Here is a 123,073-nt window from a genome sequence, read left to right as displayed (position 1 = left end):
GGGTGAAGGTAGAAAGTAGACTGTAGGCACCTTTTTTGTTGTTTAAAATTTGATACTGAAAGTAGGTATAATTATAGGTCCCTTCTGAAATTGAGTGGCCTGCCTGTTTCCATGTATTCACACATCTCCTCATCCTTAGAGGCATATCATCTCCATCCCTAAAGATGGCTGGATATGGTTCTGAGCAGCCTCTCCAGGTGGCCCTGCTGTAGGAGGGTCTTGGACCAGGTGACTCCAGAGATTCTGTGGCTGTGTGGTTTTGGGAAGGACTGTGGTATATCAGAGAGAGAAGACAAGACAGCAGCACAGTAGTGTGGCTCAGAAGCAGCTGCACTGCCCTTTGTGCCCAGTGGTTCAGCCCTACTGCTGTTCCACAGCCAGCATGGAGAAGACTTAAAAAAGATGAACAAAGAGTCTGGCATACACTGATTTCATTTCTTGGCTCTTTTTCTTAGGACATGGGCCAAAGTTGACGTAAGGGCAGGATGCGATTTAACTCTGCCATGATGGCAGGTCTGCAAAGGCTGGGAAAGAATCCAGAGTGGGAGGATATTGGGTGGAGACAGGGTCGTAAAAGAGCTCAGAAAGATGAATCCACACACATTTAAAAAATGAAAACCTGGAGGGCTTTCTCCAGGAGTCACATCTCACCCTGTTCTTCCCCAGGTTTTTGTGCCTGCATCTTATTTAGCCAAGAAATGCATTGTCAGTGTTCAGCCTAGTGCACGCTAAAGGATGTAATGCAGAAAGTTGAAGTAGTGCATGGTGGAGAGTTGGTTCAGCTTTTTAAAGCTATTTTCATCTCCTTATGATGCTTGCATTATGCTGTATGGCTGTTATGAGGTAAGGATACATCCACCTATGACCTTGCAGAAACATTGCTGCCACTTCCTTATAAGCACTGGTTATGAAGGAGGCTGGGGTTCTTTTAAGAACTGTTATAACAGCACATATCTGGTGTTAGCTTCAGGCATCTTCCTCACACAGCTCACCAAAAAATGGATCTGATGTTGTCCCAGACATGTTCACCAACTGGTATCAAATGAACTGGGTGCCTTTACTTGAGATAAAGCAAACAGGAAAACCACTTGGGTTCATACAGCAGCCAGAGGAGGCTTGATGCCATTTAAGCAGGAGTTCAGAGGATGCTGGATTCCCCCGGGACATTGTGGATCCAGCTACAAGCTCCTTCCACAGACGAGTTGAAGCCATCCCTGCAGGAGAAGAAGCAGGCAGGTGCCAACTGGTGCCCCCTTGCCCAGGCTTTGCCTTCATGATCCTCTTGCTCTGAAGGAAAGCTGTGATGGTTTCCATCAGCAGACCCCACCCCAGCATCCCCATCCCACAGCACCACTGGCTCTGCTTCCCACTGAGTCCTTTTGCAGCCACATTTCAACATCTGGCTGTGAGATATTTGGTATTGCTCTGCTCTCCTCCTGCCTGTATTAGGCATTAGATAAATGAACAAATCACTGCAGAGTCTCATCACTATAGAGAGCAAATTGTCACAGCCTCCTTCTCTATCCAAGACAGGTCATGAACTCACTGGGCTTGTGGGAGGGAGGACAAGCTGCCATCCAGTTTGTCCTTCACACACACGTCCTTCCTGCACAGCAGCCAGCTGGCAGTGAACTGGTGGTGCTGTTAATGTGCCTGATGCTTCCAAACTGAAACTTGCATATTGAAAATGTCAGCATTTCTTTGTCTGTGAAACGTTTTCACTTTTCCTGGCTGCAGAGAAAATCTTGAAAATCTGATTTGCTCAAAAGTTAGACGTCAAATAAAGTAGATTTACTATCTCTTGAAAGGGAATAGAAAATCTTCTTGAGAGCCTGACTTATGACTTTTAGTACCCTAGAAAGGCAATATCGTCCTTTTTGGCTAACAGGGCACATTTTAAAAGCCGCTGTTGCCAAAAATACGTGTGCAGTAAGTCACTGCACGCACTGCCTTTCCCTGGGCTGATGCTCCTTTCCCTGCCCTTTGTCTGGTTTATCTGGCTGCTGAGATTAGGAGCGCTGCAGGGCAGGGAGGGACTCTGTCTGTGTATTTGCTCTGTGTCTTGCCACTTGTAAAGGAAGCAAGTAATCACCACCTTTGCTGCTTTCATGTCTACTTGCACAATAGAAATAATTAATAGTAGTAGCAGTGCTTTGCCTATCTGCGGCTCCTTTCATCTGAAGACCTTAAAGTGCTTAACAAGCATTAACTAAATTAGCTTCCAAATACCTGGAGAGGGAGTCAGATATAATGATCCCGACTTTGCAGATGAGCACACAGAGAAGTGAAGGGTAACTGAATGCTTACAGTTAGTCAGCTAAAACCAGGTCTCCTCCACTGGGGAAGGTTGCTCAGCACTTCTGAGGCTCAGGCTGTTTTCTCAAGCGCTCAAATTTGGGTTTTGATGTCTACTTTTTATTTCCAAAGCATACAGCCTGTGAACACGTGATCTACCCTAGGACCTGCAGGAGCTGGAGGAGGCTTCTTCGGCACCGTGTGATTCATGAAGATGCCCATGTGAACCACTAACCTGGCTGGGGAGAGGAGGGAGCTCCAGCTGCACCATGTCAGCATCAGCAGGAGTAGGCAGAGCTGAGGTGACTCCGAGTTATTCCCATTTTCAGAAACAGAAGTGTAGTACAGTGCAGCACTCCAGCAGCCTGGGGCAGCCACAGCTGCAAAGGCACACTTGTCTTTCACTTCACAGCCCTTCCAGAGAAGGATCTGCAAATGAACTGGCAAATTTACTCAGTCCTGTGTACATGGTGAGGGCTTACCAGGCTGCATCCTTTCCATGATGTGTACAAGCCCTTACTTGCAAGGATGACAGGAGTTCTGACTCAACACCAGGGTCTTAACCCATGTTCATCTTGCCTCCTGCATGTCTTGCCTGTACCACATCACCCCTGGCAGTGGAAAGGAGAGACTGAGTAAGAGCTAGGCAGAGTAGAAACCTTCAGAAGGAACTATGTAAGATTTAATATTAGCTTTTGATGTCAAAACAAAGGCAAATGATGTTTTGGAAGGCCACAGCAAAATCTTCAAGGTGATCGCTCCAGTGCAGTTGAGTTACTCAGAAGAATAATTTGGTTGGTGGAAGGGAAAGGATTGGTTTTTCTTTCCACATACTGTGCCTTCTCCTTTTTAATGCCAGGCCTGAAAGGTTTTCGCTCTGTGTCATGGCACTCCAGCTGTAGTGTAGGCTTCTTTAAATAGAAAGAACCAGAGTCAGTGAAGAGCAACAGGGCTGGTCTTTATTGCAAAGCCTCATAGACACAATTGAAATATTTTACAAGTGCTGGCAGTCACATGCAGATCCCATAAATCATCTCACTGTGGGCAGTCATCCAGGCCTTCACAGGGTCATGATATTTTCCCCACTTGCTATTTTCAGATGGAGGGACTGGATGGAAGGAGATGTCAGGACAGCAGGTAACTTCTGCTAGCCACACAAATCACCACACAAATCACCCCCACATTCAATCAGCAGACTCCAAAGAATGTGGAGAAAGCCTGCTGGAAATGTGGGGATCTATACTACTCTTGGGGATGGCTTTTCTGACAGAGGTGAGTCTACAGCAAGGTATAATTTGGAAGCTACTTGTGTAGACACAATGGCATCACTTCTTTCTTTTTTTCCCCCACAGTGCTCAATACTGTTCTCCATGCTATCAGCATTAAACAGTCTGGGTTAATTTCCCAGTGCTGAGGTTTCTCACCACAATTCCTATATTTATCCAGAGAGAAAATGGGGCAATGATCTCATAGGAGGAAAACAAAAGAGCCTGTTTCTAGAGTAAGTAGGTCAATGCCATGAGGTGAGATGGAAGTGAGGCCCATGTTGTCCTTGGAGTAGATGGAGGAGAGTGGGCAGGCAGCAGAGCTGCTCAGAGGAGAGACAAGACTCTTTGGTGATGGTGTACCTACAAGCTGGCAGCAAAGGTGAGTATGAAGGGGTTTCACAATGCAAACATTGTTCCTGTGAAGAGGGAAAGTCCAACAAGAACCCCATCTCCATTGTCTTCATGCAGAGTGGGGAGGCAGGAGGGCTGCTGATCCCAGTGTGGGACTGGGAGCCAGAAGACACAGCTGCAGTCCCTCACGAGTGCCTGGAAGTTACCTAACCTTCCTCTTTCCTCATTTGTTTAATAGGGTTAATAAACACACTCTGCCCCACAGTGATGACGTAAAGTTATGCTCTTTCATGTTTGTTAGGTGCTACAATGGGCATCACTATAAAAACTCATAAATAGTGTGCCTTGAAGTTCTGTCGAGGTATTAGCCTTGTTTTAACAGTGCAGATGTTACATGAGTTACCATACATAAGAAGCTTCTCTTAATTAGGATCAAAATTCCTTTTTTTTCAGTTGTTCTTTAATGGTTTTTGAGGCTGAATGTGTTTCACTTGCCCAGGCCATTTGGCAATTTATTATAATCTCTTCAAACTAGTACCTCCTTTCATGCGGTGCTAAATGTCTTTCTTCCTATTATAGCACCTGTTTACAGGTCGCTTTTTGTCCAGCATAGTAGCAGTTTTTCCAGTCTAAAATCAGCTCTGGAATCTCCCTACATTCTCAGTGTGGCAGATGTAGGATTCTTTTCAAGAACATGCTGGAAAAGAAAGTATCTGTGATCTGGTTCTGACATAGCAGGAGCTCTCTTTACATGTCACACCTTGGCTCAGGGTTTGTCTGCAAATTCTAAGTACCAAAGTAGCTGTTGTGCAAGGAGAATGTCTGCACAGAGGTGCATGCAGGATATTATTTTGCAGTAATGCTATCTGGACAACTGTCAAGAAAGCCTTTCTCACTAAAGTCACAAGCAGAACTGCAAGCAGAAATGGTGAAAGCCATAGAGATAAGATGGTTTTTCAGATTCCCAATCTATCAGTACGAACTCAAAAGATTCAACTAATTCAAATACAGCTTGTGTGACCAAACCTATGAAGTGAGCCTTACCTTCTACTTACTACTGCTGCGATTCAGAAGACAAGTAGAAAGTGCAAATGAAACTGCTTTTTGCCAGTGTGAGGTTTTTGCAGTTCACGTGTTCATGGCTGGGGAGCGGGGAAGAACAGAGGAAGGGGAAGGATGGCTTGGTTAAAAGAGTGGTGTGAAATCTGGGAGCGTGTAACTCAGTTTCCAGCTTTACTACAGGTGCTCTTTGTCCCCTTGGGATAGCTTTAGGCACCTCTCCAGGTTTGGTGGCAGTACCAGCTGAGGGCAGTCTACCTGGGCCTGTCCACCAGGAAGCAGGTGGATCAATCCCCCAACCTGGGTTGCAGCACAGACCCTAAACTTCCATAGCAGACGGACCAAGAATGAGCATTTAGGAATGAGAGCTGTATTACTCTCAGAAAGATGCAGAGGGAACTGGAGAGCTGATCTGCTTGAGCAGCAGCTCATCCTCTGCTCAGTGGAGAATACAAGCCGGCTTTTAATAGAAGGTAATTTAATTCATGTGCTCATCTCTGAATTCATGACAGCTAACATGAAGGAACTAAAGGCTAGCCAATGCAGATTAGCATATCCAAAATCTCTCTTGATTGACCTTATGTCCATCATGAGGTTAACTGAGGTATTCCAGTTAATTTATCATCATTAGGTGGCACGAGTCTAGGTTTTAGTAGATTAATTATTCAAATTGTTCCTGATGTACTTCAAAAGAAAGCTCCACTTTCTTTGGTCATGTTTCATGGCTCGTGCACAAAATGGTCCTCAAGATATTCGCCCTTCAGACCTGTAAATATTGCTCCTCATTACAAAACTTCAACACTCAGTCATGCACTAATTTTAGCCTTCAGAAAGACAGAAAGTCTCAGAGGAGCCAGTGTCCAACCCTGCTGCTGAAAAGATCCTGAACAAAGGGACAGACTTGATCCTATTACCTCACTGCCAGAGGGGAACTTCCCAGAAATATTCCTGATGCAAGGACAAAACAACCATTCTTTCATCTTTTTCTGACTCACCTCCACAGCACCTCTCCGGAATGTAAATGTGCCTGGTTTTAATGATGTGACAAGGTAATTAAGTGTTAATATGTGGATGCAAAGGGTATACAGGGTGCCAGATCTAGTAAATACTGAAGCCAAGCTAAGGCGTTTACCAGGCTTACAACACATTTCTGATATAGGATGCTGGTGTCTATACATTATTCCTGCTACACAAATAAATTTTACAGTACAAGACAAGGAAGTTAACTTTCTATTTGGATTTTGAGTGATTTTTCTGGCACTGAGCAGCCAGGACCCAATCCCAGGCATGAGAAGCAATAGGAAAACTAGGACATAACACTGTTTATATGCCTATAGTGTCATCACGTGCCAGCTCACAATTAGACACTTCCTCTTCCCCGTAAGCTCAAAGTACTTTGAACTGTGTGAGTCCACATCCATAGACTTCTGTTAAACATATAACAGAAGTCCTTAGTCACAAAAAAGCAAATAGACAGCAAGTTATATATGCTTGGATAAAATTTTCCCTGTATCTGGTCATTAAATATCTACAAAGCCATGCAAGTTGTTGATTTAAGCAACTGAACTGTATACAATCTCATTCTGAGAGCTTAACTTCTAAAGAAAGGTATGTCCTATTCAAATGTAAAACCTTGGCAGTAAACATTCACATAACAGGCACCTAGTTCTCTAAACTCAAGTGCATGAGAGAGAACACAATGGTCAGAGTTTGCCTGAGCTCAGGACAGCTACACTGAGCAAAGGAGGCTTTCACTGCAGGAGTTGCAGGGTCCTAGGCTCTGTGCAAAGACCACAGTGGGATCTACCTGCAAGTATCATCTCAGCCTTTTCCCAGCTCCATCACCAGCAGCTGGCTTCTGGTCCCACCACAGCTGCATGTTTGACAGCTGTGCCACCAGTTGGAAAGCCTCTGCCTGTACTGCAGTCATTTCTTTTCTTTTGTTTCCCAATTATGCCTTTTAGCATCCCAATACTATTAGTTGGCATCATTTGAGAACTGAGTGACCTAACAAAGCAGTGGAAAAGGATTTTTAAGTGTTGGTATTTTGAAAGAGTTGACTTGGGCTGATGTGGGATGCGAAGAGAATGGGAAACACAGCTTTTCAGCAGCAGAGCACAGAAATGAGCAAAGTCTTCAAGGTTACCAGGAAGCCAGTGGGCGCCATTTCTGAGGATCTGCATCTCTGAACAGCATCTACACTGTTATGTCACTTCTTCTCTTCTCATTGTCTATCGGTCAATTGGCTTGTCTGGGATCATAGAATCATAGAATCACAGCATGGCCTGGGTTGAAAAGGACCACAACGATCAATTAGTTCCAGCCCCCTGCTATGTGCAGGGTCACCAACCACCAGACCAGGCTGCCCAGAGCCACATCCAGCCTGGCCTTGAATGCCTCCAGGCATGGGGCATCCACAGCTTCCTTGGGCAGCCTGTTCCAGTGCGTCACCACCCTCTGAGTGAAAAACTTCTTCCTAATATCTAACCTAAACCTCCCCTGTCTCAGTTTAAAACCATTTCCCCTCAGGATAAACCATATCCCCTTGGGATAATGAGCATCAGCAGCATGTATCAAAGAGCAGCTCGCAGCTAAGGCTCTTTTGCTATTACACCTAAATTGAAATGATCATTTGCGGTTGTTTGCATCCCTACCCAAGTGCATTGGTCTGTCAGTGCTTCCCACTGAAGAGATGCAAAGCGTAACCTGAAGAAATGGAGATCTTCTTTGGTCAGATCCTCCTTGTGTCTGTGCACTGTGTCTTACTTGAGGTGAGTCCTTATGAACTGTTGTGAACTTCAGCTGCTTTTTGAGTTATTCTACATGTGGCTTCAGAGCAACTCGCACGCCAGTGACAGAGGAGCACCGGGTGCTGCTGAAGGTATGTGTAGCTGTTATTGTTGAGTGCCAGAGGGTGAACCTCATGCAACTGTCACATAAAAATGCATTTACATTGCAGAGATAGGTTATTATTGATCTAGATAAACTTGTGGCCACCAAATTCATCTGAGATGCCTCTGACATCCTTAGCAAATGGTAACCATTAATTGCAAATGAAATAAATCTGATAGCTCTGGAGTGGAAAGGGAATTTCACAACTGTCACAGCTGGAAATGAGTTCCAAGTGTAATGCTGCATTCCAGAACAGCAATATTTAATGTCTCTCTTAATGACTTCAAAGATCTTGTCACCTAAATGATTTCTTGGGAATATTACCTAAATGGTTTAGGAAATTCTATTGATTCATACTTGTATAGGCTTGCATTCGTCTTTGCCAAGATGATGGTAATATCAATATGATTCTATGATATCCTCCTAGAGGAGTCAGACTACAAAACAAGGGAATTTCTAGAGAGCTATGTGGGTGTGTTGACTTGCAAGTTTGAGATAGGGTTCATCTTTGTGCCTAAATTCTTACTGTCCAAACAAAAGGATTTTACAGAGGTGCTGATTTCCAGAAATCTTTGCAAAAATGTCCCTCATTTTGGTCACTTCAAATCTGACATCCAAACTTCGTGACATCTTAAGAAATTGGTTAGAAAACCCTAGAAATGTGAGAGGTACTGGCAAATTCCCTTTTTCTCTCTCTGATAAAGCTGATTTATAAACTAATGTTATGTCATTGAATAAACCCAATGAAGGCAGCAAGATGCTAGCTTTATAAATCTCAGACATGACAAAAGAGTTAAAAGTAATAATATTCTCTCTATATATACATAATAAAATTCTAATAATTTTTAGAAAAGAAGAAGTTGAAAGAGATGGCAAAGAGACAAAAAACAACAACAAACAACCCAAAAAAACCCTTATCCCAATATGCCATACCAATCAATCTGGAAAAGGGAGGAAAAAAACAGTCCCAGTCCCCAAAAAAAAACCAGTGCGTCTTCCAAGAAACTGACTGGCTGTAGCCTAGACAGGTAGGTGAGCAATTTATGTATTCACCAAAGGCTTGGCAAGAGTCCTGCTATGGCAGCAACCTCCTCCCTAACCCTGCTCTGCATAGCTGAGCTCTCTACCTATCCCAGTCCTAACCTGCTGGAAAGGAGGAGCTTCGCTCTGTCCATTCCTTATTTATAACTTGTCAAGAGCCAGGAGGGAGGGGTGAGCGCTCCGTGGTGCATCCTGCTGCTGCCTGCCTGCTGCCAGCCTTGCCATCACTACAAATGCCTCCCTTGTGGGGTGGTGGCTGCCTTCGTACTCTTGGGTTCTTCTGCCTGTTTGCAGTGGTGGAAACAAGAATCAGAACCTATTACCTTGGGATTGTGGAAGAGAATTGGGACTATGCACCGTCTGGGAAGAATCTGATCACGGGACAGAACCTCTTAGAGGACAAGTAAGTCACTGGGGGCTCTCGTATTATGGAGAGGTAGTGACAGTTCTAAGTGAAATAGACTAACATGCTTAACGTCACTGTGAATGTTTTAAGATGTACTTTTTCTATTTATTTTTTTTTCATTTTGTGTTCTATTACTGATGTTCTCATAGGCAGGATTTTGTCTTCAAGGCAAGAATTCTCTTTCATCATGGCTGATTAAGCCAAGTGGTAGTTTTGGTGTACTTAAATACGGCAACATTAAGTAACTGATATTTGTCAGAGAGTCATCACATAGTGGGTTACAAGATCACCAAATGGCTGAGGGACGTCCAGGTCCACCTGGCCCAACACCTGCTCCATTGGGGACAGCCAGAGCAGGGTGCCCAGGGCCATGTCCAGGTGGCTTTGGAAGATCTCCAAGGAGAAGAAAGGAAGAGATCCCACAGTCTCTCTGGAAAACACAAGAGACAATTTTAGAACAGGTTCAAAAGGGGTTAAAAATCATCTGTGTGCATTTCATGGAGAGGCAAGCATTTCTGGGACATGTTGTCCAAAGTGAAATTCCACAGTCAAGCACATATCTTGGCAATAAGATGTGGAGGAGAGTTTGGTGGGCAAACACTTTTGAGTTTGCTCTTGGTGAGATGAAAAATTTGGAGGTTTGGTACAACACTGTAAAATTCAAATGTGTATACTGGTTGCAGTGTGATACAAGAATATTATCTGCAGTGTGTGCAGGTGTGGAGATCTCCATTTAGGATATCTGTTTAAGCAAGTACTTACGTACGACTGTGAATGGACACACTGCAGTCCTGGCAACTGCCTGTGTTAAAAGTGGAGTGCATGGGTAACACTGTGATGAACTGTGCCTCAGTTCAGAGCAAAGCAGGCATCAGTTGTCATGCCACACTGCTGGGGTTGGCTGCATATCCTTACTGTGCCAGGAGAACTGGCCTAAGCATGAATTGGAGATGGCACAGGCCCTCAGTGCCTTTCTACCATGTGGCCTTCAGACATGCCTAGGAATATTTTCAGATTTAATCAGTATCTTTGGCAACACAATTTGAGATCTTTCCTCTGAGTTTAAGCTTAGGGATGGGATGGGAGCTATGAGTGAGTGAGGAGGTCCAGTGTCTATACCAGGTCTGTAGGCACATTGAAAGCACCGTATTTTATCCCATCAATTAGACATGGATGTCCTTTCTGACAGTCCCAGGCAAAGCAGAGCTTTTCTCTAGTGGCTGGCAAATTCAGAATCACTGTTATCTAGATTTCATAAAGTAAATATTTTTTCCACTGTAAGAAGGCAAGAAGGAGTTTTATTTTTCAGCAAAATCTTATACTTATTCTACTAACAACTGGAGCTCCCAGTTAGCATCCAAGTCAATATGTGTTACCCTTTAGACTGAATTCAGGTTGATACGTTTTTCCCAGCCTATTAAAATGTTCTTTGCTGAAAAAAGTTGTTCTTCAGTTGTGTTAAATGCTGGAATTTCTCACGTCCCACTCTTTTTGCCACAGGAAAATTTTCTCCCCTCCCTAAATTGAAAGATCTCTCACTGGAAAAGAAGGAGCTTTAAGTGAAGGGCAGCTATTGACAGATCCTCCCTCGTTTTGTGGAAAGTTTATTCTGTAAAATGTACTTTTAAGTCTGTCTGTGCTTTGAGATCCCTGGACACCAAGTGGCACATTTACTTTAAAGTCTGAGACATTAATATAATGCCTTTTTCATGGCACAACAGGGAGAAATGATAGCTTGCGTCTTCAGTCAGTGTTGTAATGTAATAATTAGAGAATGCAAATTCCAAAGGGTTTACCCACAGAGGAAATGTAATCTGGATTTTAAGGTGGACTCTACATCCCAAGCTTGGGGATTGCTTGTGGTTCAGTCCCTACGTGAAGCCTTCTACTGCAAAAAATGGTTCCTGTAACTAGTTTACTTTGTAAACTGTATTACATTAGGCCAGAATAAAGCTGCTGTATTCTAGATTAATGGTTGGTACAGACACGTGGAAGAAGTGAACAAATAACAGCTTTTTTGACTATTCAACTCTTTAGGGTAGCTTCTAATGTAAATTTAAAGGTGTATACTAATGGCTTAACCCTTCAGCTAATTAACTGGTTCCTATGGGTAGTAAGAAAAGCACAGTTGGATTAATGAAGTTTAAGGATCAGCTCCTGGATCGAGGCAGGGATGCATTTTGAGCCAGCCGTGTTCTGCATACAGCAGCACTCAGGCTCGCTGAGCCCAGCACTTCTCAGCTTGTGATGCATCCTTGCAGCACCCATCTGATGGGGCACTATCCCAGTTTTATTGATAGGGAAGTGCAGATGAAGACCTTGCAGACAAACTGGTTATCTCTAAAAGTGCTGGTGCACATACAAAAAGGGATGTTCCCTTTGATTCCAGCTAGCCCACAGAGATATAATCAAATCCACTTATTCTTTGCAACTTAACAAAAGTGCTGAGTTAGCAACCACATAATGGAAAATGTCACATTACCTGGATCAGATAGTGAGATTATAAAGATGATTTTCAACGCTGCCGTGCCAAAGCTGAGTTCTCCCTCCGTCTTTAGATCTTTGCAGCAATGAGGCTGCTTTACAGAAAGGAGACTCCTGTGGCTGAGGCATGGGTCTAAAAATTAGGGGAGTAGGATCTGGCACAAGGCAGTGCTGCTGGGTTCCTGCTGGTGCTGAGTGAGCCAGCAGCCGTGGAGCTGCATCAGCACCTCCCTGGGTGTGAGAGGAAAAGGCTGCCTCTCGTCAGAGCTGATTAACCCAAACGCAGCCCTGTGTTAACATCACTATTCTGCTTGGATGTTAATTTTCATGATGATCTGTGTCGCTGCAGTGCTCAATGGCCAGCCTGCTGCTTGCAAAGCTCGTGTATCTCGCTGTGCAACAGTGCTTGTGTAAAGAGAATAATGAGGCTGCTGCCTCTGCCATCTGTCTAGTCCACTTGAAGCCTTAAACTGTTCCATCAGCTCTCATAATTTGGGCTGTTATGAATGAAACTCAAGCATTACACTCTCAGTTCTTCCTTCAAACATCAAAGTGACATTTGCTAAAGCACCCAGAACTTTGGAAACTACAGCTGGATCCAAATTACAGCCACTGAATATGGGCAAGCTGAGGTGTTCAGCATCCTGTCCCACCTGATACAACTGGTGAAAGGAGCTGACATAATTAAACCATGGTGGATACAACGTGCAGAACGCAAGGTGCTATCTGTTTTGCCAGACATGCTGCAGATCCCTGTGAGATGTTGTGAGTTAGGATATGGATATCACTGCAGAGGGAAGTCAAGTTCAGATATTGCCTGCTCCCCTTAATAGCCATAAAGGCCATGGCCTTTCAAAAGAAAAATGCAACGGGATGATGTGGTTTGACTTACATTAGTCTTTCCCTTCGTACTATGGCTCAGCCCTCAGGATCAAAGTTTGGTTGATAACCTCTCTTAAATTAATTTGGTGCTAGTTTATATGATAGGCACTTAAATCTTGTTCTGCTGGTGATAGAGGTCATTAAGTTTTGCCTGATGTAACCCCTCATCCCTTCTCCTTAGGCCACCAAACCTGCATTTATCTGGGCTAAGTCATGCATCCACCAGCACTAACGGGTATTTTTTGTTACCACAACGTCAAACACAGTTTGTGCAACTTGCCTGTGAGGAGATCCCACCCAGAGGATGACAGTAAAACTGCCGTCACAGGTGCTAAACTCATGGCTGAGTCATTATGTGGCCAAATGACCCAATTGCATCAGCAGAAAAAATCTATGTGCAAAGAGTCAACATTCAAAGGGTATTAAAGATGAAATCCTGGCTCTAGTGAAGTCTAGGGGGAGTTTCATCACTGAATTCAGTGGAAGAAAGAGATCATCGTAAGAGAAACCATTGTAGCCACAGTTAACCAGTGACGCTTCAGAGCTTCATTGAAGGTTTTGGGGTTTTACTGACCTCTCTAGCTGCAATTGTGGGTTAGATAAGGTCTCAGATGTCCCTTGATCACAAGGTTTCTCTGTTGTTTGAGGACACAAAAATCATCCTGCTTTTTGATGCTGTGTGATCAGGGCACCGTCAACAAATGGGAGCAGGTACCACTGAACCCTCTACCAGCCATCCCTCTGGCACAGATCTTGAACTTGCCTGGCAGAGGGTTGTGCTGAACAGAAAGCACAATCCAGAGGTTAACATGACAGGGGCAGTTTGGAACCCTGGGCACTCTCCTTGCATACTCCATTCCTCGGAAAGCTGGGGGATTTCAGAGAAAAGATCTCTTATAAACCCAGTGGTAGAGTATGTGAAGACAGCAGAGAAAAAAAGTTTCAACAATGGATTTTAGGGAAAAAGTTTGTATTGCCAATGCAAAATCTATGGGACTTCAGTGGAATAATAGCTGGAAAAGAAAGTTCGTGTTTACCCACAGTCAAACCTAGGAGCATGCATCAGCTATTGGGCATGTTAACAGCAGCAGAAAACTCAAGGCTCTGTATCTGGCAGCTGTTTGAAGTGTTTTCAGTGGGGATTAAAGTGACAAACCAACTCAGCAGGCTTCAGAACTGTGAGGAATCTGACTCCATGTACTGTTCTATTTGTTCTACTGTGCATAGTGTGCAGCTCTCTTACTGTACAGAAGCACCTTACTTCTAAAGATCAAAGGTATCATAAGTAAGGTAAAATGCATTTTTTGTGTGATAAAACAAATAGGTGTAGAGTCTACACTTAACTCATAGTCTTCGCCTGAGATGGCAGATTATCTGTATGTCTCATCTTGAATTCATTGAAGTTGAGTCTACACGACACTCTTGTTTGGAAGAGATTCAATACTCATCACTACAGAGGAATGGTTTACTATAATTACAATAATATTAATTTAAAGGAATGAGAGTTCATTGGCTATTAATAACTCCCTGTCCCTCTCACGTGCACTGCCCTCTTTTCTTGGAGGTTAAGAATGGCTGGGAATGGTCAACTGGCAAAATGAAATCAGGTGCAGAAACAAAAGAAGGACTTCCACACAGGACATTCAGGAGGTTCAGGCACTGATATCATGAAGCCATGAGGAAGATGAAATGATTTCTAGTGAACAGGAGATCATGAAGAAACAGGGAGGTTTGTCTGCTTGAAGCACAGGACAAATGAGAAATAGGAGACATTTGGCATGTGGGACAAGTAGAACAGACACATCGTAATCACTTGAAGTAAAAAGCGAAAGCAATTTTGGAGATTTGGATCTGTTTACCTGTTACAGCATTTGGAGAAGTTGCTGCCACAATAATAAGTTGGAAAGACAGTGAGTGGGAAAGAAAGAAACCGGAGATACAGCTAAAGGGGTCGTTTAAGTAGGTGGCTGAAATGGGACACTGTTTTCCCAGGAAGCATACTCCGTCAGGAGATGGGAATGAACTTTGAGAATGCTGTTGTCAAAGATGCAAGATGAAGTCCCATAGCAGTGAAAATCTCTCTAAGATACTCTGCAAATGGGAAGGAATCAAGGTGTGCCAACAACAACAGCAGAGACATTGTGAAAAACTGAGATGAAAGAAAGAAGAAGGACAGGAGTGAAATTCTGTGTCCTACAGAAAGAGCAGCAGAAGACGTTGGGAACAAGCCAGTGCCAGCACCCTCTGACCCATCCTCTGTCTGCTCTGTGGCACTGTGTAGAGCTATCAGCCCCACAGTGTGCTCACATGATGGTGACCAATTGGTCCAGACAAATGGGGGTGAAAAGGAGAAGTCACTCACACCCATGCATCTTTTCTATGAGCTTCTCATGGCTGATAGCATTAGTTTCAGCGTAGTCAGTCTTTCTGAAAAGGATCTTTAAACATTGTATTGTGCAGCACAGCAACACATATAAAGATACACAGAGCTACCAGCTGCTTGAAAAGATAAGGTGGGCACTGCGGAAATCCTCTGGGAGGAAATGGGGAAGTCCAGACACTTAGAGTGGAACTTACAGCAGCCATTGTGCTCTCTCTCAGGTTGTTGAGGGTGGCAAGAAGGACATGTTGAAAATACATGCATGTATCTGTGTAAGCAGAAGAAGTGGACTCTACCCTTTCCTGGAGTGTAGAAGGAGTGAGGCTGAAGTGTCTTCACTCCAAGAAATGTCCAGGGCATCATCACGGCATTTTGAGCAGTAAACTCTTCTGCCCTTTGGAAAGTGTTGGTCTGGAAGGAAAGGAGTTATGGATGAGCCTGAATCTGGAACCAATAGCTTAGGCATTACTGGGATGTGGGAATTTGTCTCCCAGAACTGATTTGACGTTTACTCTTGGAAAATGTTTAACTAAAACCCACTGTTAAACAGAGTCAGGTCGTTGCTTCATCTGTGCTGTGATCCCTTTCTGGCTCCATGACTGTTTTATCCCTTGATGTTCAGCACAGAAGAGCATCACCTGCCTTGTGACTGGCTGGTACCTGTTACATGGACAGTGGGCTTGGCAGCTCTGAAAGGATGGAGGATTTGAATGGATGCCCTTTCAGAAAGCTGGCATTAAAAGGACTTTTTATTTTCCCCCCATCTCCTAGATACCTTTAAATGGCACAGATCCGATCAATAGAAATGCTGTCTAAGAAGTCCTGTAGCACAGCTTTAGGCAACAAGGAAGTTTCTGGCACCTGAGCCCACAGGTTTTTCTGGGGTGATTTCCTTGGACCTTAAATTTCTAAATGGGTTTTGGAATCTTTGTTCTATGCATTCACAGGAGTGAGACTCACGTCAAGCGTGGCCATGCCTGTTCAAAAGCATACAGCTTCTCTGGAACAGAGTTTTTCTGCAGAGCAGGCAATGTATCCCAGGGGTCTGTAGTTATGCATGCAATGTTGTCTGGCCAGAGAACCAGAGCCATAAGTGCTATTTATAATTCAAATTAGGGCCTAGCCGCAGGAATACATTGCCATGAGGTAAGAAAGCATGGATGTTTACATTGTACTACTACTACTACCACCTACTATTCTGAAGTAGCACCTCTTCCCCCAGGCAGGGAAGGTATCTTCTCAGTGAGCACAAGGTTACGTGCCAGTCTTGCTATGCACACAGTTACTGCAGAGCTGCTGATTTGCTAAAAATCCAGACTTATTAGCAACTCATTCCTTAACTAATATCTACCATAACTTATTTAGGGATGGATCAGACCGAGAAGCTTCTGTCTCTTCTTCTTTGTCCTAAGCAACTACTTCTGACAAAGCAGTGTTGTGGCAATGCTTTCATTTATACCAAAATAGCTCTTGATGAGTCTGTGTTATAAACAAATGTAAAAGTATTCTTTTTGGAGACCTTGAAATATGAATTGCTTCATGGATTTGGTTTAGATAGTGGCCACAAAGGTGTAATAGCCATGTTTGTGTGGCAAAGAGGTGTCCTCCAGACACTGTGCAAGATATTTAGACATGGAGAGTGTGCACTGTACTTGTTAGATGCATTCTAGAGAGAAGTAAAGAAGATTAAATATCATAACAGATAGTCTAAAATTGGTTGCCAGTTATAGTTAGACGAGCAAAACCAATTTCTGGTTGCGTAAGAAGTACTGACTGGGTGCATGTCCTGCTTTAGCTGGAATATTATTTGTGTATTATGTGAAGTTCTTGTTTCTGACTTCAAGAGAGAAAGAGAAATATTGGAAAGCTTTCAGAAAAGAGGGTCAGGGCAAACTTGTGGCATAAAGAATGTCAGCGCATTTGTTTTGTCCAGAGGAAAGGTAGGAGGCAATTTAATCAATTAATTAAAACTTGTGCAAGTGCCTGCATAAGAAAGAAATTCCTGATGGTGTGTGGCCTCTTTGATGTGAGGAAGGGCACGATGGGAACCAGTGGGAACGTGGAGCTAGATGATTTTAGACTGCAAATGCATTTCAGGAATTAAAGGGAGTAGGAATTTAACAGCAAACCACTGACCACAAGATGTGCTGTGCATCACATGAAGTTGCTATAAGATATAGGTTCTGGAACGTAGAAATTATCAATTTCATACAAAAATACGCTACTCTTCTGGGTTGCCAAACTTATCATTTACAACCACTCTTACTGGCTTTAGAGAAACCTTTAAAGAATTTGGTTTTCTTCTCCTTTTGAATTGTCAAGCATTTAGATGTGAGTTTTCACCCTCTCAAAAGAGGGAGAAGGTGCTAAAACTCCACAGAAAGGCCCGAGTTCCTGGTTCTCAAGTAAGGAGTTGTAGCACTTGCATAAAAGACCAGACCTGTAGATGTCTGTTACTGAGCAGAAAGGGGAATGGGTGCCAATAGTGTTGTCCAGATTGACTCCTCACACGTCAGTCTGTGTGGTATGCCTCAGTGGACCATTCAACAGCACTGTAAACATCAGTTGATCAACTCTCCAATGAGTTTTTGTCTGAATTATTTTCCCTTCTCAACATTAGGTTTGCAAGTGTGTATGCAACAAGAGGAGCCAACCGGATAGGGCGTGTGTACAAAAAGGCTATTTTTAGGCAATACACAGATGACACATATTCCCAGGAAATCCCCAAGGCAGCCTGGCTGGGGTTCCTTGGGCCAGTCCTGAAGGCAGAAGAAGAGGATGTCTTCATCATCCATTTGAAAAACTTTGCTTCCCGTCCATACTCAGTGCATCCACATGGGGTCTTCTACGACAAGGAATCTGAAGGTAAAATCTGGTTTGTCCCTTTCTCTCTTCTTCTCCATTTCCCCTGGAGTAGTGAATGTCAGGGCTAGAAGTTTGTCCAAGTACTTATTGTTCTGGCCATTGACATCAGAGAACTTTAGATCATCCCCTCATAAACTCATTGGTAGTTGCAACTGATGACTAAAACCAGGAACATACTAATTTCTTAAAACTTTTGGCCACAAACCTTTGATGCCCAGGATAAATCCAGCACTGAAACAGGTTAGGTGGGTCTTTTTTCCTGAATTATTTTCCCAAATTATTAGTCACTGAAGTATTTTCCCTCCTTCTTTCTTCTTCTGGCCTGTTTCATTTGATAGAGCTCTTGTAAGTAAATGTTTTTACTCTTTGTAGGTTTGTAACATGCATGATTTCATTTTCAGAATCCAAAACTTATATACGTGTGAGTGGTGGAGGTGGTGGAGTCACCATCTCTGGAGATTTCCAAGAAAAAAGATCACTGAGTGACAACTTCTAGAGCTGTCACAGGCTGGGCTGATGGCTGGACTGGATGATCTTAGTAGTCTTTCCAACCTTAACAATTCCATGATTTGTCCATACTTATTGTTCTCATCAGTATTCTGTGAGAAGATATATAGTCTTAACAAACAAAATGTGTATATGTTTGATAAGAGTAAAGACAAAAGCTAAAGTGTCTTGAATGAATTGTAAAGCTTCATCTAGTGACAAGTAATTGATTTTAACTGTGTTGTTTTAACTGTAAAAAAGCCAAAACTGTCAACATGTTTTGGCTTTTTTACCAGAACATCTGAAAATTTTCACAATTTTTTAGTGATTCTTAATTTGTGAGTGCAGTTCTTGTCTTTGAAAGCTGTGACAAAATAGAAGAAATCACACGTTCATTTAAGGAGAACAGCTAAGGTGAGGCTAAGAACTTCCTTTCTCTCTTTCTTTTTGAATTTATTAGGAGCGCTTTACCCTGATGGAACTGGTGGTAAAAGCAAAGAGGATGATTTTGTTGTTCCTGGTGGAAATTACACCTACACATGGCCAGTAAGGAAAAGTTATTCCCCAACTTTGGCAGACTCAAACTGCTTGACTTGGATTTACCATTCTCACATTGACACCCCAAGAGATATTGCATCTGGTTTAATTGGGCCACTGCTGGTTTGTAAAAAAGGTACTGAGCTAGAAGCACTGATAAAGCGAGCCCCTGTGCCAAGCTTGGCATCTTAACAGTCATTTTTGCTTACAGGTATAAACATGATGGTCTAGAATCTATCCCTACATAGCCCATAAAAAGGGGCAAGGAATAGCTGGGCCATTCCAGGAGCATCCCAGGGTAGGTATGGCTCTGGGACAATCCCCTTCTGCTCCCCTTCAGTTTCACAAGAGATTTCCCTCAGCTGGTAAAGGTACTACAGCATGCTCTGTGGCCAGCTGGTCACTACTGACACCAGAAATAAATGTGCCCTAACTGGGATCATTTCAGGATAATCAACAGACTCCTGGCCCAGGAAGTGAAATTAGAGTTGGGTGGGTGACTTCTACATTGGCGTTTACATACTTGTCATTTTTTTTTTCTTATGGAGTTTTGCATATTGGTTTTATATCACAGCCACATGGGAATGTGCCCTAAACAGCTGAGGGGACATCCTGTCCCTTGTACTTTATTGCAATAGCCATGTACTAACTCTATCTGTCAGGTGAGCAATCGCCCCTTCTCAATTTGGGACACGTGTAAATTTTCCACCTTTCCAGTATCTCCTGTAGTACAAAACCAGCTCTAATTTTACAAAAGTACAGAACATATACCTGAAACAATGGTTATATGTCCAAGAAAAGGCTTAAATGTGGAGAGGGCCTGATTTCCCAATAATTGACAATAAAATGTCTCAGACTTTTTTTATCCTGGGGAACATACAGCACTTCCTAAGTAGGTGAAACTGATCCAAAGACTGTAGGATAATACATGAAGCTAGGAGATAACATGCTCAAAACAGTCCCAGCCTGAAAACCTGGCTTATCTGCATGTTCAGTCTCGACTTTGTCAAGGTGGTTATCTACATAATGCCAATTGCCTCAGTCCTCCTCCCTCTGATGGTGATGGGTGGATTGAGAGGCTCTGGGGTCCCATCCCAGGCAACACTAGGGAAGCAGAAAGTTTTCAGGTTTTCAGAGACAGACAGGACAAGTAGATGAAATACAAAGCTGTCAATGGTTAATAATAAGCTATTCAGTGTTGCCACTCCTGTGGTCCTCAGATAGCGATTCTCAGCTTAGCCTGGATAGATTGTACTCATCCCATCTTAAACCTATTAAAATATAAATATCTAATCCTAGTTAACTGTCTAGCTTTCCTTGCTAATCCATGGAGAGTAAGCCACATATACTTAGCTGTTCTGAGGGCATACCTCACAAGCTGCTTCAATGCAACAGGAATGCAGGCCATCACTTACCTCTCTGATTTCTGACCAGCTGGGTTAGGCTTCTGATCTGCCTTACTGCATTGGCACATGGATGGTAATACTAAGGGGCAGGGTTGGAAGCAGTGGGACAAAGATTAGGAAATGGGGACCACAGCTTTTGGCAGCTACTTGTGCTTGTGTCAAACTCATTAAATAGCAGCTCAGTATGACTTAGATGAGATAAGCTACCTACTGGATGCACCCATCTACTCAAATGTTTGGGAGGTGGAACTAAGCTGTCTTGAAGGGGTAAAGTCAGGTAAGATTCAACCTGACCATGGGCAGACTGCTGTATTTCCTTGAATGCTCCAAAGCTACTGTCATTTTAAAATTCAGTCCCCTCCAAGGCTTTTTTTAGCACTTTCCTTTTCGTTTGCGATTTAGGAACTGCAGATGAGACCTCAATAGAAAGGACTGGTGCTGCTAATGCTTTTGCCCTGATGTTTAGCATTATAGATGAAAATGTCAGCTGGTACCTCGATGAGAATATAAATACCTTCTGCTTAGAACCAGCCACAGTTAACAAAGAGGATGAAGGTTTCCAGACCAGCAACCGAATGCATGGTGAGCAGGACTCTTGAGCAAATGGTGACTTACAGCAGTAATCAGGCTCTTCATATCACTTTCTGTCTCTTATGATGCCTCTTCCTTATCTGTGTCAGTACAAAACAGATTGAGATGTTGAACTACTGTGTTGATAAAAGCCTTTCCCTAAACATAACACAACACAATGCTTTGCAGTAAGGAGATTTGGCTTTCGTATCCAGCTCTGCCACTTGTTTAGCATGTTACCTTGGGCAACAGATGTAAAATTTTTGGTGACCACTTAATGAGCTGTGAAAAGAGAAAAGAAGGCTGAAGAGTACTTTGAGATGCATATATTGGAAGAGTCCAACAATTCTAGCTCTCAAAAGACCTGAAGACTGGTGGGCTAGCTGGTACTGCTATTTCTGCCCTTCAGAGTTCAGTAAGAGTACTTACTTTGTGCTATTTGGAAATTTGGGCTAAGAAGCTAAATCAGTCATTCCATGGAACCTAGGAGCTAAATTATTTTGCAGAATGTGAATCGCATTCTTCTAATGTCCTGATACGTTGTCAGATGTGGAAGCTCAAGAAGGCAAAGCTGACTAAACTGATTTGACTGATAAGATGATTTTTTTAATTTATGTTGCCTGAGCCAGATGTACAACAGTGTACTTGTGACTCAGAATTAAAGAGAATATATTCCAGACATCTTAAGTGCCAGCAGAAAAAATTAACTTCATTATCAGGCCTTCTTGCTGCTGACTGGGCCTTTGTAATATCTTGATATGGCCCAGGAAGTTTTTTGTAGACCCAACCAGAGAATATAGGCAGATTGATCATCCAGAGCTGTATGCTGGCTGTTCAAAAATGCATCCTTCATCTGGGAGCCTGTGAATATTTTATTCAGCTAGGAAATCACAGAATCACAGAACGGCCAGGGTTGGAAGGGACCTCAAGGATCATGATCTGCAACCCCCCTGCTGCATGCAGGGCCACCAACCTCCCCATTTAATACTGGCTGCCCAGGGCCCCATCCAACCTGGCCTTGAACACCTCCAGGGATGGAGCATCCACAACCTCTCTGGGCAGCTGTTCCAGCACCTCACCACTCGCTCTGTAAAGAATTTCCCCTGACATCCAGAAATGAGTGTGGGCATCTGTAGTTTCTTTTCTGGGTCAGGAAAGAATTGTCTTCAGAAATGAAGTCAGATGCATTTGGCACTTCTCTTTTCCCTCTCTTAAAATCTTCTACTTTTGTTTTTAGCAATTAATGGTTATATTTATGGAAATCTCCCTGGCTTGGAGATGTGTGCTGACACTCCCATGTCCTGGCACTTGTTTGGCATGGGAAGTGAAATAGATATCCACGCTGCGTATTTCTATGGCCACACGTTCACTAACAGAGACCAGAGGGCAGATGTCATCGGTCTGTTTGCAGCAACGTTCATCACAGCAGAGATGACTCCTGGGAGCCCTGGGAGGTGGCTGATAACGTGCCAAGTTAACGAGCATTTACGAGGTATGGTGTAGCTGATATCCCTGATCTTTTCAGGTACAGAAATTTCAGCCTCTGTTGCTCTAGAAAAAGAAAGCAGAGATGTTTCCATTGGAAGTGAGATTTGACATTTCTGACTAACTGACACTTTCAGAAGTGCTTCACCACAAATATAGCATGAGTTCAGTTTCCAGGGTAAATTATGTATGTTGGGCCAAAGTTGTATATATGGATTGGTAAAAAACCTCTACATGAAGTAATTTGATGATGATGATGATATATTTGTATGGTGCAAGAGCCTGAAAGCATAAAGTAGGGTGGCAGCAGGAGGCAATGTGTAATTACGATATCAGAGACAGTCATGAGTTGTGGTCATTTCTACTCTTAAGAACTTGCACATTGCATTTAGTGGGATTTGTATTATGCAAAGAGATGTGACTTTGGCGAACAACAAACATCTTCAGTGCTGTAATGAACCAGCTTATTCAATGGGAGTCCAGATGAGGTGATACCACATTGCACATTTCAGCAGGCACTGCAGTCCCCAAAATCCCTTTGCATCCTTACCCAGATTGGGGAATTGAGTAAATAAACCCACAAAAGTGTCATGGATTTCAGCAGTTTTCAGCAGTGGGATGACGTACTGCTTGCATGAGAAGCTTGTAGAAGGAGGAAGTGTCTAGAAATAGAAATTTACACAAATGATCCTAGTCATGTTTTCCAGCCCATGTAGCTCCTGCCTAGAGGGTTCTGAATGTGCATTTGTATCCATGAGATTACTGATCACACAGCTGGCCAAGGACTGTCTCCAGATTCTTTTTCCTCCCAGGTGGCATGGAGGCACTGTATGATGTACAGGTCTGCCAAAAAAACCCGTCTCGACCTTCACCACTCAGTCACACAAGAAGATACTATATTGCTGCTGAAGAAGTGCTCTGGAATTATGGACCTGACGGTTACGATAAATTCACTGGGCAGGGCTTAAATGCCACTGGCAGGTAAGCTTTCTCATCTTCTCCTGCCGTGCTTTTATTTCAAGAGTTGGATGACATCCCACTGTGATTCACCAGGGCTAGGGCCTGCACTGTTATTAATTTTAATTGGATAGGGCAGGGAGGATTTAAACATCCTTGTTGAGAAATTGGATCTGTAACTGCGATGCTTAGTAGTTGCCTTCTGGAAGCACTTATCTCTCTCCACAATTATGTCTGTGGAGAAAGTGAGCCCTGGTGATGTAAGCAAGCCCTTATGCTGAGATTCCTCAGGCAGCTTTCACATTTGAAATGAGTGTATCACAGAGTGCCATAATGGCAGATTACCCCCTCAGGATTGCTGATGGAGATGAATTGTATTGCAGCCCAGGAAAACCAAAGATTAGAAACCCTCTGAGAACAAGCAGTGGCACATGTCTTGCCCCAAGGTAGTTAGAGGTAAGTTGACATGGCACTTGTCCTAAGTTGAACACTCTAAAGTCTAATGCACAGTGAATGCCCATTTGTTAACTAATATATAGCTGTAATTCAGGTCAGTAATGTCTCCCTCTAGAGAGCTGTATGAGAAAAAGTGTATGCAAACTAATGACTTGGGAGATCATTTCTCCCGTGGCTGGGGTGATATCTTCATTCCGAATTAAGGTTTCTGCCTGAACGTCCAGTTAATTAACCCGTTCAATTTGTTAATTCCACAGTGAATCTGCAATATATTTTACACAAGGGATTGACAGAATAGGAGGGCTATACTGGAAGGTTCGCTATGTGGAATATACCGACGCAACGTTCAGTAAAAGGAAGATTCAGCCAGAGAACATGAAACACCTGGGAATACTTGGTACAGTTAATATTTTCCCATCCTGCAATTCCATTGGATTTGAAAGCAGAAATCCCCTTGGTTCCAGAGGGGAAATTAATGGATTCAGTTGCCAGCTAGCTTCGTCTTGTTTAGATGGAAATACATCTATTGGCAGGTCTTCTAATACCTTCCCTTGCCTTCTCTCTTTAAGGTCCTGTTATAAAAGCTGAAGTGGGAGATACAGTGCTAGTTACTTTTGCCAACAAAGCCAGAAGGAGCTATAGCATTATGGCCCATGGTGTAAGCTTCAGCAAACTGTCAGAAGGTGCACCCTACTTAGATGGTAAGTTTTTACTGCAGCGTGGCATTGTCACATTCAAAATGCATAGATCTACAGATCTTCTGTTGCTCTGTAGCTTTGCCCTTTTTGTGGATAGTAAGGCATAGAAGGGATGATTTGGTTACTTTATGTCTTCCCTAAATGCCACGAGGAACCCCCTAGTCTGCCTCTGTACTGATTCTTTCCCTTGGACATGTGCCCAGCAAGGTGGCTGAAATTAGCTGAGGTCCATCCGTTAATGCTGAGTACAAGCCAGAAGCCCAATCCAATTCACATTATTTCTTATCTAACAGTATACATCCCCAGCTAGTGGCTGAACTCTGGGCATGTTCCAAAATACTGTTGCATGGGATCTGGCATGATGATGCCATGATGATCTTGCTGAGTTTTTGCATATAGCTATCCACAGGTCTCAACTGCTTCACATCTGATCTTCTAACCCAGGTCAGGTATATTACTTCCTTCGTTCCCAGGACAGTCAACATCCAGGCATCTTTTATCTGATTGACCCAGAATGTGAAGCAGTAATGATCCTCTGATCATTACTGATCCTCTTAAATACATAAATACTGGAGCAGAACATTTATCAAGGGCTTCCTCTCATTTTGTGCAAAGATAGGATCTTTATAATCAAAATTTAACCATTAAATGTACTGTGTCATGTCTAATTGGTAGGAGACTCCTGCACTCAGAGGCAAGAAACAGCCCTTCAGAAGGTGCAAAGGTTCATTTACTTTGAACACTTATTTCAGGAGACAGTAGGTCACCTCTGGAGATGTCTCAGTCTCTGCTGACTACAAAAGGAGACTAGATTAGGGTCAGAACACAAATCCAAGATTTAGAGAGCTTGTGTTAGATGAGTTGAATCCCAACCATAGCACGTATAGAGATAATACCATGGAAATGTGTTTGCTGCATTTGCAGCATTGAAGAGAAAGTTAGTTTTCTTGTTGTCTAAATTGTTTTGCTTCCACCACAACACATCCAAAAGAAACTCCCACGATATAATCCTTCCTTGGAGAACTGTGCCAGGAGAATTAGGTCAACGCACGAAGTCATAAAATCACACAAAGGGCTTGAATCTAATTCTTTTGTCTCCAGTTGTTGACTGTGCAACACAGCCCACTTTCTAGCAGGCTCTGCTGTATCCTAAAATATCTAGGTTGATTTCAGCCTTGATTTTCAGCCTTGTATTCTAATGCCATCCACACCAGATATAGTTCCCTAATGGAAAGGCAGCTTTTTCTCTCTCCTTGTAGTTCCATTGTGCTTCTGTTTAAACCCTGTGTTAACAGTGTCCCTTCACATTGCACCCTTTGGTGTGGAGCAGAATGAAACCAAATCTGACCATTAAGCAGTAGTGTGACTGGTTCACCTCTGGGTCTTTGGAGAGGAAGATTTTATGCCAGATTTATTTCTTCATAACGGTGCTCTCTGTGTGGATACCAGCACCCTCTTAATGTGGCTACAATGCATGAGTGATGCTCCATCCACCCTATGCAGGTGGATAGGATACAGGACAGCATACAATCACCAGAATTAATTTCTGAATAAAGTAACACCAACCTCTCTTTGGAGACTCTAACAGAGCTTCCTGTGCGTTGCTGCAAAATCAAGAAGAAACAATTACAGGATTTGCTTTGAATTTCTAAGCAGTCACAGCTTTAGCTCCACTTGCTGATGTAATTGCTTTGTTGGTGCTTAATGAGAACTCAGAGTCTGCGGTTGCACCTCAGATGAATCTCACGATAGGGCAGGTAAGCTACAGACATTAGAGGAAGCCAATTAAAAGAAAAGATGAGCTCTGCATGTTTAGTCTGATCAAATCCAGATAATTCAAATAGCTTTATGTCAGTGTCTGTGTCAAACTTGTTCGGCGAGGAATGGCTCCATGTGTTCCTGTGGCACGGGGCTCTGGGAGATGTCCCTATGGTAGAAATCACCTATCTATAGGATGGTGCTTGAGCCTGTCTGCAGAAACCAGAGGCTATGTCTGACTCCCACCCAACAGTTGTATTCTGGAGGACATAACCTTCCCATAACGTTTGTTTTTCTCTACTTTCTCTCTACAGGATATATGAAGCCAGGAGCCCATGTTAAGCCAGGTGAAACCTTCACGTACAAATGGAGAGTGCCTGAAAATGGAGGTCCGAGTGAGAGTGACCCACCATGCCTCACCTACCTGTACTACTCAGCCACTGATGCTGTCAAGGACACCAACTCTGGCCTGGTGGGGCCTTTGCTGGTCTGTCGGAAGAACTCACTGAATGAGGATGGAATGCAGGTGCCCAAAGTGGAGAATGGCTTCTCCGAAACAGCAGGGTGGTGGGCTGTGGGGAGAATGGATTTGCACTGTTCCCAGCTCAAATTTAAGAGTTCGAAGAAATGTCGTTCCTCAGGGTAAAAGCTGACCTATGGGGTGGATAGGAAGGTGAAACTGGTATTCCCCAGCACTCAGACTTATCCCTTATCCCTTATTTCCATCTTTTCCATGCATTCATTAGCAATGACTGCATCTTTCCAACCCCACTGGATTTCTTTTTTCTTCTGGCTCATGGAAGAGTACAAATACAAATCCTCTAAAAGGACATAGTAAGAAAGCAGTTGCAGCTTTTTGTATATATATATATATATATACTTTTGTTATAAAAGAAAGATAATTTTTCACTAGGATAATTCTTTGCAGACTCATTTTAGTGTGTTGGCTTTCTCCTTGGCTACAGAAGGGAATAGACAGAGAATTCTACCTCCTCTTTTCAATCTTCGATGAAAATGACAGCTGGTATCTGAACAAGAATATTGAAGCTTTTACTGGAGACCCTTCAAAAGTAGATGAAAATGACGCAGATTTCAAGGAATCCAACAAAATGCATGGTATGAAATGTGTCTGTTAATGATATCTTTTCTTCAGTCATCAGCGGCAAAATTCGTCCTCATTCATAGCTGACTGCAGTGCCTTGGAGGGTGAGGTGGAAAGTTGTCAGTCAGTATATGGCTGGTTCCTGATGTCCTTTGGTTGTTGAATCCTTGACACATTAACAAGGACTGCAACCGCCTATCAACTACAGCTGGAGAAAGGGAATGGAGTGTAGCCTTGGGTGTGTAAGAAGGTATAATAGAGAGTCACATATCAGCTGCAGAAGAAGCTGATGTTTACTGGTGATTCCAGTGTAGCTACAGGGCTTGGCACTGACTCCAGCAATGAAGTCATCCTCTCTGCTCTGCCAGCTCCACTTGGGCAGCGACCACTCCAGCAAAGGAGGGGTGAAGACTAAGGAAATGTCCAGTCATGGGTTAAAACATCTCTTCTGTACGTAAATGTCTGACTTCAGCACAGATATCCTCAACATTATTCCTGACATGACAGACTTGAGCAACTCACATAACTTGTGATTTGGTTGTACTGAGAGAATCAAGAATATGTACTGATAGTGAACAGTGAACTACTGAGCGAAATGTGTGCAGGCACTGCAGGTACAATGTTTCCAACTATGAGATGAGGTGGCATCTGATGATGAAATTTAAAAGAGATATTTTGGGAGTAAAGGTGGAAATCAGAAGTCAGTATCACATAGGAAAGCTGCATCAGAACTGAAATCTTTTATGTCCCACTCCATGTCCTTGATTATCTGCTTATACTTTCTCCAGACTGAAAAGGAGGCACCTGATTTATATACTTAACCAGCAACTGTGAAGCACTCTGGAAAGTTTGGAGGAGAATCTCTAAATCCCTGCAAAGGATTATTACAAGATTTTATAGGCTAAGAGAAATGTAGGAGCTAAGAGCTTGTAAGAACAGCATTTAAACATCAATGTGGTGTCATCTGCTGCTACCTTTGCTTCACAGAATGCCCCTTTAATTAATGTTATGACTTGCTCAGTTGCAAACTTCTTGCCACAGAGGTGATGGGAAGCTCTGTGCTGAGCCACTAACCAGGCTTTTTTCTTCTCCTCTAGCTGTCAATGGTTACTTGTTTGGTAACCTGCCAGGCTTGGCCATGTGCAAGGATGACAAGGTCTCCTGGCACCTCATCGGACTGGGAAGTCACTATGACATGCACGGAGTTCAGTTTCAAGGAAACAACATCGACCTAAGAGGGACAACGAGGGATGGCCTGGCCTTGTTTCCTCATTTATCAGGGACAGCACTGATGCAGCCAGACCGTGTGGGTATGTCCCTGTGCTTATCTTGGTGTTCTGGCACTCACAGAAATCAGGCAGCCTAAAGAACAACCAGAGAGATGGGAAGTGTGAGGGAGAGAGAAGGAGTCGGGATAGGCAGTGAAGATGGGGCCAGGCTCTTGTCAGTGGTGCTCAGTGCCACGACAAGAGGCAATGGGCACAAACTGGATAACAGTTGGTTCTCTCTGAACACCAGAAAGTGATTCTGTGCTGCATGGATAATAGAGCAGCCAGCACAGGCTGCCCAGAAGCTGTGGTTTCCTCCTTGGAGACCTTCCAAAGCCACCTGGACACGGCCCTGGGCATCCTGCTCTGGGTGTCCCTGCTGAAGCAGGGGTTGGGGCAGATGACCAGAGGTCCCTTCCCACCTCAGTCATTCTGTGATTCTATCTGGACTTTGGGGACTTAGTGCAGCTGAGAATTCAGGCAGGACTGCTTTTTTGGCAAGGTGCTGAAAATGAAATATATATGTACACCGAAGAGTAGAGCTCTATAAGGCAGCAGGTTCCTTCCTTGTGTGTATTCTGTACATTCCACTGTCCATCAGAAAACTGCACTCTAGGAATTATGTTGAATAACAGAGTCTGGGAGCCCATTATTCTTTGACAACTAACCCTCTACTGGCCACAAGCAGACAGAAGTGAATGATCAGATCTTTACAGTCACCACCACCTGTGATTTTTCTTAACAGCATGTTACTTTACCTTTTCCCCCACTCCTACCCTAGAAGTAGAATGAGTGGACTGAGATCCAGACTAGACAGGATTATGCCTCTAATCTTGGTCCACTGAGCTGAGCATGCATAACTGAAACACACACTCTGCTCCTCCATACCATAACTGGGGTTGGTGAGGTACATGTAGGACTCCTGGGTGCCCACTCTGAGATATCTCATGGCCACAGTCTATATGATGACTAAAGGAGATGACTGATGCTTGCCCACATTACCAACTAGTTTCCCCTTCAGCCATCTTAGTTTTGCAAAAGTGATATAAACTACCCCTCACCTGGCTTTCTATACAGCATCCCAGATTAGGGGTTCACTTTTTTGGAGGACAGACCAGAGATGAACAAAGCAGGGGAGTCAATTTGCCAGGTTGCTTGCTTTCACAGTCACCTCCATCTCAAGAACTTTCCTTCCTAGGCACATTCAAAGTGGTTTGCAGGACTTTCGATCACTTTGTCGGGGGGATGAAACACCTCTACGAGGTCAGCAGCTGCCGCAATGCCAGCCGAGCCCAGCAGCAGCGCAGTGCCGTCAGGCTCTACTACATCGCTGCGGAGGAGGTGGAGTGGGACTATGCCTCAAATAAGAGCTCAGCACCAAAGATTTACAACATCAGCAGCAACGAGGAAAGGTACACAAAACAAGAAATTTGGTGGGTGTGGGGCGCAGCACTGCTAGCCAGCCGAGGCAAGGGACTGCCCATTCTGCTTCGTGCAGAAGGCTTCTAAGGCTTATACCTCACAATCTTATGAGTGATGAAGAGCATATTAAATCCACTACTGCCAAAAGGGTGCTGCACGCTGCTGGGCATTTTCAGCTCGTACTCGGTGCACTGGGAGCTCGGCGGCAGGGGGAGCTCGGGGAGGAGCAGCCATGACCAGGACAGCTCGCCAGTGCCCCCTGGCGGCCAGGCAGTGCTAGAACCCGCCTCAGCAACAGGTGCGGGAGGTTCAAAGAGCATCCTCCAACAGGTGCAGGAGGGGAAAGGAAATCTCTCCAGGGTAAAGCAACCTTCTCTTACCTGTGGTGATAGATTAGGCTGTAGTTATCTTCCTAGCATTCCCTGATCTCACCCATATCAAAAATAGTGAAAGCAGGCATTGTGATAACATGCCTTCCAGTATTTAAAGGGAGCTTCTAAACATGAGGGAAATCAACTTCTTCCTAGGTACATAGTGATAGGACAAGGGGGAACAGATTTAAACTAAAGGAGGGAAGAATTACGTGAGATGTCAGGGGGAAGTTTTTACTAAGAGTGGTGAAGTGCTGAACAGGTTGCCTAGTGGTGGATGCCCCATCCCTGGAGGTGTTCATGGCCAGGCTGGATGGGGCCCAGGGCAATCTGATCTAGTACTTGATCTAGCAGTTGGCAACCCTGCCTGTGGCAGGGAGCTGGAATTTGGTGATCCTTGGGGTCCCTTCCAACCCAAGCCGTGATTCAGGTGTGCAGGGAAAGACAGTGCCTTTTGTTGGGGTACAGATGCACTGGGGTGAGTGACCAAAGCCACTCATAGCTTGAAGCTGTTCTGTTGGCTGTGCTGAAGGATTTGTGTTCCCAGATGTTTGTGGTGAGCGCAGTATGTCCTTGGCTTTGAAGACAGTGTGCATTTAGGGAGAATTATCACTGTTATTACTTGCTGTTTAAAAGCTCCTGCAGCACACAGGGCTTTGCGTAAATCATCATGTTGGACCAAGCCATACGTTCCTGTCACATCTATTATGTATAACACTATAATGAGCACTATAATGAGCATTTGGACAGGTGAGCTTTGTGCTTTAAATTTTTCCCTTTTTATTTTGCAGCTACGGGCACATTTTTCTCAGCCAAGGGGAAGATCTAATTGGTACAAAATACAAGAAAGTGGTTTACAGGGAGTATACAAATGGCAACTTTACGCAGCGCAAAGAGAGGACAGAGGAAGAGGAACACTTGGAAATCCTGGGCAAGTAGCTCTCGTGGCTCATAGACTGACATGATGAGTGAGAGGGTAGCTTAAAAACAAAGTTTTTCCAGCTTTGTTAACATGGAAAAGAGATAGCACTGATTCCAAGATATTGATGATTTAAATCAAGCTTGCATAAGTGCTGAGTGTAAGAATGCTTTCTTACACTTAAAGTTGGATGATTTATTCTCAGATATGAAGTACAGAGTTTCTGAAAGAATCCTAACAGGGAAGATGCAAAAATGGACCTTACAGGATGCATCTTAACATCAGAGCATGTAATATGGGGAAAGCATTGTAGATAGATAACTCAACAAGGGGACAGATTTGTATCTGGAATTGGGCAAGATTTGTGTATGTCATAAAATAACCATCAGCTCATGTTTTCTATGAGATAAGAAGTGGGCAACAACCAATCATAAAATAGTCAACTCCATATAAATGCTACTTCTATATAGGAATATATTTGACATCTCCTTTTTATTTTTGAAGATCAAAACTGAAGAAATAGTTTGATATTAGATAAACACCTGTCAAAAGCTGCTGAAAACTATCCACTATATAAGTTTTCCTGAAAAACAAACTGCTCAGAGACCTGTTTCCAGAGTGAATTATCTCTCTTACTGTCTAAAAAGAAAAAAGAAATCATGTCTATATATGGAGTTTTTCAGTGGCAGAGATAGCAGACCAGTTTTGATGGCTTCACTGGAAGAATAGAAGAGCCTGAGGGCTCCAGGAAAGACCAAGACTCCTTTCCAAGGCTGAGCTATTGGAAGATGACTGCAATTCAGAAAAGAGACATTAATCACTGGCTTCTTCTGTTTCCATTTAGGGCCATTGCTTCATGCCGAGGTGGGTGACTCTGTGCTGATTGTGTTTAAGAACAAAGCCAGCAGGCCTTATTCAGTAAGTGCACATGGAGTAGAAGAAGTGGGTTGTGAGGAACAAACTGAGGCACCAATCACCCTCCCAGGTAAGGCTGTGCTCATTGTTTTTCTTCAGCTACAAAGCCATACATAAAAATTATGTTGACATATGAATGATATTCCCTTCTTCAAGCTTATTCACACTTATGTGTTCTTCCAGGCAAACTATGCTTAGTGTTTATTCAGATGCAGTTCTCTGTGCTGCTGTGTGTGTAGGTTCTTGATCAGGTGAGCACGTTCAGGCACAAAATGAGCCTTTGCTCCTATCAGGGTAGAAACAGGAACGTAGTTTCCCTGGGCAAGTTCCAAAATGCATTAGAAAGCCCATAGCCATGGTCAGGGAAGCCTAAAAGTGTTTAGCGCCAGGGCAATGCTCTAAAAATGTTCCAGAAATGGAGAAAGTCGGGGGTAGAGTTACAGTTGGCAGTATTTAGCTCTGCCTGTTTCTGCTCACAGGGTTTGTTGAGTGGAGGCGTTGTGCTGCGCGCATTGCTGTAATATCTCCCGTATCCACATGGGAGCAGGCTTGGGATGGCTTAGGGAAGGTGTCTGCAAAAGGAGTACTGTCAGCCAGACTGCAGCGCAGGCTTTTGCTCAAGCTTTTGCAAGCAGCAGTTAACAAGGAGAACAAATCTCTCAAAGCCCGAGTAATTCCTAGGTTGTTCAGCACCCCCACCTGCACCTACAGGTCCTGGCTGGCTGCTCACCCTGAGCTACCCAGAGCCCATCCAGTCCTATTTAAGCCAAGCAAGTCATCACTGGGACTAATAGAAGTGGTGTATGTCCCCATGGCAAGAATGGCTGAATGGCTCTGAGGCTGATGAGTTTGTTGTTAGTTTTCTGTTCTGTTAGCGTAGTGGTACACCTTGAAAGCCTTTTTGTTCTCTGCTATGTCAATAAGCCTGTGCTGTAATGCACAAAAGGTTCTTTTGCTGTAAGAATAAATGATATTGCTTAATTTACATTTGGAGACCCATCCTATATAGGCCTATCCTCTATATAGTGCTATTTGTGTCTTTAATTACTGTCATACAGTAGTGGCCACTATTGCATGAATCACAATCACAGAATCATAGAATTGCTCACTTTGGAAAAGACCCTAAAGATCATCAAGTCCAACTGCAACCAGTTGTACCACCCTGACAGCCCTCTGCTAAACCATGTCCCTGAACCACCCACCAAAACAGCGCAATGGCTCTGTGACACAAAGCTAGTTCAGTCAATTCATGACCATTTAAAGTTGAAAACTCTCTTTTGCTCCAGTGCCCACAGCCTTGGCAGCTGTTGGGCTGTGGCTGTACCAAGGCAATGGTCAACAGTTCCAGGATTTCTCTGTTTTACCCTGGCTTGTGGCATGTTGAAGGACGTGGTTTAGTGAGAACTACTGATGATAGGTGGATGGTTGGACTGGATGATCTTGGAGGTCTTTGCCAACACGGTGATTCTATGATTCTGTGTTACCAGTTTTTTCTCAGGTTTTGTCGCCCTGGAAACTTGTAGGAAATAAGTTGTTTGGCATTTGTCTGGCACTTAGAAGGACAAGGTGTTGCCCACTTCTTGTCCTCCTGACCTTTATTTGCTGGAGCACCAGAAAAAAAATAAATTCCCAGCAAATGGGAGCACATAGCATAGTCAGTTCATCTGAATACAGACATGTTTGTGTTCAATGCAGAGAACTGAGCCTCATCCAAACAAGTCATTTCCTCATCAGATTGTTTTTAAGAATCAGAGATCAGTGAATCCCTGCTCACCCTCAGGAAGGACGTGAGAGAGGTGATGGGTCTGGGGAAGGAAGGGGGGCTCTTCAGCAACTGCGGAGGAACAGTGGCTTAGTGGGAAGAGGGAAGGGCCCTTCCTGGCATTCCCAGTCAGCAGCAGTTCTGATATTTAATCAGCTCTCCTCTCCCAGACAAGAGCCAATATAGTGCTGCACCTTCTCCAAAGACCTGATGGCAGTGGCTGTGTTGTGGTGCCCCTTTCAACTGAGAAAGTCCAGGAAATATTTTCTGGAGCCTGGCTCCCTGCAATTTCAACAGACCTAAAGCACTGACCTGCAGTACCATTTATCTACCAATTTGCCCAGGGTGAAGGCTGAGAAGCTGAATCTCTGAACAGATTCCCTCTATGAGGTGTTACTGCTCCCAGCACCATCTGCAGATCTCCTTTTGGAGGTGATACTGCCTTTTTTTACACCACTGGAACCAACCTTGTGGAATGCAGAAACATGAGCACATGCCATTCCTGCATGCTTTCACGGGAAGCTTTGATGCAGATCATTTTTTGATGGGGGGGCAACAGCTATCAGTTACACGCTACTCAAAGCTTCTGACATGCAGCTGTTCTTGCTAAAATTTTTCTTTGTTTCAGGGGAAATAAACACCTACAGATGGAATGTCCCAGAGCGATCTGGCCCTGGGAAAACAGATCCCAACTGTATCACTTGGGTTTACTATTCAACAGCAAATTTTGTAAAGGTAACCAAGAAGGTTGTTATTATTATTACGGTTGGTTGTTTTAGATAGAGTATCCCATCTTACAAGATGTTTCCACAAGGAGCACAAGTTGGAGAAGAGGTTTACTGAGCTGGATGCTTTGTCATCTTTGCTAACAGTTGCTTGTGTCTTGGTTATTTTAATCTACTGAAATCCTCAGGGATACACTATGGTAATGTGATTCCCTCCTTAAAGAATAGTTGAAGGCATTTGGGGTGAAGGCACTTCAAAACTTGGGACTCAAATGTAACAAGAAAGACATGCTTAAGCAGATGAAGTCATGATTTTTTTCTCACTTTTTTCCTCAGATATTCTATCTTTATTTAATGTGTTGCCTATTTGTGTTTATTTCATTACTGAATAAACTAGAAAATCTGTAACACATTTTTATGTCATTTCAGGACACATACAGTGGTCTGATTGGCCCTCTTGTAGTTTGCAGAAAAGGAATTCTAGATGAAAATGGCCTGAGAAAAGACATTGATCGTGAATTTACTCTTCTGTTTATGGTGTTCGACGAAAACAAATCCTGGTATTTAAAAGAGAATATTGAAACATACCTTCACAAGAGTCCTGATGATTTTAATTCCACTAAGAACTTTGTGGAAGGCAACAACAAGCATGGTATGTAGGACTCGGTGGCAGCAGCCAAGATGATAGAGGTTTACTTTTAGGAAGATGTTGGCTTAGTTTGCAACTATCCAACCATGTGACACCTTCATAAATTGCAGCGCTGGAAACAAAAAGATTTCATGAGGCCCAGCCAAGGCAAGCTAGTTCAGTCTTATCCTTGTGGGGAGAGGCTGCCCTGCCAAAATTCCCTTGTCATTTGGGAGCTGCCTTCCTTGTTGACTTGTAGGAATGCAAGGATGACGTTTTAAATTTGTGTCTGTAGAAGCAATGAGCCCAGGAGCCAGACAGAACAGAACACATGGGGGCAGGAACAGCCCTGGCAAAGCAAACTTCTGCTTCTACAGATTCTACCCATTTTAGGCGATTACTGTTCCCTCTTCTTCCATGAGGCTTATCAGCAAAACCCCAGTTTGTTCAGGAGATCGATCTCAGCAGGTGAAAACACTACCTGGTGCTTCTCGAGACAGCTAAATGGTTGCTGCTATGCCCTTAGGTGAAACAAAAACATGACGGTCTCCCTGCAGTCACTACAGAGAGCCCTTGACCTGGCACATGTGCTGGGCGCCCATTCTCCTTGGAGAGAAAGTACAGATGGTGCCTGATGGTTATCATCACCCATTTCATAGCCAGTTATTAATCACTCTTATTTTATCATTCTTCCAGCAATCAATGGGAAGATTTATAACAGTCTCCTGGGTCTAACCATGAATGAAGGTGATACGACAAACTGGTATTTGATAGGAATGGGTAATGAAGTAGATGTACATACAGTCCATTTCCATGCACAGACCTTCATCTTCAAGGTTGGTAAAATAAATCACATTTAACAGTGTAATGGGAAATTCCTGAAAAATAAAGTCCAAGTTGTGGGCTATTTTTGCAACGTGAGCACATAGTCCTGCTGATACTGAGAGCAGTGGGAGATATGCCTGTAAAGGAGACACAAAATCAAAGGGTTCCTTGCAATGCTTCTACATGTCTGAACCTATTAGATGTCACTATTAGAGGAAATGGTCACGTGGGTTGAGATGCATGCTTACCCACAGCTGTAAGGGAAGACAGAGGGAGGAGAGCAGTTCGCAGAACAGTTTGATGTTGTGACAGCTTGGCACTGGGAGGACTATCAGAAAAATATGTTTTTCAGAGGGCAGTACCTGAGCTCAATCACTACCTGAAGTCTCTAGGAGGACACCCCTTTTGCTAATTAATTAATTGATACAATGTAGGTATTTTCCTGGGAGCTTCAGCTCCCAGCTATAAGGCTGACAAGAAGCCTTTTATCTGCCTCAAAGAGTGAAAAGTCCAATTGGAATATTTCAGTGCCTGGGGGGTATTTGGATGCAGTAAGGCAGGACACTTACAATGCTGCTTTTGCCTTGCCACAGACAGACAAAAGCCACAGAGGAGATGTGTATGACCTTTTTCCTGGGACTTTCCAAACCGTTGAACTTGTAGCAGAAAACCCTGGAACGTGGCTTCTGCACTGCCACGTAGCTGACCACATACACGCTGGCATGGAAACGACCTACACCATCAATAAATCAGGTGCAGTGGCAGAAATACGTCCTAGGGCTCTGAAGTGTTATCACAGTGATGTGGGTGAAAGGCAGGGAAGTAAGGCGACACAGTTGTCAGCACTGCACACATTCCAGGGAAGCACCTGGAAATCACAGCATGCTGCCCTGGGCAACTGCCCATCGTATGAGCATCATATGGGGGTGCCTGAATGATGTGGCAAAGAACAGATAGCTATGCTGCATTCTGCAACGTGAAAGCAGTTGGTGCTTCAACAGAGCCTCCCTGGAGGCACTGACAGCCTGCAGACCATGAATCATCCACAGGTGGTGCAGAAGGCAACTGCAAAGCTGTCTTTTAGTCCTGCTGTAAGACAGGCACGGGGCTGGTTCCTTCCTGCAGTCAACTTTGGCTCACAGGAATGCTCTCATTCCTTCTTGCACAGGCAGAGATCAGCTGGGCTATAAGATGCTCCATTTTCTTGGTTGTTCATGCAGCCCAAGAAAGAGGTGTTCCTTTGATTAAGTTGGCAAACTTTCTAAGAGCCGCTGATCCCTTCCACCACTTGTAAGTGAAGTCAAAAGCGCTTTGTGAGCACCTCCATGTCACAGAATTTCACAAAACACCCAGGTCCAGCATCTCCTGCCTCAGGCAGCACAGTCGATGTTTCCCACATCCCTGTGCAGGGACTGCACAGCGTCAGCAGGCACACCTTGTACCTGTAACTCTGGCAGGGCAGAATGAGAAATGTAATGCCATATGTAGCCCCAGTCCTCCTTCCTTGGACAAGGTGAATTTATTTTATGCATTTTATCCCTTCTGGCTTTGAAATTTCAAATGAATAAGCAAATGCAGAAGTGAAGCAACAGATCCTTGTAGACAAAGTGGACTTAGTCCACAGAGCTGCCTGGAGCAATGTATTTATCATTGTGCTGATGCAATCAGGATTTCTGTTCGATTACGAAGGTAGAAGGAACCTGGGAAAACCAGTGCTACTTTTCCACTGTTTTTCAAGGTTTTCAACTCCACTGCATTTTTTCTCTCTCTGCACAGAGCTGGAAGCCCCTTCAGAAGAAGGACTGACGACCGCAGCTTATGGTACAACTACTGCACAAAATAGGACCACCACAAAGGGTATGGATTTTTTACAACATCATTTCAAACTTTCCATGTTCATGTGGATTCCTCACAAAGCACTTCTCTTTGCACAGATCCTGACAGCCAAGGGGACAACATGTTTGGCAAAACTCTGACTCCTGGGGAAGCCAGCCTGATGCTGGCAGCCTTTGTTTCCGTCGGACTCATTCTGCTGTTGACCACATTGGCCTTCCTCTCCCTCATCACCCACCAAGGAAGCAGGATCCAATATCAGGCTCTGAATGACAAAAGTGCACTTCTAGCAGATTCCCTGTAAATCCCCACTTTCAGCACCATCCACAGAGCCGTGCCGGGTTTCACCAAATGCTGCTGCTACAACTAGAACAAGACACACTCTGGAAGTCCCATCCCATTGCCAGCCCTCCTGAGAACTGCAGGAAAGGGCCACGTATCACCCATTGCCATCCCCACCCCCACCGCCACCCAGCTGTGCCCAAGGCACCACACCTCTTGGCCAGCGTTCCCATGGGAGGATGGAGCAGGCAGCATTGCACCCATGTGCTCTGTGCAGAACCATGGGGCACACACTGCTTTAGCATCCAGCTCCTGAAGACACAGGTGTAAGTTTGCAAGTCCCTGAGGTTTCCCAAAGGGAAGCCAGTCTTACACCAGAGTCTGCATCAATGAATTCATCAGCATTTAACTGATTTTCCCTTTTTTTTTGTTCCCTTTGTCCTGTTAAATGAGGAAGCTGTGCACTGGGACAGATTTTTAAAGGCATTTAAGTACCTACCAATATACTTTAGCACCTCATGAAGCTCAGCATCTGCAACAGATTTGTTAATCCCTTTAAAAATCTAGCCCTGAGCAGCCCCAATGAAGTTATACTTTGTGATTGCTGCTCATTGTGGTCCTGATTCTGTAACTCTTCTCTGCATCCAGCAGTGCTTCATTCCCAAACTTTAATTGGGATGCTGATATCTGTGCTTTGCAGAAAAGACAGGCAGAATCAGGCCGTGTTTAATACTACTTGAATGTTTATAGCTCATGTCTAATTACATAGCACTCACTCTTGCCAGCCAGCTGCTCACGTCAGCTACAGCTCTTGCAGAGGAACTTCAGAACAAACACATCTGTGAAACTGTTGATCCAAAGCTGATTTTGAATGTAAATCCACTTTGCTGTTCTTTTCTATTTTTTTTCCCCCATTCTGTATTTTGAAGTTCATTCAAATGCAGGGAATTTTGCTGCCCATCCCTCCTACTGCAGCCTAATGATGTTCTGGGTCGATGCCCAGGTATTTGAGATGAAGAAGTTTTTCCTGGGTGCTTATCAGTTGATTCTTGATTCCTTGTTTTCTCCAGTTATTTAAGAGCATGCACGTGAGGTAGAACTGCTCCTGTGAGCCCACACAGGAGCTATGCTATAGCAATAAACACTTCCACACTCATTTTCTAAATCCCTTGAGCTGATAAAAATAGATACCCATACCCTGTTATCTTTCTATTTTGTAAACATTGATTGAGATGTTTCTGTCCAAAAGCACTGCACAGAACATTTGCTCTCTATCTACATACAAAAATTAAAGCCTTCCACTTAAACATTCACAGTTAATAAAGGAAATTATTTGATACTTTTCCTTTCAGAGTAGCTAACGGGTCTGACATTTTAGAAAAAGAATCATAAATATATTTTTTTCCATAGTAGCCAGCCAAAATGATGACAAGGCTAATAAAGATCTGGTTATTTGTACAAACCTTCTGGCACAGCTTGTTTCACTTGGCACACTTCTCAGTGAATGGTGGCTGGGAATCAAGAATGAAGCCTCCAGAGGCCCTCGAGGCCTTCGGACATCATCACAGTTTGCCCGGGTGACAGAGGCTGTCACAGAGACCAGAAGGCATCACAGAGAGCATAAAGCACAGCGTTTAGCCTTACCTGCCTGCCTCATGCAGGAAGAGGCATACCCTGCATTGAGGAGTTGTGGAAAGTATCTTCAATGAAGGGGAGCATCTGTGATGGGCTTAAGCACCAGCAGGAATGCAGAGCAAATCAAGCAAATGCGGTGCAGTCAACGTGCCCAATGGACAGGATGCCATCCAGAGAGACCTAGACAGGCTCGAACAGTGGCCGCATTGAACCTTATGAGGTTCGACAGAGCCAAGTGCACGATCTGCAAGTGGGTCACAACAACCTCAGCAATGTGCCTTCGCAGCCCAGAGAGCCAACCGTATCCTGGGCTGCAGCCAGCGCAGCACAGCCAGCAGGGCGAGGGAGGTGATCCTGCCCCTCTGCTCTGTGCTGTGAGGCCTCACCTGGAGCACTGAGTCCAGATGTGGAGTCCTCAATATAGCAGAGACGTGGAGCTGTTGGAGCGCATCCAGAGGAGGATCCAAGGGATGGAACATCTTTCCTATGAAGACAGGCTGAGAGAGCTGTGGCTGTTCAGCTTTGAGAAGAGAAGGCTGCGGGGAAACCTGAGAGTGGCCTGTCAGTATCTAAAGGGGCTGTAAGAAAGAAGGGCACAGGCTCTTCAGCAGGTCTGTTGTGACAGGACAAGGGGAAACGTTTTCCAACTGAAAGAGGGGAGATTCAGACTGGTTGTAAGGAAAGCATTTTTTACATTAAGTGATGTGTAGCACTGGCACAAGTTGCAGAGGTGGTAGAAGCCCCAACCCTGCATACATTCAAGGTCAGTGTGGACCAGGCTTTGTGAGCAGCCCTGAGACCCACACTGAAGCTGGCAGTTACTATTCCAAAACCATGGAAAAAGTGATCAAAAGAGCCAAACAGATGATGGCAGAATAAACCTTCATTTTCTTTTTTTTTCCCTCGAAGGAAATTGTGCCTTACTGATGGTTTTGAACAATAGCCTGCTTACATCTCCATAAAACATCTGGGAAGTCAAAGTTAACTAAAGTTTCTCAAAGAAACAAAGTCACTGTAGGGTGAGAGGGAAGGCCCTTGACGGCTAACTGGTTAAAAGACAGGGATAAGTGGACAGACAGCAAGGTGGAAATCACCCATGGGATACAAGGACCTCTGCGCTTCACTGCTTTCTGCAAGTGATGTGAAAAAAATCATAGAATCACGGAATGCTTTGGGTTGAAAAAGACCTTAAAGCCAGTTCCAACCCTTGCCATGGGCTGGTTGCCTCCATCAGCTCAAGCTGCCCAGAACACATCCAACCTGGCCTTGAGCACCTCCAGGGATGGGGCACCACAGCTCTCTGGGCAAAGAAAAAGGGTGCCTGAGTTAAGTGACAGATACAGGTGCATGCAGCAAGAAAAATGATGCTGAGTGTAAAAACCTGCAAAAGTACATAGTGGTTCTGGGTGATAAAAACCTTCTCATAAGCTAATGGTAGCTGAAAAAAAGCAGTCCCAGCTCTATAAGCACCACACTGTCTATGCATCTCAAAAATGGAACCTTAGCTATGATAGTTCAAAGACAAAGTTAGTTGGGCAGAAAGGCAAGTGGATATCAGAGACTGTTAGGAATTAAGCACAGAACAAGCCAGAAAGCATCACGGCACTGTGACACAGACGTCTGGGGCACCTGCATCCTGAATACAGCATGAGTCACAGCACTGGCCCCATCCAGGGAAGGATGCCATCAAACAACGACCCAGAAAGAACAAGAAAGCAATTGGAGTTGCAGAACTATTTCTGTGTGAGGAATGATTTTGTTGGATCAGGGCTTGGAAAAAATAGAAAGGACAACTGAAAGCAGATAGCACAGGTTTTGCAAAGAAAGAGCTGGGAGGAGAAGGGAACGGGCTGCGCCTTTGGGCAGAAGCAGTACAGAAAGCCATAGCTGAGGAGGTGGATGATCACCTCTGTAACCCCTGGACTGAGGGCTGTGGGAAATCGGGCTCACAGAAATAAAAAAAGAAAAAAATTTAAAGGAGGGGGCAAAGCCAGCTAACGGTTATTGGAAATGAGTCCTGCAAAAACAACTTGAGATGTGGCAGTGGAGATGAAACACTTTGGCTGGAGGAAACACTACTGTGCATGGCTTGGAGCATCTCTTGGCCAAGGAGAAGCTGACAGCTGGAGAAGGGAAGCAACTGTGGGGGATCTTATCATGGAATCACAGAATAGCCTAAGTTGGAAGGGACCCATGAGGATCGTTACCAACTCCCGACTCCACACAGCACTACCCAAAACCTAAACGAATGTCTGAGAGCACTGTCCAAACGCCTCCTGAGCTCCAGCAGCTCGGGGCCGTGCCCACAGCCCTGGGCAGGCTGTTCCATGCCCACCGCCCTGTGGTGCAGACCTTCTCTCACCCCCAGCTGTCCTCCTCTGTCACAGCTTCATGCCGTTCCCTGTCGCTGTCACACAGAGCAGAGCTCAGCGCTGCCTCCGCTCCCTGTGAGGAGCTGCAGCTGCCATCAGGCCTCCCCTCAGCCTGCTCTGCTCTGGGCTGAGCTCAGCCGCCCCTTATAGGTCTCGCCCTCAGACCCTTCCCCATCCTTGCAGCCGTCCTTTGGGCACCCTTTCATGGTTTTACGTCCTCCTTATGTTGTGTCACACAGTGCTCGATATCAGTGCGTACAAACGCCTGACCGGGCTGTACGAATTAGAAGTCAGGCTCCAGTGGTGCCCAACGATACGACAAGCGCCGCAGGGCTCGGCCCGTAACTCAACGAGCCCACGCCAGCAGCACGGCCGGCCGCACGGCGGGCAGCAGCCACAAGGGGGCGGCGCAGGGCTGGGCGCTGTGGGCGCTGCTGGGCGGAGTTGCGCCGAGCCGGGCGGAGCCGCACCGCGCCGAGCAGTGCCGTGCCGAGCCGTGCCGAGCCGAGCCGAGCCCGCCATGGCCATCGCACACATCGCCACCGAGTACGTCTTCTCGGACTTCTTGCTGAAGGAGCCGCCCGAGACGCGTTACAAAGGGCTGCGGCTGGAGCTGGCGCTGGACAAGATCGTCACCTGCATCGCCGTTGGGCTGCCGCTGCTGCTCATCTCCCTCGCCTTCGCCCAGGAGGTCTCCATCGGTAACCGCCCCCCGCCGCCCCCTCCCCGCGGCACACAAAGGCTTGGGCGGGGCGGGGGCAGCGCTGCGAGCGCCGGGGTTTGGGGAGGGGCTCGGCACCGGGGGTCCGCTCGGGGTCGGGGCGGAGTGTGCTTGGAGGTGATCGAGAGCTGTGAGGATGCGGCGCTGAGGGACGTGGGCAGTGGGCATGGGCTGGGGTTGGACGTGGTGAGCTTAGTGGTCTTTTCCAATCTTAATGATTCCGTGATTCTATGAAAAACATCGTGTATGGCACTAATCAGATCTCAAACTGCATAATAGGTAAGGTGCCCCCACCATCTAATGCCATGGATGTTTCAGTGGATGTGGCTTTGACCCAGAACTTGGAAACAACCAAGCAGAAGTGCTGAGGACAACCATGTCCCGTGGTACTTTGGTCAGTCAGAGACTGAAAGGGTGCAGAAGCGTTTCTATAAGCGAACCTTTCCATTTCACATCAGCTACAACAAGTGCACTTGTCTTCTTGAAGCAACGAGAAAGAAGGCTTTCAATTTAGGGGCTGTGCAGGTGCACAAAGTAGCTCATGCGGGGATCTGTTCTTCCTCCATTTTCCTCTCTGAAAGCGCTGTGCCCAGCTCAGTTGGAAGCAACGCCTGCCCACCAAGGTCTCTGCCGAGCCCTGCAGTGGTATTTCTTTCATTTTTCAGAGAATCATTAAACACAGAATCGTTTGGGTTGGAAGGGAACTTAAAGCCCACCCAGCCCCAACCCCTGCCATGGGCTGGTTGCCTCCATCAGCTCAGGATGCCCAGGGCCCATCCAACCTGGCCTTGAGCACCTCCAGGGATGGGGCACCACAGCTCTCTGGGCAGCTGTGCCAGGGCCTCACCATTCTAGGAAGAAATTCTTTACACATAACATCTAACCTAAATCTCCCCTCTTTTAGTTTAAAGTTACTTTCCTCCTCCATGTGAAGCTCCAACCTGCAGCTGAATTGCTAAGTTTGGTGAAAGTTTCCTTTCTTTTGGATGAGCAAAGGTCTCATTTTCACTAACTGAATGTTTGGGCCCTGGTGCATGGCATATACAGCATACAGTACCTTTCAATATGAAAATGATTCAAATTGATTCTGTGACTACAGCAGATTCACAAAGCACAAATTAAAGTATGTGCTGTGTTTTGCACACCAGGGATACACCATGTATCTCTATTCTCTATTTTTTTTACTTGTGATCTTGAGAACCCAGAAGAAAACCTGAAGCTTGAAAGCCAGTTCCTGTGTTTCAAAAAGAAAAAGACCAACCGTGTGCTGGCAGGCCCCGGTGTGAGCAAAGCTACCCACGTGGTTTCCATACAGAAAGTGATAGTTGCTCCGCGTGCTGCCTGTGCCCCGTGCTGCGCTGACTGCCGGGCAGGAGCTTTTCTTTTTAAGGTGTTTTGAGGGATGCATTGGGTCTTGGCACTTCCCTGGGCACTGGTGTGGAGCCAGTGTTGAAATGGAAAGTAAGTATTTGTTTCAAATGCTTCCTGATGTAGTTGTGCTTTTTAACTCAGGGCTGCTAAACTGAGAGAAAATGGTAGGTCTGTTTTGAGTCTGAAAAAGGGCAACCCCAAATCTGGAGTGGTTGTGAAAGCAATGTGTGAGTCACAACATGGAAATATCTCTTCCTTTGCATACAAAAATTGCATGCACTTTGCAAAAATAAGTGCTCAGATCCTATTTCTATTGTGATAATTACATTCTTCCCACCTAAAGTACCCTGGCAGCTTCAGCTGTTGCCTTCCTGCTGTTTGGTGCTCAGTTGCAGCAAAGGGGCCTATAACTGCAATTGTAATCCCACCTGTGTTTGCTGTTGGTTATGAGAAATTATTAAGACCTTTACAAAGGTTTTCTGATGCTATCAAGTGACTTCTTGTTTTGATGGAAATTTCAGATAGCAGATGAGATTCAGTTCGTGTATTGCAAAGGATTTCTATGCAGGAGGCACGGTACATCCACTGTGCTCCGTCAGGGAGCCCTGCGGGTCGGTAGGCATGTGGCCCTGCTCTGTTTGTCTGCATCCTGCAGGGAAGGGGAAAACTTGCCTGAGTTTGTTTTTAGTTATACTCTGTATGTGTTTGATATTGTTTTCTACTGGGAATTGGGAAATAATTGTAGGGTTGTGAGGATTTGAGCAGCGTTGTGTGCATGTGTTACATGACTACTTTACATTGTTTCCTATGGCATGCAGCAGTTTTTAGGGTGAATACGCTACGGGTGGTCAGGTACTACTCTGTCACTGAGACATGGGCAGTTGGAATCTCTTTCAGTGCCACTTCTTAGGGCTTTGTCAGCCTCACTGTGTGGAGAAGGGCAAAGAGAAGTCTCCAGAGCCCTCTGCCTCACAGCAAGTGCTGTGATAGCTGCTGCATCTCGGAGCACAGAGGGCTTTGTGGAACTGCATGGAGGAAAGTGGCACATCCAGACCTTTCCAGGACAAGGCAATCCCCAAGCACGTTGGGTAGAGAGGAAATAGAAACAGGCAGAGAGAGCTGGAGCTGTTCAGCCTGGAGAAAAGCAAGTTCTGGGGAGACTGGAGGGCAGCCTCTCATTATCTAAAGGGGCTGTAAGAAAGAAGGGGATAGACTCTTCAGCAGGGTCTGTTGTGATAGGACAAGGGGAAATGGTTTCAAACTAGAAGAGGGAGATTTACACTGAATATAAGAAAAAAGTTTTTTATGCTAAGTGTGATGTGCACTGGCACAAGTTGCCCAGAGAGATGGTGGATGCCCCATCCTTGAAGACATTTAGGGTCAAGCTGGACAGGACTCTGAGTACCTGATCGAACTGTAGGTGTCCCTGTCCACTGCAGGGGGGTTGGACTCGATGGCCTTTAATAAAGGTCCTTTCCAACTCAAATGATTTTATGATTCTATGTATGGCTCATGTATTCCTAGCATGACTTTATCCTCCTTATAACATCTATGCTTATTATATGACATAACAAACCCCTGGAAAAGCTTCCCAGGACCAGGAAACCACCATGTGCTAAGTAAAGACACTTAAACTTGGGTATAACCAACATGAAGGTTTGGGTAGCACTATGAGCTTATCAGTTGTGACAGGTTGGGAAGTGCCTGACCATAGACCAGCCCACAGCAGTGGTATGTGTCTGTCAAAATGAGAATTTGTAGCACTGAATGAGTATTATTGTCCCTAATGATCTCAGGTTGTCCCCACCTTGCTGTGCTGGAGGTGCCCATAGGTGGGGAGGCCCTACCCTGTGCCATGCATACCACGGGATTAATGCTCCCAGTGATTGCCTTGGGTTTTCCAACTGGTGACAAACTTCTGTGTGCTGCTCATATCCCACCTAGTTTCTGGGAGGATATTTTTTTCCTTGTTTGTTTTAGTTCTCATCTCTGCCAGGAGGCTGTATGTAGACTTTGGGATGCCTTGGACAGTAGAACAGGGGGTATGAAGGGGATTAGCCTTATCTTTTGGACTGGACTCCTTGCCTCTGCTGCTAGGCCCTTGCTGGCCCTTCCTGCTGGTGTGTCTGCTTTCATGTTCACAAGTCATGGGGTTGGGTTTTGGGAAACAATCTGACCTTGTGACTTCTGTGATAGCTAGGTTAGATTGGGTGTCATTAGGCCAAAGACTATGACTGTGGCAGCTGCTGGCTGGGAGCTCAGAGGACATTCCCCAGGGCTGCTGAAGCAAGCTGCGTGCTGGGATGTGGGCTGTGCCTCGTGCTTTTATTTGTTGAAACTGGGAGAGTTCATGAGAGGACTGACTGTGGAGCAGTGCTTCTCACCCTCCCCAAACTCTTTCCACTTCATCGCCTTCAGAGTGAAGAATTTCTCCTTAACAGCTAACCTAAGTTTCGCCTCTTTTAGATTAAAGTCATTCACCCTTGTTCCATCACTATCAGACTGTGCAAAAAGTTGGTCTCCCTCCTGTTTGTAGGCTCCCTTCAGGTACCAGAAGGCTGCAGTGAGGTCTCCCTGGAGCCTTCTCTTCTCCAGGCTGAACAAGCACCCACTCTCCAAGCCTTTCTTCATAGGAAAGGTGCTCCAGCCCTCTGAGCATCTTTGTGGCCTCTTCTGGACCTGCTCCAAGAGCTCCACATCCTTCTTGTGCTGGGGACCAACGCATTACTCCAGATGGGGTCCCAGAAAGGCTGAGTAGAGAGAGATGATCACCTCCATTGCCCTGCTGGCCTCTGTTGATGCAGCCCAGGATACAGTGGGTCTTCCAGGCTGTAAGTGCACACTGCTGGCTCATGTCACCCTGGATGTTCCAGCAATTTGCTGATTATGGTTTTTCCATGGCAGCACATGCCGTGCTACTCTTTGGCACATGAAGAGCCCTCAGTGAAGATCAGAAGTACCTGCTGTCAGGGACAAGCCTGTGCCAAGAGCTTCCAACCCAAACCTGCAGCAATGTTTGCTTCACTGGCAAGTCCAAATTGCCTTTGGGTGAACATCTTCATCTATCAATGAGGAGAATCTTTTCTGCTCAACATCTACAGAGCTAGGCTTTCATTTCCTACAGAAATGATGGAAAGCTGTTTTGGGGACCAAAACTTGTTTTAAAGTGCTGTGGCCCTCTGACATTGCCAGAGGATTGCAGTAACAGCAAAGTAGCAGTGGAGCCAGAGGTTCATTGCATCAGCTCTGAGATGTTTCTCCTTTGGGAGAAGAGAAACTTGTTATGTTTTTTGTATGTCATTGGTGGGAATTTCATTGGGAAGGGTTTTTTTTCCCCCAGTTACTAAACTGACCTGTCACTCTGAAGGCCTTCCTGGTCAACACCTAGCTCTTTTCCCCCTGCCTGGTTTTGAGAGTTCCCTGAGGAACAGCTCCCAGCCCCATGGAGTGGGACAGACACCTGGTGGCTCCTCTGCTTGAATATGGCATCACCTGGGCTTTATGTTCTGCTTCCCCATTGCTAAAGTCAGCCTTGGCAAACAGTTGTTCCTTTCCTGCTGTAGCTCCCTCCACAATTCCTTCTTGAACACAGTGAGTATCCTTCACCTGGTGTGCCACTTTGGTCCGTAAGAGGCATCTATAAATCTAATAAACACATTCTTTCTGGTCTGCTCTTAATGCATGCATGCAAACCCACACATCCAGTTTCTTCTCCTTTGGCATGCATTGGGACATCTTTTTTTTTTTTTTTTTTGAAGTGTGAGGTTGTCTTTTAATATTGGTGAGAAGAGTGTGCGTTGGATGGTGCCTGGCAGTCTGTACATTGTGTACATGTTGCTTGATTTTCCTGTTTGTGGCTGCCAGTGTCGCTAATTCTTGCTGGATAAAATCAGGTATTTGAATATCATGGCTGGTTCATTTTGCCCAGTTCGACATTATAGTAGTAATTAATGGCTGAGTTTTCATTTGAGCCTATGCAAATCTCTTCCCAATGATTGCGGTGCAGTAGGAAGCAGTAATTACTCGCTGAAGGTTTAATCTGTTTAGCTACAAACCACCTGACCTCAGTTCAGGAAAAGCACTTCAGTGTGTGGTTAATGTTGATTCTTGGAAGCAGTGTCTTTTAGTTTCTTAATTAGATGCCTTGGTGGGAAGAGAGGTATTGGGCTGCTGGGGACAAAACCAGTGCTTCCTGCTGGTACCTGCCTTGGTGAGGGATGAGGCACAGCCTGGGGTGTCACTTTGTTTGCCAGCAAGGCAGTCACCTGCTGAACTGGGACTCTGTCCTTTCTATCAGGGATTTTCTTTGGGAGGTGAAACGATGTCACCAGGGCAGGATCTCCACCTGTGGGCTGTCCTGTGCTGGAGAGGAGTTGGAGAGTCACCAGCTGCAAAAAAAGAATGGGTTTTCCAGTCCCAGGCACAGAGGAGACACTGGGTGCTGTTGGCAAGGTGGACATGAAGCTATGTGGAGCTGGGCAAGGTGACAGCTCAAGTTGCTGCTCTTCAGCTGAGGTCACACAGGCGTGCCTGTGTGCCCCTTTGGAGGGGAAAAGGAGGGGAAAAAAGGGTGTAAAATCATGTTGACTTTCAGATGTGTTGAGTAATCTGTGTTTGGTGAAGATAATGCGCAAAGATGTAATCTCTTTGCACCATGATTAGTGCAAAGGTACTTATATTAACAAGAATTTACAAGCAGAACTGCACTAAGTTAATTAAATAGCAGGGTGGTAACTGGAGAGTCCCCATCTCCTCTGCTGTCTGTTTCTGACCTGCTGGACTCCTGGCTGAAGGTCTGAAGGTCTCCTAAGTCTGGGCTGAAGTGTGGGGATCTGAAGAGCTGAGCTTGCTGCCCTGGGATTGCTGTGCCTGTTCTGGTGGGAAGTTGTGTCTGCACCACTTTGGAGGCTGCCTTGTGCATCACTGATTTAAGGGCTCTCTCACTTTCAGTGATTTTGCACCCATTCATGAGAATGAACACCCTGCATGTTGCTCTTTTTGCAGATGCCAGACACAGACAGGACAAAGCATCTTGCTGAACACTTCTGTTGCTCACCCTGTGAAAGGGCCACTTGTTTCCTGCTGCACTCAGCCAGCAGCAGGGGGTTTGTTAGGGAAAGCAGAGTATAGATGATGCCCATCAAGGACAGAGACACTCCAATTGCATCCTTCTTTTCTCCTTTTTTTTTGTTGTTTTCTTCTCTGCAGGTTATTTCTTCCACAGGTAATGGGAATTTCTCTGCAAAGCAGAAACTTCTGAAGCTTTGGGAGAGTGCAAGAGCTCGTGCTGTGCCAAGTTAGTTAAGCCACGTGAGCTCTGGGCTGATAAACAGCAACTTGTTTTCCATAAGGGAGGCTTGTGACAGATCAGACCCCATCATTATGATACTACAGCCTCAGAAATAATTGTAATAGTGAGTCATAGGGAAAAGCTTTCATTTATAATGCCCCTTAACTGTGCTACATTGTGAAAAGGCTGTACAAGTTACAGGGCTAGTGCAGTCATCTTCTGTTACAGAAGCAGTTCTTGTTCTCTTGAGGCTAAACTAGCAAAGAGGCTCAACAGTCTTGTACTGAAACATGCTCTCATAAAGCATAAAGTGATGCCATCTACCAATAACTTTGAGAAAAGGAAAGAAAAAAGTAGCAGTGTTTCCCTTTTTTGCTCTTTTGACATTTGTGTTGTGCTGGAGGAGGCGTCGGAGGCTGTTCTTGGCATAGAGGTCCTCAAGGAAGGGTGACCTCCACTTTGTGTAAACATTTGGTGAAACAGCTGTTGTGTTTCAGCATCTAGGAAAGTCCACTGAAAACTTTACATTTTGCTGTGGCTGTCACAGCTTCCAAAGGAAAAGCAAAACCCCTTGTCCTGTGTTACTGTCTCTCACCTAAGGGGGCTACTGATGCTCCACATCAAATAACCACTTTTCCTCTTTGATACACATTTCAGGAAGACTTAGCTGCTGCCTGTCATCTGGTCAGAGCAGAATTTGACTCCAGGGCTGAGGCTGTTCTGGCTGCCACTTAGTGCCTCAATCTTACATTTAAGTGCCAGAGGCTGGAGAAGTGCTGGGAGTGAGCAGAGATGGCTGTGGTGTGCCTGGCCCTGAACCTGGAGACCCTTGGAAGAGCCTGGGGACCACTCCTGCTCTGCTAGGAGTTACAGCAGGGCTAACATGAACCCAAAGCCAAAACTCATGCTCAGAGGCAGAATAAGTGTGGGACACACCTGCCTTTGCATTACTGCATGGACTGCAGGGCTGGGGGAATGATATTTGAGGTCTTCTTTCAATACATGTGAGGGGTGAGCACTTGGGATTAAGATGGTGTGCTGTGGTAGCTGCTTCCTTGGGAAACCAGCCTCATGTGGTCACACTTTTCATCTGTTGGCTCTCCTTTGGCCAATGTGAGGAAGAGGGGTCTGAGAGGTAACAGTCCTTCCCCAGAATTATGGAAAATTATGGAAGTAGTCCTAAAAGATGGATGTTTCTAGCATCTGTTTCAACGTTTAGGAGACATTAGAGAGTCCCAGTGGGAGTTCTGGATGTAGTTCTGTGGGAATTCAGTGATTCTCAGTGCTGCTATACTTCCTACTCTCAATGTAATAACTTTGGATGCAGCAAAATCACAAGTATGAGCTTTTTTTTTTCGCTTTTTTTTTTTTTCTAAGTTTGATTTATTTTCTTTCATCTTTTGAGTGCATGATCCCTTCTGCTCTGTTTTCCAGGTGCCCAGATAAGCTGCTTTGCACCCAGCTCCTTCTCCTGGCGCCAGGCTGCCTACGTGGACTCCTATTGCTGGGCAGCAGTGCAGCAAAAGCAGCCAGCCTACAACCTGGAGAACATTCCGCTCTGGCTCCATAAAGTACGTACGGGTCTCCTCATGGAAACAGTGGCCACATGTAGAAGCCTGCCTTTACATTCCCTTTCTCATTCCTCCTCTTTTGCCCAAAGAAGTTGTGGATGCCCCATCCCTGGAGATGCTCTAGGCCAGATTGGATAGGACTCTGGGCAAAGTGATCTATTAGAAGGTGTCCCTGTCCCGGCAGGGTTCAGAGCTGGATGATCTATAATGTCCCTTCCAGCCCAAACCATTCTGTGGATGCTGTGATTCTATGATTCTTCTCTGGTGTTATCCCTGGCTTTGACTTGACTTTCTTTTTTTAGACAGAGTGTTTTATTTTTCTTACTTCCAAAGGGGTAGAGCTGGAAGAGACATTTTCTGCTTATAAGTAAAGGATCTGTTTTTATAGGATGACAAATGTCACCAGTTAGCTGACAAAAGAGTAATGTTGATGTGTTGCCCTGGAGCTGGGTGCCCAACATGTCTTTAAAGAACTGCTTTAACTTCAGGATACAAGACACAGCAGCTGACTTAATGCTGTATCAAAACCTTAATTTCTGAAAGCAAGATAGTAAAAATATTTGATATTTTTATTGTATTATACTTGGCCAGTTGGAGAAAGTTGGATGCAGGGCAGATATGGATTTTGGGAGAGGTGAAATATATAATAGGCACCAACATGTTTCAGTGTGCTTTTCTGAGAAGCTTTTCTGAGCTTCTCAGGTTGTTCCAATTAAGCCTTTCACTGCTGCAAGCAAAGCAGCATCATTAGGAGTTCCCAGCGAGGGGCCTATTCTGTGGCTGCAAAGTGCAGTGGGTTCTGAGATACCTGAGATGCCTCAAAGGGGTTGGCTGAGTTTTGACATGAGTTGCAGATTCTGACTTAAATGCTTGGGCAGTGCTGATGGTGAAGTCAGAAACACAGCAGGAGCTCTGTGGATGTGTGGATTTTGTTGTGTGCTGCTGTTTTATTACCTTATTACCACATTCGAGCCACAGTTTTGTGTCCCAGCAAATCACCCCAGTGGCCATGGGATGAGGACCTGGTGTTAGAGGCAGCTTGGCTCTGGGACCTGCAGTGCCTGTTTTTCTGGGCTCTGCTGGCACAACCAATGCCTCAGCTTTTATTGTCCAGTCAGCTGGTTGGATCTCCTCGGACGGACAGTTCAGGGCTACCTCTAATTCACTTCTTGCCCCAGAACCCTGGCCGTAAAGGTTTCCTACTGCCTTCCTCAGTGAGCTCCACTCATAACCTGGACCTAGAGGTCCTTCATTTCATGAATATTAAAGCCAGAGTTGTTGGCTTCCATCCTGAACTGATCATTGCTCAATGAGTGCCCTAGCTCACTTCAGCCTGCGGAGACTGAAGCTGCTGGGACATCAGTCTGCTTGGGCAGGAGGGGCCTCGGCCTGCAGAGCTGGACGCCTTGCTCCCTCCCTCTATCAAGGAAATGACTTCTTGTTACCTGTCTCTTTTAATTGAACTTGATGCTACAGCTGATAGCTGGCAATTGCAGCTGCAAATCTCTTAGTTTGCCAGCTATGGCAAATAAGCCTTTGTGTCATACTGACGTGACACAGCCCATGTTAATCTGCTGACTGGCGCTGTCTCAGGAATCTCTGCAAGGCTCTTAGTGCCACAGTTCCTCTATGGCAGGTGGTATGTGATGTTTCCTTTTGAAACCCTGCAGGCTGGCAGTGAGCAGCGCCTCCAAACAGCTGAGTCACAGCTTGTATCTGGGCCAGCAGGGTGCCTGGGCCTAACCTCTGCGCCCATGCTTGGCCCCCAGCCCTGCCAGTGGAGCAGCTGTCAAAACTGCACGTGCTGCTTGGAGGGCAGCCAGTGGGATGGGATGGGATGGGATGGAAGGGAAGGGAATGGTTAGTTGGAAGGACCTAGAGACCATTAAGTCCAGTTGCCTGACAACTTCAGAGTTTGCAAAAGCTAAAGCATATTATTGAGGGCGTTATCACCTCAAGAGGTGACCTGCTGTTGCCACTGCTGAAACTCAGCACCAACTGCCTCACTGTGCTTGCATCCACTGTTTTGTCTCCAAAAAGTTTCAGCATCAATAAATGTCAGTGGGAACAATTCTTTCTGCATGGAGGAATTCAGTGACGCACCTTTGCTTCATCCACACTTCCATGTCAGGCACTATTTTGTCAGACTGCCCCTCTGCTGCCATCTGTCACACAGTACCAAAATGTAATGGGGTACTGATGGAAAGGTTCAGCCTCTACTGCCATCCCACCAAGACTTGTCTCTGTGGTCATGGGCCAACATAATAAAGTAAGAGGCAGCCCTCGTATTTGCTCCCTTTGTGCAGTTTGCTTCTCATCTCTAAAGATGATGGTCTGTTTTGATAAAACATAACTTTGTTTTGAACTGGAATGGAAGCAAGCTTTTGGCCTCTGTGAGTGGCCAGTCTAGTCAAGGAGAAGACTGTTCTGTGAAGCCTTTTAATGCATTGTACACAGAGAGGTTTATACAGGTACAAACGGGAGACCAATGAGCATTATCTTAGTGGCTCTTGGTAGGCACCAAACATAGCAACTGAGCAAGGTGTGGGGAAAGTAATAGAACTGAGATGTACTGTGGACCCATGGGTTGCTTTCTGAATTGCTTGTCTGTAGATATACAAACCCTCCTGAGGTCCTTTAGTGAGTTGTTGATAGCATTACCATCACAGTTGTTACCAGCTTGGTAACAGCTTCCCAGCTGACTGAGGATTCCTCATCTTTCACCTATAAAGCCCCACCCAGAGCGATTAGAGTGCAAGGAAAATAGGATACAGATACATTTCCGAACCATTCTTTGTGTGGTGTTACAGCTAGTTTAGTCTCATTAGCCTCACTATTTGAATCTGGAAAAACAGCTTTTAAGCTGTATTGTAGCAAAGAGCACATAACAGGAGGAATAAAAAAGGTCATGCATGGTTTGAAATTCACTTTCGGTTCTGGAGGCAGGACAGTCTCTCAACCACGTGGCAACCTTTAGAATGATGAGTCATTTACAGCTCATGCTTCTGCTCTGAAAGCTGGTGAAACATCTCATGCAATAGGAACAGGGTTGTATCCAGAGGGAGCTTAATAGCTTTGGTTCTGGAAGAATTTGTTGCTGTCAGCCAGTTTGGGGCATGCTTCGTTTGCTTGAACTCTTCCTGTTGGCATGTAGGAATTTGGGGCTGAAGAAGCTGGTACTTCATTGTTATCTTACTGTTTAATGAAAAATATTTTGATCCTAAATCAGTAGAAGTGCTTCAGTGCTTCCTTCTTTGTTTAGTATTACTGTATGCCTGTCAATTTTCTCACGGCTGTCTTTCAGACCCGGGCAGTTTAACAGCTTTGTGTTATTGTTCAGAGAGTGTTATTACTGTGATGAGGTGATCAGAGGTGATGAGGCCCTGGCACAGCTGCCCAGAGAGCTGTGGTGCCCCATCCCTGGAGGTGCTCAAGGCCAGGCTGGATGGGCCCTGGGCAGCCTGAGCTGGTGGGGGGCAACCAGCCCATGGCAGGGGTTGGGCCTGGGTGGGCTTTAAGTTCCCTTCCAACCCAAACCATCCTATGGTTCTATGATTGACTTAGTGTTTTGCCACTATTAACCATAGTACAAGTCTGAATGCTTGCAATCATTTCAGCAGTGTTTGCCCAAAATAAACAAGGACTGAAGATGCTGCAAAATGAGAAAATGTTCTTTCCTGTAATTTCACAGAGGTGGTTCTCACCTTCCACTCACTGCCTTTATCCACGTCTCAAGTCCTATCAAATAGATCACTACACTGTTGGCAGCTGTTTTTTCTTTGAATCTCAAGACAGTATTTGAGCATATGAAGAAGTCAGTAAGAAGCCCTTTCAGCTTGCCTGTCACAGCTGTACTTACAGTATCTTAGTATGGTTGAAGCTGAGGATACTATATCATAGAACCATAGAATTGTTTGACTTGGAAGGGACCCTTTAAGGCTATCTAGTCCAACTCATCTGCCATGAACAGAGACACCTACAGCTAGACCAGGTGCTTGGAGCCCTGACCAGTGTGATCCTGAATGTCTCCAACAATGGAGCATCCACTTCTCTGGGTGTATGTAACAGGCTCTTTTAGGTTTTAGTCTGATTTTTCCCTTATTTTCAGGAGAGTGTGAAGGTGATGCATTTTTAAAAGACAGTCCTTTGGTTCAATCATCTTATCTGTATATACAAAATCATTACTCAAACACTTCTTGTGTCTCATGTATGCATTTTGATTGCTGAATTAGCTGAGTTCTCAGTGATTAGTTCAAAGGGACTGAACCATATGTCTTCAAGAAGGCAAGTCAACCTCAAGAAACTCAGAAGGGTGTTTAGCAGGGCAGAGAACAGAGACCTTAGAAATAGCGTGGGATCTTCTACTTTCCAGCTTCTTTAAAGCCTGGGAAGACTCCTGTAGACAGCTGTGACAGTGTGTGCTAGACACTGGGCAGCTGATCTGGACTGTACTTGGCTAATTGCTGTTATTTGGAGCTGTGGCCATAGCATGTTGCTAAGCAGTAGCTTCCAGTTGTTCAGGTGGATATGTTTTGTGGAGGACCTTTCAATAAAAGATGGCAAAAACCATGTCAAGAGAGTATTTGGAATTCATTGTGATATTTGCAGCACTAGATCTGACACTGTAGACTGTGTATGCGCACTGGGAACTGAAATGTAGTGAGGATAGTTTATGCCATTCTGAAAATTCATCTGAACCAAAGTGCTCACAACTCCCAGTAAAACATTTTGGAAAACATGCACTCAATGTGTGCAGGTAAATTTCATGGGAGAATCAGTTGCAGACACTTGAATAAATAGTCATGACTTTCATTTTCTGAATAGATTTCTATAGTTCCTACTCCATACATATTTGTGTTCTCCATTCACAGTATTGATTTAAAACTGCTCAAGCTAGTTCTCACTGGGGATGTAAGAAAACAGCACACGTCTATGAGTGTAAGCGTTTTGGTGTGCATAGCTGATATGTTTAGAGCTAACCCTCATGGCTGCTCTTGCAAGTAAAGACTGAAAACCACATGAACCACATTCTGTGCTGAAATGGGGGATCGTGGCTCTACATCCTGACTCTTCTTTACATCCTGCTCAAGTTTGAGGTGCTCTTGGCTTTGAGGAGAAGTTAGGGTACAGCCTGTAAAGCACGCAGTGCTCAAGATTAGTGGAGTTAAATGAGCTGCAGCAGTACAGGATGAGGGAATTGAGTGCTTGGCTTTGTAGTGCTGGGCTTCCTTGGGAGCTCATGGTTTGACAAAGGCTACTATCAGACTAGGTGACCAACAAGGGAAAGTACATCCATTGGAGCTCAAATGTGCTTGGCAGAAAACATGTAGGAAGATCTAGTTGTGAGTCTCTGGTGCATGCATTACTCTTGTGTGGAATCATAATCACACAGTATAATAATCATAGAAACACAGAGCATCCTGAGTTGGAAAGGACCCATAAGGATGATCAAGTCCAAATCCTGGCAAATAATCAAACATTTCCTATGCTGAGCACCTCCCTAACTTGGAGCAATGTAGCTGAAGCTCCTTTACTCTGGTTTTGAGTGCCAGACTTGTTGGGCCTTTGCCTTTCCTTTTGTTTTCCTCTTGCACTGGGTGGAGATGGAAGCTAAGGGCCTCCAGGTGTTATAGCCCTTACTGCAGTTCACTAATGAAGTTCAGAAAAGAACATGTCACACCATAGGATATTCTACCTGTTCTAATGTGTATGTTCCACTTTCTGTGTTGTGCCATGTCATTTACTAATTTAAATCCAACATTGTGAACTTGCCTTTGGAAAGGAACTTGATAAACAGCAAAGTAAAACTGAGTTTTACTTTTAGGGAAGTAACTTTCTCTGTCTGTAGAGCTCTCAAGGTCAGTGCTACTTCCTGTTTTGTCTGATTACTACAGGACTGGAGCAGCAGTTCCCCTTTTTTCATTGCCTTTGAAGTAAATATATAAAAAGGGGCATATTGCACATGCACATCCATGTGTGAATGCCACAGTGTCCATTTCGTAAAATGGGAAGTCTTTGTGCATGACTCTAAACGCAGTCAGATGAGCTGGGTAATCCAAGTCTGTTGTTCTAAAACCTAGGACTCGTGCTGAATGACTTTGCATTTTTGCTTCTGCCTGTTGGTTCAGGACCCCAAAATGTAATGATTCAGAACAATTGGCTAGTTATGTAAGCCTGCTGTTAACAAATGGAACAAATGTCCTTCCTTTTAAAAAGGAGCCAGAATCAATGAAGGATGGAGTGAAGCATCAAGTGCTGTGGAAGGACTGACAAACACAGGCTTTCTTTCCAAACCAAAAGAGCTGGGCTAATGGCTGTGCTCCTGCTCTGGTTTTGTGACCATTTGGAAAAGAGTTTCATGGAGTTTCTTCATGCTTTCATCTGCTGCAGCTTTGGGAGTTTTAAGAACCTTGTGAGGGGAATTTAGCGATGTGCCTTTGTATGCATCCCAGTAATATGATGGCTGTAGGTGAATAAAAAGTGGTAAAGCAGTCAGGGAAGGAGAAAATGCAAGGAGAGAAGGTTGTATGAGGGCAGGGAGGTGGGTGGGCTTGGAGGAGGTCTGGGGCAGGGCATCACAACTGTTACTTGCTGCGTAAGTGCAGAATGTGCCACCAGAGCCTTTGTCCAGGTAAAGAAAGACCCAGGGACTGGGACAATGCAACTTTGGGGCTGCACCTTCATTCATAATTTCATTCATTCTTTGCTTTCTGTGGCTATTTAATACTTTTCATGGCTGTATCTTACAGTCACGTATTTCATAGTGTCACATATTTCCAGTGTGACTGCTATGCAGACAGCGTGCACATCCCAAAATCTAGTTCACTTTATGGTCTCCAAATGCTGAATGAAGCTCCTTTAAGTAGTCAGTTTTCATTTCCCTGCTAATGTATCATTTACAACCCTAGCATTAACGATGATGATTCATTGGTGAATGATATTAGAAGCAGCATTCCTGGATAGATGCTCAGCAACATCAGATTAATTATTTTGTGCATACGAAACGTTAATCTCTCCTGCTTAATGCAAACACAAGCTAATATTAGGTCCAGATTCTCATCTTGTAAATATCTGTTGATCCACTGATGTAAGCAGAACTGTCCCACTTAATGACTAATGATTCCAGCCCAACTTGTCTCTAAAATTCCTCTTCAGCTTTTCCACTGGACGTACATGTGTGCAGCTATAGCACTGAAGATAGCTTAAGCCAAATCCAAATTTCTTCATCACAACTAATTTAAAATTCCATAGGAACTGAAGCTCGATTTGAGTTCAGTGAAACTATCAACAGTTTGATATAATGAATTAAAAGGCAGTCAAATTGCTCAGAATCCTATAGTAATGGCTTGTCCAACTAGACTGTACATCATGGCTCTGTAAGTGTACTGTTAGGTATGAATATACACCTTGAATAGGAAGTCACAGCAGATAGATAATAGGTTCTCTCCAGAAGCTGGAGGGAGTTGGAGATTTCATTTTATGGTGGAAAAGCTCCTACTTGGTGATGAATAGAAGAAGGAAACATTGAGGCTGTTGTGCTTTATGCTTTCTTCAGTCCTTTCCCTAAGCAATGGGGACTACTGTCAGGATCATGGTAACTTTATTTTGCTTTTTCATGGTGGTGTGTGGTGTTGTTTTCTGTAAAAGCTCTAAGCAGCACTGAGGTTACTGGAGCTGAATGAAGAGGGAATTGACTGCCCTGTGTGTCCCTGGTAACGAAAAGTCAGTTTAGTAGAAACATTTAAAGAAGGTTCTTGGGAATGTAATGGGCTTATGTGGAATGCTTATGGGGGATGATGGCTGGCTTGTTTTATACTCAGGTGGGGCCTAATCTGAACTTTTCTTCTCCCTTCAGTTCTTCCCGTACATCCTGCTGCTCGTGGCCATCCTGCTGTACCTACCATGTCTGTTCTGGCGCTTCACAGCAGCACCTCACCTCTCTTCAGACCTGAAATTTATCATGGAAGAACTTGACAAAGCCTATAACAGAGCAATCAAAGCTGCAAATAGTGTCCGTAGCGGAGACCCCAGAGACCCCGCTGACTTCATTCCAGCTGCTAATGAAAACTTAACACAGAGGTAGGACGCTGCAGCTTGGCTTTCTTTGCTGTTCTCCTTAAGCTCTGAGCAGATGTGGCACCTGCCCTCACAGAGATATTTGTTGTGAAAGATTCAGTAGTGGCTCAACACCTTTTTAAATTGATTAAATAAAAAGACATTGGAAATCATTACAGTGAGAACTTGGAGCTGGAACTTGCAGGTTTGTTTTTTTTTTTTTGAACAAAGAAAACGTTTGATTAGCTCTTCCAATTATTAATTATCTGAGATGTCCTGTTTTTCTTTTTTTCATTGTAACAGGCGTTAATTAGTTTTACCCACTGAGATAAGAAAACAGGAGGAGCTGCAGTCCTCACTTGTCAATGCGAGGCAGAGCCTGTTCCTTGTCTCCTGCCCTTTTAGGTCTGCAGAGTTTCTGGGTAAAGCAAATTAAAAAACAAACACAATAGCAAAACCAATGAACAAAACCTACACCACAGCCCCCACCAAAGAAAGAAAGAAAATCAAACAACATAAGCAAAAAAGCAAACCTTCTGAGCAAAGCAGTGCGCTGCCTTGGCAAGGGAAAGGCAAAGGAGTGCACTGTAAACTGAGTGAGTTCCTGAGAGTGTGTTTTGCCTTGTGGATGTACACACTATGCCTGTTTCATATTGCAAGGAACAAGAAAGTTTTTTTTGCTGTAAGGGAAATACCCTTTTTCTATTTTCCAGTGTCTGAGCTCTTAAGTGGCTTTTCTGTGTAAGATTGTCATTATTCTTCATGGAACCGGTGGTAGCTTTTCACTGGCTGTAATAGATCTACTGCTGACTCACCCCAATAGGAGAAAACCCAACCTTGTGTCTGCTTTCAAGGATAAGGCTGATCAGTCATCCAGTCTGTGTGACTCAGGTTTTTTCTTCTCCCTCTTGCAGCTTGTGGGAAATCTCCGAAAGCCACTTTAAATACCCGATTGTGGAGCAGTACTTGAAGACAAAGAAGAATTCCAAATGCTTAATCATCAAATACATTTTCTGCCGTTTGCTCACTCTCGTGATTATTTTCATTGCCTGCCTCTACCTGGGCTACTACATCAGCCTCTCCTCTTTGAGCGACGAGTTTCTCTGCACCATCAAAACAGGGATCTTAAAGAACGACACAACTGTTCCAGAAGTGGTTCAGTGCAAGCTGATTGCTGTTGGTGTCTTCAAGGTGCTCAGCTACATTAACCTGATTGTCTATCTCCTCGTGATGCCGCTGGTGGTGTACGCGATGTTTGTTCCCTTCCGCTGGAATTCGGGCATTCTCAAAGTGTACGAAATCCTGCCGACTTTCGACGTTCTGAAGCTGAAGTCCAAGAGCTTAGATGACTTAAGCCTTTACATCCTCTTTCTTGAGGAAAACGTGAGCGAACTGAAATCATATAAATGCCTCAAAGTGCTGGAGAACATTGCGGTTTCCGAGAAGTTTGATGTCATGCAACTTTTGATAAACCTTGGCACAATTAAGACAGATACTGTTGATGGGAAGCCAAGGACGGCTGTGCCGGGGAAGCCGGAGGAAACAGCTGTGGAAGAGTTGGAAAAAGATGCAACAGAGCTACAAGGTAAGCTGGCCTAAGCTTTCTTTAAAGGAGAGCAAGGAAAAAAGCCCAAACCAAACAAAGCCAGTCACATCTAGGTGTGTATTCTATCAAAAACACTTTCATGTGTTCTACAAGAAAATGGACCTGCTTACACTTTTCTGTGTCGTCTGCAGTATAACTGCTATGACTTCATTGACATGTGATGAGTGCAGTATAGCAAAAAATATAGATTAATGTAAAAAAAAATTCAGAAAAGCTGCTGGCAGAGGAATAGAAACTGGCAAAAGAAGGGAGGCCAGCGAGTGTGTTTTGTTGATTAAGCAGAGAGAAAGGCAGATCATCTGCAAAGTGGTTTTTGCCAAAATGGTGAGTCAGGATCTGGATTGGTGCACTTGTGCTCTGAATAGTCCCATCATCTTCTAGTCATGACTGGCCCTGAGCAATTGTTATAGAAGATGTGGGGTTATATTCTGTGCTAAAATAAAAGGGCTTTTTTGTTTGTTTGTTTTTAATGTAGTGTATTTTAAATGTGATTCTAATCCAGTGCCAAGTTACTGAAGAGAAGCCAGATATCCAGAGAGAGGCAAAAAAGGTGGCAAGTCCTTCTTCCCATTTAATGTAAACTTGGCCACTGTCACAGATGTCCCTGCAGAAGCAGCAGGACACCAGCACCTACCTCCCAGTGAAACAGTTCAGACCCTTGGTCTGCCTCCTCACAAAGTCCTTCACTTGTAGAAGTGAAGATGCTTTGAAACATTCAGCAGCACAAAAACCTGAAATCTACTTTCTTTTCAGTTTACCTTGCCCCTGCATTTAATACAAAAAAAGAAGCAGCAGCATCCACAGGGTAACTGTTCCTCTGTGCTTTGGTCACGCACTTCTTGGGCTGAGGTTTGGAGAAGTGGATTTATACAACAGGGGAAATAAGAAGGAACAGTGAAGATTATTTCAACCTGTACAAGGAACACTTAGTTCTAGAGGAGAAAGTTGGAGTACTTCTGGTAGAACGTAGTTTTCCTTTTAAATATGACCCTTCTTGAAGATACAGGTGGGTCGTTTTGCTACCAGGGTTTAGGAGCCCAAGGTTGAGGTGTCTGCTTAATGACCTGAAGAAGCTAAGAAAAATCTGACTCACTTTTACTGAAAAGCAGAACTTTTGAAACTATTTTCATTTCACAAAAACACTTCAGAGGCTTCAAGTTTCCTTGTGTTTAGAGCGGAACAAACTGATGCTTGAAGATATGTTAAAACATGTTACAGAGAGAGGCTGCCACGTGGTGACCCGATCTGGCTGGCAGAGCCCTTTTGTTCTGACTGATGGATTTCACTGTCCACCAGCAAAGATTCTCCCATTTCTCCCCATCTTTTCATCTGTCGCTAGTGATGTCTTGTTTTAATTAGCTTTAATTGAATTGATTAATGTTAACAAAGTTGTGGTAGATGTTCACTTTGAAATGCACAGGAGGAGATGCTGGCCAGGGTCTGGGATAAGAGGATGGGGCATCATAGAATCACAGAATGGCTGATGTTAGAAGAGGATCCATGGGCCCAAGCCCTGCTCCAGCAGGGGCACCCAGAGCAGGGTCCCCAGAGCTGTGTCCAGGTGGCTTTTGGAGATCTCCAAGGAGGAGATCCACAGCCTCTGGGCAGCCTGTGCCACTGCTCCATCACCTGCACAGCAGAGAGATTTTCCTGTTCAGAGTGAACAAACATCCTGTGTTGTAGTTTGTGCCCATTGCCTCTTGTCCTGGCACTGGGCAACACTGATTAGAGCTTGCTTCTGTTCTTTTTGCTCCATCTTTGCATTGCTGCAGTTCTGCAAACAAGAATGTTGAGTGATTTGATGGCTTGTCACTTCTAAAAGTTAACTTTCTGCTTAGTTTTGCCAGACCGTGATGCAAGTGACCACTTGGGCCAGAAAGAAGATAAAAAGCTTCGCCAAAGACTTATTGACTCTTCATGCTGATGCCTTCCAGCCACCGCATGCAGGAGCTTCGTGCTGCTGCAAGAGGGCTTTCCTCTGCCTTCACTGTGCTGAACACAAGGTGCTGCTCTGCTCTTCAAGTCCAACTGTCCTGGGAACCTGACAGCTCCTCAGAGGACAGACCAGTTTACAGACTGCTTGTTGAATAACAGGCGTCGTCACATACCCGAAAAACCATGCTGTAGACTTTATTTCTTTAAGGAAAAAAAGAAAAAAAACCCACAAGAACCAAAAAGTACAAAAAAAGAAATCCCCATTGTGAGTACAAGTGAAATGCACTCAATGCACACGAAGCCAGCATTGGAAAAGAGCACTATTCTGTATAGAGGTGGGAAACAGCCCTCAAAAAGAGATGGCTGTGCTGTGTTGTGACATGCTGCTTCTCTGGGCTTGGCCATCTCAATGAGGCATGTGAGGGCTTTCTCCCCTATTGAAGGGGTTGTTTGTTTGTTTGTTTGTTGGATCTGGTTAAGCATGTACCAGGTGGAGGCTGGCCACTGGTCTTTGCTGTGGAAAAATAGGGGTTGCTGTGTTCAGCCCAAGATGTCTTGAGTCATCTCAGCAGTGAAGTGTGGGATTATTCACTAGGCACTGATGGAAAAAGGATCTGCAGTCACAGTGTAAGGGGGTACTGCAGATTTTAGGGATTTTGATTTTTCAATGTATTCATAAAATAATGTCTTAACATTTTTTATACAAATGATACATAAGCTAAATGTTGGGCTCATTTCTGTTGTCAGTTGTTTCCTTCTGGGACTAACATATCCTTCTGGGAGTTTAGACTGAAGATCAGAGAAGTTGGCTCCATTTTGTAATGATCTCTAGAAAATCTTTTTTGTGTTTGTATATTTGGGACGGGTTTCAGTGTGTTTGTGGTATCAGATGCAAAACTGTCTGTGCTGTTTTCCAAAACCCACCTGAGAAGACATTCTTATTGTACTGGAGTGGCACCTGCGTGCCTCAGCAGAACTAAGCTCCCCATAGGCAACATGACAGGGATGTGCACACAAAGAAAGGTTGCTCCCCCCTCATGTCCCATGACTGAATTGAAATTAAAGATAAGAAGCCGAAGTGGTTTGGACAAAGAAAAGAGGAGTGTTTGTTAATTGGAAAAGTGTCCCTGCTTGTTACTGTATGGTTTGGGGAATCTAGCGCTGTCATCCTGCTCTGCTCAGGTCCTTTACCTTCTGTTAACATAAATATGAACTCTGTCTTGAATTTTGGGCACAGGGTTAGGTGGGTGGGGGTGTGATGGTCATGGTGACAGTGCATATCTTTCACAGATGCTATGAGTGCACTTGTTCTGTGCATTGTCTGTGTTGTTGTAATTGAAGTCTCTTGTCTGTCACTTCCTTTGGTTGTCTTTTTAACGCCTGTTATTGCTAGGTAAGCCTTCCATTTTCCAGTTCATCGATGTCTTTTGTTCTTGCCTGCTAGCATTCTCCATGTTGAGAATGAGGAATAAAAGAAGAATCAGTGTTACAGCCTTTGCATTGAACTGTTGATGTGCTGCAGCAGATTTCAAAGAGATAATGCACCTGCTTGAATTGGCTGCTCTTGCTAGACAAGTGGATCCCAAGTGCTGCTATAAGACACATTGTGTTGGTTTTACAAGAACAGGTTGGTTATGATATGATTTCCAGCTAAGAGGAACTTTATTTGAAAGGAAGTCTTGAAGTCATAATATTGTGCTAACTCTTTATATAGGATTGTAGCACAGCTGCGGTCCTAATGTGTACAGCATTACTGGCAAGAAATGGGGTGTATGTTGGGTATGGCCTGAGCTGCTGCTTTCTTCTCCCAGCAAACCCACAACCACTCTGACCTTTTCTGAACTGTCTCTGGCTGTGCTGATGCCAGTTGTGTGTGGGTACTGCAGATGCACCATCTGCAGCAGTGTGGTGTGTTGGTTGGATGCGCAACCTAACGTGGATTGGCACAACCAGGTCCATCCACATCAATTGTATTCTCAAGGGCAATCTCATGGATGCCTTCCATAAGGTTCCCTGATGTCACCGCCTCTGCCAAGTCTGCATTTCAGAGAGAAAAGCGTGCAAATACTCCTGAAGATGAGCTCACAGATGGCCATGAGCTACTGACCGCTTTGCTGATCCCAGTGCAGATCCCTGTGCTGCCGTCATTCTTTGGTTGACTACCCCTTGTGCTTTGGATGTTATTAGAGAAGCAGTAGTGCAATACTAAGGTTTAGTGATGATGGTGTGTTTGAACTGTTTAGTATAAGTAATGAGCTCTTAGTCTTTAAAACATGAAGCTCCTGAAGGTAATGTGTTTCATGTTTATGAACGGTACCTTGTACTAACTCTTTTTGTGTTTAATAATATGACTTACTGCAGTGAGTCTCTTGTTGTCTTCCAAGGTTTTCAACAAAGCATGTATCCATTCTTGGTTATTTAAATAAAATTAATTTGTGAACTACAGCAGTGTAAATGGCTGAGGATTCTACGTCAGCGTCGCATAGAATCATAATCAGAATCATAGAACGGCTTGGGTTGGAAGGGACCTCAAGGATCATCAAGCTGCAACCCCCTGCCGCATGCAGGGCCACCAACCTCCCCATTTAATACCAGACCAGGCTGCCCAGAGCCCCATCCAACCTGGCCTTGAACACCTCCAGGGATGGGGCATCCACAGCCTCTCTGGGCAGCTGTTCCAGCACCTCACCACTCTCATAGTAAAGAACTTAAAGAACATCTGACCAACCTCAGTGCAGTATGAGCAGCCCAATGCCACAACCTGCGCAAACTCTTTGCACGGCAGTTAAAGTGTTCATTTCGTTTTGTTCTCGTAGTAAATTTTGCTCTGATAATTTTGGTTCAGAATCTATTTAACTGTAAAAAACTGTCAATGGAACATCAGCACAAGATAGCTACTCTATGTAGCAATTTACTGTCTAAAAATTGGCCGCTTTCTCAGCATGCTTGAGCTCTTAGAATCATAGGATCATCAAGGTTGGAAGAGACCTCTAAGATCATCTAGTCCAACCATCCACCCATGCCCACCTTGCCCACTGGCCATGTCCACAGAACATGTCCCTCTTCAGATGTATCTGGTTGTTGTAAGATGCATTGCAGCAACTGCCTGTTCAGTTCTACTTCAATTTAGTAGCACCGCTCCCACTGTATTTTACTTTCTTGGAAAGATGAGCAACATTCCTATTTAGATATTAAGGAAAGGGCCCATCTTTAGTGTGTTCATCACTACATTCTTTCTAGAAACATTTACGTCCATCTGTCTTTTTAAAAATACATTAGGAAGTTAGAAGTTGAAATTTAAGTTTGCTTTCTGCCATCCTTTGAGTGTTCTCTCTACGTCATTTTGATATCAAATAATTCTCCTGAAGTGGGAGAGTTGCTCACCAGCTCCTCTTTGTGCCTTCTGACACCACTCAGTAGCTCTTAGCTTCCTGGGGTGTTTTAAAACTTCTTACCAGTCACTTCCAGAACAAAGGATGGATTTTAGGTACATGATTTGTTTCTCTTACTGAGAATGGTGAGTGGTTTTTCAGCAGGACTTCCTTCAGGAGTTTTGATGCCACGCATATGTCCAGGCCTGGAGTCTGATTTGAAAAGGCTGTGCAGGAAGGCTGTGCCATAGGGCCAATTTAAGAAAGTTCATAATTCCACTTTTAATGAATTTAGAGTGCATTCCCTTCAGTGAATTGTTGTCATCACTACACGAGTGTTTTCCTCACACCTAATCATCTCCTGGATTATTTTATCTTTTCTATTGTATGTATGAGCTTATTGTTCAATCCATGGCCAGCTCAGGGGATGATGAGTTATTCATCTAAGTGAAACAAAGAGAGCAATAAACCTTTTTTTCCCTATGGATTTAGCATGGTATGAGTAAGAAAAATGTCCTGAACTGAATTGGTTCTAGACCAAGAGCACTTTTACCAACCGCAGTTCTTGCAGCCCATGTCTCAACAGCCAGGCCTTACGGAGAGCATTGTATGGACAGTCACGATGAACAGTCTATCCTGGTATTCTTTCTGTCACAGTGGTCAACAGTGGCTACCAATAGGACAACAGTAGGCATGGGCCAAGCAGCAGGAGGTGCACAGAACCACAGCATCACAGAAGCACAGAACTGTAGTCTGTCAGCAGCCTTTCAGACCGAGGTCCAGTGAATGCTCTCACTGTAATTCCAGCCTTCTCTTAAAACAGACAAAGTGGGTTTCACTGCTGTCTGGAGAAGGACTCTTTCAGTGCCTGTTTTGTTCTCTTTTATGAACTCCGCAGGGCAGCTCAGTGCACAGTGTGCTTAGACACACCAGCTGCCAAAGAGCACAACCAAACACATCCAGAGCTGAATGCAAACTAAAGGAAGTTTAGAATTCAGACATGCAAAAGCACTGAATGCTTAGTATTTGTAGAGCTTTGTTTGTTTGATTGCTTGCTGTTACAGAAAATACAAGTTACCTAGTGATGGGATTTTGGCACTTTGGAAGTAGGAACTTCTGTCCAAGAGTGATGAGGTTTGATGGCAGTGAGAGTATTTGTAAGGCTGAGGCATGAGGTGGTCCCACACTCTCAGTACCCAAACCACAGCCTGGCTAAATCCAAATGCTTTTTTCTAATCCTTTAGTAGTATTCTGTGGTCAAATTACTGTTTGCTAGTGCAGGCCTGATTTGCTGCTGAATTTTTGAAGGGGACAGATGTAGGTAACAACAACCTCTGCACACTTGAGAGAAGAGAGAGGCGGAAGAATTGTATGACTTGTCAGCCTTGACAAACACTGTTTCATTAATATGCAGCAACCATAGGCAGAGGACTAAAGTAAGTCTTCAGAAAACAACCCAATAATGCCAGTCAGTGGAGGGCAGGGAAATATGTGTGGTGCCTAATGCCAAAAACAGCTGTAGGAAATGCTTCCCACAACTGCTGTTTCGTTTCAGATCAGCAGCACTTGCTCCATTCTTCTTGCATCTGCCTGAAAAGTCCTTCTTCTCCTCTCATAGCAGCAATGCAGTACTTCATAGAATCATAGAATCACAGAATGGCCCGGGTTGAAAAGGACCATCTGTATGTGGTACTAAGGAAGGTGGTTAGTGTGGCAGTATTGGTGAGGCAATATTGGTGGTAGGTGGATGGTTGGACTAGTTAATCTTGGAGGTCTTTTCCAATTTGGTAATTCTATGACTCTATGACATAAGATTGGGCATCTGGAGCAGCAAAGACAAAGTATTAACTCCCCCTGCCACCTCACCTGCATCTACCCACCCTGTTGTGCCCCTGGCAGGAGCATGAGCTGCCCTTCTGCTAGGTTTCAACAGCAGGGCTGTAGGGGAACACGTGTGAGCGTCTTGGCTTCATTCCCATGAGTATAACAAAGAAGATGGGTAAATAAGAGAGCAAATGACAAGAGCAAGTTATGAGTTGTCCAGAACCATACCCAGAGGGATTTTGAAAGTCTCCCTTCCTGAAGATCTTCCAAAGCCTGTTGGACATGGCACTGGGCACCCTGCTCTGTGTGTCCCTGCTGGAGCTGAGGTTGGACAAGATGGACACAGGTCCATCCGACCTCAGCCGTTCTGACTGTAAGTCACAATGCATGGGGGGCTTTGGGGAGGTGACAGCTACCAAGGCTCGGACAAGTTCTTGCAGACAGGCCTCTGAGAGCTGTTTTAGTGATTCATGCCTCCGTTGGCACAACCATCCCAGCTAGTGGCTCGGCTGCAGGCTACCAAACTGTCAGAAGAAGGGGCTGCTGTGCTTAGCCACCTGCCCTCAAAAGGTTGATGAAAAAAGCAGCTCTGAGCAACAGAGTCAGTCTCCTGGGGAACAGTAGGATCTGCTTTTCTGGGGCTTTATCTATGTGTCAGAGACAGGTCAGTGTGTTTTGAGGGATCAGGTATTCCTGAGACTCTTATGACATATTTCTACTAGCCAGGTGCTTAAAGTAGATACTGCTTCTTCTAAGTCCATTACAGACTAACTTCAGCAGGAACACCTGCCAGTGGTTTGTGTGGCCAGAGTGATGGCTGTGCTTGCAGGACCCAAATGAGCATAGAAAACAGCATTGAAACTTATCTGGTATGGCTCAGTGCAAATGCTCAAGGTCCTCAGTAACTGAAGGATGGTGTGGCTCAGAAATGTGGACAAGGGGATCAACCTTTGGGAAGTGCTTTGAGATCCTGAGATAAAAGTCACATCTGCATTAGCTAGTAGTAGCTAGCTAGAGGCATTCATTAAAGATATTAGGAGGTGGTTTCTAATCACCAGAAACACGAGATTTTCAAGTCTCTGGAAACTTGTGGTATTTTTTCTGTAAGAGAAGTGGAAGTAAAGACAGTTTGAAGATAGCACTTGATGCCCTCTCTGAGATAATAGCATTAATGTTCCTCAGGTTCCAATTGCTGTTTCTAGCAGTCCTCTTCTGCTCTCCACCAATAGAGAGGAGAACACACGCACTTCCTGCACCAGGAAGGGCTGCCCTGCACTCAGACAGAATGCCAGAAGAAGCTGAAATTCATTTAATACAGGGGAAATCTGTAACGTTTTCTCTAGTGATGTTCTGGGGTCAAACTTTCCAGGGCAACCTGCTGTAAGGAACCTAATGTAGTGAGAAGGATGGACTCCATGATCTCCAGAGGTTCTTCCAACTCCTACAATTCTGTGATTCTGTGATTCAAGAGTCTTGGCTTCCTTATACCTATCACAGAAAGAGGCTTTGTGAATATGCTGCGCTGTCAGCTTTGAAAAAGTCATCATCACATTCACTTGCATCAGTTCAGCTTAAATGCTTAGGAAGGTGGGGAATGTTCTGCCCTCAGAGCACCGATGCTGAGCAGCACCACGTCCTGCTGCAGTTGGAGCAGGAGGAAAATGAGAAGGTCCAGCAGTGGCACAGAATCTTGAGTAATTCTTGTATCACTTAGGATTGTGACAATAAAGTGCTGCCTTGAAGTCCCCATTCAGCAGACATTTCCCTTGATTGCCTTAAGGACAGAGAGGAGAGGGACAGAAGTAAGAATGAAAGCTGGAAGGGGGAAACCTCACGTGACATCAAGTGCAAGAAAGGCTTTATTCTCCCCAGAGAACTGTTCAGAATAACACAAGCTGCCAGACACAGGCTGGCATCATCTTTGGTCCCTTTCAAGGTCTCTGCCTAATTCTATGTGAAGGAAATTAATAAAATACTGTTAGAAATAGTGAATTAATACTTATGAATTCACACATCTTAAGATAATTTTCATAGGCCAGCTGTCCTGGAATATTTTTCAGGAATTACAGGAAGACAGAAAAAGCATTGCCAGTAGGAATGATTTTGCTTTTGAATACAAATAGCAATCTGCAGAAATCATGAAAATTGCAGAGGCAACCACTCAAAGTTCTGGAGATCATAGTCACATAATCTTAAAATCACAGAATGGTTTGGGTTGGAACACAAAGCCCACCCAGCCCCAACCCCTGCCATGGGCTGGTGTTCCCCACCGGCTCAGGCTCCCAGCCTGGCCTTGAGCACCTCCAGGGATGCGGCACCACAGCTCTCAGGGCAGCTGTGCCAGGGCCTCACCACCATCTGAGTGAAGAATTCCTTCCTAACATCTAATCTAAATCTCCTCTCTTAGTCAGAAGCCATTCCCCTCATCTCTATCACCATTACACTGTGTAAAAAGTCAGTCCCTCCTGCTTGTAAGCTCCTTTCAAGTACTGGAAGGCTGCAATGAAGTCTCCCCACAGCCTTCCCTTCTCCAAGCTGAACAAGCCCTGTCTCCATAGGAGAGGTGCTCCAGGCTTTTGATCATCTTTGTGGCCCTCCTCTGGATGCGCTCCAACTGCTCCACATATTTCCTGTACTGGGGCGCCAGGCCTGGCACAGTACTGCAGACGGGGCCTCTCAAGAGCTGAGTAGATGGGAACAATTCCTATGTCTCTCCCTGCTGCCACCCCTCTGTTGACGCAGCCCAGAACACAGTTGACCTTCTGGGCTGCAAACGCATGCTGCTGGTTCATGTCCAATTTTTTGTCCACTAGAATCCCCAATTCTTTCTCTGTAGGGCTTCTCTCAGGGAGTTCTTCTCTCACATAACCTGGATTGCCCAACACAACCACAATACCTTCCTCAAAGCCTTGCTGAACCTTATGAGGTTCTCATGTTCTCACTTCTTGAGTCTGCCCAGGTCCCTCCTTCTATTGTATCAACTGCACCACTCAGGTTGGTGTCATCAGCAAACTTGCTGAGGGAGCACTCCCTCCCACTGTGTATGTCATTGATAAAGATCCAACTCTAAGGATTGTATGATTCTTTGATTCTACACTGAAGAGCACCGGTTCCAAGGTGGTCCTCTGGGAACACCACTCATGGCCAGCCTCCACCCGGACATACACCCATATAGCCATTGACGACAGCCCTCTGGCTGTGACCATCCAACCAATTATTTATCCAGCAAATTGTCCAGCCTTCAAATCCATGTATCTCCAATTTAGAGATAAGATGGTACAAGACCATTTCACAAGTCCAGGTAGATGATATCAGTTGCCCTTCCTACCCACCCAGAGATGCCAGCACTAACTTTACCTGTGTGACCTTAATGGATTCATTTTACAGATGCATTCTCTAGTCAAAAAATGATCCTATAATCATACAGTAACAGAATGGTTTGAGTCATCCAATTCCAACCCCCTGCTATGTCCATGGCCCTTTCCAGCCTGGTCTTGCCCCATGGCTGTGATTGATCTTGTAAGAAGCAGAGGGGTTTTCTTATAGACTTCTCCAAGGCTTGGTGGATGTGGTGGACCACAAACTGACACTGCACAAGTGTGGATTAAAACAGCTTTAAAAATGAGTCTGTAGAGACTTATAGTGCAAATATGGAGATGGATATGGGATGATGTAGGAATGAACATGTTTGAAAGCTCCACAGGAAACACAGCCAGACTTTAAAGAAAGATCTCTACGGATAACCAAAGACATGACTGACAACAGTCAGAGCTCTTACCTTGGGGTAGAGACATGGCCCCAGCACAGGGTAGCTGCCAGGGGAAGACCAGTGTTCAGATGGCCACAGGACCACAGCAGAATGGCCATAGGGTCATAGCATGTCACATGTAGCATTTCTCCTCCTTCACCCCAACAGGAGGACATTTGGTAACTATAAAGATACTGAAAACAAGGGAAGAAAGCAGGTGTGGCTTTGCATAAGTTAGGAAATCTAGTTCTTGTCAACCAAAAGGCACCCAAGAAGTATAGCAAGGAGCCTGTAGGCAGCGTCTCTGGAGCAATGTGCCACAGGAGAGAGCCTGGCCAGGTCACCTGAACATAGCACTTGGGAATGTATGTGGAACTGGGAAAAATCAACTTGCTTAGGAAGTCAGATAAAGCTACAAGACCTTCCATAATGCCCCACAACGGACTATGATGCTTTACATTACCAATGGAGAAGAAGAGCCTTCCAAGAGCATCCTCATGGTGCCCAGAGCAACCACCTCTTCTCACACCAGAGTTCCTGTCAGGCTTCCTCTTGATAATCTGCCCATCAAAAGCCAGCTACCAAACCATCTCTCTGATGGTTCCATGCTGGATGTGGCTCTGGGCAGCCTGGTCTAGTGGTTGGCAACTGTGCCCAGGGCAGGGGGCTTGAAACTTTGAGGTCCTTTTCAACCCAGGCCATTCTGTGATTCTATGGTTATTCCAAAGCACTGCCCATTAATAAAACCAACATACAGCACAAAGCATGGCTGCAGCAGGCATAAGTGCACAAAGGAAAAAATGAAAGATAATCTCCACATTGCACATTTATCTTGTTTTCTCATAACTCAGACTGTCTCTCCACACTCATCCAGGGAGCACATGAATGCTGTGTAATGACTTTATTCATGACTTCATTTACATTTTAAAAGAACCTTCTGATCTGCAACAGAACCGAGGTATGATATTCCTCATGAAGCCTAGAAGCCTGATTCAAATTGCCCAGGACACAATGATTCTGGAATACTTTGCATTCTACCGTACTTCATGTGCTCAGAGCACAACCCCTGCTGATTTCAGCAGCAGCAATGAATGCAAGATGTTCATCTAGAATCCCAAATCAGATATAAGGAAAATGAAGACAATGCTGATCAGAAATCGCCCTGTAGCACATAAAGGACTTTGTAGCTCAGTGTATTATGTACAGTTTAGAAGGGCATAGTTTCTAGAGCTTCACCTGTGAGCTTGCTCCTTCCCTGTCTGCTTAGGTTCTCTCTCTCCAAAATTGCTGGACCTGTGCACCAGCTCAGGCCCAGATCAGGCTGTTCATGTTCACTGGCCATCATCTGCCCAACCCACTTTTCTTTTTGCCAGGTCCATCCCTCCGAGACTTTGTAATGAAATCAGCTCCGGTACTTCTTACAGCCTCTCTGTGCCTGGACCCAGAAGGGCATAGACAGAGCCTGAAGAAGGGTTTTCCACACAGAACCCTGTAGCTGTGGGAGCCCTGCTCAGACCCACCAGAGTCCCTGTCAGGGAAGGAGCTAACACTGCCATGGGCATCTGAGCGTTTGTTTGCTGGCAAGTTTCTGTTTTGTGTTATGACAAATTTCTGTATGCAATTGTTTAAGGAAGCAAACTGCATCTACGGAAGGTGAGTCTTAAAATGGCCAAAGGTTACCTTCACCTTCAGAAAGACCATCTTCCTGAGTTCAGGCTCTCGTCCCAAACAAAGCTAAGGAACAAGGATGTAGCTGCAAAATCTGTTGTAGCATTTGGATGTGAGTGAAAACAACTCCATTATACTTAGTGAATGGGAAGAAAAGACTTCTGACATAAAACACAACTCAGCCCAAACAGTTCCAGCTTGGCAAAGCTGTATTTAAGCACAAGCGTGGCAGAGCATCACTTGCATCGCTCTACTGCTTGTGCACTCATCACTGCTCATCAGCTCTGATCAAGACTAAACCTGCAATTCCTCTCACAGCAGAAGCTCCCTCAGATGGAGCTCTGGACCTTCAGCAAGTCCAGAGGACAAAGGATCATAGAATCATTAATGACGGAAAAGACCTTTGAGATCATCTAGTCCAACTGCCAACCCTTCCCCACCATGCCCACTGACACGTCCCCCTGTCCCTGCCAAACACCAGACTTAGTGATACCCAAAGCTTTATTTATCTGAAACTGCTGCCACAGGATGTGAAGGGAGGCTGAAGGGCTCTGCACGCTGGGGACCTTTTGTCGCGAGCACTAATGGAGTGAATGGGAAAAATTTCTTCTCAGAAAGTGTGGTGAGGCACTGGCACAGGCTGCCCAGGGAGGTGGGGATTTACTGCCCCTGGAGGAGCTCAAGAAACGTGGAGACGTGGCACTGAGGGAGGTGGTGTGTGGCCACAGTGGGATGGGCTGGTGGTTGGACATGGTGATCTTAGAGGTCTATGTTTATTAGAGGACACTGGGGAATAAATTTTTTTTCTCTCTCCTTTTTTTTTTTTCTTTCCACTTTTAGTCATTAATAACAAAGCTTTTTCTCACTTCTCTGCTGGCCATCACAAACTGAACTTGGAACAGGCACTGCCATGTGACATCAAGGGCTAATTGCTGCAGCACAGGAAAAGTGACTATTTCCCTGTGCAATACAAGGCAACGTTTTTTTGAATGCTCTTTTGTTTGTCTTGTTCAGATTCTAATATCTTTTTGCTAAGAACATTAAGTTCCGCACTCTACACCAGAGAGCTGCAGTCATATCAATTTCTTAATGGCTGTCCATTACATCTCACCAATCTTTAAATGCACTAAAATTGCTCATTCACAAGAGGATATCTTGCAAAAATCTTCCTCTTTTGTTACTTGCTATCACAGATATCATTACAGAAGTTTATTTATGAACTGGTTCCAGTGAGCTCAGTTGGGATCATCAGTGGGAACATCTTAGCTTGGATGAAATATCTCACGTGTCTAATCTGAGAAATTCCCAGGTGCTTTACAGGGGAAGAGAGCAACACTAATAAGGTAAGAAGTCACACTGCAGGATTCTTCAGTCACCACCTGGTAACAGCATAGAGATGCTCTGAACAAAAGCACCTCATCCAGGCTGGATGGGGCTCTGAGCACCAGATGAAGCTGTAGGTGTTTCTCCTCACTGCAGAGGAGTTGGACTCAATGGCCTTTCAAGGTTCCTTCCAACACAAACCACTCTATGATTCTCTGATTAACAGGTCCCAATCCCAACTCAAATTAACCATCAGTGCTCCAATCATGGACAATATGTTTAAAGTTCTCAGGCTTTAGGTCTCTATTTGAATTAAAGCTTTATGAATATTCATGCCTGTTTCACGAAGGTACAGTTCTGTGTGATTTAGCGCTGGCAACTGATGCAGAGCTAACAGGTTGTTGTTTGCCAATCTGTTTACACAAATAGCCATCACATTTTCTTCAACCCTACCTTAGAAAGAGTGCTTGTGATGTAAAAGACAGCTCTAATTTCCAATGGCTGTTTATAATCCCTCCACCTCTCTGAAGATATTTTCACAAATGGGAGAAAAAAATTCAAACCAGCAACCTCTGTCTCTGTATATCTACTTGTCTGTGTGCTGCTACTGAGAGATTGAAAGGATGAAGGCTTAATGTCAGACTGCTGCTTGAGTGTTCAAATACCAGCAAAGCACACAAATGGCCCCAGTGGTACAGACTCGGTCATGCAAATAACAGAGACACATGCAGAGAATCCCTCCTGCCAGCAGACCCAAAGTCAGCTTGACCAAGACAGAAAGCAAGCTCATTCCTGGCAAGGCTTTGCTTTCTTCCCTTTGGAGTCTCCATGCCATTAACATCAGTTTCACACTACCAGCTGTGGAGCTGGGCTTTTCAGTACAACCACAGGAGTTGGCACAGTCTCTGCTTAGGCCAGGGTTCCACATCCTCCCACTTGCCTAGATCCAGTCAAACCTACGTGTGGTCTGTATCCATCTCCCAGGGCCACCATTTAGCTCGCAGCTACTATGGGCTCAACTGCAGAGATGTCCATCTTTCCTAAGTGGCTGATGGAGGCTGAGGCAGGGACATGAGAGACCTGCAGCCTCTTGAAGAGGCTGTTTTCAGGCCACGCCACTCGGTAGGAAGGGACCGTGGAGGGAAGCCTCTGTTCTGCAAGGCTCGGAGGTTTTCTGCAGATGTTGAGCAAAGCCTTCAGTTCTGCCCGGAAGCTGTCATTAAGCCAGCAGTAGATGAAGGGGTTGTAGCAGGTGCTGCTCATTGCAAGCCAGTGAAAGGCGAAGTAAAGGGCATTGTTGGAGTGGATGGTTTGGCTGGAGAGCAGGACGACGTAGCAATTTAAGGGAAACCAGCAGATGGCAAAGAGGATGACAACGAGCATCAGCATCTTTATAGTCTTCTTATTCTTTTTGCGAAGGGCGAAGTACTGCTCGGTGGTGACATCCCCAATGACATTGCGCAGCCAAAGCTTCTTGGCCACTGTCGTGTAGGCAGCGGAGATGATCAGCAGGGGCAGGACGTAGAGCAAAACGAAGGTCGTTAAGTCGAGGTACTTCCAGAAGAGGTCAGCTGGCTCGGGGAAATCTGGGATGCACAGGCACCGAGTGACTTCCTCACTGCAAAGGGAGAAATATCCAGAACCACAGAACAGTTTGGGTTGGAAGGGACCTCAAAGCCCACCCAAATGCCAACGTATAGAAATAGAACGACTGGGACAGTTCCTGAACTTCGTGTTCTAATTTGTATGATTAGGGTGAGAGAATAAATATTAAAAAAATAAAATAAAATAGAAGAGGATGTCAGCCATCACAAATGGAAATTGATGTAAATTACAAACTAGCCCCCTTTCTGGGTAACCTCAATGTGAGTTCAGGGCTTTCAATAGAAAATTCCAATGCGTAGCCATCGGGAACTTGGCCTCCGGTGAGACTAGAGGAAAATACACCAACATAGGAAAATCATCCTTACCTGTATTCAAAAGTAAAGAGTTTTTGGTAGATAGCATGTGGGAGGGAAAAACAAGCTGCCATGACCCAAATTACAGAGACGTAGATAATGCCTTTTGCCATAGGTAAGCGAGGTTTCAGAGGGTGCATTATGACCTGTTCAAAACAAACTAACATTCAGGCTCGTGTCATTTCAGGAAATAATTGTATCAATTTTTTGCAGGCTTCCATTCTTATATCTATTACTAGACACAGACATTCAGCATGCAAACCGTGCTGCCTCCTCTCAGCTCTCACTGCCTACAAGTTGCACATGAATATCTGAAATAATCCAGGAGTAAGGAAAGGCAGATCCCAGTCCAACCCTTGAACATTGGTATTTTAGTCTGAGTGACAAAAACAGGGCATCAGCGGCATCAGTGAGCCTTACACACGTATTCATTCCCAGATTCTGTTTGCTTAAAAGCAAATTAAGGATGGAGGCATAGTCTGCCTCAGTGACCAGAGGTCCATGGGGTTGTGAAGTAGCCAGAGCTCCTCAGAATGTTTCTGATAATGGGAACAGCTAGATGTTAGCAAGTGAAAAATATCACCACCAGCAGCCTGCTTTGTGTGTGTTTGGGGTGAATCTAACCTGGTAACACATGACTGCTCCCAGACTTGATCCCTCTAGCAGCAGCAGCAGCAGCAGCTCTGCCCTGCTCATGACAAACACCAACCCTCTGCATCTCATGTGGAGTGAAATGTCCCAGGGCTGCCTGACACCAAGCAGGACATCCCCACACCCACAGCACTGGGGCCAAAGAAGCCTCCCACATGGGACAGCTGCCTGTGTGAATTCCTATCAGACCTTATGACTTCATCTTGGCCTGAGTGCGACTGGATGACCATCTGCAGAGTTCCTGTCCCCAGCTGGGAGTCCCACCTCACTGCAGGTGTGGAGCTGTTCTCATCTAACACCAAAGAGCTGCTCCACCACACTGTCAGCCCTTCATGCATCTTACATTAATCTGAGAGCTGAGAAGGGAAGGACATGGGATCACACTCTCTCATTTTAATCACACCCTTCCAAGCTTTCCTGCTCTCTGCTCCAGTGAGTTCTCACCTGGTGCCTGTCCACGGCAATGGCTGTGAGGGTCAGAGCAGAAACGTGGAGCGAGCAGTACTGCGCGAACCTACTGACATGGCACATCCCCTTCCCAAATATCCACGTGCTGTTCACAAAACGAGCCTGGAATCAGAATGACATTAGCACTTGTGCCTGTACCCACATGCTTATTAAATTCCTCCCGTGGGGAACCTGCCTTAGCAGGGGGATGCACCAGATGAGCTCCAGAGGTCCCTTCTAACACCTATGATTCCACCTCCGGCACAAAACTACTTCTGCTGTGTAAAAATGCCTTAAAATTGCAGTTTCTTTCTGCCTTGAATCGTTGCCAGACTGCTGAGGCTACTAAAACTACTTCAGTGTCTTTATGGCACATTCTCTGCGTCCCAGCAGGTCACCCCAATGCACCGAGCTGCAGCCATAGCTCCCCCAGCAAGAAAGGCCTCTGTCCCCATCTTACCAGTGTAAAAGGCGTGTTGAGAAGCGTGATCATGATGTCAGCCACGGCCAGGTTGACGATGAACAGACTGGTGGCGGAACGCAGGCATTTGCTCTTGATGATGACGTGGCAGACCAGGACGTTGCCGAAGAGGGAGAAGATGATGATGATGGAATACGCCGCGATGAGCAGAGCTTTGGCCGCCACATGCTGTGAGTCTGCTCCGTGCCGGCTCCTGCCCACAAAGCTCTGCCAGTCGGCCAGCGTGTCGTTATCCCATGGAAAGAACCCCGAGATGTTTGGGATTTCCAACATCTCCTCAAGACTTCTGTTGAGGGGGAACTTTCCTGAGGTCGGGAAGGTGTTCACGAAGTAGGGGAGGGAGAGCCAAACAAAACAGGAGAACATCTCTGGCAGGCTGCTGTGTGCTTCCCCAGGGGAAATAACTCACTCAGGGCAGTGCTGTGGCTGGGCACACGTTGCTACCAGTGATGCACTGGCATAGCCAGAGGAGCAGGGCTCCTCTCTCTCCCGCTCAGCTCCTCATCACTTTTCTCCTCCAGAGGAGCTCTGTGTCTTCGCACAAGCTCCCAGCCAGCATTCCTGCCCATTGGGCTGCATAGCATTATTTCTGCTCTGACGTGCTGCAGTTCTGCACAATTACACTCCCCTCAGGCGTCACTCCAAGACAATCACAGCTGCACTCTGTACAGCAGGCAAAATCTGTCTCTTTGGTTCTCAGCATCCTTCCTCAAGAGCAGCACTGCTCATGCTGATTTGGTGCTGCTTATGCACCAACAGTGTGTACAGGGGCTGTGCTGCCTTCCAGGCCATATCTCAAAAAGAAGTTCCAGCCTATTTCACATCACTACAAACTGGCATGGAACAGGGGCACAGCACAGAAAGTCACGCACACACATACTGGTGAAAATACATGCATGCACAAGGTGTCACCCCATGACTGTAAGCTATGGTTTAAGGGTTAGGAGATTACCAACCTACCAGCCCCCACATGCCCCTCCCCTGACACAGCTCTGTGCAGCTGCCATGAGGCCTCACACACAGTGCTCTCCACCAGAAATACCCACCTGGCAGCAGATATTTTCTCAGAGATGATTCATTTCAGTAATCCGCAATTTTGCCAAACCATTACAAGCTGATAGCATTCTGTAATGCTTTCCTTTCTCAGCCACGAGAGAGATGAGAGATACATGGCAGCACTCCTCCAGCAGGCTGACATCCACTGTCATTACTAATGAACTCTCTACCATGACCTCAGGACCTCACCTACTTTGTCTAACTTCACAGGAAGAACTGGCTTTCAATGCCAAGGGATGCATTTGGATTTAAAAAATACCTTAATCATAGAATCACGGAATGACCTGGGTTAAAAAGGACCACAATGATCATCACATTTCAACCCCCTGCTATGTGCAGGATCACCAACCAGCAGACCAGGCTGCCCAGAGCCACATCCAGCCAGGCCTTGAATGCCTGCAGGCATGGGGCATCCACAGCCTCCTTGGGCAGCCTGTTCCAGTGTGTCACCACCCTCTGTGTGAAAAACTTCCTCCTAATATCAAACCTAAACCTCCCCTGTCTCAGTTTAAATCCATTCCCTCTTGTCATATTGCCCTTAACCCCTCCACAAGTTGCACATTTTCCTGTACCTCTTCCTGATGTGGCAACCAATCTGCTCTCTCTCTTTCTGAAAAGACAGGATCCCAGCAGGATGTGATATTTCCCCTTCAAACATTCAGCAGAGTTGAAAGTTTTTATGTGATTCCCGTGAAAAGAATATACATAAGTTCAATAGTGATGGAGTACAGTTTGGTATCTGCTTCAGCTGACTTCATGGTGTGCCAACATCTCCATCCATCATCCAGTGTCTGCAAAAGGAAAGAGCTACACAGAAATATCAGGTATCTATGACCCAAGGCATCTTGTAAAATAAAAAAAGTATTTAAAAAACACCTGAAACAAAGATACGTGGCGCTCAGGCAATTTATATCACCACAAATGTCTGCTCAATTGCTCTTTCAACTGAAGTTACAATTTAGGAAAAGAGGAGCAGTGAAGACAGGCCATAAAACAAAACAAGAACCAAAACAATCTACCCAGACACTCTACAAAATGGGATTTGGAAACATTCAGCTAAAGGGGTAATTAAACAAAACCAAAACCCCACAAACAAAAGCACTGCAGAGGTGCACACCCCCACCATATCCATGGAAACAACTTCGCATCCAGTGCGGGTCTGCCAACATCTGAGCCTTCTTTGGGCAGCTGCACTGCAAGTTGCACAAGGGAGAAGTGACCTTTCAGAAACTATCCAGGGGAATTCTCTGAGAATTGACACTGACTCTGAGTGTCTTATCCTTTATCCTTGTGGAAATGAAAAAATAAAAGCACACTGATGATAAGAAAGATCCTTCAGTGTTAAAAAAAAATACCTATGTACAACAGGTTGCATTTTTTTGCTTCCAGAATGAAAGATGCTGTTTTCATCTTCTAAAAGACAATTTGGGAATGGCTGCAGTTTAACATGACAAAAATCTATGAATCAGCCACCTGGATGAAGGAACAGAGGCCACCCTCATTAAGTCTGCTGGTGATACAAAGCTGGGAGTGGCTGACACACCAGGCTGTGCTGCCATTCTGCAACACCTGGACAGACTGAAGAGTTGGGCAGGGAGGAACCTGATGAGATTTAACAAGAGTAAGCGTAGAGTTTTGCACATGGGGGGAATAACTGCATGCACCAGTACAGGTTAGGGGCTGACCTGCTGGAGAGGAGCTCTGCAGGACGCGGGGGACCTGTTGGACACAGGTTGGCCATGAGCCAGCAGGGTGCCCTGGTGGCCAAGAAGGCCAATGGGATCCTGCAGTGCATTCAGAAGAGCTCAGCCAGCTCAGCCCTCTACTCTGCGCTGGTGAGGTCATACCTGGAGTGGTGTCCAGTTCTGGGCCCTCTGGTTCAAAGAAGACAAGGATCCCCTGAAGGAGCCCAGCAGAGGGCCACAAAGATGACAAAGGGCCTGGAGCATCTCCTGCATGAGGAAAGGCTGAGTAACTTGGGTCTCTTCAGCCTGGGCAAAAGACAACTGAGAGGGGATCTGAGAAATGTTTATTTCAAGGGAGGTAGGCAAACGGCTGAGGCCAGGCTCATAAAGAGGTAAAAGTATTCTAAAAAACTCAATGCCTCCTACTCAAAGAAGTTCATACAATTGACATTCAGAATTTATTAAACAGAAATACTTTATTTAAAAAAAAAAAAAGTAAACCTTTATCCTGGAGGGCATTTACAACAGCTTTTTATTTGCATAGGTAACATTATGATAGCTGTGACAGCTCTTTATGAAAATAGACACACCAAATTATCTCCTGATGTCTCAAGCAATAGCACTGCTCTGCAAATTGCTCCTGAGCATTACGTTAGAAATTTGACAGACCTGATCATTTCTATGAAGTCCTCAGGAAGCTCAAGGGTCATTTAGGTCTGCTCTACAGCACAAGTGCACACGAAGTAACAGGCATGTTCAGTGAGAGCCAGAACACCATGAACGCCCAATCCCTCCAACAGAGGACACAGAAATGCAAAAGCATGGCTTCCATCACTCACTTGGTGTTTCTCAGACACGTTGGGGTGTAAGCTGGTGATCACTTCCAGCTTTTCCCTCAGCTAATTCTAAAGGCTGCCGCTGTAGAACACCACCTTCTGCAGAGTGGGGCACAGAGGAGGAGAAGGGGAAGGAGAGATGGGTCTTGGATCCCTCAACAGGAGTGCTTCTCCCACTGTGAATCAAGCACCATATTTTAAAAACCTCATATGAAGAAATCTTTTGAAAAATGGCGATGACATTTTAGGAAGAGCATGGCAGTAGACACCTGGAAAACTGTTAGCTAAGGAAACGGTAAGAGGCAATGGCATGCTTGTTACTAGCTCACTGCTGTACTCTTCAGTCAGCATTCCTCACGAAGCTGTAAGGTTCTAGCTCTTAAATCCTACTAACAAGGTAAACATTGAGAACACAGCTCTATCTGAACTCCTTGCCAGCTCCTGAACTACACAGCAGCAGTAACTTCTGTGTACTCTGACATTCAGTAACAGTGCCACAGTGGGTTTAGTTAAGTTGAAAGTATTAGGATACTTTCCAGCTTTATTACTGAAATCAGCATTTTTTGATTAAATTATTACTCTTAAAGAGTTTTCAACTGTAACTGTAGAAAACTGAAAACGAATGTCTTGCTGCTCAAGTATGCACTCGTATCTACACGCACCATTAATGTAAAACCCAGTAATACTAAATTTGGTGCCACTGAAAACATTTCATAGAAGTGAAGGCTGCAGGCAAACTACCACATACAGAGAAACGTCATGCAGAGCATGCCTTGCAAACTGCTTTCCATTTACTCCACAGTCTCTTCTGCGTAGCGAGGCAGAGATCATTTCTTTCTTCGTGATGCTGCAGTGTTTTTGAACGGGTCATCCTGCAATACGTAAACAGATGTGCATTATTAGAGCTAACACACATTCTGAGTCATAAAAGGTAACGTCACCTTTAGATTAACATAGGTCACTCAATTCTGTGCTTTCTGACAAGCCTGTTTTTATTGCTTTTGATTGCAAGGATATTACCGATGGATTTAAAAGTTCAAGTCACAAATATGCAGAGTCGGTGTGATCACAACAGCAACCTGGATTTTGGGGCAAGCTGGGAAAAGGTTATAATCCTGAGCAGCACATACCTCAGTGAAATTAGAGCCATTTCCATATCACACACTGTATTTCACTGAGGTGTCCATGTATCAGAACTACTATTTCTGCATGTTGGAACAAACACGTAGTGCTGCACTTCAAGTACAGGAAGAGATGGCAGAAAGAAGGGGTAAGAACTTAGCATCTTCTCTTTCTCTGAAGTGGTCAACATTTGATATCATTAAGGTTGTGGTGCTGGTTATGTGCCAGCCTGCTAGTATTCTATAACAACACACTGTACAGTGCGTGTTCAGTGCAAAATCACATATAAAACAATTACTTAATTCCCAGGAAATCTAACTTACTCAATGTAAGATATTTCCCTTTCTAGCCTTATTTTTTTGTCTATGTATATATACTAAAGCTGGTTATAATAATCTAGCCATGCTAGTAAAAATAATTTGATTTTACTCAGAAATGCTTTATTTAAATAACTGCAAAACCAATAATCTATAGAAATTCACATAAACAGACAACAAAGGTTACAATGTACCATACCTCATCTGACTCAAAATCAACTCCTCTGGATGTTTGGCTTTGTGAACCTCTTTTACCAAAAAAAGACATAGCTGAGAATCTTAAAAAGAAAACAAAAAAGGTACCAGCACGTTATCAGACGGCAGACATTTCAGAAAGTTTCCCTTCATCCATCAATAGTTTAACAACAACAAATAATAACAATGAGCAAAATGATTCAAAGTCTCAAAGTAACAGATTCTGAAACTCTGACCCAGCTTATAGCTTATGCCAGTCAGTACTCCAACTTATTTTCATTGAAGATCACCCATGTTAACAGGCAAAAAATACAGATGAGTTCTGTAAGCTGCAGTATGAAATTTGTGACAGGCTGTTCTTTCAGGCAGTGCATCAGTTCCCCGGGCTCTGCCAAAAACCATTCAGAAATGAGGCAGCCACTGTAGCACCCACCAAATAAACATACTGACCTTTGGTTTGTTTTGGAGGAAAGACTAATATGAGAATCTTCTAGATCCAATTCATCATCTATAATATCCTGAAAGACAGACACCAGGCTTTTCCACAGAACTTATTTTTAGAGAAATAGAATACATAATACTGCTGTATTATTGCACAGTAACTTTCCTGAATTCATTTCAAGTATATAGCTACTTATTTACAGAGCACATATGAGAAGGCTCTAGAGGAAAACTGTACTATGTGTGCAGTTCTTGCACAAGACCTTGCAGAAACCCAAAAAACACTCATGTATTTACTGTTAGTATCTCAGACTATGGTCACAAGTAACACCTGGTCTTTGTGTTGCACATACAGACCCCATACCAAAAAGAAGCCTACAAATCAGCATGTGGAACCTTCCTGTTGGAACTCATAGCTTGGGAACACCTGCTGGTTGAGGCCAATGTTATGACTGTGTGTTTGTTTCTCAAAGCAGATGGCAGCAAAAGGCAGCAGCTATGCAGCTTCACTACTTTTCAGATGCTTCTTACCTCAGAGAAAAATTTAGATGCACTCTGGGAAGTCTCTGGTTTCAAAGACCTAAAGGCTGGGAAAGAAATAAATGCAGTATTTTTAAGTGCTCACACAATAAAATGCAGTAAGTATTCTGTTCCTTTCAGGAAACCTGCTTAGCATCAGTTTCCTGTGCAATAAAAAATCCTCTGTAAAGAAAGCAAGTCAACCTCAAACTAAGAGAAGCAAAGGTCCCAGGCAGACAACAGCAGAAGCTAAGCCTTGCTGATGTCTGACAACCCGCATGAGGAGGAGCTTCCCAGTCTGGATGAAAAAACATCCAAGCAGCTTTAGTTAAGAGGCAGAGAAAAGCATTACCATAACTGACACTCCTGTATGTCACATCCATATGCACCTGACCTGTCAGTTTTGTGGTTTTGTTCCCCAGTTTTTTAAGTGGCTCAGGCAAATCAAAGGGCTGGACATCCCTAGCAGACATTAACACATTTTCTGAAGTTGATTTCTCTGCATTGTTTTTGGTCATTTGCTGAGTCTATGATTAATTTAAATAAAACTTGAGCCACCTTTGGGTATTTCGGAGGGGATTTATGTAAAAATTCTTGAGCAGTATTTTCTCTTTAGTACTGAGATCATCTACATCACTTCCTCAGAGCCTGCCCTCTGTACCAGGGAAGAGCTGCTCTCCTGCATGCAGCTTACAGTGCAGATGAATTCCTCTTCTCTGCTACAAACCAGTGTTCCTTAGATTTGCAAAAAAATAAGGCAAGATGGATTCTTAAAGCTTACTAAACCTGTCAGCATCATCAAGTTTAAGAATTTTAACCAGTTCCTGCATATTCTGTATAGAAAAGTTGCTGCTAAGACATATTCCTTCTATTCATACTCCTTAAAGAACTGCATACAGCTTACAGTGAACTGTTACCTGTGCCCAGTTCCAGCCTAATCAAAGAATAGCCCAGACTGGAAGGGACCCACAAGGATCATCAAGTCCTATTCCAGTGTTCCCAGCACATCTCATTTTATCCCCAGTGACAGCAGATATAATTACTTTTTTCCTTCTTTCATCACTGTTACTTATCCTGCTTCATTAGAACCAAAATCATCTCTCCCAGCTGAACCTGACTAATAGAAATGAAGGCAATTAAGATACATCTAGTAAGTAAGTTTCCTACAACAGGAGAGCATACCAGAGTGATGGACAGAACACAGGCTTACCATCCATGATAGACAAATTCTTGTCAGGCACAGACTTGTATGTTCTGCTGCTAGTAGATGACCCTTGGCTAGTGTTTCCTATAGGAAAAATAAACAACAACCAAGTCTGTTCGGTGTCATTTTTAATTTCTAAAGGTTATTTTTTTTCCTGCATGACATTTTCTATAATTTTTCTCAACAATGAAAGGCAAGTCACATAAAAACCTAATTACTCTTTACTCCCTTCCTTTCTTCCTTGACACAAAGCCCCCTTACAAACAGATGAACTACTTTGGGTCAAGTGCTTACAGCTCCACAGGCAGTCTCAGCACGCATCATGTCACTGCTCTGACTGAATCACAACATTGTATCACACACTCAAAAATGACTTCAGGCACTAACCAACCCAATCCTAAGATGACTGTCCTTCTTTCAACTCATCCTGCTCTTAGATCTCTCACTTAAGACCTCTGGGCATATTACTGACAACTCAAAGGAGTACAGCATTGCAGGTCCCCATCTTGTATTTTTTTTTTTTTTACAGCCTCCCATAATGCAAGGTCTGCACGATCACACAAAGCTAAGGAGCAATTTAAGACAATCTGTACATTGTGTCTATACTATTGAATGCATAGCACTGCATTACCATTAGCAACAAAGATATATCCATGCAATTCACAGGAACAGATCTTCCTAGTAATGGATCTCTTATGAACCTACTATGCCTCCATAGCTGGGAAGAACGGTAACTTCCTTTTAAATGCACCATGAAAAAGTCACAACTTAAGTCACAGAAGACACAGCTGTGTATCACACAGTACCTAAATCATTTCAGCATTTTATTGTATCTCTGGGTGTTTTTTAGCTAGAAGCTTCCACTTGATGGAAGCATTTGAAGAGAGAATCCTTTCAAAGAAAAATGTCAGTGAGGAATTTGAGTGTATTTCTTACCTCTTCCCCTTCGAGATGACCCTCTTGCTGTTGAATTTTGCCCTCTTGCACCTCTTGCCCTTCCTCTACCCCTTCCTCGGCTCAGTGTTGTGGGAATGTCATCATCTGAATCACCAGAGGCTTTCATCCCTGTATCCATGAGTTCTTCATCACTGGAGGCTGAGTCAAGAACCACATCCTTGGACCTGTGAGCTCTAGCCCTCGTCATTGCCTGTAATGGAACAATAAGTGCCAGACGAAAAAGAATCTTAAATTATGAAATGCACTCCTGTTGAATCCTTGTTGTGACAAACAACTGAGCCTTAAAAGATCCAAATCCACAGCCTTATGAAAGGCAAGGATATCTGTCAAAAAGCTGAGTATTTATTTTATTTCATTTGGATGCGCAGCTGTCAGCTGTGGAGCTGGTTAATGTGGTTGTTCACCTAACTCTGCTGTGAGCAATAAATCAACCTATGTCAGCTACACATGCCTGCTCAGGTGAAGAGTTCTCTGAGCTCCACTGACATTATCTTCACTGACATCAGTGACAACTTGTTAAAGTGAAAATACAACAGATTAGAAGTGAATCTTCTTCTAACTGTTCTTTCCCTCAAAATTTCATACCAGTCCCACACAGCTTATAGAAACAAACCAGCAGTGGTTGGGAATTCTCTATGGAAAGTTATAACATCTAGACACAAATCTGCAGGAGATCTAGGACCTGGTTTGCTGATAAGGTCAACAGTACCAAACCATTTATCAGTAGCAGCAATTTCTTTAAGTATCAATATAGCCCATTCACATCTCCACTGGTGATGGGATCACCAACAGCTGAAGCTGACAGAGCTCTGAAGGCCACCTGCCTGGTTCAAAGCAAGGGCAACTGAACACTCAGGTTCACAAACTTCTAGAAGAGCAGATCTCAAAGGCTGAACTGAGCAGCATCTTAGGCACATATTGCACAAAGGATGATTACAAGACTTGTTAATCTTCTCGCAGTAGACAGGCACTTTTGGCAGGGATGATGCTGAGTTATTTATACAGTGACTTCACTCATACGCAAAATTCCATCCTTGAGTCTAAGTCCAAAACTCTGAGCAGTTACCTCTCGAACTTCCTCATCCTCTTCTTCAGTGTTTTCTCTTCTACTCTCTCTAAATTTTCGCACCTGAATGAATAACAACAGTAATAAAAAAAACAGTTTCCTTCAGAATAACAACTTGTACAGTATTGGAAACATAGTAAGAAAGAAGTCTTTATCTCTGAACTGAAGTCAAGCTCATGCAAGAGGAGAGCAAGAAAGTAAAAATAGCTTAAAGCTTTGTTTAGAGACTTCTGATACTAACCACAGTCTGTGTGATGCTACAAATTAAGCATCTCAGACCCCATTGGCAGCTCTCCTGTAACTGCACATGATGAAATGCAGGAGATACGTTCAAGAGAAGCAAAATAAGTAAATAGTCAATAAGTGACAATGAAACAGGAATAAATGGAGAAGGCAAGGTAAAGGGTGAAGCAGAAAGGCAGGAGACCAGGATTATTGAGAAGAGAGAAACTGTAATACACACATAACACAAACATCTTCAGCACAAACTTATGAACTCTCTATCTGGAACCCAATCCCCATATTAATTACAGAAAAGGACTAGAGACAAGTGTTGCAAGTGCAGCACATAGGCAAGGTTATGTAACCAGCTCTGAGCACCAACTTTTTTTACTGTCTCCACCTCTTGTAAAGATTTGACCATGACAGACCATTACCTCCTCATCTATTTTTACTTCCTCCGCATCAATGTGACGCTCCTTAAGAAATCTTTGTGTTTTCTCTAGCTGAAACTTCACCAGCTCCTCTATGGCATCTTTTTCTTCTTTGTCCACAAACTCCTGCACTGCTTCTCCCATTCCTCTTTCAGTTAGGAGTGAAAGTTGTACTTTCTTTAAAATAAGGGGAAAACAGTTTCAAAGAAAATGAGTGATATTCCTGCTATCCCACTAAATGTTATGCTTGGTTTTAAAGGAAGTAACACTGAAGTAGCACTGAAGATTTCAATCAGAAAAAAAGACAGCAACAAGCAAACATCATTCCTCCTCCAATAAGCACAACTCAGCTGCTATTAGCACGTTATGCCTCACCTAATGTAGTATTTTCCACATTATATTTCATAAGTAGTAAGGAAATTGCAACGCTGCTCATATCTAAAACAATTTGTCTCAAACGTATTACTGAGCTGTAATGCTGTATTTTTTCCCAGTCAACCTCATATTTTAAATTTAACAAAGATCTACTTGTGGAGACATAAAAAGTAATTAGAAACAGGCACTGAATTATTACAGATGCTAAGCTAATTAGTTTTATTGTAAAACATTACTATTAAAAAACTGACAGTGACAGAGCTGAGTAAATTATTCCGAAGCATTAAGAGCTATTAAGCAGAAATCTGCTCTACTGAAATGCAATCCTGTAAATACCAACCTTTGGTCATCAAGTGAGATGCTATTCATCAAAATATTCTACAATGAGATATTACCACCAGCACTAATTAGCAGAAATAGCAGAAGCTACTGGTGGTGTTCTACTGCCATTCTCTTCTTCATCTTCTTTACCCCAACAGAGTAAGAAAAGATGCTCTGAGAAAGAAACCCCTACATGAGAAGTGTTCAAACAGCAGTTTTTTCTGACCGTAAACTAAAGCACAGGATTTCTTAATAAAAAGCATTATATATACCCTTCTTAATAACCCTTGATCCTTCCACTTGTCCTTTAGGAATTGTACTGTGAGTTACACCAGAAGCAAAAAACCTTCCCTGAAATAATGCTTAACTGGGGAATCAATTTTTATCAGTTAAGTTTACAAAACGATAAGGCAAGCATCTCAAAAGAGAGACTGACTGCAATGATGCAGAATGTTTGTGCTGACTTTCAGCAATTAAGGTTTCCTCTGAAGGAGTGGAAAAAAAAAAATACAACTTACTAAAGAAACAAATAGCAGTGATTTCATTTCCCAGGCCTTAGCTCACCAGCAACAGCAGAACCAAAATGCCTGCTGCTTGTTAGATATTTGGGGTTTAACATTTTTGGAACACCCCACTACAGCCCTGTGCCACCTCAGGGTCTGATTGCTGTTCTGTCCACCTAACCAGGCAAGATGAGGTGCCTAGCAGACCCTGAAGCTCAAGCCCTTTCCCCATCTTGGGGGCAACATACTTCCTCCACTTCTATTTCTTCCTTCAGCACTGTTGACTTGAAATGTATTATCCCCCTGCTGTAAGCCTTCCAGAAACATCAGCTGATTCTTTCAGGTCTTTTAGAGATGCTGAGCAACTGAAACAGACCTCAAAAGCTAGAACTGGTTTATACAAGTTGTTTATGTAAGAATATACAAAGAAATTGGGAAAATGGTCTAAGAGGGACAATTTTGCAGAAGGGAGGAAAACAGTTTAAAAGCAGAACTGTTCTTCATAAAATAGTACAGTGTTTGACCCTCCATGATCTCTCCATGGATTCAGGGATGGCACACATTTGAAGCACTGCTTGCTTCTGAATTACTCATCCTGGGTTCCATTCCCTATCATATTCAGACAGCAGAGAGCCCTTCCAGACCTTAATTTATGTCAGGCAAGGTGACAAATTTAGTGATCTCTGCCTCAAGAATCCTAGTTCTAAAAAGCTTCTATAAATCATGTTCTGAAATAGCTTCTAGATTCAGCATTTGGGTGGCTGACTCACTGGTCACTGTATTTCACTCCTAAGACTTTGCAGCCCCATAGCTGGGGAAAGGCAGTAGATAAGGTTTAATGAAAGGGTGACACAAAAGCAAGCTGCCAGGTGCTTTCTTTGTCCTCTCTGCTCCTGTTTAAACATGTGGAACTGCACTAAGTCTGAGGATACCAAACACGCTGCAGTGTAACAAATGATTCCAACTCAGTAGGTACTTGTAACTGGTACAGCCTCACCACCTCCCCGTAATAAATTAAGGTAGCTTCTGAGGTCCTGCTGCCTCAGGCTTTCCTTTGGTAGCAACAGAATGCAACATTCAGCACAGGGCAGATGCTACAATTTCACATGAAGAGCTACTGTGATTTATCAAAACAGTGTGTGTTCATACACCCTATGTGCAACAATTGCTTACCTAAGGCATACACAGTTATGTAGGAAATAAAGGAACTTCTTGATGGCTGTCAGTCTTCTCAGCATATACTACAAGTACTTTACATAAGTAGAGTAATGTGTGCAACAAAAGAAAAAATATATACACAAATTCATAAAAGGTACAAAGATACCTTCTCTGCTGTCTGAAAATACTGCTTTACGAGGTCTTCCACTCTCAATGTCACCCCCTCAGAAGCAGGTCTGCTAAACAGCTTTCCAAAGTTAAGATCATTGTCTGAAACAGAAAAGCATAGTGACACCATAACCCACAACTCATGCAGGAACTGACAGATTTTAATTATCCTAATTATAGTAAGTAAAGAGGAAAAAATATATAATATAGGTCTCTTAGGAATCATGGTCCCTTTTATGTGTAAAGGTTTATTCAAGCTGTACACTACTGGATGCAAACACAGTAAATATAACAGATGAAATATCTATACAAGACAACCACATTCCTCATGGATACAAAAGATACTTCTAACTACTGAACTTCTGGAATTAGGAACAGAACACCACATCCTGAAGGCTATCATAATATGCTTGGTTGACTGTGAGTAAAAGAAAAATGCACAGTACAGTGAGACTGCCCTGCACTCCAAGGAAGCAAGGCAGGAACAACAGAAGAATGATGGTGATGATCACCTGAGGCTATCGCACACCACACCATGAAATACAAAATGACTGCAGACTGGTGCAGTGGGAAGTGTCCCTGCCTACAGCAGGGGGATGGGAACCAGATGATCTTAAAGATCCTGTCCAACCCAAAGCATTCTACGATTCTAATGACTATTTCTAGACGTTTGCCACAGCCAAGCATAAAACGCTGCTGTGTTTGCCTTGTTAGATAAGCAGCTATAACCAGACAAACAAAGAATAACAACTTCTGAACTATTAAAAGTGTGACCATCATCCCGTACTGAGCCATAGTGTTACATATACATGCAAAGGGAATTCTGCCTGCTTCATCAGCCGCCTAACTTACAGCAGAAGGTAGCAAAGTCATGCAAAGATCCACGACATTCTTCTTATATTTCCTTCCTCAAGTTCAGAATAAAAAGGAAAATTAAAATGCATTGATAAAATGCAGCGAGGGAGCTGTTTTACATTCTGAAAATGTTAATGGGAATGTTTAATGAGCAAATCAAAAACAGAACCAAACCAAACAAGGGCAACACTGCATAATTTAAAAAACCAAAACCTCTTCCCTAGAAGTTGTTTTTATTCATGAACCACCATGCTTCAATCTTTATAAAACTGACAACGGAAAGAATAACTGTCTCTGGAATTGGAGTATTCAGAATGCACTAATGTGTAACATTAACAGTTCTTTAGATTAGCACAGTATGTTCTCATACAAGCTGTACCTTCATTAGTGCCTATTACAAATCCAGTATTAGGGCAGTATCTATTAACCATTTATTACAAATTCCAGGCACAGTGAGAAGTGCTACAACAACAGCTGTTATTTGTTTTGCCACAAAATGCTTGAAGGGAAACACCCGTGGAACAGGCTGAGAAGCCAGAAGCCCCTCATACACCTTTTCTCCTACAGAGAGCCCAAAGCCAACCATCTCCTTCTGAGAAGTTCCAGCAGGAAGGCGTTTAATGCTTTTTCCTCATGATTATGACTCAGTCTGATATGGGGCTATAGGTAGCACTGCAGGCAACTCAGTGGGATTTGAGGTAAAAGGGAATTATTTATGAACAACTACCTGACAGACACTGCATTCAATATCAGAATTTTTAGACAAACCTGGGAATCTAGTAGAAATTCTTCTGCAGTAAGATTATATACATCATTATTATCCCTGTAACTTTGGTAGACACCGAAGTTCAGCAAAGGCTGAGTAACAAGACAAAGGAAGAAAAAATGAAAGCTAAGGAGAGCCTTCCTTTCCAATTACCATTTTTCTCTTTTTGTTCACGATGTCTGAAAAAATGTATGATGTCCTTTGGGTTGGCCACCCTATCCATGTACTTCTGGCTGAAACGATGGATGATGAATGGCTCAAAGCCACCCGTGTAATCAACCTAAGTGAGGGCAGAAAAAAATAAAACATGAAACAAGCAGGAAAAGTGAAGTCATACAAACCAGGACAAGCTTGTTATGTTACCTTTCAAAGCAAAAAAAAAAAAAAAAAAAAAAAAATGAAGTGAAAAATAAGCCAATCTACAATTAATGCTTCACCATACTATGCAGAATAGCCAATACAAGCACAAATTCGCAGCTTGTTCCATTTGCAAGGGTTAAGGAAAGTTTCCATGTATTAGGTTATGCAGGATGATAATATGACTTCAAAAAATCCTCTGTAAATGGTCACTTTTCATCTCCTCATTCAGACCAGCAAAGAAGGACATTGATGAACAATCTTATTCTGTATCACACAACATTATTTTTACCAGAGGTGAAAAGAATCAGAGCACAAAAGCAGATTGTTCTGCCTGTACACAGCAAGAATTTGCATGTATTTATACAACAAGCACTGTTTTTCCTTTGCAACTTTTCACAGTGACTTTCCAAAAACAAACTAATCCAAATTGAACAGCTTACTCGTAATCTAATGAGAGGCTTCTCTGGCTGGCGTGGATTTCCAAGGCGTTCTCTTTCTGCATTATCCAGCATCATTTCAACCTATGGAGCAGAAACAGGAATTCAATTCCACTTTACTCTCTTACAGATACCTGAAACCTTCAAATGTAACTTGCCTATCTCCAATACAGCTGAGCTACATCTGCTCATGATCATTTCCAGGGAAAAGAATCACAATTGTAGGGGCTGGAAGGGACCTCTAGAGATCAAGTCCAACTCCTCTGCAAAGCAGGCCTCAAAGCACACCCCACATGTTAGTGATCAGTACATCTTTGCTTCTTACCAGTGAGATAACAGTAACTATTGTGTTTGTCACAGGCTATGGACTGATAATTGAGATCCCATTGTTTCTATATACAGCAGGCTGCAAGGTAGGCATCCAGTTGGGTCTTGAATATCTCCAGAGAAGCAGAATCCACAACCTCCCTGGGCAGCCTGTGCCAGTGCTCCATCACCCTCACCATGAACAAGTTCCTTTGCATGTTGGTGCTGAATTCCTATGCTCCAGTTTATGGCCATTTCCCCTTGTCCTGTCCCTACAGACCTATGAAAAGAGGTCATCCGTGTCTCTTTGACTCCCACACTAAAGATACTCAGATCCCCCGAGTCTTTTTTTCTCAAGGCTGAACAGACCCAGGTCGCTCAGCCTTTCCTCACACTCCAGGCCCTTTATCATCTTCATGGCCCTCCACTGGACTCTATCCAGGAGATCCCTGCCTGTTTTGTACCAAGGAGCCTGGAACTGGATACAGTACTCCAGGTAAAAAACAGGAAGAATCTACTAAAGCCCTAAGAACCAAGAGCAAGCAGTAAACCTGCCTCAGCTACTTGGATCATTTCACACTGTACAGCTCAGCTCTTGGGGTTTAGCTCCGTGTATTTATGCTGGTTCCAAAGTACACATCCATACAACAACCCATCCCCAGGTGGGAATTTTTGTAGAAAGACAGATGGACATCTGTGAAGCAGTTACAGCCTGCTTTAATAGGTAACCCTCATTTAGAGTCCAAAGCTGCAGTGAATGTCATAGGATTAGCCCTCAGTTGAAACACTACTTGTCAGTTTCAAATAACAGGGGACAAGAAATAAGATTCCTTATCTTCTACTCTTAAAACTAGTCACAGACCACATTCCCCACCCATACGCTGATTTCAGAATACCACTAGCATTAGAAGTTACCTTTTCCATGCAGAATGCTTGTATTGCCTGAGTTACTTTAGGATTGTCAGGATTAAACAGTTCTGGGTGATCAGCCAGGACAACATCTTCCATATAGAAAGTTCGTACGGTCTCTAAAGCAATCCTCTGCATTTTCATTTTTTTTCCTTTAACATGCAGCAAACCAACATGCCTAGCAGGAGAAAAACAACTTACTTGAAGATGAACTTAAGAATATGGTGCAGAAGTTTGTTCTAAACCCCACGTGGTTTTTTTTGTTTTTGGTTTTTTTTGGGGGGGGGGGGGGGGGGGGGAGATGGTGTAAAAGCTTTAAAGCCACAGTAAAAAATTTAGAGCTATGGAAAGTTCTTGGATACTCACTTCAGGGTTGGCACTGCAAGACTTCCAACACAGCATATTCAGATTATGCCTGCTCTGCACACGCTTCATATCATTGCAATTTATCTTATCCTTAACTTATCCTCTTGGATAAGTTCTGTTTGTTTTGAACATCAGGTTTAGTTCACAGTAAAACAAACTTACCCCAGGCACCAATTCCATCTGCTTCATTTCTCATGTCACACTGTGACACTGATCCATGTTACAACACAATCCCTTTCATACTAAAAAGGAGTATTTTTCTTGGCTATGTAGATGTCATTTGTCAACACAATACACATGAGACAAGAGCTAAATAACAATAAAAAAATAAAGAAATCACATACTTCTTTACAGCTTCTCCTGGGGACAGAGACGTCACCACTGAACTTCCTGGCTGAGTAACATAGAAATGCTGCTGTTCGTTTTGGGCTGGAGTTATTTTACACTCGTGTTCGTGACCCCACACAACAAGATTAATAAAGTCATCTAAAAACTGCTCTGGAATGTAGTTTGTGGCTCCGTGTTTGCTTCTATTCAAGAAAACAGAAAAATAATTAGTGTACAGTAATGGGTAGGCACAGGTGGGGAGTGAAGGAGGAGAAAACCACCAATGTGATATTAAAATGATGGAGAATCTCCAGCAAAAATACCTGATGTATATTTTACATCAGGCATTCTTTGTATTTTTTCTTTCATCCAATTGTTTGAAGTATTTAGGTAAGACAACTTACACAGATTTGAATCAAAGATAGTTTAGTTACACCAGGAAATTTTCAGAAGGGTTTTTCTGTTCTGAATGAAGCTCTCTGTCTCCTTCCAGAAGATGGAAGAGATTGAGAGCTCCTTCAGCCTATTGGGCAGAGCCAACAGCCAGAGGTCCCAGCTGTGTTTGTTGACTTCTGCCTCACCATTATCTCCCACATAACAGCCACACTGTGATGCATGAAAAAAATCAAAGAATCTGGAAAAGAACTCTGCCTGTTCCTACTGATACTGCTGGAAGAAATGGGTAGGCAGAAAGAACACAAGCTACTATCCTCTAATTAAGAGAATCTGTAAAGAATAGCAATGCAAGTGAAGATAAAATACTAATGGAATTATGGGTCAAAGTCTAGGAAACGGGATATGAGGTTTACTGGTCTCTCACATCTAACAAGCAGACTTAAGACTTAAATGAAATCCTCCCTGGCTCTCAGGTATGAAGTTTGGGAATCAACTTCCCAGCATTTCCGAATCATTTATTTCAACTCTTTTCCATTATGGTTCTTCTGTAAGAACAGCTGTAAAACAGTGCTTCTTTTTGGGAAAATCTTCACATGAAGCACCAGCCAGCACAGCTGGCTTTTTCTCCTGCAGATTTCAAAGCAGTTTCATGAGAACACCACAGTAAGTTTAAGTCACCATAATTCATTCAGCACTGCTACCTATTCTGATGAATCACAAACAAGTTAAACCAACTGTCTTCATCCTCCTTTGGTCTCAGCATGGTTACTTGCTTATTGACAAACATACGATACAACCTCTCATCTGGAATGGCCCCTGCAGGGGACAAAACAAAACAATAAAACATTTTTGTGTGGTCTATCTATATTTTATAGTGTTTTAATTAGAAACTCTTTATAATAGAGTAGAACAACCCCTGGTAAGATTGTCATTTTTGTCACTAAGAAGTCTATGGTGGGATTATGAACTCTAAGTATAACACTGTCATATCAGAAACCTCTGTAGCGATGCAAGGCATTCTGACAAGAAATCTACTTTTCAGTAACTGAAAGCAGTTTCACTGACTACATCTAGCTTAAAAACTCTTTGTCAATTTTCTGTGCCAAACGCTGTACCAGGGGCAGAATCAAAAATAGGAGATGTTTTATTCCTTGCCAATGGAATAAGCACGTTCTGTTGTAAGAAACACTCCAAAACCAGATATGACTGAGTGGAGATGGAGTTCTCAAGCATATTTTGAAAATCTCTAGAAAACAACAGAGAAAGCATGAATTTTACCAAGTCTGTGCTTTCCCACACAGCAGGAGAAAAAAAAAAATCTGCAGTCCTTCTAAACTGGCTGCTGCTGTTTGTTTCCTTAGGCAAAGAAAAACAAAAAAACAAAACTAGCAAAATAAACTCAACCAACTAAACAAAACCCAAACCAACCATTGGATGCTTCATTTTTATTATGGACTTCAAAGAATCCCACATGGAATGTATGTCTCTTCTGCATGAAAAAGTTCTCTATAAATCAAACAAAGTCTAGAGGGTGTAAAACAGAGATGACTTCAACATCTCTCAAACATTTTTGCACAAGATTTCCACTTTAGAAGGCTGCTGCATTTCCCAATAGTGATCTTTTTTGGGTATTCAACTGCTTTTTATGAAGTTTGACATTGTGGTATTAGAACACTCATTATTAACTTTTAGAACACCATGAAAACTCTAAAATATTTCATTTAATAGAAGGAATCATGGCCAACTAGAGCTTAACAGAGAACTGTAAAAGCTGCTTGGAAATCAGTGCTGAAGCATTCATGGCTGGATATGAAATAAAGGGGCAGAGTGAAGAACTTCTGTAAACAAAAAGCAGCAACAACACTGCACTGAATGAATACAACTCCATTTACTTATACAGCAACAGACTGAAAGGTGTGTCTGTTCCAACTTGATTTAGACATATTGACCTTTGGCAATATGTGAATATGTTGAGCCACAGCATGGCAGAAAAATTCTTACCTAAGCCATACAGAGCAATTTTTGTTCTACCCTTACGTAATAAAATGGGGCTAATATCTATTTTCTCCACAGAAGTTGAACGTCCAAAATGATTCAGCAATCCTGCACAGCTTAAAATATCCAGTGCACACAGTGCATCCACCTGTAGAAAATCAGAGAGAATCAAATAAATGCTTTCAACAGGAAACGTAGCCTTTAAAGTCAAAGGGAAATAGTTTCAGAAGGGAAAGAGGATATCCTTCCTTAAATACATTCTGCAGTTGGAAACCTTGCCAGAGAGCTATATTAGCACTTTTTGGTATTCACCAGAACAGAAGCAAAATCCTTCTTACAAATCTTAATTTTAACAATGGGAAATGAAACATCATTCAGAAAAATTAGGGAGAACCCCAGCCAGCATCTACAAGAAACTGCTTAAACTCAACACTTCGTAGTAGGACTGAGACTACTGTTATAGCACACCATGATACTCTGCTGTTTGTCATAAAATATAGAGCTCTTACTTTAGTGCATGCTTTCCAAATGTTCTTTTTTTTTCCTGTTTAGTTTTAGATGTTGGATTTTAAACAGGCATTTCAACATTATTAGTTTACCTTCCTTGAAGTGCCTCTACTTGAAATTAAAGACTCAAAATTGAAGATGCCTATCAATCATACAAGGAATTTAAGCACAAGTCAAACTATTAACATTTCCTTTCCTTAACAAAAAAGGCTTTCAGTTTCTATAGATGAGTTTGTTTTAGAAACTTTCCAGAGGGCTGCCACTTCTTGGCATGGGAAGTGAATCTGTTCCCATTTATCAAAGCCTATGTATATTAAGAGATATAATAGAGTCCATACGGATCCCTTATTTCAATTCTCTTTTTTAAAGACAGCCTTAGGCTGCTGCCACTCACAAGGAGAATTTCAGAAGGTACACAGAATATTGATATGAAGAGGGAAGGAACTGACTCAAACAAGCCTGTTCCTAAAGAATTGTATTTTTATACAAGTCCATCCTACAGTATTATTTTTGTAACATAGTAGCATAATTACAATAATAATTACCCCTGTGGGATCATCATGATTGCCATGAATACTAAAAATTGGCATAGAAATGTTGAGGTTTTCATCCTGGTAGTTCACCCATGGAAACCTGAACAAATAGAGGAAAACAAGTTATATTATAACGACAAATTTGTGAACAAAAAATTCCCAACATTTTCTTCAAATTGTCATCAGAAATACGCAACAGCAGCACAAATGATACCAAGTGGCTGGGATTAAACTTAAGCTCCATATCAGAAGAAGATTCTTATTCACAGTCTGGAAGTTCCTAATGGGAGTATGGTAGCAAAAATATTTTTATCATTAATAAAGAGCTAATATATGAAAGCAGAAGACTGTGCAACCTTTACACGCAAAAGACCATTTATTTTAGCACAGTAATTCATTTAAGTTGGTTTACTTGTAAGACACAGCCTATTTATTACTTCAATCTATCAACTGTTAAAACATCTCCAGAGGTTTCTCAATACATGGTCCTTTACAGACTTAATAGAAGGTGATAGATGAGGTGATGCTATAAACTGCCCCATACAAACAGGCCTAACACTTCAAGGTGGCAGTCACAGAGGAACAGGCTGCCCAAGGAGGCTGTGGATGCCCCATCCCTGGAGGCATTCAAGGCCAGGCTGGATGTGGCTCTGGGCAGCCTGGTCTGGTGGTTGGTGACCCTGCACATAGCAGGGGGGTTGAAACGTGATGATCATTGTGGGCCTTCTCAACCCAGGCCATTCTGTGATATACAGCACTTAAGAATAAATAAATAAAAATCACAACACATTCATCCAATATGAAAAACAAACACATGACACTGTAACTTGTAAGAAACAGACTTACTTGCTGAACTGAAAATTAACTGCCTGATCACTCAGAACTTCAAAGTGAACAGGACGATCCCCCATGCAGTATTTTCTTAGTGACTCCAAACAAGTATGTATTGTTTTTCTGGAAGGTTTGTTTTCATGAAAGAGGTCCCCACCTAATAAAACAAAGTCCACCTGTATATAACAAAGAGCTCCATTATTTCAATACAGCACTTTGTATTACCTTAGGGGCCTGTAAGCAAACTCATTAAATTACTTCTTCTAAGTACTCCCACATACTTCATACCGGGACCCCTATTTAAAACAAGTCTGTAGTTGCAGATATTCATGAACCAATTAACTACAGAATAAGTAAACTAAGTAAATTATTTTGAATCTGGACTGGCAGTGCTCCAGGTGAGGCCTCAGCAGCGCAGAGCAGAGGATAAGATCACCTCCCTCACCCTGCTGGCCACACTGCTCTGGATGCAGCCCAGGGTACAGCTGGCTCTCTGGGTTACTGGCTCATGCTCAGCTGCCACCCACCAGTACCCCCAAGTCTCCAGGTTCTGGTAAGGCTATGCTCCATCCTTTCATCCCCCCAGTACCTCTTGTCTCCCAGTGATTTTCCATTCTTGCAGCATTAAAACCTCTCTAAATATCCCTGGAAGTGGTGCAAGTGCACTGAAAATACCGATCACACATCTAAGGTCATAATTTAAGAAGAATGCTCTCACAAAGATATTAGCATTTCTTTTACTAAGGGAAGAATGTAGCTGATTGCAATAAATAAATGCTTAGTTTAATATTACATAAGATTACAAGACTAAGCTACATAGCTTCTACCAGGTTGCAATAGATTTTCTAATCTCCTTTACTTTCCAGAAAGTAATACTTACTTCATTTTTTTGAGCGTGCTCCAAAATTTCATTAAAAGTTACAAATGTGTCATTGCCACGCACTGGGTCCTTCTCCAAATAGCCAAGATGAATATCAGTAGCAATCAGTATCTTGAAGGTATCTTCATCATCCCTAAATAAAACAGGAAAATTTCAACACAGGCCTTATTAAAGTAACTTGTTTGGTATACAGCCATTAAATACACAGATCTATTATAAAATCCTTACCACTGTACTTTTCCTGTAATACTCTCAAAACGTTTCACTGCTTTACTTGCAAGTGGCACTTGATCTTGGTCAGGCCCTGGAACAGACCTAGGGCAGAGGGGCACAACCCCAAACTGCCAGAGTTCAAGGAGCATTTGGACAATGCTCTCAGACATAGGGTCTGATTTTTGGGGTGGTCCTGTGTGGAGCCAGGAGTTGGACTTGATGGCCTTTATGGGTCCCTTCCAATTTAGGATATTCTATGACTCTATGACCAAACAAACCAGTTTCACAATTAGGTTATCCTGATCAGTTTAGTTCAGAAAATGGCTGCAAACACCTGATGAAAAACTAAAGGGTGCTCTGCGTGCTTTCAGCCTTTGAAAAACTCTGCAAATAAACGTTCTGTGTTTGTTTGTTTTGGGAATCCACAAACACACAAAGGAAAGACCCTGCATAAGAACAAGCACAGTTCTGAGCACTTAGCTCTTTTCAAATGCACCGAAGGTTTGCTGTCTGGTATGGCAGAATTGCATCGTGCTACAGCAGACAGAGCTTACTGCAAGCCGACGGCACTCATCTTCCTGCTAGGATTCCTCAGAAAAAGGCTCCAAGCACAGCCACAGAGGGCAGAGAACCGGTTCCTGATGTCACAGACGCATCAGTGCCTAAGAGATAAGAACACAAACGAATCAGAACGAAGGGCACAGCGAGCGGAGCCGGCAACCACTCAGACTTTTATTAAGGACAACTTACTCTCGGGCACTGATCAAGCAAGCTCTGAACCTACTTCAGCCACTTCCGACCAAGCGCAGCCCACCCCCTCACACCGTGAAAGCGGCGCTGCCCCCGAAGCCGGCCAACAGAATGCCCCCACAGCCCCCCCGGCCCAGGGCCCGGCCCTCACGCCCCGCGGCCGCCTCACGCCGTTTCTATAGCACCCGGCCGAGCGCCGCGCCGTTCTCGCGAGATGCGAGCGCGCTCTCGTTCGCCGTCTCTCCCGCCGAGCTGCGCGATTGGTCAGTCGGGCGTTCACTCCCGCCGTGGTGCTTACGTCACTTCCGCCGGGAGCGACGGGCCGGAAGGGCTCGATGTGCAGGTGAATGGGCGCGCCCCGGCGGCAGCACCGCCCCGCAGGAAAAGCCCCGCCTCTGGAGCGGCGTTCCCGGTCATCGGTGCGTGAGTTTGCTGCCTCGTGGGGCGGGAGCAAAGCTAAGCGGGGTTGGACAGGGGAGAGAGTGGATGGGAGGCCCGTAAGGCTTGTTAATAGGGCTGGGAAAGCGGAGGGTACCGACACCACCTTCGGGTGCTGCCCGTGCTGGCAGCGGGGTGCTGCGGAGTGCACGGGAGCGAGGCCTGTGCTTCACTGGGCCTCTTTCCACTGACAGTGTGTGCAACACTTAATTCAAATACTGCTGTGTATCCACGCCTTACAGATGCCAACCGAAAATGAGCAAAGGCAAACGTGCTGCTGAGAAGGACGCTGATGAGAGGGATGATGACAGCGATGAGTTTGCAGAGTTTACAGAGAGCTTTAACCAACTCGAGCTGCTGGAAACGCACCGGCATTTGATTCCTATAGGAACTCAGAGTGGTTGGTCGGGGCAGTCTGACGATGAAGACGATGAACAAGAAAGAAGTGAGGAATGGTATGAGATGCAAGAAAAAAAAATGGAGAAAAATCCAGAGAAATTAATACTGTGGGCAGCTGAAAACAATCGGGTAAGGCATCTGTTCTGTGTATCTCTAACAAAAAGGCTGTATTGAATAGATGTCTGCAGTTCCATCCACAAACAGAAACTTCTCTATGCTACTCTTTATCCCTCCCAGCTATTTTGACCGAGGTTTCACAAGCTGCTCTGGAAAGCATCTGCCTTTGTGTTCCACACACTACAATATTTCTTGGCCAATTAGATTTCAGAAGAAGAACTTTGACTGTAGATCAGAGTTGAAATATGAGCACTGTTCTTAAACTTGGATCAACTTAAAAGTGTGCCAGACTCTTCATGGTATGTGAGCATTTTAACTGGAGTGGAGAGGGTGTATCTGAAGCTTTATTTTCTTCAAATCTACATATGCTGAGACAGGAAGGGATCCATAAGGATCAAATCCAATCCTACCTTTTTTTTTTCTTTTTTTTTTTTTTCCCCCCCAATCTTGTTAATAAAAAAAGCTTTCTGTTCTTGGAAAATGGAGTGAGAAGATGAAGGTTCTTGTTAGGCAGCTTGTTACATCCTTGTGTTTATAACAAAGGCTGCCACTGAAAATAAATGTACACAAAAGGCACTTATAGTTGTGTGGAGGCACATGTTTCTTCAGAGGCAGAAGTAGTCCTTGAGGTGCTGCAGCTTAATGCCCCACACTGAGTGAAGTGAATTGCAGTTGTGTTTTTATGCTAGACTGTTGTGTCTCTATTTCAAGTAATAATAACTGGTTTCATCTTAAAATTTTCTATCACGCATAGTCTTTTGTGAGATGGACAGAAACTGCTTTTTCTTTGGGGGAAAAAAAAAAGCATTTTTAGAACAATAGAAATGGTGTGTCTTTTTTACAAAGGTTCGTATTACATTCCCTATTTCCCTTCAACAGCTGACTACAGTGAGGAGGCTCCTTTCCGAAAAGCTGGCTCCCGTTAACGCTCGCGATGAAGATCAATACACTCCTCTCCATCGAGCTTCCTACAGTGGGCACTTGGACATGGCCCGAGAGTTGGTTGCCCAGGGGGCAGATATTCACGCACAAACAGTGGATGGGTGGACGCCCCTGCACAGTGCGTGCAAGTGGAACAATACAGAAGTGGCTGCGTTCTTACTTCAGCAGGGTGCAGACATCAACGCTCAGACAAATGGGTTGTTGACACCTTTACATATTGCTGCAGGAAACAAAAACAGTAGGGAAACCCTTGAACTTCTGCTGATGAATCGCTACATAAAAGCAGACCTGAAAAATAACTTGGATGAAACTGCCCTTGACATTGCTAGGAGGACCGATATATACCACTACCTTTTTGAAATAGTAGAAGACTGCATAAATGCTGTGTCCCCCTAAACGCTGTGAATGTGAGTTTTACTGCCTCTTGTTTGTCACACAGCATCTGTGTGCTTGGTCTGTCCCTTTGCATCAAGGTTGTCATTTAATAAGATACTGAAATATTCTTATCAGTGAAAATCTCACCTTCTGCAATTCAGCTCAGTGCTTTCCCTCATACTTTGAAGTGCCATTACTGTTATCAGGGTATTCAGAAAGCTTTAATGAATTCCGTAATTTCAGTGATTCTGTGCTCAGTAAGTGCAAATTTGGAGGGATGTTTGGTCCAAAACATTAATGTCAGAACAAGAGGGAAAACTGGACTACGTATGTTACGTGAAATTCAGGTTGGGTTATGCAGTTTATTACAGCTCACTAGAAAATTATTTTTGAGGAACTTTTTAAAAACTGCATGGAAGCTCTGAATGGATATAATTTACTTGGGTGATTTTCAAAATGCTTAGTGATCTGGTGTAAGGCCTATTATAAAATAAAACACTTAACCCTAAATATTTTATTGTCATATCTTTAATTGAAAGCTCAGTAGCCAATGAAATTGCCTGTTCATAAATCAAATGAACTATTCTTAGGAACAACCGAAGTCCTGTAGTACCTGATGGCTAGTTCTTGGTAGCCAAATCTAATCTGCCACATCTGAACTGGGCTTCCAGGTCTGACAGAGGTCTTACTGCCATGATTTAACCAAAGTGAACATGGTTTGTTTAAGACCATTAGTGTGCACTTAAGCACAGTTTTTCTCCACAATAATGCAAGTTAGAAATGCAGTGGTTTATATGTGTATATGTGTGTATATATATATACATGTACATATATTATATATTATGTATTATATATGTTGATACTAGGAAAAAAATGGGTATTAGGAACAATTTCTTCTTAGAAAGAGTGAACAGAAAGAGTAGGGAGGTGGGGCAGTCACTTTCCCTGGAGGTGCTGCAGAAATGTGGACATGTGGTATGGAGGGACATGGTGAATGGGCATGGTGGGGTGGGCTGACGGTTGGACTCAATGATCTTAGAGGTCTTTTCCAACCGGAATGATTCTATATTAGTGTGCGTTTGGTCCTCTGATGGAACATCCTTGAGGGATCATCACCCTGTCTCTCTTGGAGCCAGCCAGCCTCCTAACACGACTGCGTGCAGTTTTGGGCACCACAGAACAAGAAAGACATAAAACTGTTAGAGAGTTTGCAAAGGAGGTGAAGGTGGTGGTTCACGAAGATGGTGAAGGGTCTATAGAGGAAGACCTATGAGGGGTGGCTGGCGGTGTGCTCAGCTCGGAGCAAAGCAGCTGAAGGGAGGCCTGATGGCTGCAGCTCCTCACAAGGAGTGGAGGGCAGCGCTCAGCTCTCTCTGGCGACCAACAACAGAACCCAAGAGGATGGCAGGAAGCTGCATCAGAGGAGGGTCTTGTTGAATGTCGAAAAGGTTCTTCACCAGAGGGTGAACAGGAACAAGCCTCTCCAGCGCACTGGTCGTGGCACCGAGCTTGCCAGAGTTCGAGAAGCATCTGGATAACGCTCTCAGAGCACGCTCTGACTTTTGGATGGTCCTGTGTGGTGCCGGCATTCAGTCTGGAAGATCCTTACTGGTCCCTTCCAACTCGGGATGTTCTGTCGTTCTATGGCTGCGCCTGTCCGCAGCACAGCCACAAGATGGCGATGTGCAGCCGCCGCCCGAGCGCAGCCCGCCCGAGCAGAACGCGCCCGCTCCCTCGGCAACCGCCACACGCGCTTCCTACCCGCCGGGCGCGGCGGCCATGAGGGCAGCCAACAGCCAGCAGCCGGCGGGGGCGGCCGAGGAGGCGGACAGCGATGGCCGCAGCGAGACGGCGGGAGGCGGGCAGCCCCGTGAGCGCCCCGTCCCCTCCTGTCGCCCTGCCCCGCCCGCTCCTCCCGGCTCCCCCGTCCCCTGGGCGCTGGGCTCCTCCTGAGCGCTCCAGAAAGCCCTGGAGGGAGGGGAGGATGGGGAGGGGAGTTGGCACATCCCTCCCTGGGCCGCCTGGCGTCGGGTTGCCCACTTTCGGGGGGCAATGCCCGCTGCCGTGGGCTACGAGACCTGCTCCGCCCGCCCTCAGCTCCACCTTGGGTTGTTCACCATGGAGGGACTCCATCGCCACAGCTCCCCAGAGCACAGGGTTGCCTTGGCTGCAGCATCCCGTGGTGCAGAGCCCTGTAGCTGAACACTGTCGTGTCTGTAAATCTGCCTTAAAGTGCATTAAAGCAAGAAGAATGGGATAAAATGAAATTACATGCTTTAAAACACACCAGCATCAGGGAAGTTAAAATGACCGGTTCTTGTGTGATGTGTTTTGCTAACAGGGAAGAACATTCTGTACGTTGAGCCGTGTAAGAGAGTTAAAGAGATCCTTGAAGAAGAGCTCTGTTTTTGGAAAGAAGAATGCCACATTAGGCATCCAGCTGCAGGTAATCCTCCCTATGAGCAAATGGAAAGTGTTTGTCAGGGCAAATGAAACAGAAAATGTTTTGAGGAACTGTAGCAAAATTACTTATTTAAAAACCAAACTAAACAAAAAGTCAGTCTAGAACACTTATGTACTAGTCTAGAGAAAATTCACAAACAGAAGAATTATACATCATCTAGTTTTGTTAGCATGAAATTATGAGACTTAGAGAACACATAATTCCATGTGATCTATCAGCTTAATAAAACAGAAAAATACCAAGTGGTAGAGAGGTTTTGGTACTTCTTTTTTTGAAAGAAGTGAGATTTTATTACTTCTTTCCTTCGAAGGAGGTGTTGTAGCTACTTGAATTCACTGTCTACCTTCTGCTTCTCAGAATTTGAAGTTGGTGTTGAAAAGAAGAAGTTGAGGTAAAAATGAGCAAAAGGAAAAAGAGGAAAACAAAGCAATCAGAGAGTCAGTCTGTTTAGGCAGCTTGAAGGTTATAGACAGACTTGAATACAGTAGAAAATGAGGAAATGTAAGTCTGAAAAGGAACAAGGTGTTTGCTCTAGATAAGAAACAATTAAAAAGGTGTTTCAGTATTTGTATCATTAGCAGTCTGTACAGAGAACGATCTACTTCATTTAACTTACGTCTGCTGACACCTAAAGCTAACATTAGCACGAGGGTGTTGGGCTGCTGGTCAACTGGTACTCCTAAATCCACAATACTTTTCCCCCATAACATGTGGTTCTTGTTCTGTAGCCCTGCATTCTGTCCCACAGTGTAAAACTATTCCTTGGTTATGTTAAGCTACATTTTGTTGAAATAGGTCCACCACAATCTTTCTTAATATTTACATCTTCCACAAATGAAGCAAAGCCTTAAATTTTCCCTTTATTTCCAAATCTACACAAGGTCTTTGTGTTTTCCTGTTTAGGATTAGAACCCAAAAGTAAATTTACTCAAAATGAGTGTCAAACAATTGGATTCACAGACAAAAATGTACAAAAGTTGGGTGATGTAGTCAGTATCCAGATTTAAATTATTTGAACCTGCAACTGCATGACTGTGATTAGACTCCTTAGGCAATTACAGCACACACTGGCAGATGAACTACTTATGTAAATTCTGTTTATATTAAAAATGGAGGAAAAAAAGGCACTTTGAAAGCACAGTTCTGACTGTCTTTGCATTAGTCCTTCTCTGTATGTGCTCTCTTCCCACTGATGGTAAAGGGGATCTGGGCAAGTGGCTGAGTTGCAGATGCTATCATTAGTCTGCTCAGTTCACTCTTGTGTCTCATGTTAGTGAGAGCTTAACATACCAACACTGCACTACATTCATCTGCCACTGGATCACAATTGTCTGGAAGATTACAGTTTGATCACATGAATGGACATTACAAAGTTGCTCTCTGAAGATGTCAGTCACTCTTTTCCATTAACTGTGGAGGATGCTTTTGGTGCTGTCCTACCAATGTCTACAGGACTGAACAAAGGGATTATCCTTTAAATGTTCCACCAGTTTTAGAACAAGTTTAAATAATCAGTTGTAACAGTATTATTTTGACTAATTATTAACAGCAGCTCTGAAAGGAATTTGGAGTGTGAAAAAGAATTTCTCCATCAGAGGCCTGCAGCCAGCATCGCAGAACAGAAATGGCTTACTTTTACAACCTCAGTTCTACTCAAGGCATGTAGGAATGAAAAGTAAGAGTCAACAATAAGAATCTTTGCCTATAACAGCTCACTTTAAAGTTGTCAGTTAATGTTTCTTTTTGAAGTTGATTGGCATTTCACTGAACTGCATATCTTATATCTTATATCTCATTTCTATCCTTTCTCATCTGTGAGAAAAGCACAGATTTAAAACAAGACAGGCTATTCAAATTTATTTTGGTGCTGAAATGTATGGGATTTGTTGGTTTTCTTCTGGGAATGTAGATGCTCTTTGTCCTAAGGGCTGCTTCTAGGAGCAGTGATGCTTCTCCTCACTAGCTTTTGTGCCTGTTTTGAAGCAGAATAGGCAGATAACATGAGAGGAAGGACAGAAGAGATAGAAACAAGAAAAAACTGGAAGCAATCTGACTTCAGTTCCTATATCAAACTGCTTCCATTCACACATTTTTTTCTGTGTAAGGAGCAGGGGAAAAAAAGTGTGATTATATATAATTGAGAGGTGGAATGTCTATGAAGTTAGATGAAAAAGGAGAGATTTCCTTTTTCCAAGAGAAGATGAACTTACTGTGTTCAGCATCTGAAGGAGAGGCACCAGGCAAAGGATAAAGGAGAAGCACAGACAAGGGGAGTGAAAGAGGAGACAGAGAACAGAAAGTTAGGAATTCCTGAAGGGAATTGGAGAGGAAAACACAGTTCAGCAATACAGGAATAGAAATAAAAATAAAGAAATGAAGAATTATGTAGGAGAAATAAGTAGAAGAGAATAAAGGGAAAGGAAGAAATTAGACCCATGTTGCTGAATTTACTGAAGTTAATGCACTTATTTTTGCTTCTTCCTTTTACTGCCTTTCCCTAAATGTGGCTGGCTCGTGGGGGGCTCGCTCTGTGATGTCACATCTGTCCTTACAAGGGTCTTGATTTTTTTGAAAACGTGAATCTGTTTGGATGTGTCAAATGAAACTTTAAAATGGCCAGCTGTCTGTGGAAATTTAGGTCTGTATTTATAAGATTTTAAACAAGTTTTGTTTGGGTAGGGGCTTACTTTCTCCTTATAGCTGTTTTATCCATATGTTCCTGCTGCTTTTTTATCTGATGTTGTAGTTAGTACTCAAATCTGATCCTATTTCAGTCAGAGATGAAAATATTACAATTAAAAAAAAAACTACAAAATGTTTCTGATGACAAGAATGTGCTACTATGAAATTTGACATTTTTATAGTTTTCTCTGTTGCAGAGTGATTCTAAATTCCAGCAGAAGATCATAACGTAGTTGAGGAAATGCCTTAACTTTTCTTAACATGCATTGAGCTCAGCAATTCCTGGGCCAAGAGTTTGTGATTCGGTTATCAAGGTCAACTTAATAAAAGTTTAACATAAATAAGCCTGCGGTGTCGCTATTTATGTAAGAGCTATTATAGAGGCTGCCTGGAACCTAAAATAGCCTATCACTGAACTCCCACTTGCAACAGTTACTAAAGTCAGGTGAGGTGATACCAAATGAGCATTCGTTTGTATTTATCGTATAGTCACACTACTTAGGAAGCGGTCATGGATCCTTCAGGGTACCTGTACAAAAACTGGACAAGCAATGGCTTTGTGGCTGATTGGGAGAGGTCCCAAAGGACTGGCAGAAAGTCAGTGTCACTCCTGTCTTCAAGCAGGACTGGATGGAGGATTTAGGGAACTGCTGGCTGGTTGGCTTTCTCACAGTTCCTGGGAAGATGATGAAGCAACTAATAATGGAAGTCTTTTCCAAACATATGAAGGACAAGAGGGTGGTTGGGAGTATCCAGCAAGGATTTATGAAGGGGAATCTGTGTTTTACAAACCTGAAAGCCTTCTGCAATGAGATAGGCTGGTTGGTGGATGAGGGGAGAGCAGTTGATTTTGTTTACTTCGTCAAAAGCCTTGCTAGAGCCTCTATCTGCCCCAACAGCCTCAGTGACAACTGATGAAGTACGGGTTATATAAATGTACAATGAGGTGAATGGAAAACTGGCTGAAGTGATAAGCTCACAGTGTTGTGATGAGTATCATAAAGTCCAGCTGGAGGAGTCACTGGCTGAGAAAACCAAGAATTGATTGTTTAACATCTTCTCTAGTGACCTGGACAATGGAACAAAGTAGAACTCAGCAAGTTTGCAGAGAATACAAAATGAGAAGGAGCATTTGATACACCAGGTAGGTGCCATTCAAAGGGTACTCTACAGGTTTCAGAGTTGGGCAGAGAAAAAATTCATGAAGTTTAGATTAGGGAAATGCCACGTCCTGCTTCTAGGGAGAAATAATCCCTTGCACCATGACAAGCTGGAGAACCACAGACTGGAAAGCAGCTTGGCACAGCTGGGGCTCCTGCTGGACAAGAAGTTGAGCATCAGTCAGCAATGGCTGGCAGTCTCTTGGGCTGCCTTAGAAAGATCTTTGTCATTAGGTTGAGAGAAGTGATCTTTTCCTCTCCTCAGCACTGGTGAGATACATCTGGAGTGCTAGGTCCAGTTCAGGAGATGTACTCAAGCAAATCCAGCCAGTAGCCATGAAGATGATTAAGGGATGTTACTGAAGAGATGATGAGAAAGCTAGGAGTGCTTAGCACTGAGAAGGCTCAGGAGAAATATATACTGAACTGGGGGCAAAGAGAGTCAGTGCTCATCAGGCTTGAAAGTAGATTTCCATGATGAGGAAGGCAAGAATCTCATGGCACCAGGAGGAAGGGTGCTTTCCTGCCTGCAGATTGGCAGCTATGGAATCGCTTCAGTGGAGTAGAAGCAGATGAGGGACCTGAAGTTCTCTCTGGCAAACCAGCTGATGGCTGAGCCTGAACCATGCAGGGGGACATAATACTAGTTGGAGGCTCCCTGCTGCAAACAATGAAGGCCCACGTTTTCTGCACCAACTTGACACTGAGGAAATGTATTGTGGGTTTGCAGATGACAGCAAGTTGATCTGCCTGAGAGTAGGAAGGTCCTACAGAGGGATCTGGACAGGCTGGATTGCTGGGCTGAGGCCAGAATTCTTTCTGTCCTGCAGTAACGTAAACAAATATTTCTTCTTTCTAATGGAGGTAACTGTTTTGTACAATGAAGAAACTGAACTGATGGATAACTTAAAGCCAGAGTTGAAGAGTTCCTTATTCCCAGTGTCGTCTCAAACTGATAATTCATGTTTTCCCTAAGGTGTGGTTTTAAGAGGTGGAATGGGATTTGTTTCTGAGAATCCTATTTAAGCTAGACTGATTATTGTTATGAAGAAATAGTCTTAGTGCCAACTTTGAACAACTAAACTTTCTGTTCCTTTGTGTTTTTGTTTCCTTTTTTACAATCGTATGTGGATGAAATAGGATATTTGGTTTTTTTGATTGCCTGGAAGTTTTTTCTAATACTAAAAAAAAAGGTTTATTTTTGCACCTGTGAGAAGGAAAACAAATCTAACTTAGCTGGCTTGAAGACAACTCTTTTTTGGCATTTCTATTTGACTTCTAAATGGAAAAAAAAAAATATTGGCACTAAAAATTGCACCTGAGGCACAAGAGGATTTACAGCTTTTGAAAACATTCTCACTTTTTAGATGCAAATTTGATGATGAACCACACAATCATGTTTGAAAAATGACAGATAGAGGCTCTGATTAACCTGGCTGCATCTCACTTCTGCTCCTTGCTGCATTTTCATTCCGGCCTCCTCCCATGGCTTTCTCATTCTCAGTTATAATTTTTTCATGATCTTCTTTTCAAACTTGCCAAATGGAAAGATTTTCTGCGTTCATCCTGCAGTAGCTCCGTTTTGCTGCAACAAAGGCAGATTTGTGGAACTCACTGGTTCCTTTGCTTCTTTTTGTGCAACCTTGTGCAGTGAAGAAATGTTTCTTAGACCTTCTACTGAATATTTCATTATTTTAATTATGAGGCTCAGGTGATTCTTATTTAGTCCAACATAATCACATTCAAGATCTTTTTATACGTCTCATGTTTCACTTGAATCAATCTAAGGAATTTGTTTAAATGGCATTATAGTAACTCAATATTAGTACTACTGAATTACTACTTCTATTATATTTATAATATTTCGTTACATCGTGTTTCTATTAATCTAAATATACTCTGCTCACATTTTATCATAGTAATTTTTCATTCTAACCATTCAGCCACTCTTTTCTCGTCCTTGTTTTATATTATTTCATTTCCAAATTAAACATTGCAGTTCTGAGAGGCAGCAGTTATTGCTTCCACACAGTAGTAAGCATTCAAGCACTGACATCTCTCATAGGCTGTGTCTACACTATAAAGTAATGAGGTATAGTGGAAAGGGATCAATATATTAAAGCAACTGATGTGAGGGCCCCATAACTATTAGATTGACCTGAAACTAGAGCTAGTCTTGTTTCCTGGACTGAAATGCCCCTACAGTGCCTGAGGTTCAAAGACGTCTGGAGAAAAGCTCCATCACAAACCTTTGCACTTGGGCCTGTTGGATGCACACTGGGTAAAGTGAGAGCATCTGAGCATCCCCCTGGAATCAGAGGTCTCGCCTGCTTTCTATGAATGGCTGCCACTGTTGCTGCTTAAGATGCCATTCAGTGCTCCAGAACACAAGGCTGAAAATCACAGAATGTCAGGGATTGGAAGGGACCTCGAAAGATCATCCAGTCCAATCCCCCTGCTGGAACATCCATGCTAACTGCTAACAAATATCCACTGAGCCACGTTTCAGCTTGATAGTACACACCTGTCAGATTACCTGAGGACTGTGTGGTTTTGGCAGGAAGGATGGCTGCTCCAATTTTGGCTCTGATCTATACCAGTGAACAAAGATGAGTGCTGCACCAGAAGGTAGAAGTGTGCTGGGACAGGATCCACCACCTACAGTGTGCACAGCAAAGCTGTCTATGCCTGTGCCTTGACCTGGAAAAGTCAACTTTAGACAGCTGTAATACATCCCTGCTCAGTCACAAGTGGAACTGTAGCCAGGCAGAATATTTTAACATCACATTTCTTTCATGTGCAGTCACTTGGGCTCGTCTGTTCAGAAGTTGTTTGTCCAATGAGATGGGCATCACCTTTCAACTGAATATTTTATCTCTGGTCATATTTTAGAATGTTAAACTTCCAAGCAGAAAGATCATAATCCCTAACTTAAAAAATAGTCAATCAAATTACAGGCATTTACATTTTATACTAAAATACAGCATGCAATTTATACAGAACGAAACTTTTATCACTCTTTTTCAGAGAGGATGTAGGGCCTTACTTGACAAAAACTTGCATTGCTATCACAGGAGCTACTTAAGAAGAAGAGATTTCAAAGCCACTCATAAGTGTCATTGTGGTACGAAATAGATCCTGCTGCTCTTTCAAGCTGATCACATTCTTTTAGGATAAGAAATGCACTGGATTTCCCTGGTTGATAGAACAAGTGACTTGATAGCTATGGGTGAAAATGCAACATCTTTCAGTACATTTTCAAGTCAACTGTTTTCAAGACAGTTGACAAATAACTTCAAAGAGTCTTCTAGGCTTAAATGCTTCTTCTGTGTAACAAAACAAAGTGAGTCAGAGTACAAGAGGAAGCCAGCTGGGAAAACACATTTACCACTGTTAGAGACTGCAAACATTTAGCCTTCAAATAAGCAAAATATTTTTTATTTTGCAACAGTTTCGTTACCAACAGATAGCATTTTGTTTTAAATTCCTGGCTATCAGCAAGAGCGGAGCTACTGCAATTTCCATGGAGCGCTTAAACCACAGATCCCTGTGTATGCAGTAGAAAAAGTGTGCATGGTCCTCAGCCCACAGCTATGTCCTGGGCTGGTTAATCTCCAAAAGCAGTGTCAGTGGCTCTTTCCCAAGTCAGGGGGAACAAAACTGCTTGAAAAAAGAAACAACTACCTTTGTGCAAAAGAAATTTAGTAAAGCCAAATGCTGTATGAGCCACCATATTCCCAGCTCTGGTTGAAGTGCAATTGGTGAAAGAAGGGCTGCAAATTCTTTTTTTTTTCAAAGCTGTCACTGCTTGGTTTGTAAGTACCTCTATGTTAAGTTGTTTCACAACCCCAGAATTAATTACAGTGTTTTTATTGACTTCACTTTATGTAGGATTGGGTATGGCATGATCAGTAGACTCTAATTGGCCAGGTTATAGAACTTAGCAATACATCTTCAAGGAACGGGAATGAAAACTAGACTAGGCAAGTAGAATCTGGTGTGGCTTTCTCCAAAGTCATATATCAAGTGTATGCTCCTGAAGGAAAATAAGAACTGCCATTGCAGCTGATACAATCAAATATATTGGGTGAATCAAGATTCAACAGAAGTCAATTGAGTTCTCCCTCTGATCTTCATGGGTCCAAAATTTCTCACATTACCTGCAGAAATGGCTAAAGAACCAAAATTCCTGTTTTGTGACTAAAATCGGTGTTGTTTGTCCGGGCAGGTCTTTGTGATTTTGTTGTTTTGCTTTGCTGTTAGGTAGCAAGCACATCATGTTGAAGACATGAAGAGGTTGACATGCTGGTTTGAACAACTTCAGTTCAGAGACTCCTGGAGAAACTTAGGCTGAGCCAACAGAAATCTTGGGAAACTCAGTGAAGAGAAAACATTCTGCACATAGAGCAGAAAACTCCCATACACTGGTGCAGGGAGGGAACAGGCTGGCTGATAAACAGCCATGCTGGAAAGAACCTGGGAGCTTTATGAACAGTAAGTTGAATGTGAGCCAACTATGAGCTCTTCTTAAAAGTAAAGCAAGCCATATGCTGAGCAACATCAGATATGCATGCAGCAGATTGAGGGCAGTAATCATCCCTCTGTGCTCAGCATTTGTGAGGAGGAACCTGGTATATTGTGCCCACTTTCAGCCTCTCACTTCAATTGGAAGTTGAGAACATGAAGGGAGTCCAGTGGAAGGCTACTGAGATGACGTGGGGCCCTACAGCACATAAAATGAGAGACTGAGCTCTTTAGTCTTGAGAAAAGGAGGCAAAGGTATGATTTAATAGCAGTCAACAACTGCCTGAAGGTGTTAAGAAGATGACAAGGGGCGACAGCCACAAACTACAAGCTGGGAGGTTCAGTGTTGGACATTAGGAAAAAAATCTTAACCAAGAGGATGGCACCGCAGTGGCACAGGCTGCCAGAGGTCTGCTGGAGTCTCTGGCCTTGAATATTTTCAACTTCTTGCTGTTAGTCAAGGCAGCATCGGTCCTCCCTGAGTAGTGACCTCTAGAGAGCCCTTCTGGCCAACACTGGTTCGGAGCACAGACAGTACTGGCCATAACCACAGATGTTGGTTTTTCTGGTTTTTCTCTTTTTTTGTGTGTGTTTTTTTTTTTTTTTTTGTTTTTTTGTTTTTTTTTTAAGAGTGCTTAGACCACAGCAATAGAAGTCTTCAAGTGAAGTTCTTTACTCTGAATCCTTCTGAAGTTCTTTACTTAGAGAGCAGTGATGCCCTGGCACTGCTGTCCATAGAGCTGTGGTGCCCCATCCCTGGAGGTGCTCAGGGTCAGGCTTCATGGGGCCCTGGGCAGCCTGAGCTGGTGGGGTCAACCAACCCATGGCAGAAATTGGAACTGTATGACCTTTAAGGTCCCTTCTAACACAAACTATTCTGTTTATGTGCGGTTATTAAGTTTACAGATGCTTGTGACCTAGTTACTAATATAACACCACCCACACACATAACTGTTCCTTATTTCTGAGGTAGAGCTTGAATTACTCTCCTGGCTAACACAGAGATGGGTCACAAAGACCTATGTGGTATGCACATGCTGTGCTGCAACTCAAACACTCAAGGGGAATTTATTCCTGATGTAACTTTGCTGCCCTCAATGTGTTCACATGAAAGGACCTTGGATCTTCAGCTGTTGGGTACACAATGCGCACTTTCAAAAAATACTCCAATCATAGAATCATTAAAGTTGGAAAAGACCACTAAGAGCATGATGTCCAACCCCAGCCCCCAACCATGTCCACACACCAAATCCCTCAGCACCACATCTCCATGGTTCCTGAACACCTCCAGGGATGGTGACTGCACCACCTCCCTGGGCAGCCTGTGCCAGTGCCTCACCACTCTTTCCGGAAAGAAATCATTCCAATGTGAACTTTCCCTGGCTCAAATTGAGGCCATTATTTTTCTTCCTCCAAGGTGTGAGAATCAATGACCTCTTGGTTCAGTGAAGCAAATGACTGGGAAATACATCTCAGGTGGTCTATTTGATAGGCTTCTTCATACTTTCCTCCAAAGCAGAGCTGTGAAAAGTGATTTCTTGGTAACCATAAAAACTGTAAATAGCTGTGAGATTTAAAAACTAAATGCAGACATTTGGGTTCCAATAAAGTCTTAAAATGACAATAAAGTTATTTTAAGAAATCCTCTTCTTTGAATTGTTGGTGTTTTCTTTTACAATTATTATTGCTTTTCCAACTTGTTAATCCTCTTACAGGTGCTTGAAGCTGGTGCAGTTGGCAGGAAGTGAAATCTCCTGTGGCCGCTGTCTCTTCCTCTTATTTTATCTTTTTTTCCCTAGATGAGTAATTTATTCAAAACTTTACTCAACTTCCCTCTTGTAAATATGACCTTTTTAAAAGTCAGAGTCACAGGATGGTTTGGATTGGAAGAGACCTTAAACATCACCCAGCCCCAACCCCTGCCATGGGTTGGTTGCCCCCACCAGCTGCTCAGGCTGCCCAAGGTCCATCCAGCCCGGCCTTGAGCACCTCCAGGGCTGGCATCAAAATGCCCCAAGGTCTGTCCCTGATACACGAAGGGAAAGCCCTTCAGCTCCAGCTGAACCTCTGCAGCTGCCTGGGGCGGGATGGGAGGGGATGGGGAGAGTAGAGATGGCCGAGGCGGCCCTCGAGCTCCCGCGGGCGGGGCCGTGCGGCACCGAGGGGCGGACCGGGACCGGGGCCGGCGCAGAGGGGCAGGCAGCCGCGGGGTGGGGCAGGATGGCCGGCATGGCCGGGAGGGGCTGCATCTCCCCGCCCCAGCCCGGTGGTTCCGCGCTGCCGTGTGCCGGGCCCGGCCCGGGGGTGGGCGCTGAGAGGCGGCGGCGGCAGCAGCAGCAGCATGCGCTGGGCGGCCCCGGCCCCGCGGCTCCCCCTGGGCGGCAGCGGGCAGGCTCGATGGAGCCGGGCTCCCGGCGGAGCCCCGCCGCCCGGCCGGGCTGCGCACGGAGGTGGCGGCGGCGCTGGGCGCTGCTGGGCGCGCTGCTGGGCGCCGTGCTGTTGCTGTACGCCTGCCTGCGGGAGCTGCGGCGGCACGGCTCGGCGGCGGGCCGGTCCGAGGGCGAGGTGACCGTGCTGCTGTGGTGGGAGCCCTTCGGCCGCCCCCGGCGCCCGGCCGACTGCCGGCGGCGCTACAACGTCACGGGCTGCCGCCTGAGCGCCGACCGCGGGCGGTACGGCGAGGCGCGGGCCGTGCTCTTCCACCACCGCGACCTGGCGCTGCACGGCGCCCAGGGGCTGCCCCGCGGGCCCCCGCCGCGACCCCCGCAGCAGCTGTGGGTGTGGATGAACTTCGAGTCGCCCTCGCACTCCCCCGGGCTGCGGGGCCTGGCCGGGCTCTTCAACTGGACCATGTCCTACCGGCGGGACTCGGACGTCTTCGTGCCCTACGGCTATCTGTACGTGCCGCCGACGCCGCGGCCCTTCGTGCCGCCCCGCAAGAGCCGGCTGGTGGCCTGGGTCATCAGCAACTGGAACGAGGAGCACGCCCGCGTGCGCTACTACCGGCAGCTGAAGGAGCACCTGCCCATCGACGTGTACGGGGCGCGCGGGATGGCGCTGCTGGAGGGCAGCGTGGTGAAGACGGTGTCGGCCTACAAGTTCTACCTGGCCTTCGAGAACTCCCAGCACACCGACTACATCACTGAGAAGCTCTGGAGGAACGCCTTCGCCGCCAACGCCGTGCCTGTTGTCCTCGGCCCCCGCAGGGCCAACTACGAGCGCTTCATCCCCGCCGACTCCTTCATCCACGTGGATGACTTCCCCAGCCCGCGGCTGCTGGCCACCTACCTGAAGTTCCTCGATAAAAACAAGCCCAGCTACAGGAGGTATTTTGCCTGGCGGAACAAGTACGACGTCCACGTCACGTCTTTCTGGGACGAGCATTACTGCAAGGTGTGCGAGGCCGTGAGGATGGCAGGGGATCAATTGAAGACGGTACGGAATCTGGCCAGCTGGTTTGAGAGCTGACGTTCCCGAGGCGAGCTCAGCCAGCTTCTCCCAACAGCGAATGCACCGAGGTACAGGGAAACCCTGTGAGACCTCCTGCCTGCCAGAGCCAGTCTGTCCTCAGTGAGAAAAGCATACAGATAGAGGTAAACAAACGAAGAAGATATTTATTACGGTGCAAAATGAAGTTACGGAGAAGCATCAGGCAAGGCGATTCTGCAAGAGCGAAGCTAAACTTTCAGCAGTCGTGCTGGTCTGAAACCTTTGCAGTTGTTTGCAGAATAACCTATGCCAAGTCCTTCAGCTGTGCAGCTGGAACCAATTTTGTCAGCTATGACAGCTTCCTGGACCGTGAAACTTTCTTTTGCGTATGGGGGATACGCGATCAGTGCTGGCTTTCTGTGTTCCAAAGACAAAAGCAAATATTTCCAATGGTGATTATTATGAAAATCAGAGCTATTTGCTGACAAATGCTGAGCCACAAATGTTGAACTTAAGAATGTGATGATACGGTAGCACTTTTTAGCAGTTTTAAATTGCAGCAGCCAAATAATAATTCTTTGAGCCAAATAAAAATTCCATGTAGGAAAAAGGGTATGGGAGGGTTTGAGTGGAACAAACAGCTCAGATGGCAGAAAGTATTTATTGTGAGCACAGTTGTCCTTTTTGAAAGCAGAGAAGAGCTTCAAGTACAGGAAAAGACAGAAGGCAGACAGAAGGCAGGAACATTTCCACCCTCCCTTTATTCAGGAATTAGAGAATGTTTACAGGAGACTGCATGTCTTTCAATGCAAGATTACTGCCATATAAGAAAAAGCAGGGAAAGGCTCAAGATGGCAGGGTTTTATTGCTGTACTCAATCTGTACGTGGGAAAGCTAACTTTATGTTGTGTGTACAGCAATAATGGCAACAAAGATAACCAAAGTTAAGTCCCCAAATGCTACCTCCCAGAAGGAGAACTACTGTAGACAATAAGGTCTAAACTGCTGCTGCAACACAGGTTATGTGAAGGAAGTATATGAAGAGAAAGAAGGTTACTGTTCTTTACGTTTGGTTTTGGGGATTTCCTCCACCTAATTTTTTTTTCAGTCTGTTCCTAGAACTCTAGGCTGCCACTTCCTCATGTGCTGTCTGCTCAGAGCATTGCAGTTCTTCCTTTTCTGGCTGCCACGGTGGAGTAAAATCAGGGGCACCAGGCAGGTGGGGAGAGAAGAAAGTTAGATGCAAGTGAAAGCTCAATGTGTGAGAGTTATTTAGGTTAGAATGGGATGAGGTTTGATTTGAGCAATGAGGGCTGCCAGGTAGATGCTGTTGAAACTTAGCAGCTGCATTTTAAGTTACCTGTGCCCAGTAATTGTGTAAGTGTGGAACTAAAGAATACTGGGAAAAAAATCTGTTACAGTGTTACAGCTCATGAATAATTTTGCACAGGTTTACTGGGGCAGAGCTCGGAAGCTCCTGTTTTTATTGTTTTCTGCTTTTGTGCAGGGAAAGATGGTTAAAAGCACTTCTGAATGTGGCTGTTGTTTGTGCCAGAGCTGCCGGAGAGATTTTATTGGGAAAGCAGAGAGGACTCAGTGCAATGCAGGTGCTGTCGGGGTGTTCCCGATGCTGGGCTTTAATTCCAGCTCTTCTGAAGGGGTTCAGAGCACAGCCGTGCTCCTCACTTGCAAGATCTTCTGCTGCCCTGCCAGCTGGTAAAATAAATTGGTTTTGATTATTCTAAAAGTACAATTCCAAGTATAGCATTAACCTAACAGCTGAGTGCCAGGATAATACAATCAGTGTCTCTTTGAATTGTCATTTTTTCCTTTTGCTTTTTATGGCAGTGCGCGTGTGTGTACATCAAAACCCGATCTTCAAAGCAGTGAGCAGTCTTTAAAAAGGTGAAGATTGCACTGCTTCTTATCAGTCTGCCCAAAATAGTGCTTCTTTTTCCCAGTCCTTCTAAGTTTTTAAATGTTTCCTGAGAGTTTAGAGGCACACGACTCGGTTCTATCAGTAGTAATGCCACAGGCAGAAGATGAGGCTCCAGGAGCATGGGAATTTCCACAGATTGCAGCCATCCTTTATTCTCAGCTTCTCTTCCTGAAATTCTGGTGGAAATGAGTTTTGTAAAGTTCAGCAAACAGCCGTGCAATGATCAGAACATCATTTTGGAATGAGATAACCACAACTGTGCTCTATTTGTAAGATATGCGCTGAATATTTTCACAGGTTGTATAATGAGAACTGCAGTGTTGTAATAATTATTGCAGTTTCACTGTTGTTGCATAAGCATTGCACACTTTTCCCGTTAGATTCGGGAGGAAGTTTGGTCCTGGTCTATGGCTGCTGAAGTCAATAATACAGCAACTCTTTGAGGCCATATTGGCTTTTAGTTCATCCGTCCCTTGGGCTCACAGAACTAACCTAATAATTGAGTGCTGTTAGAAACTGAGCGCTGTCCTTTGTAACTCACTTTGTAGAGGCCAAGTTCAGTGATAAATGAGAAATGTGTCATAGCAAATTGGATTGTAGATCAGGTACCAGACTCCACAAGGCCCTGCAGGTGAAGTATGTGATCAGTCTATAAAAATTAAGCAGATTTATCTTCCAGTCTAAATAGAGGAATCTTGACGAATATGCTTTTAAATCTGTTTGATTCCATGCCTTGAAATGTTGGGGAGGAGGGAGAGACAGAAAGATCATGTGCTGTTTTTCATAAAGTTAATTACTTTTTGATTATAAGTGGAATATAGAAATGTGGGTGATCCTTTAACTCGCAGAAGTATCTCAGGGAATTTTATACTGTAAGATCTTTTAATCTTCACAGAATGGAGTAACTTTTATTAATCATGTAGATTAACAGTCAATAAAATTATAGAAAGGAAGTAGCATAAAACGACCCTATTTTTCTATTTCCTCTTCTTTATGCGTTATAAAGGGTAGAAAACTGCTTTTTAAATAGATTTCCTTTTGTGCTTGTCTTCCACCTCTTCATCAATAGAAGTGACTCATTACAGATCAGTCAGACCGTCTGAGGCTGGGGACGAAGCTTGGTCGTGCCAGGGGTAAATATTTCCACAGGAGAGGCTGTGCTGGGTTATTTCCACTATGAAAAGGAGCATTTATTGAGGTTGGGTGACTGCTGGAAAAACATCATTTAAAAAAAAAGAAAAAACCCACAGTGTACAAACCTCAAAAAGAGAACAAACCAACAGACTCTCTCTTGACCTACAGAGAATTTGAAACTGCTCGGGTATTTTTATTTTTCCCCTTACATTTCAAAATGAAATGGATGGGAGATGGTATTCGGCACATAGTGCTGCGGCCACTCTTTCAACTATGGGATTTTTGTGCTTGTTCACTGATGTCTTCAGCTGAGCTGCAAATGTCCCACACCTCTTATTACTATGATCTCTTAACACTGATTGCAGAAAAAGTGATGATGACCTCTCTTTATCCACGTTCTGTACCACACGATCATAGAGTCATTTCACTTGGAAGGGCCCGTGAAAGGCCATCTAGTCCAACTCCCCTGCTGTAGGGACACCTACAGCTAGATCAGGGTGCTGAAAGCATGGATACTTTCGGGTAAATTTCAGCATTCCTCTTCATATTTCCAGCCCCTCCTGGGTGTGGTAAGTGCTACAGTGCTCTCTTTTTTTCCCCCTCAAGTACTTTATGCTGTGTCACTGCCATGTTTTGTGAGGAGAGCTTAAGCCTTGTTTTTACCTGTGCCCACAAAGGTCGATGTTTACTTGCAGGTTTTCCATCCGGGATTGGGCTCTGGGTGGTGAAAATGGGTGGGAATATTTTTCTGCAAAACATTGGGTACCATTTGTTCACGCTTGTTTGCTGACTTTTAAGTGAGATGTGAGTTACACCCGATTAGTTTCTAACTCTCTCTTTATCCAACAATCGCATAAGATGGTATTTGTTTTAAGTGTGTAAACAGTCCTTTGTAGGAAGCAAGGAGCTGATTCAATCTGCAGGCTGATGTAGTGAGCGTGGTGACTTAACATGAATTTAAATGGTATTTAACTAAAGATAAATCCAGACCCAAGTATGCACAACCATTTCTAATCAGAAAAAATTGTTGTTTGAGTAACTCAAATATCGCTTTTAACTGTTTAGCAGTTCCACTCTGTATAATCCTCCTCCTTTTTCTGTGCCAGGTTATAAATGATCCTTTAGGCCACCAAATCTGTGTCTGTCCCTATGGCAGGAAGGTGTGCAGTGTTTAGGGAGTGTCCTGAAGCCACAAGCCCCGTTAACTGGAAATCCCCCATTAAGTGCATCCCTGAAGGCATTCAAGGCCAGGCTGGATGTGGCTCTGGGCAGCCTGCTGTGCTGGTTGGTGACCCTGCACATAGCAGGGGGTTGAAACTACATGATCATTGTGGTCCTTTTCAACTCAAGCCATTCTATGATTCTATGAAAGTTTTGCCCTAAGAAGCCAGTGCTTTTCTGAACTGGTAAATTCCTTCAAGGACTTTGGGTCCTTTTAAAGCCATCATTGTATGGGTTAAAATGTTGTGAATAGAGTTAAAAATTGGGCTATTTTAGTGACAGTTAGGATTTTAATCATATTCTTTTAATAACTACCAAGAGACTGCACAATTTGAAACTTGGATCATGATTTGGGTTTTCCCTTTATTTATTAAACCATCTTTTGAAGTTGATCAGCCCATGGCTTGGCTGTAAATATTGTGGAAGACAGTTCAGCATTTGTGTCCTCAAATTCAGCACTGAAATAAAAGACTCTCTAGGTGTTTTGGATGATGGGACACTGAATCTAGGAAGAAAGAAAGCATTAGCCATTTATTTCTGAGGATTTTATCAGGTAGACCTTGGATTTCCAGTCTTTCATTATCTCAAAAATGGTCTATGAGCTCAAATACTTCATTCATAGAATCCATAGAGTTGGAAGGGACCCTTAAAGGCCATCTGATCCAGCTCCCCTGCAGTGAACAGGGACATCTACAGCTCCATCAGGTGCTCAGAGCCCATCTAGCCTGACCTTGAGTGTCTCCAGGGATGGAGCATCCACCACCTCTGAGCAACCTGTGTCAGTGCCTCAGCACCATTAGTGTGAAAAAGCATTTTGTGTGTCTATGCTGTGAAAAGATAATTTAAATAGAGCAGAATTTGTGCTATGCTTGAGCTCCCATTAAGCA

At 44.1% G+C, this 123,073-nt stretch overlaps 7 protein-coding genes across 12 annotated transcripts; 5 read left to right on the top strand and 2 right to left on the bottom strand.

Annotated features, from left to right (window-relative positions):
• The first annotated feature begins 9,118 nt into the window (after positions 1-9,118).
• On the top strand, positions 9,119-39,749 carry HEPHL1 (hephaestin like 1). Its single transcript, XM_048951138.1, has 20 exons — positions 9,119-9,309; positions 17,679-17,923; positions 18,870-19,082; positions 20,755-20,934; positions 22,160-22,414; positions 23,220-23,388; positions 24,078-24,217; positions 24,390-24,521; positions 26,591-26,802; positions 27,242-27,392; positions 28,476-28,688; positions 29,845-30,058; positions 31,231-31,370; positions 32,203-32,343; positions 34,664-34,770; positions 35,190-35,412; positions 36,085-36,228; positions 36,811-36,966; positions 37,990-38,070; positions 38,148-39,749. Exons 1-20 carry the CDS (start codon positions 9,140-9,142, stop codon positions 38,348-38,350), a joined length of 3,489 nt encoding a protein of 1,162 aa, XP_048807095.1. The 5' UTR covers positions 9,119-9,139; the 3' UTR covers positions 38,351-39,749.
• A 3,051-nt stretch (positions 39,750-42,800) lies between these two features.
• PANX1 (pannexin 1) lies at positions 42,801-65,329 on the top strand. 2 transcript variants are annotated; one of them, XM_048931721.1, is made up of 5 exons: positions 42,801-43,036; positions 51,152-51,288; positions 59,144-59,367; positions 60,258-60,928; positions 62,788-65,329. In XM_048931721.1, exons 1-5 carry the CDS (start codon positions 42,856-42,858, stop codon positions 62,871-62,873), a joined length of 1,299 nt encoding a protein of 432 aa, XP_048787678.1. In that variant the 5' UTR covers positions 42,801-42,855; the 3' UTR covers positions 62,874-65,329. The 2 variants fall into 2 exon arrangements, with proteins under 2 accessions (XP_048787678.1, XP_048787686.1); XM_048931729.1 differs by lacking the exon at positions 42,801-43,036 and adding an exon at positions 44,350-44,517.
• Positions 65,330-73,774: 8,445 nt separating this feature from the next.
• Positions 73,775-78,721, bottom strand: GPR83 (G protein-coupled receptor 83). The gene is made up of 4 exons (XM_048958417.1): positions 78,335-78,721; positions 77,872-77,997; positions 76,789-76,922; positions 73,775-76,436 (listed from the first exon to the last, which is right to left on the bottom strand). Exons 1-4 carry the CDS (start codon positions 78,719-78,721, stop codon positions 75,812-75,814), a joined length of 1,272 nt encoding a protein of 423 aa, XP_048814374.1. The 3' UTR covers positions 73,775-75,811.
• Positions 78,722-81,577: 2,856 nt separating this feature from the next.
• MRE11 (MRE11 homolog, double strand break repair nuclease) lies at positions 81,578-101,601 on the bottom strand. Of its 3 annotated transcripts, none has more exons than XM_048968229.1 (20): positions 101,514-101,601; positions 101,167-101,274; positions 100,400-100,532; positions 99,535-99,695; positions 98,701-98,788; positions 97,655-97,796; positions 96,355-96,469; positions 95,275-95,460; positions 94,571-94,742; positions 93,353-93,433; positions 92,706-92,832; positions 90,930-91,033; positions 88,410-88,583; positions 87,754-87,816; positions 86,667-86,877; positions 85,737-85,814; positions 84,539-84,594; positions 84,017-84,084; positions 83,571-83,649; positions 81,578-82,804 (listed from the first exon to the last, which is right to left on the bottom strand). In XM_048968229.1, exons 2-20 carry the CDS (start codon positions 101,184-101,186, stop codon positions 82,760-82,762), a joined length of 2,103 nt encoding a protein of 700 aa, XP_048824186.1. In that variant the 5' UTR covers positions 101,187-101,274; positions 101,514-101,601; the 3' UTR covers positions 81,578-82,759. The 3 variants fall into 3 exon arrangements, with proteins under 3 accessions (XP_048824186.1, XP_048824176.1, XP_048824197.1); XM_048968219.1 differs by lacking the exon at positions 101,514-101,601 and adding an exon at positions 101,363-101,489; XM_048968240.1 differs by lacking the exons at positions 101,167-101,274; positions 101,514-101,601 and having other exon boundaries at positions 99,535-99,676; positions 100,400-100,510.
• A 72-nt stretch (positions 101,602-101,673) lies between these two features.
• Positions 101,674-104,401, top strand: ANKRD49 (ankyrin repeat domain 49). 2 transcript variants are annotated; one of them, XM_048952313.1, is made up of 3 exons: positions 101,674-101,781; positions 102,043-102,328; positions 103,196-104,398. In XM_048952313.1, exons 2-3 carry the CDS (start codon positions 102,056-102,058, stop codon positions 103,652-103,654), a joined length of 732 nt encoding a protein of 243 aa, XP_048808270.1. In that variant the 5' UTR covers positions 101,674-101,781; positions 102,043-102,055; the 3' UTR covers positions 103,655-104,398. The 2 variants fall into 2 exon arrangements, with proteins under 2 accessions (XP_048808270.1, XP_048808269.1); XM_048952312.1 differs by lacking the exon at positions 101,674-101,781 and adding an exon at positions 101,791-101,859 and having other exon boundaries at positions 103,196-104,401.
• A 749-nt stretch (positions 104,402-105,150) lies between these two features.
• C1H11orf97 (chromosome 1 C11orf97 homolog) lies at positions 105,151-109,235 on the top strand. 2 transcript variants are annotated; one of them, XM_048952047.1, is made up of 4 exons: positions 105,151-105,503; positions 105,975-106,079; positions 107,650-107,772; positions 108,962-109,235. In XM_048952047.1, exons 1-4 carry the CDS (start codon positions 105,200-105,202, stop codon positions 108,979-108,981), a joined length of 552 nt encoding a protein of 183 aa, XP_048808004.1. In that variant the 5' UTR covers positions 105,151-105,199; the 3' UTR covers positions 108,982-109,235. The 2 variants fall into 2 exon arrangements, with proteins under 2 accessions (XP_048808004.1, XP_048807993.1); XM_048952036.1 differs by having other exon boundaries at positions 107,647-107,772.
• Positions 109,236-116,552: 7,317 nt separating this feature from the next.
• On the top strand, positions 116,553-120,798 carry FUT4 (fucosyltransferase 4). Its single transcript, XM_048930717.1, has one exon. It carries the CDS (start codon positions 116,561-116,563, stop codon positions 117,929-117,931), a length of 1,371 nt encoding a protein of 456 aa, XP_048786674.1. The 5' UTR covers positions 116,553-116,560; the 3' UTR covers positions 117,932-120,798.
• The last annotated feature ends 2,275 nt before the right edge of the window (positions 120,799-123,073 follow it).

Source organism: Lagopus muta, chromosome 1 (assembly GCF_023343835.1).
Source record: "Lagopus muta isolate bLagMut1 chromosome 1, bLagMut1 primary, whole genome shotgun sequence".
Taxonomy (NCBI): Eukaryota; Metazoa; Chordata; class Aves; order Galliformes; family Phasianidae; genus Lagopus; species Lagopus muta.
This window is presented reverse-complemented; position numbering and strand designations above follow the sequence as displayed.

Excerpts from the sequence above, each read along its gene's own strand:
- FUT4 (XM_048930717.1), top strand. The coding sequence starts at position 116,561 with ATGGGGAGAGTAGAGATGGCCGAGGCGGCCCTCGAGCTCCCGCGGGCG.
- GPR83 (XM_048958417.1), bottom strand. The coding sequence starts at position 78,721 with ATGTTCTCCTGTTTTGTTTGGCTCTCCCTCCCCTACTTCGTGAACACC. Across the intron at positions 77,998-78,334 it reads TCAACACGCCTTTTACACTG|GCTCGTTTTGTGAACAGCAC; the intron begins GTAAGATGGGGA and ends TTCTGATTCCAG. Across the intron at positions 76,437-76,788 it reads CTCTTTACTTTTGAATACAG|TGAGGAAGTCACTCGGTGCC; the intron begins GTAAGGATGATT and ends CTCCCTTTGCAG.
- HEPHL1 (XM_048951138.1), top strand. The coding sequence starts at position 9,140 with ATGCCTCCCTTGTGGGGTGGTGGCTGCCTTCGTACTCTTGGGTTCTTC. Across the intron at positions 30,059-31,230 it reads ATCAGCAGCAACGAGGAAAG|CTACGGGCACATTTTTCTCA; the intron begins GTACACAAAACA and ends TTTATTTTGCAG. Across the intron at positions 38,071-38,147 it reads AAATAGGACCACCACAAAGG|ATCCTGACAGCCAAGGGGAC; the intron begins GTATGGATTTTT and ends CTCTTTGCACAG.
- ANKRD49 (XM_048952312.1), top strand. Across the intron at positions 102,329-103,195 it reads GGGCAGCTGAAAACAATCGG|CTGACTACAGTGAGGAGGCT; the intron begins GTAAGGCATCTG and ends TCCCTTCAACAG.
- C1H11orf97 (XM_048952036.1), top strand. The coding sequence starts at position 105,200 with ATGGTCCTGTGTGGTGCCGGCATTCAGTCTGGAAGATCCTTACTGGTC. Across the intron at positions 106,080-107,646 it reads CATTAGGCATCCAGCTGCAG|CAGCTCTGAAAGGAATTTGG; the intron begins GTAATCCTCCCT and ends AATTATTAACAG. Across the intron at positions 107,773-108,961 it reads AAGGCATGTAGGAATGAAAA|TTTTCTCTGTTGCAGAGTGA; the intron begins GTAAGAGTCAAC and ends ACATTTTTATAG.
- MRE11 (XM_048968229.1), bottom strand. The coding sequence starts at position 101,186 with ATGAGTGCCGTCGGCTTGCA. Across the intron at positions 87,817-88,409 it reads AAGTAAAAATAGATGAGGAG|GTGCGAAAATTTAGAGAGAG; the intron begins GTAATGGTCTGT and ends TTATTCATTCAG. Across the intron at positions 84,595-85,736 it reads GAATTTGTCTATCATGGATG|CCTTTAGGTCTTTGAAACCA; the intron begins GTAAGCCTGTGT and ends TTTCTTTCCCAG.
- PANX1 (XM_048931721.1), top strand. The coding sequence starts at position 42,856 with ATGGCCATCGCACACATCGCCACCGAGTACGTCTTCTCGGACTTCTTG. Across the intron at positions 43,037-51,151 it reads CGCCCAGGAGGTCTCCATCG|GTGCCCAGATAAGCTGCTTT; the intron begins GTAACCGCCCCC and ends TCTGTTTTCCAG. Across the intron at positions 51,289-59,143 it reads TTCCGCTCTGGCTCCATAAA|TTCTTCCCGTACATCCTGCT; the intron begins GTACGTACGGGT and ends TTCTCCCTTCAG.